A 111,537-nucleotide genomic window follows, 5' to 3' on the forward strand; every position below is an offset into this window, starting at 1 on the left:
ACTGAGCCACGAGATTCACTAATGCCGAAGCACGGGTGAATTGGTCAACTCTCATGCTAAACAAATTACCAGCTCCCATTTACAACAAAGCCATAAAATGATGACCAGTTGACCACCTCATCTTGCTTCCTTCCACACTCTCAAACCAAAATCCCACCTATTTCTATTCTCTTTGATATAAAGTGGTGGGGACCACTTTATGCTAAACAAGGTGAAAAAATGAAACACCAGAAAGAATCAAGAAAGTGAAATTCCTCATAAATTGGAAGCTAAAACATCACAGAATTGTCAACAAAACAAGGAACATAAACAAAACCAAATTAACCTTGTTTCGGAGGCACCCAGTTCTCTGCTCACTACCTCCAGTATAAGGTTGGATCATGGTCGCAAATTTACAATTTCCTGTTGATGGATCTGCTTTTGTGATCATTGAAAGTTGATTTGGAAATTTGCAGGCACCTTCAAGCTGATTATTCTTCTGGTAATAGTTGTTAAATGCATATGAAATGTTCCCGCGTGCATCCAATTCTGCACATGAAGTTCCATAGCCAAGGCTAGTGCAGTCACCTAATGAGCATGCATAGCTCACACTGGGCGCCACTTGTGGATCATCGAGGCTGACCGAGGGTGACATAACACACCACTTCTTTTCCAGATACTGGACGTTCTTAGCAGGAACCAAGGCTCCAGAGTTTGTCGTCCTAAGATTAATCTGGTACTTAGGCAACCCATCATAGTAAAATATTCCCCAATGCCGCTCAAAATTGCCTGGTGCGATGCTCTTGGCATCCTCATCAATCAAGCTAAATAGGTAGGCGTCAACAGGCCCTGGTCTCATTGGTGTCCCTTTTCCAGCTGATATGTGATCCATGAATCCCTGGTTGAACTTCTGGGCATATCCCAGGTTTGCATTCTTGTCTCCATCAGTAGGCCAGCCAATTTCTCCAACTACGACGGGTAAATTACCATACCCATTCTTCTGCAGGGCCCATACAAGGGTGTCAAGGTTTGCATCGAACATGTTGTAGTAGGCATTCCCATTATCATTTACACGGGCAGAGTCGCTGTCGAAGAAGGCATAGTCCACAGGGAAGGCAGAGTCCGTATAGAGGCCCAAGAAGGGGTAGATGTTGACAGTGAAAGGACCTCCATTATCACTCAAGAACTTCACAATGGTGAGCATCAGGTCATGGATATCAGTCCGGAAATCCCCACCTGAGGGCGCCCCAGTTGAGCTTTGGTATACATCAGCATTCAGAGGGACAGTGGCCTTCACCTGGTTGCTCAGGCCAGCTTTTATGAGGGCTGACTGGATGTTTTGGAGAGCAGGGAAGGTTGTTGTAAGGAAGCTGCCATTGTATGTCTGTAGGAAAGGTTCATTTCCAACTGCAACATACCTTTGAAAGCAAACAGAAAGACTAGGAGGTAAGGAGAGGATTAAAAACAACATTTCATAGTAAAAAGATCAAGAACATCATATTCAAATCATCAGAATAGAAATTTATTCCAGGTGTTCACCTGTAGAGAGAAAAGACAGAACAAATAGGGAAAAGTTGCTACTTTTCCACCACAAATCAATGTTCAGATATAGCACCAAGATCTTTGAGTTGAGGTGGGATATGACAGAACCAATGGTCATGAAGCAGTATAGCATCATTTTAGATGACATCGTAACCCTGACAACATTACCTGAAGCCCATACTTAGAGGGGTTCCCTTGACTAATTGGTCTTCTTAACGCCAAAACGAGGTCCAACAAAATGATCACAGACGAGCCCTTCTACTCACAATACAGTCTAAATAATAAGAACAATTAGGCCATTAACCATTGTTTGCCCTGGCTCTGGGGTCTTGGAAGGGGTAGAATGGACAAGGGGCCCACCTATGCCATTTTTTGCAAAGTGGCTGTTCTCAGAACCGAAGTTTTCAGACTTTCCAGCTAGAGATTTAACCATTGCACAAGCAGCAGGAAAAAAAAAAAAAAAAAAAAAAAACAGTACCAAATAAGACTGATTGTAATTACCCAAATAGATCAAGAAGTCATCCTAGAGTATAACCAGTGACTCATCAAGCCAATAGTTTAAAATGAAATTCCAAGCATTTACAAAGAATCAAAATTGAAGCATAAACAACAGAAAATTTGCGAACTAAATATCCCCAGTCTTAAGGTTGCCAAGTTTTCCCACATGAAGTTTTTTCTGCAAAATTACTCAAAATGCAGCCAATTTAGCCATGGCAGAGCTTGGGTAAATCACTTATGTTTTAGAACATGTCTATTGAATAGTTATCCTACTTTTCTATCAACCTACACTTAAAAAGTTCAATAAGAAAACTAGAAAAGAAACATGATTACGACAACAGCTTTCCTCAGTATCATGATGTCATGAGGGGTGCAACTGAACCGTGAACCTAAATTCCAAACAGACCGGTAGTACCGGTTTTTGGAAAACTGGTAACCGAAACCGAACCAAAGCAGATCAGTTGATCAGTTCGGTTAACCGTCGGTTTTTGTTTTTATTTTTTTGACTTTATAAAATATATTTTAAATAAATATATAATAAAAATTAGAAATACATATAAAATTCTATTTTATAAATAATAAATAATATATTATATACTATAAATAATAAAATATATAATATACATAAATATATGTATAATATATACCAGTCGGTTCAGTTAACCGCCAGTTTTTTATATTGGTTAAGCGAAACTGAACCGGTAGCTTCAATTTTTCAAAAAATACCGAAATGGTTAACCAAAATTTTCGGTTTGGTTTTTCAGTTTTTCTTGCTTGTCATCCTCTTCAAGACATTAAGGGCTGAGCTGACCTTAGTATATAAGTTTAGGATGGGACTGCTATCATCAGGCACTGATAGGATATATATTAAAACTCTAGCATCAGGTATTTAGATCCTATGAAATAAGATATAAAATTCCAATACATTAATGTTTTGTGAAACATAAGACTATAATCCAGTATGAAGCATAACCCATCTCAACATCCCAACTAAAAGCAGATTCAGCCACAGAAGATCTTCTATTGCCATCTCAACGACTCCATGGCTTTTCCGCAAATAAAATTTAAATGTGTAGTTGATGTATGATATTACTAGTAAATGTATGAATAAACCAAGTAAAATGGCAAGAATAAACTTGCATATTGCTAGTAAATGTATGACCATACCATGTCTTATCTCCAAATGGACTGAAAGCTCGGAGTTGGATATCCAAGTCATTTAATTGTAAGAGTAACCAACACAAGTATGATGCTACTTTGCTAAAGTTACGTGGTATTAATTCTATAAACAAGCCTCAGTGTTATGGACCTAAGAAATTTATGTTTATACAGAAGGCCTGAGAATTAGAAAGTGTACTTGGTACATCATCTAGCAGACTCAAGAAAGAGAGTGTAATTAATACAATGTTATTTTTATACTTGGAATAGTATTCTGCATTACCTAACTATCTTTTGAAAATAGTTTAATTTGGTTCTGGCAACACAACTTAGACCAGAAATAGAAACACTTAACATACTCATGCAGTAGATGTACATCGAACCTGTGATGCTAATTGTAATCACCAAATACAACCCTTTGATATGGTGATTTTATCTTTAAAATATTCCAGCACATGTTATAACAATAAACAAGCATCATTTTAGAATATGCTTCAGGACTCAACAAATGCAAAAGCTTTTTCTCATGATCTACTTTCCTGCATTAGGAACCCAAAGGGCATAAACAAACAAAAGTAGTGAATAGTATTAAAAAAATTACTCAAGTGTTATAAAGAAGGGAATGCCACATCAGCATGAAGTTTTTATTCTTTTTTCCAGGGGTGGAGGAAGGTGGAAAGATAGAGAGGAGGGGGAAGCATACCCCCTCAAGCAACTTCCCTAAGAAACATGCGATGTATTGATGTGTATTGTCAATACTCAATATGCATCATATATTGCAATGACTTGCTCTACTTTTAGAAATTCGTGTACAAACACCTTCCCTTGACATATGGAAAGGGAATTTTGGAAGGCAATAATATAAAACACCCAAAATTAGGGATTATTTTCTCCTTATTTCCTATATCTCTCTCTTTTCTCCCCCTAAACCCATGTGTTTTTTCCCCACAGTGATGGTGCAGATATGACAACTTTGAATCTAACAGCTAACCTACAGAAAAGTAATGTAATTAGTGCTAGATGGCTTGCCCATATTTTGTATACTCTGATGTAGAAAAATACTAATGGAAAATACATATAAAGCAAAGTGCATATGACATGGAAAAAATCTGTAGAGCTTAATTAATCATGTATATTTGCTATAAATCTTGCCAGCACCTAGGGCTAGATTCTGCAACTTTTTTCCTGCGTTTTTAAAACCAATTTGCATTCTACAGTCAAAGAATTTCAAATAAACCAGTTAAGACTGATTCTCAGATGGCCATTACCCAATGTTGGTCCCAGCTATATCAGCTATATGGGGTCTTGGGAGGGGTCGACTGGATATAGACCTAACATTTGGCATTTTTTCTGCCACAATGTGGCTGCTTATAGCTCAAATCCATGTTCCCACACTTGTCAACCTGAGATTTCACCATTACACCAAGCAATGGCCCCCCAGATAGAATATTTAATTTGATGCCCTAAAATACTTGGACTATCATAAGAGGAAAATCAACCAAGTTAATACCAATTTATGGTAGATATTCCTGTCTAAGCCCATGATCATTAGAGTTTGGCAAAGTTTTAAATGCCAACTGCCAACTTGATGCAACCCTCCTTTACCCGGGATTGGGATCAGCAGGAATGGTGAAAGAGGATTCATGTAGCCGACCCCATATAATTGGGATGGCTTGGGGATGATGATGATGATGATTCCCGTTTAAGCCCAATCTCCAACAGCTAATTGACAGGAAAAGCCTGAACTACAGAAAAAGAAAAAGTAACACGTGAACACAAGTAAGTGGCAGACATCAAAGACATTCCATGCCAATAATCAGATCCAAACGCAATAAATTTCTAAAATTCCTAAAAAAACCCTATCAATTAGTGAACAAAAATCAAGCACCAGAGTAGAGAATGGGAAAAAGGCTGCCAATGGCAAGTAAAGTTATACTTCCATTATCCTTCTACCCACAAAGTATAACCTATTTCACAAAGATTCTTTTTGGGATAATAAGTAACTTATTTCACAAACATTAACGGCATATAAAGAATATCAGTTCTATGTTTTTCTAATTAAACCATAATTCTTTCAAGAAGGATTCAAGCTAATTGCAACTCTTTCTCTACAATAGATAATGTAGATTTTATGGACATGAACTCACAATAAGAACTATTCTCTAAGGAATGCTGAATCACATAAATCACTTCAACCCATTTCAAAGCCATCCAAAAACAAAAACAAAAAGAAAGAGAAATAGAAGGCAAGAAAGAAAAAGGAGAAGATATGAAAGTACAGAAGTTCACCTGATGTTTACACCATAGTTGGAGATGGGGGAAGAGATATTCTTGGACACCCATTTCTCAGCTGCCTTCATACTGCCAGCAATAGTGGCCAGCATGTCATTGGGTATCCCCACCATCACCTCAATCCCACTCTTACCAAGAGCTTTCAGTGCCCCTGAATCTGCATCAAAGAGCTTCACCTTCTGAAATCCATTATCCCTGAGCAGCCTCACAACCGTTTCAGGCGGCAAAGGGTGGGTTGACTGTGTACCCCAGTTAGCACCAATACCACTTACTGACACAACCAAAGATAACAAGGAAACCACCCCAAACACCAGAGATACACACCCCATAATAATCCCTGAAACCCACCTCCAACTCCAAAACAGCTTCACTGCAGCGTGGAAACCAAGTAGGCACCAAAGTGGGTTTAACTTACAACTTATATCCAAACAAGACCTAGCCCTTCTCGTCTCTGTCCTTGGATTACCGCCAAAGTATACCTCTAACAGCCAGAGAAGATGGTCTCAAATCTACTTATTGATTCGGCAGCAAGTAAGTGAGCAACAAGTTAAAGATAACTGAAGTAAGGTCGGACGCTAAAGCTGAGCTAGGCAAGGAAAACAAGTGACAAACAGACTCTGAACTTCAAAGCAGGACGATACCCACATCTCAGATGGTGCATGGTGGACGAAAATGCATATATAGAAAGAACAATTAAAAGAAAAGAAAACTTCTTGTAGGAAATATGAAAAAATTTCTGCAAGACCACTTGAATTTTGTTCTACGGTTTAAAACCAGCCAATAAACACAAGAAGCTGAAGAGAAGTGGAAGTGGGGAAGGGGGAGGGGGAGGGAAAAGGACGCCAAGTTTGGATTTTGTAAAGGTGCTGAGAGTCGAGTTGGGTTTTGAACCAGCTGATACCTTCAAGAGCAGAGCTATTAACTGACACTCCAAAGGGAGAGAAACAGAGCTCTGAGAAACCAAAACACATAAAACTTAAAGAGATCTGATAAAAGCGCAGTTGTTGTAGGAATGAAGCTAAGGATCTTGTGTTGGAGTAGAAGCTGAGCTCAAGAATCCACCATAATTAGTGAGATAAAATAAAATTACAATTAATAAAATAAAGGATCACAGAGGAATAATCAATAAAGTGCTCAGTTAACTAGCCAAGTATTGGGAAATATTAAAATAGTTTTAAATTATTATTTTATTTTTTTCCCTTATTTTTCTGTCTGGAACTGGGCTTGTTGGCATCTTCTGCAACATAAAGTCGTAAAGTACACAGACTGGCACTTACACTTGACGGAAATCTAACGACATGCAAACACCGTTTGGATTTTTTTATGCCGTCAGTTAACGGCTTTCTCTGGAAGCCGAACAGGAGTTCCGATGATACGGTGTCTGCAAACACGACATGGTATGATCATCTTTTGAAAAAAAAGAAGGAATGCTCTTTAGACGGTTGATAACAAAGCCACGTCGCCCATAAAATACAAATAAAAGTTCCCACAATTTCATGAGAATAAAAAACCGAAAAAGCAAATTGATCAATACCACCTCATTGATCATAAGTTTTTCCACTGTCATATTCTTGAATAAAAGAATAAACCTTCCCTAATCACGGGTGTAAATTAATCGAATTCGAATCTGATTAAAAAATTTGATATTCGAATTCGATTCGATATCTCATGAATATTAAAAATTAAATTTAAATTCAATTAAATATTTGAATATTTTAATTTTTAACTAATTAATAAATATATAAAATAAATATTTTATTCATATAAAATATATAAATTATTTATATAATTTAACAATTATATATATAAATTATATAAAACTTTTAAATATTATATATAAGAATTAAATAATCAATCAAATTCGAATATTTATCAAAACAAATCAGATTATATCCAAATTCAACCGATTAGATTTTCGAATACAGTTGACACCCTACCCCTAATGTTTCACTTAAATACTGAAACATCTTCAAACTTTTTAAATTGGAACCTCCACTATGAGTGATGTCATCACATAAAAACCTTCCATCCGTTTGGTTGCTCCATTCATTTCTTTTAGCATATGAAATTATGTGTGGTTTAAGTTTTCTAAAAAATCCAATTTTGTCCTTAGAGAAAACTTTCTCCTTTTCAGTGTGTGACTTATGTCTAATGTGAGCAAAAACCTCTCCTTTCCTACACCTTCTTCTATAAAAAAATGTAAAAAGAAAAACAAGATAATGACCAAAGATGCCGATTGACATCATCCATGGTCAGGCTGACTAGCACTCTATAGATGCGGATATACAGCTAATTCCCCAACTTTCTTTTTAGGCAAAATTTACAAAAACAATCAAAATATAATCACACCCAGAACATATTCCGATTTCCTCATAGATAAAGAACTGATTTTTTATTTTTTGGAAAACTAAAAAAAAATCACAACAGATTCGGATTTCCCCATATGGCTTCTTTATAAAAGAATTGATAATGAACTCACCTATCTTTCCTTAGAAAAAAAACTGATTTTTCTGGTGGAAAACTAAAAAAAAATCAGAACAACTTATGATTTTTCCATATGATTTCCTAGTAAAAGAACTGATAATTAATCCATCTTTGGTAAGAGAAACCCAGCAATAATATAAACATCAGTCAAGTTTTCACTATTCTAATGTCGAAGGTGATGGGGTTTTTTCTCTAAATTAACTAGACCCATTAAATCCCAAATTTAATGCAGGGTTGTATTAGTCATTCCTAATTCTTCAGTTACAAAAAACGGTTTATGATTTTGACAGGGAAGGTTTAAGTCTAATAGAATCTAAGGAGAGGTACAAGTCTTTTACCCCATTTTTTTTTTATATTATAATTGAAGAAAGACATGGTAGGAAGAGATTTAATCAATTAAAGCACTTTCATGAATTTTGATCAATACCACTTGATTGGTCATAATTTTTTTCAGTATCATATTTTTATATTATAATTGGATCCATATTATATATTTATAATATATTATAATATAAAAATTAAAAAATTAAAAAGTTAATATGCCCACCTGGGCACCCAAATGACAATTTACAAACGATTTAGATTCAATGAACACCACCTTAATGCTTGATCTAATCAACGACCCAACAATCACAAGCAAATGGAACTGGGATTCCGGTCCAACCGTCCAACGTTCTGTTCTCTTTTATCTCTACTCTAGCATCATTATTAAACGGGTGAAGTTTCCTTATTAGACATGGCAGCTTATAGAAAGCTGTTGACTGTTGTAAGTTCTGAATCGAATCCATTAGCCAAAACTATTTTAGGATATTTCTCTGGGGTTGTCTGTGGACTCTGTTTGTGAACTACCACTCTCCACAACATTTGAGAATATCTTCTACTCATAAATGATTATATGTAAATACGGAAGATATTCGAAATGTACAGTTATAGTGTAATAGATGTGGGTAGGATCGTTGCTTGTGGATAGGAGAACTAAGCTGATACGTGCATGCATGCAGCAGCCGAAGACCCGGTCAAAGTGGATAGCAGCAGAAGACCCGGTCATGTTAGCTCTTAGTTGGGATAAGCCTTATCCATTCAGTTTTAATTCTGTTAATATAGATAAGTCTTCAATTCTGTTCCTAGATAAGTGCATTCTGTTTCCTAAATAAGTACATTCTGTTTTTTTTGTTGATAAGCTCCTAAGATTAAGGGGCAGTAGTTCCTATTTCTACTCCCAGTTTGTAGCACCATAAAGCTATAAATATAGCCTGAATGAATGGAGTTGGCATTGGCTTTTCTACAAACAAACTCTCTCTCTCTCTCCTCCTTATTCTAGATCCTTCTCCCTCTTGTTAGATAACTTGAGCGTATCATTGGTATCAGAGCCGGTTCGACCATGGACACCCATGGAAAGACTAACGCGGAGTTCCGCAATGAGGTCAATGAAACCTTAGCACGACATGAGTCGAGCTTCGACCAAATGAACACTGTCTTACAAGCAGTGTTAACTGAACTCCAAGCCCTTCGAGCCTCACGAACCACTCCCAATACCACTCCCGAGACCAACCCCTTCGCCCATGAAGAATCCTCACACCCCCATATTTCCCGTTCAAGCTCCACCCATGACCACCCTCATCAACACGTCAAGCTGTCATTCCCAAAATTTAATGGGGATGATCCGAGCGGTTGGATTTACAAGGCGGAGCAGTATTTTGAATTTCAAAATATTATTCCGGACCAACAGGTGCAGCTAGCTTCCTTCCATTTGGAAGGCATCGCCTTACAGTGGCACAGGTGGTTGACCAAGCATCGTGGACCGCTCACATGGGAAGAACTCTCCAAAGCGGTATTACAACGGTTCGGCCCCACCGACTACGATGACCCATCAGAGGCATTAACCCGCCTAAAGCAAACCACCACTGTGACGGCTTATCAAGAAGCCTTCGAGAGGCTCTCTCACCAAGTTGACGGCCTGCCCGAGAGCTTTCTCATTGGTTGTTTCATTGCAGGACTTCGTGATGACGTTCGTTTAGATGTGAAGATTAAGCAGCCTCGAACTTTGATAGAGGCGGTTGGAGTGGCCCGGTTAATTGAGGAACGAAATCACTTACAGCGGAGAGCTAGCCAACCGATTCGATCCCCATCAGCCATGACAACCCAGAAGGCGTCGCCCAACCCCATGGCCGGTGTACTTGGGCCTCCACCAAGCTCGCGCACGAACCAGGTTTCCAGTGCTCCTTCCCCAACATTCCGGCGACTCACCAACCAGGAGGCGCGAGAACGTCGTGAGAAGGGGCTATGTTACTACTGTGATGAGAAGTTCACCTCCGGCCACCGTTGTGCACGTCCACAACTGTTCATGATTGAGGATCCGGAACCGGCGGACGCGGAGACTATCAAATCAGAGGAGGAAAACCAAGAAGCCATCCCTGAAATCTCCTTCCACGCTATTGCAGGAGCTAAGCACCCGCAAACCATACGTGTTCTTGGGAAACTGAAAAACAAGAACGTGACCGTATTAATTGACGGCGGCAGCACCCACAACTTCATTGACCAAGCAATCGTCTCCAAGCTCGGGTTGCCAGTGAACCGGGACAAGAAATTTCAAGTTATGGTGGCCAACCGTGAAAAGATCGAGTGCATGGGGCAGTGCCGATCTCTCACCCTCGCCATTCAAGGACACCCCGTTACCGCTGACTATTATGTTCTTCCCGTCGCAGCATGCCAATTGGTGTTGGGAGTACAGTGGCTAGAGACGCTTGGACCCGTCGAGATGGATTACAAACAACTAACCTTGACGTTCAAAAAGGAGGGACTCTCTTGCACCTTCCAAGGATTGGGACGAGCCAGCATCGAAGCCTTAACCAACAAGGAATGCAATGGGTTACAAGGTACGGGATTTTTTTTCAAATAGTTCCTTCACATAGCAGCGCCCAACCAGGTTTTCTTCCACCCGAGATGGACCACCCTCTCACCGAATTTTCCCATGTGTTTGAGCCGCCCACAAGCCTGCCTCCTAAACGACCACAGGACCACCGGATTGCACTGCTTCCCGACAAAGGACCGGTGAGTGTGAGGCCATATCGATACCCGTATTACCAGAAGACCGAAATAGAGAAGATGGTGAAGGAGCTTTTGCAGACAGGGCTGATAAGACCAAGCAATAGCCCATTCTCATCGCCGGTTTTGCTAGTGAAGAAGGCTGATGGAGCTTGGCGGTTTTGTGTGGATTACCGAGCACTGAACGAAATCACTATTAAAAACAAGTATCCCATTCCCGTGATTGATGAATTATTAGATGAGCTCTACGGCACCAAATTTTACTCCAAACTAGATCTACGGTCGGGATACCATCAGATTCGAGTGCAAGAAGAAGACGTTCCTAAAACGGCTTTCCGAACACATGAAGGGCATTACGAGTTCTTAGTGATGCCATTCGGCTTGACGAATGCACCTGCAACTTTTCAAAGCCTCATGAACGACCTCTTCCGCCCATACCTCCGAAAATTTATTTTGGTCTTCTTCGACGACATTCTGGTTTATTCTAAATCATGGGAAGACCACCTATCTCATTTGAGAGTTGTTCTAACTGTATTATCCTCTAACAAATTATTTGCAAAAATGTCAAAATGCCAATTTGGGGTTTCGCAGGTCGAGTACTTGGGTCATGTGATTTCAGAACAAGGCATGTCCGTTGATCCAGCCAAAATACAAGTTGTTCTCGCATGGCCTACACCAACATCAGCAAAGGGGGTCCGTGGTTTCCTCGGGTTAGCAGGATATTACCGGAAGTTCATCCGCGACTTCGGAAGCATTGCAGCTCCCTTAACCCAACTGTTGACCAAAGAGGGATTTCAATGGAACGAGGCAGCAGAGTTGGCCTTTCAGCAATTGAAGAAGGCACTCACTTCACCGCCAATCCTACGTCTACCAGATTTCTCCCAACGATTTGTGATTGAATGCGATGCGAGTGGAACCGGGATTGGCGCCATCCTCATCCAGCAAAACCGACCGGTGGCCTACTTCAGTGAAGCATTGAAAGGTTCAGCCTTGGCATTATCCACCTATGAGAAAGAGATGTTAGCTATTGTCAAAGCCGTTAAGAAATGGCGCCCATATCTGCTTGGGAAACCATTCACAGTCCGCACCGACCAAAAAAGTCTTAAATATTTACTCGAGCAGAGGATAACCACACCGGCACAAACGCGGTGGCTGCCAAAGATACTGGGCTACGACTATGAGATCGAGTATAAAAAAGGGGCTGAGAACCAAGGTGCGGATTCCTTGTCACATATGGCTGAATTTCAGTTTCTTTCCATCTCTATACCACACGCAGACTGGTGGCCGACGCTACAAGAAGAGGTCAAACAAGACACATTTTATGGGGAATTGATGAAAAGGCGACCCTCCCACAAGTTGCTTCAACGGGATGGGGTATGGTTCAAGGGGGACAAGATTTATTTGAGCCCCGCCTCCACCTTGATTTCAAAGGTGGTGGCGGACTGCCACTCATCCCCTGTAGAGGGACACTTTGGGTTTCATAAGACCCTCTCTCACATCAAGCACAGCTTCCTTTGGCCCCACATGCGTCGAACGATGAAGGAGTTCTTGCAACAATGTGACGTATGTCAGCGCTTCAAAACAGATTGCATGAGACCAACGGGATTGCTTCAGCCATTACCAATTCCTACTCAAATGTGGACAGACATCTCCATGGACTTCATCGAAGGATTGCCTCCCTCCAATGGGTACACGGTTATCATGGTAATTGTGGATCGGTTGACAAAATATGCCCACTTTATTCCCTTAAAACACCCATTCACTGCCACCACAGTCACGAAGGCATTTGTTGCTAACGTTGTCCGCCTACACGGAGTACCAACATCCATTGTTAGCGACCGTGACAAGGTATTCATCAACTCATTCTGGTAGACACTTTTTCAGATGCATGGGACGAAATTGTGTATGAGCTCAAGTTACCACCCCCAAACCGATGGGCAAACCGAAGTTGTTAACCGGATGTTGGAGCAATATCTACGGTGCTTTGCAGGTGACCAGCCTCGAAAATGGTTAGAGTGGGTTCCTTGGGCAGAATACAGCTACAACACCTCCACTCACTCTTCCACCAAAATGACACCCTTCGAAGCAATCTACGGAATCCCACCCCCTAGTCTCCTGACCTATGTACCGGGTACAACTCGAATAGGGGCAGTTGACGAATACTTGCGTGACTGGGATCCATGCATGCAGAAGACCCGGTCAAAGTGGATAGCAGCAGAAGACCCGATCATGTTAGCTCTTAGTTGGGATAAGCCTTATCCATTCAGTTTTAATTCTGTTAGAATAGATAAGTCTTCAATTTTGTTCCTAGATAAGTGCATTATGTTTCCTAGATAAGTGCATTAGATAAGTCTTCAATTCTGTTCCTAGATAAGTGCATTCTGTTTCCTAGATAAGTGCATTCTATTTTTTTTGTTGATAAACTTCTAAGATTAAGGGGCAATAGTTCCTATTTCTACTCCCAGTTTGTAGCACCATAAGGCTATAAATATAGCCTGAATGAATGGAGTTGGCATTGGCTTTTCTACAAACAAACTCTCTCTCTCTCCTCCTTATTCTAGATCCTTCTCCCTCTTATTAAATAACTTGAGCGTATCATAAGCTCAGATTGTTGGAGACTTGGAGCCACGTTAGACAAGGACAATGAATGAAACAACAAAGACATCCACCGTAACTAAAGAGAATATACTGGTACTAATTCTACCGAGTGTGTATTACTGAAATTATCTTTCATCTTTCCCTTTATGCTGAGTTCACGTGCATCGGTTTTGGTTTTCTCTGGTGATCGGCCGGCACGGACGTTGAGATGGATATAATTGTGCCGGTGGATCATGTGGGCTGGGCTTGTGGTCCAGCCTCAGAGTTGGATGAGATGAAAGGTTGCTTGCCTTTAATTGGTGGCAGTGCCGCAGTGGCATTCTCCAAATTGTACCACGTGGTGGTGTAGACTCGTGTAGTGGCGTCAACAAACTGACAAAGTGAAGCATCAATTATGCCTCCTAACTCCAAACCTAATTGAAGTCAGGATCGAAGAACAGGCTCATGTGGAGGCGAAGCATTAATTTGATTTGCGCTGTCAATGGGTCGTTTCTGACCCGATAGACCTAAACTGATTGGGCAGGTTGCTGGTATCGATGGATCATTTCGATTTTTAATCGAATATTCGAATATTTAATTTAATTCAAATTTAAATATTAATTTTTTATATTATTAGATATCGGATTTTTTAAATGGATTTAAATTTGGATATTGTTTGATTTAATTCGAATTCAATCTATTTATAGCTCTAACCATACTTTCGATGTCATGGGTCTACCCAGATGAACTGAATTAATCCGGATTATGCCCTTATAATCAAACCAACAACGGGGCCGGAAGTGATTTGTGTCCCAATAGAACAGAAAGTGAATTAGTTCTTAGGGATGCAAATGGATTGGATCAGATTTGAATCAGCGTATATTCAAATCTGATCAACATTGTTCATGTTGGATCCAATTCAATCTAAAGATTCCATCGAATCTAATAGGCCTTGATTTGAATTCGAATCCTATCAGTAAAGTTGGATCTTTATATCTGATCCGGTCCGACTTGTTTACTTTAAAAATTAATAAATTATTAAAAAAATAAAATATACCAATTTAAATTAAGAAAGAACAAAAGTATGAATACTTTTTTAATTGTTTTGTTATATATAAATGTTTTTTATAAAAAATAAATAATATAATAAATTTATAAAAATATAATATAAAGAAGGTCCAATCCGACCAACCCAGACCGACCCAACCCGAGTCGGTCGGGTTTTCATCAACACGGGTCGGTTTCGGGTTGTACAAATTCCTAAACCGATGATTCGGGTTGGTTTTGGTTTTCACACAAGAAAACCGAAACTGACCCAAACCGAACCGACTTAGTTCCTAGTTCAAACATGAAGTTCCAAAGCCCATTAGGCCGCCACCTAGTTTTTGAATGGTTGCAAGAAACTTTGGATTAGTGAATAGTGATTAATGAACAACTTTTATGATTAATTTTTCATTTAAATTTTATTATAGGAGATGGCTGAAATGATGTTCAATTTATGATTGTTTTTAAAATTAGCAAGATTTTATCACAGCGATGAACTTAGAATCGAAACCGACCCAAACCGACCCAACCCGACTCAAACCGACCAGGTCGGTTTTGCTCAACACTGGGTTGGTTTCAATTTCTATGTCAGATAACCCGACTAGGTCGGACCGGTTAGAAAAACTGCAGTAAACCGACCCAATCCAACCCGTGAACAGCCCTATATATCGGATCGGATAAAGGTGATCTGAATCCGATCCGATTTCTAATCGAATCTTATTATCTGATTCTGATCTAAACATCCAAATATAAATGATACGAATTCGACCAGGCCCCCGTGGTTCCTCTGTTTGCAGCTGGAGATCTGTTGCACGGAGGTGGTGCTGCGACGGTGGATTGGCGTGAAGCCGTGACCCATGAACCGAGAAAAGCATCTTGAAGGGAGGCCCGTCGGATTCCAATGACAAACGGTCGGTGAGTTTGGTGACTGCCACTTTTTGATAGGGGAAGCTATTAACATTGTCAAACCACTCCTCCGAAGGCCAGAGTCGAATAGCCGATGACCTATAGATACCTAGTACTAGCTATTTGAGATCCATTTTCTAAGAAGAAATAATAAATTAATAATGTCTATTTGGATTTTATAAATTTTCTTGGTGAAAGACTAACTCTCAAAGGAAAACTTTTATTATCTTGGCCAATTGACTAAGGTCTACACAAACTTTTCTGTTAATGTGGAATAATGGGAGTTTGGGTATATATTGATAGTTGGCATCAAAAGCTAGGCCATCTACACCAACATGAGTCAGGTCGTGAATATTAGTCATTCTCTTTCAATTAGTTTGAATACATTTACTTTTTATAGGGCTTAAAACTTATTGTTATATGACATTATATATCCAGAGGTAAGGATGGCACTTTTCATCATCCCCGTTGAATACCTAACTTCCTCAACCAAGTGGGAAAGGGGATGGAGACGGTCTTAGCGTCATGGTTTTTAAAATCAAACCGGTCAGGGGTCTGATTATTGGTTCGAATGGTTCAACTGTTTGACTCGAATGGTCAATCCATTTTAACAAAAAATAAAATAAAAAATTTTGAAAACGGTCAAAACCGCTCAAACGGTTAACCGGATGGTTCAATGATTTGTTAACCAAAATCAACGGTTTTGGAGGAAAAAGCGGATTTGGGGAAAAACAGAACCGGTCATCGGTTCTCGGTTTTTTCGGTTTGACCGTTTGGTCCGGTCTGGTTTTGAAAACCATGCTTAGCGGGGACAGGGAGGGGATGGCCCAATGGGATTAATAGGAATACCTAATCAGGGACGGGGACATGGAGTGAAATCCACGTCCGCCCCTACCCCCGATTATATATATTAATATATGTATATATTATATTAAATATATATTATTATTTATGTTATTTATAATATCATTTATACTATATATATCAAAATATATTTAAAATATTATTTATAGTTTAATTCTTTCTTTATTTTAAATAAACGATGCAAGCTAAATTAAAAAAAAAAAAAAACTATCTCCGTTGGGGATTGAGTTGTAGGCTATTTTTTTTCCTGACAGGTATCGGAGTCAAATACAAGGATTAATTTAAAACTTGGGGTTGAGGACGGGGACTATGCCATTCCTACAGAGGGGGTCATCCCCCAAACCCATAAATATAGTTCTAATAATTATGAAAATTATTAAAAATTTCCAATTATTTATTTGTATAATTAGAATTTTTATAATTTACTTTCACTAAATTAAATTAGCAAAATCAGTAATTCTTGCTAAAAAATTATAATAAATATCAAAATTACTAAAAATGTAAAAAATAAATAAATTTTATTTATTGAAATTAATTTCCACTGGAAAGTTTAATCATTATTTGACGATATCATTTAACTATTACTAAAAATATCAATAACTAATTATTACTAAAAATTACTAATAGTATCAAAATTATTGAAAAGGCAAAAAATAAATTTATATTTATTCAAATAAATTTTTCAATGAAAATTTATTGATTTTTTCTAATTATTAAATTCGTATTTATTAATTTATTAATTAATTATTCACTTTTCAGTAATTAAAATTTTCATTAATTAATTTTCAAAAAAATATGAAATTAAATTACCAAAATCAGTAATTTTCAACAAGCAATATTTATTAATTAAATTTTGCAATTTCCCAAAATTATGGAAAATTTTAGTTTTGGTGTTGATATTTAATGGATAATATTCAATAATATCAACAATTGTTAAAAATATCAAAAATATTTCATAAGTTCATTTAACTACCCAAATTAATTTAGCCACGTTTTTGGTTTTTAAATGGCTTATTGGCATGTAAAATAGATTAAGAGGTGTTTTAGGAAGGAATTTTAGGTGGGAGAGAGAGTTTAGGAGAAATTTTAAGAGGGTATTAGCTAAGTGACTGGAACATGAGATCTAGAGGGGGTGTTGGAGTGGATATAGTGAAGAGGAGAGAGCTGCCACGTGGCTACATGGAAGGGTTGGGAAGGGGGGATGGAGGAAAGAGAGAAAGAAAGAGAGAGAATTAAGGAGAAAGCAAGAAAAAGGGGTTTGGAGGAAAGAGAGGCATACTAATGTGAACCATTTTACTTTATATATAGGGAAAATCAATCCAGTACTTGTTGTTAACTAGTCTGTCAACCAGCCATTAAGTGGTATTTGAAAAGACAAAAATGCCCTTCAAGTATCATCTGATTCTCTTTACCAACCATCCAAATGTTGATAAAAAAAAAATAAACAAATCCCAAACCCTTGCCTCTTCTATTCAAGAAAATTGGGGTCATGTCTCAATGAGTATTTTGGTGACTCCAACTTTCTTGAATAGAAAAGGCAAAGATTTGTGACTGTTCATTTTTTATCAATGTTTGGATGATTGATAAAGAAAAGTGGATGACACTCAAAGGGCATATGTGTCTTTTTAAATGCCGCTTAATGGCTTGTTAATGGATTGGTTAATGGTAGATACTGGACTGATATATTTTGAAAGTTCGGATACTGAATTGTCACGTTTTAAAGTTCAGAGACCAACGTGACATAAGACCCAAGGTACAAGGTACTAATTGAGAAATTTCCCTTATATATATAGACATATAGTGTAGATAGTATAGATGATCATCTCTACTGTATTAGTCATAGTCATTATACTTGGCTATTTCCACTTACAAGTTTGGGAGATTATTTGAAATGGGTGGAATCAAGCCACTATTTGATTCCAAATTCTGTTATGAGAACTGGGATGGAATTTCTTGGCTTTGCATTTTTCAGCCATAAACTTCTGGTTCACACATGCAAAACTCAATAGTCATCTAATATAACGAGGAATATTGTTATTACCTCACCCTATATAGATCACTCTCTGAATTAATTTCGTTCTTGCTTGTTATCATGTCCTTTCTTTGGCACCCTCATGTTTACATCTCTGGTTTGGTATGATCCTAGAGTTTAATTAGTCATTGTTCATTAAAATCCTACCTTTCTTTCAAACCAAATACAGCTTAAATATAAGGATCGAACAGTTTGCAAGAAGGTGTGATTTTAGATTCCTATGCCTTTTTTTGTTTTTCCTTTCCGTAAAGCATGAAGGCAACTCTATTCATCATAAAATTTTGTAGGAAGTAGATTAGAACCATCGTAAGAGGCTCTTAGAAGACAATCAAGAGGGGAACATAACCAAATATTATCCATAACATGGTTTTCAAAACGGACCGGACCTTATGGTCAGACCGGAAAAACCGAAAACTGGTTTATTTCACCAAAAATCGTTGATTTGGTCAGAAAACCGCTGACCTGTGCAGTCGAACCATTCGTTCAATCCGGGAACTGGACCAATTCGTTCATTTGGTGGTTATTATTATTTTTTTTTTTTTTGTCAAAACGGGCCATCCGTTCAACCCAGGAATTGGACCCCTAACTGATTCGTTGTCCGATTCGGTTTTAAAAACCTTGATCCACAGTGTAGTTAAGAGATTGTTTAGCCAATAAGTGAACAACCATATTAGCATCTCTGAATTCATGGTTAATCTCAATTTGAGAAAAGGAGGGAAGGGGTGCTTTGCAATCCCTAATAGCACGATGTAAACGCCATGGGACACAGAGTGGACTCCAAGTCTCCAATAGAGCTTGATTGCTCACTATGGAACCTCCTTAGGCTGTGTTTGGAAATAATGCAAATGGAGTGTAGTTCAGGGTAAATTTCACTTTGGTTCACTTTTGCCTATGTTTGGCACCATTACATTTATGCATTGACAAATGACAAACCAGTGCATATTTACATTGATAATAAGATGTAAAAGTACATCAATAAAAATGAAGTAAATTTGCATTCAAGTGGACTTTTGATAAAAAAAAAGCATATGCTTTATTGGAATTCATGTTTGCATCCATTATAGCTAAAAGTCTTGGTAAGAAGATAAATTTGTCAATGCAAAACTAACCCAATTTTGCAATTTATATGAACCATTTTACACTACATATTTGCATTCACACTTATTTGCATCATTTCCAAACACAGCCTTAGCAATATCATCTAATTTTCTACGTCCGTATTCAGGTTAGTGTAGGGATGTAAGTGAAACAAGTGTTTGCTCATAAGCTTCGGGCTCTACTTGCTAAATACTCAAACTCTGATTCATAGTAATCGAGTTCAAGTCAAGCTTAACTCAAGTCGGGTAGTTGGTCAAACCAAGTTTGAGCTTTGCAATACTTGGCTTGAGTAGCTCACGAGCCTAGTCAAGCTCATAATAAAATACTATTTTTTAATTTATTTGTATTTATAATGTAAATAAACATTAACTTTTTGCATTAACATATTTATAATATAAATAAATACATCTATAATTGATTTTCATAATATATTTTCATTTATAGTATTTATAATATTAATTCTTCTATAATTTTTAATATATTTTTATTTATAATTGACTCAAATCGAGCTGATCTCAAGTAGCTCATGAGTATCAACTTGAGTTAAGTTCAAGCCAAATACATGAAACTTGATCGAGCTCGAGTCGAATTTCAAGCTTTATGTTTTTGAGTCAAGCTCAAACAGCCTGATATTTGCCTTGAATCGACTTGATTACATCCCTAGGCTAGTACAACTAAGGTGGCGTTTGATAAATCTGAAATCTGAAAAGTTAAAAAGATATTAATGGCGTATGAAATATGAAAAGAGACATAGATGCTTTTCAACTTTTTAGAGGCTCTAAAAAGAGAAGGTTGTTTCTGTTGGATCAAAGCTTCAACATCTAAAATTCCTTAATTTTACTATTTTACCCCTAGAACATACTATTTGGTTATTTTGAGTTCAATTTGTACTATTTCATAAAATATAATTTATTAAATTCAAAATAATATTGAAAATATGAAACAAATTATGATAAATTAAAAAAATTAAAAAATTATTAAAATAAGAATAAAATTGAAAATATATAAATTTATAAATTAAAAATAAATTATTAAAAAGTTAAAATAATAACAAAAATAGTAATAAAGTCCATGAAACAATGAAAACAATATTTAATAACTATCAAATTATTAAGTTAAACCTATAAAACTATTAAAAAAATAAAAAAAAAATCAAATAATTAATAATTAATACAAATAAAAATTATAAAAAATAATTTATTAGAATAAAATTGGAAATATGTTTGAATTTATAAATTAAAAACAAATTATTAAGAATTAAAATAATAATAAATTATTATGAATAAAATTTGAATGTCACTACTATGAGTTGCAACAACGGTGACGAGAAGATAAGGGAGAGAGAGAGGGGGGGGAACACCATTGCTGAGAGTTGTAGCGGCGGTGGCAGGAAGACAAGGGGAAAGAGAGAGAGAGAGAGAGGGAGGGCGAGGGAGAGGGAGAGGGTGTGGAAAATTGAATGCCACTACAACTCTTTGCAGCGACGATGGCGAGAATAGGGAGAAAGAGAGAGAGAGAGAGGTTGTGGGAAATCGAACGCCGCTACAATAACTCTTTACAATGGCGGTGGCGAGAATACAAGGAGAGAGAGAGAGAGAGAGGGGGGAGGGGGGAAACACCACTGCTAAGAGTTGTAGCAGTGATGGCTGGAAGACAAGAGGAGAGAGTGGGAGAGGGTGAGGGAAATCGATGATGGGCATTTCTGTCTTTTAACACGGTCTGAAAAACGTATGAGCACATTAAGTCATTGGTCTGCCTGTTATAAATTCAGATCTAAACATGCATTTCAAATCTGAATTTTCAGACTCAACCCAAACATAGGTGGCATCTAAAAAGAAACATTTTCAAACTTCAAATGTCTGAAAATGCCACCTAAATGTTGATGGTGCACGTAAAGACTACCAGGCCAGAATTGGTGCACTTATTGGTGATAACTCACTACTCTATTTGGTTTGTAGCTAGGGGTGTCAATTGGACTGGATTTGGTCCAGTCCAATCCGATCCAACGTTGGTCCATTTACAAATGGACTGGACCAAATCCAATCCAAATCTATACAAACTGGATTGGATCCAGTCCATTTGAAATGAAAATGGATTGGATTGGGTCCGGTCCAAACTAAATGAAAATTCAAAAAATACTTGAAAACTCAGAAAATGTGAAAAAGTTACAGAAATGGTTTTGTTTCAAGAATTCTTGAAAAAAATAGTTGGCCTTTGGACACATCTTGTGTGCACAAGCCAAGCATTCTACTTAGTTCTAGTAGTGATTGATGTGAATATCTCAATCTCAAAGCATAGGAGTATAGAAGCAAATGAGCAATAAGTCCCCATTCTATTTGAAATTTTGAATAGCTGGTGGGTCCCACCACCTGTTCCAAAATTCCAATCTGAAGGCTATCAAACGTATTGCCTTGGCTGTGCTTTGGGACAGCAGATCATCCCACTGAGGCATAAGAGTCTAACTAAGGCACTGATCATCCTGATCATAAAGGTACATCAGTGCTGCCACCAAAGCATTTTGTTCTTCACAGAGCTAAATTCCAAAGATAACACAGAAGAGGATGGATTATTAAAATGGGGGAAAAACTAACTATACATGCATCAAGCTCGATCCATTCAATTGATGGGCCATCATTTCAACTGATCATTACCACCCAAGCACACAAGACGCACTGGATAAAAAAAAAAAGCAAAAATGAATAAAGAAAGAAAGAAAACCTGAGCTCTATAAGATATTGTGCTAACTCAATGTCCACATGAATTCAAGAATTCTACCCACATGAGACATGACACTATAGTTGTTCATTGGCAACATCTCTTCATAAATGGTAACATACAAATACCGGAAATGTTCTCAATGTACAACTATAGTGAAGCATGGGTAGGGGTCTTATGAATAGGAGATCTGAACTGTCAAGTTAGGTGGGAACCAAGATAATTTCTCTTACCATGAACAAATTACAATTACAACAGTGCTCTTACCTAGCATGTTTTGGGGTCATAACAATGTTGTGTTATATATATATATATATATAGTTCAGACTTCAGAGGATTCAAACTAACTAAATGGAGTTCTTCAATTACTAAAATTCCTTCACCACCTATTTTGAATGACCAAACTAGCTACTAGGGCTTCAAATCATATCTGATTGTCTGAATTCAAATTTCATCCAGTTAAAGATAATCTGAATTAATTAAATTCATTTATAATTGGATGAAATAGGAATCCCACCCTTATCGGTTTTATAGTAAATTTGGTTTGAAAATTACAGTTTTATTAAAAACTCTTTAGGTTAAAGTCTCATACAAGTTATTTTCATTTCATTTTGTTCATGGTATATAATATCAAAATCATTTTTAATTCATCGTGTTATTGGTATATAATATTTTGATCATTTCAGTTTTACTTTTGTTTATGTTATTCAATTATTGCATTCCACATATAATTGGACCAAATTTGGATCTTACCTATACCCAAAACAATTCAATCCATTTGAACACCTCTGTTTTACCTGAACACCCTACCCTGCTAACACCACCACCACCACCACCTCCATTTCTTCCTTTATTTCTCTTTTCTATACTTGGAATGGAAATTGGCTACACATACTCATCAACCACTGTGAATGGATGTCAAGACAACTGAGTTGTCCTGATCATCCTAACTACACTTATAGGCTTGTCGAAATTAACCATATTTACAGTGGACATGTTCTAACTTCAGGCCTGTGTGTTTTATGAATAAGTCGAGGGTTACATATGGATGATGCTGAAATGTCACTCTGCCTATCTTGGATGAAATCTGTCCTATGAAAAAACTGCTCCAAAGGTCCAGCACCAACTGTCCTATGATAAAAAATTTTTATCATTGAAGTTTTCTTACACTTTCCACTAGAAAATAACTTATGGTTATCACTCAGATAAAGCTGAGGGCCATCCAGCTTATGACTACTTGACAGTCACCTTTCACTTGCACATTGCTCAAATCCTGCATCTTCAGTAATTTGAGGCCTTGAATCAATGAGGGGATTCCCATGACCAACCAGACCTGAATAGCTGAGAATAACATTGCCCACATTGTCTAGAATTCCGCCCACCCTAGAAGCCCCTGGGTTTACAAAACAACATCCATCAAAGTTTAATCCTGCACAAGGGGACCACTAAAAAAGAGTTATGTGAACTGTAAAAGTCACATTGGATATAGCACTTTCTGCTAATAAATAATTAGAATCATTACATGAAACACAAAAATCTAATACAGATTGGAATGGAAGGAAGTCTTTATGGAGTTATGAAATTATATAATGGATTGGATGTTCCAGTTGCATCCTACAGTGATCCCTTTTCTGCAAGATGGCAATGTGATAAGTGATAATTGATTTTTCCTCTATATGAAATCCCATTCTGGATTTTTTTGTTTACAATCATTATCTATCCTTCAGTTTGTTTTTGGTGCACATGCAAGCTTAGTTTTCTTGCCTGTATCTGACAATTGGAAATCCTTTTAATGTAGTTGTGACAGGCGGCTATGAACATAGGGAACACTCCTGGTGGAGCAATTTCAGGACAGCTTCACCAGTCTTCTGCAACAATCCCTCTGTCTTCCCACACTCCTAGTGTTGTTCCTTCTCCTGTGCCAGCCCTACAAATGCCATCTGCTTTGCCAGCTTCATCTACTCCTATAATGCCACTCCTTGATACAACTGAATCCAATGGCAGTAACCGAGCTACTAATCTTGTAAAGCCCTCTTCATTTTTTACACCTCCTCCATCCTCATCTGCATTGTTGTCACCTATCTCATCTATGTCAACTGCTCCTCCTCTTCATCCTGCTGTAAATCTGCAGTGCCCATATGGTACTCCGCTGCTTCAACCCTTTCCACCACCCACTCCACCCCCATCTCTTACTCCTGCACCTGCTCCTGCTCCTGCTCCAAACTATGGCCCAGTTATTAACAGAGACAAAGTCCGTGATGCACTTCTGAGGTTGGTTCAGGTATGTGCCTTGTAATTTGACTACTTATTCACTTTGTAATTAAATTGTCGTAGGTCAGACAACTGAGGTCGATCAAATGGATTTCATTTGATATTCTTGGTTGTTGTAGGTCAGACAAATCAAAAGGATTACAAGATATACTAGAACTTACCTGGTTCGGAATTTTGGCCTGAGGTTGGTCAATGCAACAGGGGAGGCTTCTTTGGTTTCTGTCGGTTCGTCTTGGACGACGATGATGACTGAGGTAGAATGAAAAATGGCTTCACTCCTTTTCGATCTTTGCTACTACGGAGGGAATCTTCTTGGGTTGCGGTTAGGATGGTAAATAACAGCGAGGCAAATATTAATCTACGAGCTTCAACAGATGATAACGATGAGAATTCGAACAATCTCTGCTACTGCCGACTCAAAATGAAGTGAGAACCGGAAGGGACCTTCACTGCTGTACCTCTACTGATGCACCGATGAGAAGATGATAAGAAACGACAGCAGAGAAAGATAGAGAGGGAGAGGGAGAATAGAAAAGAACTAAGGAGAACAGAAAGATAGCGATAGAGAGAAGAACGCCGCCATTACTAGGAGTTGCAGCAGCGGTTCATTTGGGACGACAATTACAGGGGAGAGGAAGCTAGGTCGGCTGGGTTGATAAGATAACGAGAGAGGGAGAGAACGAGAGAAAGGGGGAGGGAAAAAGTGGGAAAGCTTCGGTGGATGAAGGTTCGATCTCCTCTGTCCACCACCTCTTCGAACCGCCGAAGAGAAGAGCCACAACCGGAGAGAATGCTTTCCACAGAGATGCTTTAAATCACCGAAGAGAAGAGCCACGACCGCCGGAGAAGAGTGGCCGAACGTTTGAACAGGTTATTTAGAACTTTGAGCCTTCAAAGGTTTCTTTGGTTTTGATTCAAATCGGTAGAATTTGGCGAAATGGCGATTGAATTATTGGGTTTTGGTTTTGGACCGACTCAAACCAATAACTATACGGACGATTTTATTTTGGATTGTCCAAAACCGACTTGAAAAGATTTGTATGGGTTTAGATCCAACCCAAAACCGTTCAATTGACATCTCTATAACTAACTTCAACCCAATCATTGCAGCAAATAGCATTACTTCGTCTATATCTCAGTATTGTTCTAATAATGGTTGCCTTCCACAACCATATGGAAAATCCAATGGGATAAGTAAGCAAAACCTTCTTCAAGCCTTACGGTCAACGTGGATCCAAACCAAATCAATTTTGTGAAATTGCCATATAACAATATATCATACAATGACCGCCCGTACGAACAACTAAACTTTCGTATCATTTTGTTTTTTTTTTTTTGTAAAAATGTTATTTTGTTTGAGATTTCACCACTATTTATAAATTATATGTAACTTGAATTTATTATCTAATTTAACTAATTAAATCAGGTTTAATTTATAATTTAAAAATAATATAATGTCTCTTTCATTTGAATTAGAAAATTTAATTACAAAGATTAATATGGGCCCACATATTTTGGAGTAAATATTTTTCTTATAGGTAGGCCAGCGTTTAAAATCAGCTTGGACTGGATACTTTTTTTACGGACAGCCGTGTATCTAAACTTAGCTTTTTTATGGGAGCGGAGTTAGCGGAGTTAATTACTCTCACTTTTTTTATGAAAGTGAATAGATGCGTGTTAAAGGAAGAAAGCTTATTTTCGAGAGTAGAACGTAGGGGTGAGAAAAAAAACGGAAAATCGAACTGAAAAATCGGTTAATCTAATCGATCAGTTCGATTTTGGTTTGATATTTTTAAAAAATCGAAAATTTTGATTCGATTTCAATTAACCTTATAAAAATTTGGCAGTTAACTGAACTGACCGGTATATATACAATAATATATAATATATTATATATATTATATTTTTATTTTTCCCACTTTCCCACTTTTAAAGTTGATTTAAAATGGTCAAAATTTTCAGTGGCCTGTCCGCTTGATATATAAAATAATATCAGGCATGCACACTCACCGAGGTCGAGTGAATCTGGGCACACACGGCACACTCGCCTTTTTAGTTTTCAAGTTTTCAGTTTTTCCTTCTTTGAAAATCAAAACCTAAAGGTCCTAAACCAGTTTCCAGTTTTCCCTTTCTCACTCTCTCATCTTGTCTCTTAGTCTTCCCCAATCCGGCAATCCCCAGTTTTTTTTCTAGCACTAGTCGTCACCAATAGTTTTTCTCTCTCTGAGTCTCTGTTGCAGTGTTGCCTATCATCTTCGTCTCCACTACGCCAACATGCAACATCGGTCGCCGCCTCGACTCCACCAGGACCGCCACCTCCCAAGTTTTGTGCCTCTATCTCTGTCTCTCTCATCTCTCATCTTCGCAGCTCCACCACCTCTCAGGCTTTCACTTCAGGCGACAACAAACACCAATCAGTCCGACACCAACAAATCATCGGTCACCACTTTGCCCTCATCAGCTCGCCCCTCTGCCATGATTTGCTTGTTCTTTTTTTTTTATTTTAAGTAAAAAACCCAAAAAACCGAATTGCAGTTAACCAGTGGACCGGTTAACCATTTACATCAGTTGGTTTCGGTTCATATTTTAAAAAAATGATCGGATTGGTCCAATTCAAAAAAAACCCCACGATTCGGTTAACCAAACCCCCTAATAGAAAGTATCCATTTCTTAGATATTATTTTTTAAAAAATAAAAGAATGGATAGGTTAATCATTCTTGGGTTTTTTTTTTTTGCAATTTCTAAGTGAGTGGGAAGTAAATTAGGGGCACACCTCCATAGAAGGACCAATAATTTTGGAGGGATATGTCTTCGGTTCCATATATAGCTTCTTCCAATTTATGTTGTAGCCAAAGAAAGAAAGACTATCCACTTATTTTTGCTATTTCTAAAGTTTTCTCTACTTAATCCTAAATCTATTATAAATCCCATCTTTCTGTTCAAAACTTTATTAGTTATGAATAAAAATAAAAAATGATTATTTATATTCAGGAATGAAGAAAAATATGTTTCTAGCTTCATAAAAAAGTAGAAATATGAAGAAAAATACGACAAAAGAACTACTTAATTTTTCTGAAGTAAACAATAATGACAATCAATGGTTTTACTAGATGATGAAATGCCATTTTATGAGTAATTAGATAGACGTTGAATATATGAAGTCAATTATCATACCTAAGAAACTGAAAACCAATCAATCACTATTGGTAGTCATTCAAATTCACATCGGTTTCTCAATGGTTATAATTTTTTTAGTATCACGGGTTGGGTTTCACGTTGGGAACTTTGACTTGAATAATTTAAATAGCACTAGGCTAAAGCCCTTTGGTCGCGGTTTGGATCAGGTAGTTACAACAAAGTAAGCCCCTTAAAATACGCTCAACCTAACATTGAAAAAATTAACACCCACTTTTAAAAGTTTATATATATATATATATATATATATATATATATAAAAACTACTTATAAAAGTGTGAATGAAAAGATATTGGCTTTTGAATTTTTTTTTATTGAAATACCCTTCCTCTTGAATTTAACTCATCTCCATTGAAAGGGAAGAAAATGTTATTTAAAGAATACCATTAAATACATTCAATTACCTCTCATTAATTCTCACATTTAAATCATTAAATAAATCACATTCTCTCACTGAATTCAACATTTATATTTTTGTTTATCATCATTAAATTCCACTAATAAATAATTACACAAAAATTATTAATAAAATGAAATAAATCTATACTACTTTAAAAAGCACGGCCTCAAGAATATTTTTGGAAATTTTTTTAGGACAAAATTCACCCTTCTATATTTAAATTTATTGATAAAAAGGTGAGAGCAAATAGGGTAATCAGTTATTGATATTAAATAAGTTGAAAAGAGGTAATTTTATGATATTCAATGCATTCAATTCCCTCTCAATAAACCCAATATTTAATTTATTAATTTAAATTCATGTTCGATGAATCTTATATTTAAGTTATTTTTGTTTCCTCTCATCATTAAGTTCTATTAATTAAATCCATACCTAATAAATTAATAATTTCAATAACATAAAAACTTATACTTTTAAAATTTACCTAGAAAAAATAGAGTTTTCATCTTGGTAGTGGTAAGAATTTAAACCATTTTGGGTCAAATGGGATAATCAATATTACCACAATTAACTAATAAAATGAAAAAATTAGAAATTAAAAAAAAATTGAGAACATTTTTAACATACATATTAAACAATAATAAGTATGATAAATAATACATTTTTTTATTAATTATGGAAATTGAATGTAAAATTTAAAACCAATTAGATATAAAAATATTTTCCCATTCTCTCTCATTAAATCCTATATTTAAGATATATTTTTCTCATCCTTAAATTTTTGTAATTAAATTCATAATATTAATTTTAATAGTATAAAAATAAATATTTTGAAAAGTAATTTAATAGGTGGCGGGCAAGCACGACCTCAAGAATAATTTTGAATTTTTTTTGAGGACAAAATTTACCCCTCTACATTTAAGTTTATTGATAAAAAGTGAAGACAAATAGGGTAATTAGTTATTGATATTAAATGAGCTAAAATGAGGTGATTTTATGATATTCAATGCATTCAACTCCTTCCCAATAAATCCAATATTTAATTTACTAACTTGCATTCATGTTCAATGAATCTTATATTTAAATTATTTTTGTTTCTTCTCATCATTAATTTTTATTAATTAAATACATACTTAATAAATTAATAATTCCAATAACATAAAAGCTTATACTTTTAAAATATACCTAGAAAAAATAGAGTTTTCATCTAGGTGGTGGTAAGAAATTAAACCATTTTGGGTCAAATGGGTTAAGCCATCTTGCCACAATTAAATAATAAAATTAAAAAATTAGAAATTAAAAAATTGGAAACATTTTTAACATGCATACTAAACAATAATAAGTATGATAAATAAGAAATGATTTTATTAATAATGGAAATTGGATGTAAAATTTAAAATCAATTAGAAATAAAAATATTTTCTTCCCTCCCGGTGGTGGGCAAGCAATTCAATCATTTGGAGTCAAATGGATTAATAAATAAGTCTATAATTAAATAATAAAAATTTTAAAATAAATAAGCATGAAATGTAAGAAGTATTTTTGTTAATGAAAATGGAATGCCAAATTTAAAATCTACCTAGAAATGAAATGATATCATAAGCAATTAATATAATTTTTAAAAATAGAAAATACAATGAATAAAAAATAAAATATATATATAGAGAAAATTTTGGGCACATATCTAATGTTATATATTTATAAATAATAATATATTGGGTACATCTTTGATATTATATAGTCATTATATTGAACAAAAATAAGTATTATACATAAAAAAAATATTTTCAATGATGGAAATGTAATACAAAATTTAATGTCAACCTAGAAATCAAATTATTTTTCCTTTTGGGTGGTGGGTTAATGGTTTGGGTCAAATGATATCATATACAAACAAAAATTAAGTGTGATAAATAAAAATTATTTATATAATGTAAATGAAATATATAATTTAAAGAGAAAATTATAATCAAAGCCAGTTATACATTTAAAATTAGGTTGTAGGTTGGTTTACTAACCAATAAAATTCTGACAACCGGCTCTACATTTTAAATTATAAAAACCCCCACCATGTTATGAGAGGCTTTTGTGGTTGTTAACAACATGAGACTCTTAATTCATGTTCGATACAAAAAAAAAAAAAAAAAAAAAAAAAAATCTTATACCAAAAATAGGTTTTCAGTTTTATCATACTCCATCTAACAACATGAACTCTTAATCCATGTCCAATGTTGACAACATGGGACTCAAATTAGGTTTTAGTCCTCTCTCGATCTCCCACTCTCTTAGCTTTGGTATGTAGCCAAATCAAAACCTCAGTTTCTCTCCCATTCTCTTTCTTTCTCTCTCTCAATCTCTCTCATTCTTCTTCCTCACTCTCCCTCTTGGTTAATATCTCCTCCATCAATCTCTATCGTTCTCCTTCCGTCTTTCTCCCTCTACCTCTCTTATTTTTTTTTTATTTTTCTTACAAACTTTTATAATATTAATCAAACCATATAAAAGAACTAAAGGGACCAACTTGTACAATCAAATTATAAATTTCTATCAAGTTGGTGTAAATTTCATAGCCAAGAGTTTCTTGTGACCTTTTATCCAATTGGTGTAATGATTTTTTAACTACCAAGTTGGTCTCATGTTTTTTTTTATATGGTCTAATTAATACCATATAAGTGTGTAAGAGAATAAAAAATAAATAAAAGGAGTATGAGAAAAACTAAGTGAGAACAATAGATTAAGAGAGATTGAGAGAGAACGATAGGTAAAGAGAGAATGAGAGAAATTGATAGAGAGAACATAAATATAAAAACCAAAAACCATTTTTATTTATTTTCAAATCACATACCTGTTGAGGAGAGAGAGACGACTATTTGTTTGTGTGTGTGTGTGTGTATGAAAGAAAGAGAGGGGGAGGGAGGGAGCAGAAGAGAAACTAAAAACCACTTTCTTATTATCCAATCACCCATCATTAAAGGGCAATTTAAGTATAAGCTTTTTGTTGTGTCCAACATGAATTAAGAATCCTATGTTGGCAATAACCACATAAGCCTCCGATGAAATGGCATGGGTTTTTATAATTTGAAATGTAGAGCCGATTTTGACTATAACTTTGTTGATTTCTAGACTAACCTGTAGCATAATTTTAAATGTACGACCGATTCTGACTATAATTTTCCCTAAGTTCAAACTAATCTGAAGGCAAAGTTATTTTCTTATCTTAGATGGTGGGTCAATGATCCAACTTTTCTAAGAAACCCATGATGTCATAATTGAATAATAAATATTTAAAAAAGATAAAACACTAAAAAATGAAAATATACAGAATTTTGTCAAAAACGTTTGAGAACATTTCTAATGCTATGTAATCATCATATTAAATAAAAATAATTATAAAAATAAAAGTTATTTTATTTATCATATAAATGGAACACAAAATTTAATAAGAATAATAATTGTTATTTGGTACAAGCATTTAAGTTTATTTTTAATCATATTATTACTTTTGTTAATTTTCAATTTCTATCTTAACTATGATATATCTAAAATTCAAGTAATTGATATGAAGAAAAAATTCTCACATGCAACGCACATGCTTAATTACTAATAATACAAATTTAGAAATATAAAAAAAATACGTTTCTTTATCATCATTAAATTCCATTAATAAATCTATACACAATAATTATTAATAGAATGAAATTTTATATTTTAAAATAATCCTAGAAATGAAATCATCCATTTCATGATGTCATAAATAAATAATACAAATTTAAAAATATACAAATATAGAAAAAATTGGACACGTTTCTATTATTATATATTTGTCATGTTAAAAAATAACTATGATAAAATAGACATAATTTTATTAATGATAGACATCAAACATACAACTTAAAACTAATGGGAAATTAAACTGAGGTTTAGACAAACTAATATAGAACTAAACGATTATATACATATATATAGTAAAAGTGTACGCGCATTCAACGCGGCAATATCAAATGATGATGATGATAATAGTCAACAACCAAAAAACCATAATGCTTAGACCATTAACCTATTTAACAAGGAAAATAGACTATGATTTAGACATTAATTCATTTTTTCTTTGTATTTTAGCCATTTTTATCTTAAATAACAATAATTCTTATTTTTCAAACATATTTTTGTTTAATATAAAGAATATATAATATTAATGCATGCTCAAATTTTTCTATAAAAATTATAAAAAAAATCTGTATTTTTATTTTTTATTATTTAACTTATGAGATAATAAAAATTACTTATTTACCAAGAGGAAATGCTATTCCAATATATTGTTTGAATATTAGTTTTTAATATTGTTGTCAAATCAATTATTTATATATAATATATTTGTTATTTATTATTTATTTATAAATATGTTATTTATATTGCATTTTTGTAAACTTCTTATACGAGGAAAATAGTTGAAAAAATACTTATATTTTTTGTTTTTTCTTTATTTCAACTATTATATTATCTTTTCATTTTAATAATTTATTTTTTAAATTAAATTAGGTTGTATCATATTTGAATATCCAACATATTGATCGGATTCAGATTTGAATCAATATTTATGAGATCTGATAAGATCTTTGAATCGAATCAAATTCAAATATACCATAATTCAAATCTAATCCGATCTATTTGCATCCCTACCAAACCACTTGCCTATAATGACCTATCTAATTAAATCATTGAACAATTTGGCATGATTAATGGGGTCATGTGTTAGTCATTAATGTTCTTTATTTTTTTAACCTAATTTTTATTCAATTTCTATCATTAATTAAAATAATTCTCATTAATCACACTTTTTTATATGATGAATATATAATATTATATAATTTACCTAAAATTATCGATAAATTTTTATATTTTCTAGAATTTTATGTATTTTTTTATTTAATAATGGCATCCATTTGACATGGGTAGTTTAACCACTAACCCATCACTTGGATGGAAAAACTATTTTGCTTTTTCAGTTGATTTTAAGTCATGTATTCCATTTTCATCATCAATAAAAGTAATTCTTATTTTCACATTTATTTTTGTTTAATCCCATGTATGCCTATAGAGCTAATGGCATTTGTCCAATAATAAACATTCCTATAAAGAAAATTTTAAGATCTTGAGGGGCTATTGGTTGTTATTGTGGTGTGTTGAGTATGTATGAGCTATTTGGATTGCTCTCCAACATGTAGAATATTCATCTGGTGGGGGAAAAACAAATTTTCTTGTAGGAGTGATACCAAAAATAGTTAACCCAAGCTTCACTCCCTTCAACCCTAATTCAATTTTCTTCATAGTTTTTCTATAACATGTGTGTGTAAGAATAGTTTCTATGTAGGGTTATACATATAAACAAGTTTGGTTAAAGTTTTCGTCATAGATGTCAAATTTGTGATTTGAAAGGAATAAAGAACCCCTTGAAAATAAAAGGCATGACTTCTTGGATGAATAACCTCTGTCCAAGTGTGCTTAAGCAAGTTTAAGTGAAAATTAGATAAGATATGATTATTGGGTCCTTCTTTTGTAGAAAGCTATCTAATCTGGCTATCATATAATGCTTCTTAATTTTCGTATAGTGCCTCTTACACATGTCATTACACATGCCATCATGGGTTTGCCTATTCCAAGAAAGCTCATTGTTGACGAGTACTGTCCCAAATATATAATGTTGAAGCTATTCTTAATGTCATCTCGGGACTGCTGGCATGTGTACTCTTCAAATAAAAACAGTAAAATTTAAAAGTTGATTCCAACTATAAAGACAACCTAAAACCTTGACTAGTCTAAACAGTCTTTGCTTTGCTAACCTTGTACCTACTTTGACAATTGACACTATAATCTGAAAAAGAGATGGTTTTCAAGATAAAAAATCATTTAAAATACACAGTTCAAATCAAGTTCAGATTTTAAAACCAAAGAAATCCTAACCTGAAATATGATATGTAACCTTGTGTTTTCCTGAAGTTCCAAATACAAACTTGAGAGTTTTTTCTTTTTTTGATTAATAACTACAAATTGCATTAATTAAAGAAGAGAAAGAAGGTACGAGTAAGTAAAATGAACCCATATTTATACTAATGAAACCATTATTATCAACAAGATCATATCTATAAATCTCCCAAGCTATTATTGTAATGCTCACAACCAAATACTTATGACCCAAAGTCTCAAACCTAGGATACATACCATATCTTTTTTTATCATTTCCATAATACCATGCATTGACACATTAGAATATCAGAATGAGCTTCAATTAGATGTCACTTAAGCATGAACTATAGAGTGTGTTGAAATGAATGAGCCCGCTTGACTGCTACATTTAAAAACCAGCCAGAAGATAAAGATAATCTCTACATGAGTCCATCTATCAAATCCACCTTCCTATTTACATTTCTACATGTATACTTCTACCAGATGATCAACCAAGACACTTTAGTCAAGTATCAAATGTTGCTCAGTCAAGTTCCGTTTCTAAATTGCTTTTGCACTCGCTAGCAATGTAGATTTTGCATATCAAAAATTGATGCAAAATTTACACAATTGTCCTCTTAGCTTAATTATCTCTAATATAATTATAAAGTAGGGGCAACATCCACATAAAGTAAAAAAAAAAAAAGGCACCCCAAAGAACAATAGTCACAAACAAATCCAAAAGCATTAAAAAACTATATAGCAATCAAAGAAACACTTGGTTCCTGGTTCAAAGAACTATGAATAAATGAAGAGAGGGTCCATGGTTCAAAGAACTATAACATACTGTAGCTTCCTCTATCTAGAATGATAGATAAGAAGCTTTTTTTACCTAATCATAATGTTTGATAATATAATTTACATGATGAACAGAATAAGAAAACCAATTATCAAAATCCCTTCTTTCTTTTAACCAAAGCATTTGAAATTAAATGAAAATATTGCATTCTAAATTACATGAAAATAAGATGGATTCAAATAATCATCTATGTATTGAAAATATGATAAAAAATAGAAAGTATGGAGGCATGAACCTTTAAAGTGAATGTTCTTGTAGCCACTTGATCAGCAGTTCTGCGACCATTTGCATTGACTACAATCCTCTTTAATAACATGCAAAGTAATTAGGGTAGCCAACAAAAATTAATCTACTGTTAGAGCAATCCTCAGTGACCAAAATTCAAAAATCCAGAAAGGAAATCACAACAAGATTAAATGAACTCCAAAGTCCAAAACCGTAACCCCCTAAACTTTAAAGTTGAATTTCTTGCATGAGCTTAAACTATCTGTTGTCCCTGGATTTGCAAATTAGCAAGGTAGAAGATTTGATTATGCAGTTTTTTACTGATTACTTTTAGGAAAGAATTCACACCTAAATATTGTAGCCAATTAAAAAGTAGACATCCAATAGCATGGACTACTATTGGATTTTATATAAAACTTATAGGTACCTTTGAAATGCGTTGAGTCAAACGGTCATACACCAACCAATCACTCCAATGTAGCAAAATGTTCAAATCAAAGCAACAACGTCTGATCCCCAAATCCCTTACAATTCTGTAGGAAATTATAAAAAAATGATGGGGCAAATTAGAATAAAATTTACCCATTAAGAGTTCGTAGAACAAGAAAAAGAAAAAAGGCAAACGAGAAAGAAGAATAATAAAAACCTGGGCAAATTGTAATCTTTAGGTCGCCACCGCCACTTGGTGTAGAGATTATCAGGCCTCCCATTCTAAGAACACCGGAACCCTTCATCCAAAAATCTGCAATCTTGCTGGTACAAGTGGTATTGTTCATCCTAGACCCACTCTCCTTTAAACAAATCATACCCTTCCGGCCTTCCCTATCATCTCTTAGGAACCCTGCCCTTTCATCCCGAGCAGTAACAGCAAAACCTAACCACTTGAACTTCGACTGTCAACAAATGCGAAGTCCTCTATGACAACCATGTAGTCCAAGTAAAAGAAGCAATGCATAAAGAACAAGGCTGTAACAAAGAAAAACCCAGGAGTCCCCAATGATGGCTCATGCGGTTCCAATCGCTTGACCCTTTTTAGAATCTCCCAGTAAGGCATGGTTTCTGGGTCTTGGGCAAGTGGAATCATAATCATTTGGAAAAGAATGACCGGTGAAATGGGTTATTCTTGAAGAAACTTGAAATGGGTTTTCAAAGGCACAACTGTATTCCCTTGTGCAAGCCCAACATAGATAAAACATTTCACCAACGATTCGAAGAGCAACAAAGAAGAAAGATTGTTTAGAACCAATGGCTTCCTCCGTGAAGAGCAACCGTGAAGAAAGATTTTAAGAATCAAAAATATATTCCCTCTTTGGACTTGAATGCAAGGCGCGAATGAGCAAAACAACGTGGGATTCCCTCTGTTTGGTGTTTCGCCGCTATGTTCATTCGAATAAAACAGGGATGGATTGGTTCAAATCTGGTTTGAAGTTACAAATGACCGAAAGACCGCCGCCCAATACATGTTTTGTAAATGTTTTGATTTTCTATGTGGCGGTCTTTTTGAACCCGCCACCTTAATATTCTGTGTGCCGTTAAGACCGCCGGCTCTAAACCGCCGCCTTTAATCGAAAATTCCTCAATTAATATAACGGAGGCTTGGGCTACGTGGAGGCCTACCGTATTGCTTTTAATTATAGGGGTCTCCCCATTTTCATCGAGGGAGACTCTTTTCTTGTGACTTCATGTTTAAATAATAAAATGGACTGCCCGTGGAGATTGAAGAACATCATCGATGAGTGTTTGAAGCTGGCCGGAGATTTAGCACTCTCTGTTTTTGCCCTCCCTCTATAGTCTTAAGTTCTATTTGTTTTTGTGATGCTTGGGGCCGAGTTACCCTCGTCTTGTGTAACTCCTATTTCTACAAAAAAAAAAACTATGTTCTAATGAATTCGGATTTCTTACTATCTTTAAACTGCTCTCCTCTCTTGTAACCTAATTAAAATACACCACCTTTCACTACCATATTAGCCTTCCAACAACCCACTAAACGTTAACCTCTGTTACATACTACTTTTTAAAAACTAAATATCTATTTTTTGTGCATAAATGTTTTTGAAAAATTTAAATTTTTATTTTTTCAATTACCCACAAACACTCATCTCTCTCTCTCTCTCGTTTAGAAATGGCATATCTCAAACCAAGCTATCTAACATTCTGCATCTTAAAACTTCTAGATGTTAATTAATATAATATGATCTATTTTAAACTTTTTGCATTTTTCTTCGTTTTTGAATTCTTGAGGTAAAACTATCTACTAAAGATACGACTTCCAGTTGATTAAATCTGATATTCATTTACGGTATTGTTCTACAGAGAACTATTATAGATACCTAACTGAACTCTTTACAATATATAAATCTATTTGGCCTGAAATTTCTAACGAATTTACTCCCTACTTCTATTTCTCAATCCAAAAACTGATATATTTGGTAACATAACGTGATAACAATTAGAATGACTCATATCTGTGGATGATGCTAAATGCAATGTTCAAAATAAGCCTTATGAGGTTCTAATTTGAGGCTCCTCAAACCTATAATAGTGATATTGGAAGCTACCGAATGTTCATTATTTGGTGAATTTATATAACTTGGTTTGAAATTTGCATTTATGGAAACTCATCCTTGGCGAGCAAGAGAGAATGGGAAAAGGAGTGTTTTGTGGGTAACTAAAAAATAGGGATTTATTTTATTGGAGGTTAAGGTTTGGTGAGTTGTTGGAAGGCTAAATCTCTTGCAACATGGGTATGGACAGCTGGTGTATTTCAATTGTGTTAGTAGAGAGGAAAGCAGATTAAAGTAAGTAGGAAATCCGAATTTAGTTCTAACACACTAAGTAGTAGACTGTAGCATATTTTGAAAAGAGAATGATTTTGTGTGTTGTATGTACAAAATAATTTTAAATATGTCAAATTTCTTAAAGTATTCCCATGGTTTAGGAAATTAACTAACTCTACTCTTAATGTTTACATATTGTCTTAAACTACTCCCAAGTTTTCTAACAATTGACATCGTCATTAAGCACTAACAGTAAAACAAAATATTAAATTTATCCTCCATTATTCCTTAAAATTTCAAAATAAAACCCAAATAATAAAAGTTTTTAAAAACTGTAAAATAGTTGGGACCATTGGAATGATGAAAAAGGAATGAGGTTATTCTTGTTTTTATAAATTCCATTTTTTTGCAAATTTGTAAATTCTGTAATGGGTTTTATTCAAATATGTAATTTTCCCGAATTCATGCTCGTACTACTCACCAATAATGGGTTTTGATGGCATGTGCTGCTACCATTGTGAACCCTCCATCGAGTTTTAATTCAAACCCTAGTGGCAATGGCGGAGACTTGAATTATAGTTCTGCCCCACCAGGGAGAAAGATAACAAATGAGGTAGAATTTATTAATTATTGGAAGGCTCTCATAATGCAATTTGGGACCAAATGAAAGGAAACTCTTACGAATCTGAACTAAATATCATTTTTTCCACTATTTTTGAAGGTATAGGATAATATAACCAAATGCTAGAGCAAAAGTTGGCTGAGATTCACATTGGAAATTGCAGGTCTCCTTAAAGCAATAAAGAAGCTGCAAGAAAAAAAAAGGGTTTATCTTTTCAGTAGAAAAAAATAAAAGCTTTAAGACCACATATGGAAATTCAATGTGCATAAACTCCACCATTTGGAAAAGAAAAGACTAAAGAAAGGCAAATCCGCTACTACCCACTACTTGTTCCCACATCTTGACTCATAGGAAATAACATTTGCACATTGGAATGTCTCTCTTTTCATTTATAGGGAGATGTTCCCAATACATGGCGGCGGTGTTCGGTAGGGGTGGCAACGAACAGAGCTTTTCACGAGCTGTTCGAGCTTGGTTCGGCTTGGTTTCAGTCGAGCTCGAGTCCAATTCAGTGGCTCGATTATTAAACGAGCCAAGCTCGAGCCTACTAGAACTCGACTCATGAGGCTCGTGAGCTCGAGCTCAAGGTTCTGACTCGAACCGAGGTCGAGCTCAAGCTCGAGCCTGGTACTATTCAGCTCGGCTCGGCTTAGCTCGAATCCAACCCTAGTGTTTGGTGGGTATAGATGTGGGAACAAATAATGGGTAATACAGAGTGGTGTTAGGAATGAAATGATTTGCACCCAAGAAAAATAAACCAAAGATTGAAAGAAATATACAATTTGAAAAATAAAATCCAACCATGAAGAATCACAAAATAGAGGAGAAAGCTATAAAGAAATTATAGTTATTCCACATGAAGCGTCTCCAAAAGAAGGGGGGAAAATCAAAAGAATCTCAAAGCCCTATAAGCGCAAAGATAGATAAGCCATGGAGGCCACTCTCAAATCCCCTCTTTCATACAGAGACAACTTAGGTAAAGAGGAGAGAAAAAATGGAGAGATAAGATAAATGGCTTGGAATGCTTAGATGTCATTTGGATTTGGATGTCCACCAACCAATTTTCTCCCATTGAGATTGTAGAGACCTGATGTTCTTATGTTATACCCATAAAAAGGACATTTTTAGGAATTTAAAAGAAATATATCATTCACTTAATCTCATATATGAACAACGTGTCACAAAAGTTAATGACAAGGGAGGTTTTAAATAATTGTCATAAAACTTAAGGGTACTTTAAGACAATATATAAATAGTAAGGGTAGAGTTAGTCAATTTCTTAAACCATAGGGGTACTTTAAGAAATTTGCCCTTAATTATTAATAAACAAAAAATGAAATAAAATCGAATATATTAATAAAATTAATAATTAATAAAAAAATTATCAAAAATAAAATATACATAAATTCCATTTAGAATGCTATAACTTAATGATAAGCTAATTTAACAATAACTAAATCAATAATGGTAAAATTTAGAAATAAATATTAATGGAAATTCCATTTGAAATTAATATAAATTAGTGATAAGTTCATAAAATTAGTAAATTTTATTATTTTTGATGTTTTTATTAATTTAAATTCCATTAAAAATAATAAAAAACTTATAGAATATAATAAGAAGCTAATAATCATTAAAAAATAATAATTAGTGAAAATTAAAATCCATATAAATTGAATATAAAATTTATATAAATTAATATAATGAAATTAAATATGACTAAATATTAATTTTAAAACTAATTTTTATTAACACAAAATCCATTTAAATTAAATTTAAAATCAATTAAAGTTAATAAAATTTAATATATCAAGCTATAACTAATAAAAACTAATACAAGTTTATCTAACAATGTTAGCAATTAATAAGAAGTTAATAGTTTTAAAATTAATTTATATTCTATTTTGTAACAAAAATGAATACAATCTATTAATTTTAAAATTATTTGTTGATTAATTAAAATGATTTAAAAATAATAAATGTTAATAAAAATTAATACAAAGGTGTCTAACAATAACTAATAAAAATAAGAAGAATTAACAAAAATTATTTATTAATTTAAAATGTTTTTAAATAGAATTTAAAAACAACAAAAATTAATACAGATTTAATACGGACCGGTTCAGGGCAGTTGGGCATGACAAAACCTATAATTTTGCCGAGGAAGTGAGAAAGAGAAACCCCGAAGTCCTTTTTCTGTCAGACACCCACTGAATGCCGAACCTCTGCGAGGTTTGAGTTTGACTCCGGAGCTTGAAATTTCCGCCATTGAAGTAGTGCCAGTCTCCTCTAGTCGTTTCCTGTTCTCGATAGAGATGCATCGCAGATCCAAGTCTCCCTATTTGAGGTTATTCTGTCGAAGGATCTTCTCCTTTCAGCTAATCGTAATACTTTTGTTGGTAAGATACTCGTCAATATCTTTTCTAGTCGATGACTTATTAGTTTCAATTATTCTGTAATTGATAGTTTGCGAACTGTATATCATCTTTGATGGGGAAAAAGATCTGAAAAAACGACTGAACATTATATGCCTGAAACTTTTGGAATCTGAAGCTTTAGCCTCTGCAACGTATTATTTATTTATTTGTTTGTTTTCTCCACCTACTATATTAACCTGGATGCCCTTACACAATTCAAGACTTCATCTAAGCATTTCTCTTCTTCTCCTTTTCTTTTACGTTCTCTTTAACATTTGGCCATAGGTTTGAATTTCCCTACATGCTGGTTGATTCAGAGCCTTTGATACCCTTAAAGAGATTGTAGAGACGATAGAAGATTGCGGTCAGAGCGTTGAATAATCGATACTGACTGTTCCACCAGCGTCCCGAAACCATAGGAACCTTGAAAATGCGACATGGAGTGGTTAGGAAGAGCTTCTTTAAGCTCACAATTCTTCTCTGATCTGAATTACCTACCCTGTGGAGTGTACAAGAGAAGTTATATCTCTAGAATGGACACTATGACGCACATCCCCATAAAGAAGTCGCGTCACAACCTTCCCCTCGGCAATTACAAATCTCTCCATCTTCCAATTTTCCAGCACAAGCATGGCCTAACTTTTTGTCTAACATTGGATTCCACATGATTAAGAATGACGAGCAGAAATGATAGATGGAGAAAATATTAATGATTCTCGGCTTGAGTCTTGGCACCTCAAATTTGATGGTACTATTAATCCAAACCTTCTTTATTTGAGAGCCTTGGAGGAACAATCTTACTACAACGTTTCTTATATTGAATGTGTTTGTGCTCTTATAAGCTAACACCTAACAATGAGTATATTTGAGATGAGGATGCTGAAATGGACTTAATGACAAGACAGAATGAAAAATGAGTGAATTGGAGAAGAGGTAGGAGTAGTTCCAATTAGTGACAGGATGACTGAGATGACATGGTCATATACATAGATGACCAAAACTGGCACCATGAGGATTTAATTGGTCCAAAGAGCAAGGGGAAGACCAAAGAAAACGTGGCCTGAAGTGATAGAAAGTGAATCGAGGACTCAATAAAAATGTTTATACTGTCACTTTATGTTTTTTGCTCTTTCAATTTCACTTCATACAATCATCTTATATGATTAAAAGCAACACATCTACTTATAAAAAAAAAGCAACACATCTAAACCAGATGCTTTGTTTTTTTTCCCAAATGTTGGACAATGCCATCACTGTCATTTGGCCAACAGGTCATCTTTGTGAATACTTAATGAGGAAGTCCTGGATAAATGCTAAGTGTTTTCTTTGTAAATATGCTGTTATAAAAATCGTTCCTTATGAAATTTCTGTTTTCTATTGCCAATTGAAAACTGGTGGTTTAGAGATTAGAATGCTATATAAATATGTTGTATATAGGTCAGTAAAGTGCTTTTTTGTCTTTTTTCCCCTACAGTTCCTATCTGCCAGGTTAGATGGTGCTCCATTTGGGGGTCGCAAAGGTGGGAAATCATCTGTATTTTCTTTATTTAATCTTAAAGAGAAAAGTAGGTTCTGGAGTGAGGCCGTGATACGTGGGGGTAAGTCTTGCCTTTTGTGATATTATGAATGGCTACTATTTCATATGCGATTTCTAACTTTAGGATGCCAAATTAGAGAGTTTTTTTTTTTAATGAAACTATTTTAGTTTGTTGAGCTTTTTCTATGCAACACCAACATATATTATCAGTGCTTGCATGATCTTTATTTTGTTGGTTTTAATTTTTGACATAGTTGTTTTCATTACTCTTTTAGCTTTTCTGAGAGGGGTTTTTATCGACATAGGGGATTTACCCTCTATTCTAATCCACATTCTTTGTCTTACTGTTTGCAAATTTTCAGATTTTGATGACTTGGAAACTTCAGTATCTTCCAGCCCTGGCAAAGTGGGTGTTTCCAATTACACCAAGGCAGGTAGTTACATGTAATGGAATTATGTAAAAGTGTTTGTCTATCTACCTATCTATTTATACACGTTTGTGTGTGTGTGCAGTGTGTAAGAGAGAGAGAGCACTGATAACTTATCACTGGAGCCTATAGTTCTCTCATCCTAAATTGCATTAACCCTAAATATCGGTAACCTACCACTGGAGCCTATTAGCTCACCCATCCTGAATTACATCAGCCCTCAAATTTCCTTGCCATGGTAGGTTCTTGATACATATCTACCTGGTCAACCCCCTTCCCTTGCAAGAAGTTATTGACAGAAGTTTCCCTTGCCTCTTAAGCCTTAAGGAATATGCATTGTTGTTTGAACTTATAACAAATTTTATGCACTGTCCTCCTAACTCACATAAAGCTTATTTTTAATATTTTCAAAATTTCTGTGGATTTATTTTATGTTTCCAATTTAGAAGATTATTTTTTCTGCTTTATTTATTTCAACTTTTAGGTAGAAGGAAACTTCTTTCTGGAATCTCTTTGGTATAATTATTTCAGATGGGCTTCTAGGATTATATTTGAAAATATAGAAGATTTGCAAAGATAAGAATGGTCCTATTTGAAGGAGAAATGTTATCAAGGGAGGATGAAATTGTGAGAGATTTTGTGAATCACTTCAAAGACATTTATGGAAGAAATCAAGAAGAAAGAGATCCTTGCTTGAGCTGGATTGGGACAGATTGCCTATCCCAAAAGGAAGCACTGGAAGATAGGTTCACATTGGAGGAGATAAAAGAAGCAGTTTTTTTTTTTTTTGGATGAAATCTCTTAACCTCCCCAAGTGAAAAAATTACAACACAGCCCAGAATAAGCTATTCCTTCCCACCCCTTATAGCAAGGAGCCGACTTATTACAACCTTCAAATCACCTTCAATTAACAATTCCCTAATTTCCATCTCCTTAGCCTTTCGAACCCCTTCCATAACCACCATAATTTCAGCCCTTACCCGAGAAGAATGCAATGGCAATTCCCTCCTCATTCCTGAACACTTCTCTAATGCCAGATGGGTCTGTGTTGCCTTCACTACTGCCATCAAAATTGAGCTTAACAACACCTCTAGGGGTGGGGACCACATAGGTTTAACGACCACCCTAAAGGGGGAAGAACTACCTCTCTCCAATTTCTCAATACCTCACCCCCAGAAACATCCTTGAAGAGCTCCAGTGACTTCACTTAATGGATCACCTTGATGTTAGCTTTAGTAATAGCTTCTCTGCTTCGTTCTTTACCAAGAATTATTCGCTAGTTCCTCTCTCCCCAAATTGTCCAACACACCGCTTCCCTTGTGCACATTCCTAGCAAAAGGCCTGAATTTTTGGGGGTACAGGGCTACCCCACACCTCCTTTGAAGGAAAGTTCCCTACAAGATTAGAGGTTTGAAGCAAAATGTTATAGAAAGAAGAGCAATTGAAAAAACCAGAAGGGGAAGGTTTCCAAATTCTGCTATCTCCACAAGATTGATCAAGAAAGACTTCCCCTAACTGAGTGATCAAATCATCAACCATCCCCATTTCAGAATCCCTTAGACCTCTTCTCAAGCCCAAATCCTAGGAGTTATGAACAAACACTAAAGAGATCACTTTTCTTTTGTTTTCAGACAAGGAGTAAACAGAAGGAAATCTATCTCTAAGGGAGTTTTTACCAACCCAAACATCTTTCCAAAACAAGACTGTGTTTCCAGCGCAGACATCATGTTTGAAATAAGGAAGCATAAGAGGCAAAATACCTTGAATAGCTTTCCAAGGAGAACACTGAGAAGCCCTAGGGTCGAATCCTGCATCCCAACCATTATCTGCCAATCCATGAATACTAACAATCACTCTAGACCAAAGTCTGTCCTGTTCCATCGGTAGTCTCTAGGGCTGTTCACGGGTCGGGTTGGGTCAGTTTACTGGCGTTTTTCCAACCGACCCGATTTGGTCGGTTTACCTAGAAATGAAACCGAAATCGACCCAGTACTAAGTAAAACTGACCTGGTCGGTTTTAATCGGTTTTGTGAATGGTTCTCTCGATGTGAACGGTAAAGGATTCAAGTCTAAGAAAGCAAAGGCTGGATGCCTGGAAATTAAAAAAGATTTGATGGATTAAAACTGATATTTTATATATCAGAAATTTTATATATAATATGTATATTTTCTGAAATAAAGCTGAAATATATATATATATATATATTCCACAAATATATATTAAAACTGAAATATATCATATATATATATAAGTCAGTTCGGTTTATGTTTTTGTGTAACCCGAAACCGACCGATGATGAAGAAAAACCGACCAACTCGGGTTGGACCGGACTGGGTTGGTCGGTTTGGGTCTTGTTATGAACAGCCTTAGTAGTCTCCAAATTCATTTCCCCAGCAAAGTTGTGTTTCTTAATCTTATATTTCCTAACCCAAGACCTCCATCATCCCTACTCCTAGAAACCACTTCCCACTTCACTAAGTGGTCCTTCTTAGTATCCCCTGGTTCCCACAAGAAGTCCCTCATTATCTTCTCTAATTGGTTAGCTACTTTCATTGGTACTCTAAAGGTAGACAAGAAATAAACTAGTAGGTTGGCCAAGGTTGACTTGATTAAGGTTATCCTACCCCCTAAGAGATGTAATTCCTCTTCCGATTTGCTAACCTCTTGGAGAATCTTTCCATTTGCCTTCGAGAACAATAGGGAGATCAAGGTTAGGGAAGGTATCATATAGAAGAGGGTTGACGTTGACTTGTTACCTTAGTATTGATGGGAGGTGCAAGAGGTTCATCTAAAGGTGTGGAGACAACTTGCACATCTCTGAGTCTTTGACTCTAGAACCACCTTTGGATAATAGGATGGAAAGAAAATGTGGGAGGATGAGTAGGAGGAGGAAGGGGAGTAGGAACATGAGAAGAACACCCATTAAAAGACTCGATGAGAGGAGACTCAATAGAAGACTTAATAGGGACTGGAAGAGGGACATCGCAAACAACTTCTCTGAATGCTACCCCTCAGGAGAAGTACCAAAGAAAGGAACAAACTCAGCAAATGTGACATCTATGGAAACAAAGTGAGTGCCACGAACCGGATCAAAACAACAATACCCCTTTTGTGTGGAGGCATATCCCAAGAAGACACTTGTGTGCTTCAGGATCAAACTTATGTCTTTGATGATTGTGAACATGGACATAAGAAGTGCACCCAAACACTCGGAGGAAGAGAGAAGAGATCCTCCTTTGGAAACAAGAGGCTAAGGGGGGTTTTAAAACCCAGAACTCGGGAAGGCATTTAGTTCATCAAATATGTAGCTGTAAGGACAACATCCCCCCAAAACTTAACAGGAACATGAGAAGCAAAAAGGAGGCTCCTCACAACCTTAACCACATGTCGGTTCTTCCTTTCCACCACTCCGTTTTGTTGTAGAGTGTAGGAACAAGAACTTTGATGAATAACTCCAAAGGTATCAAAGTAGTAGGAAATACTCTTCTCAAAATATTCCTTTGCATTATCAGATTGGAATATTTTGATTCGAGTATTAAACTAGGTAAAAATAAGTTCATGATTTTTTTGTACAATATTGGGCACATCGTCTTGGGATCTCATAAGGTAAATCTAGGTGTAACGAGAGAAACCATTAATGAAAAGGAGGAAATACTTGTAACCCCCCTCCCCCCCATAGCAAATAAATGATATGGCCTCCAAGCATCAGAGTACACAATATGGAAAGGAGAAACTGATCTTTTATTACTTATTGAAGAAGATTGTTTACAATGTTTTGCAAATTCACATGACTCACAATGAAGAATTGATAGGGATATTCCCTTAAACATTTCTGGAAACAAAATACAAGGAATACTTCTTGCAAAAGAAGTGGGCGTGGAGCAGCTTCTGATTGAAGGAGACTCTAAGACAGTGGTGGACTGGTTAAATAATCCGGAGGATGTCACTTGGGGCTACAAAAATGAGTTAAAGAAATTCAAATGGTTAACAAGAAATATGTCTATAACAGTACAATGGGTTGGGAGATCAGCTAATGCTTTTGCTGATGTCTTGGCAAAACAAGGGATAAATAGGGAACCATTGTTCTGGGCACAATTGTAACTATTGTTTTAATTTCAAGATTCATGTTTTCTCTGTTGTAGTTTGTGTATTTGCTGTTTGGAGAGGCTGCTCCTCGCGCCTCTAAGTGGATCTTCTTGTATCTATTCATTATTTTAATAGAATTGATGTTATTTATCAAAAAAAAAAAAAACAAATGACTCAAAGCTGAAAAAGACAAATGGCCAAATCTCAAATGACATAACATGACTCTATCAACTGACTCTGATGAGATAGACTCCAAAGCTAGCTACTCCACTAGGTGGTCCAATACTTCGATAAGAGATATCCAACAAATATATTCCATTCGCCTCATGGCCACCCCCAATCGTCTTCTGAGTTTTTAGGTCCTGAAAAACACAATGAATATGAAAGAAGGTTATGCTACAATTCATTGATTTTGTTAAGGCTGCGTTTGGAAACGATGCAAATAAGTGTGAATGCAAATATGTAGAGTGTAAAACGGTTCATATAAATTGAAAAATTGGGTTAGTTTTGCACTGACAAATTTGCCTTCTTACCAAATAGACTTTTGGCTGTAATGGATGCAGACATGAATTCCAATAAGGCATATGCTTTTTTTTTTATCAAAAGCCCACTTGAATGCAAATTTACTTCTTTTTTATTGATGTACTTTTACTTCTTATTATCAATGTAAATATGCATTGATCTGTCATTTGTTAATGCATAAATGTAATATTGCCAAACACAGGCAAAAGTGAACCCGAGTGCAAATTTACCTTGAACCAGGATTTACATTTGCATCATTTCCAAACGCAGCCTAAGCTACTAACAGATAAAAGGTTAGTGCTAAGTTTGGGAGCATGAAGGATAGAGGACAAAACAAGGGAGTCAGAGGCTCTAATATTCCCTTTGCTAGAGATGGGAGCAAGAGACTCATTGGCAAGGGAAATCTTCTCTCTACCAGAGCGGAGCTGGTATGGACAGAAAATGTTAGATATGTTGGTCATATGGTCTGATGCACCAAAATCTATAATCCAAGGAATTCTATGATTACTTAAGGCTGTAGCATGATTTGCAGAAGCACGAATACCTGAATGGGCAAATGTGGATGAAGAGGTGTTGCTTGAGGAGGAAGTTGCAACAATAGTTTCCAAGTGATTTAATTAACCTCCCATATCTCTCAAATTATGCCTTCACTGTTGTTGCTTCACTTGGGCTTTCCAGACTGACCACCTTTTTAAAGTTGTTGTTGTTGTTCCGAAACCTATCTTGAAGATGATCTGGATGAAGTTTCCAACAAGTATCCTTAGTATGTTTCGGTTTCTTGCAGTATTCACATATCACCTCTTTCTTCTCTATGATCCCTTTGGTTTTATTTCAGCATTTGCAAAATTTTCTGAAGGTGGTGGACCCTATAACTGTACCCTGTCGCCTGTTTTCTTTACTGCTCACCATAGAATATGCCTGAGCAAGTGTTACTTCATCCTTGGCCATAATATTCTGTCTTGTAATATCAAATTCAGGGTTAAGTAAGTCCCGTAAGAAACTCAAACGTTCTATTTCTTTCCACAAATTTCTTGAACGTCTTTGCATCCTCGGTGCTTTCCCATACAACTACTTCCCTAACATCAATTTGTTGCCATAGTGACTTCAACATTGAGTAGCAAATAGCTACACTCCTCTCCCCTTGTTTCAGAGTTTTCACATCATTCTTTAGTTTATAAGCCCTTACAACACTCACTTGCTGAGAATATGTTTCTGTAACACTATCCCAAATCTCCTTGGCTGAAATTATCGAAAGATAATGTTGACTTATGTGGGGCTGCATAGAATTTACCAACCATCCAATAATTGTGTAGTTATCTTGCATCCATTTCTCATATGTAGGATCATCCTTTTCCAGTTTCTCCTTACTGCTTGTGAGAAACCCTAGTTTTCCTCTACTATAGACATGAATCTTTATAGATTGTGCCCAAGCTAAATAATTTGTTCCATCAAATTTGATTGTAATCACTCTTGTCAAAATGGAATCTAGGGGACCAACCCTGACACCGGGATCTGCTTCATCTCACTTTCAGATTGCTCCATTGATCAAATGAAAATCAAAAAACAAGGTTTTCAAGCTTTATAGACCTAATTGAGGTCAGTCCAACACTTAAAATCCCAAAACTAGGGTTTCAGTGTAAATGGTCTCCGGGGAGAAAGAGAGAAGAAGTAGCTCCTCCAACCAGAGCTTCCCAAACCAGTTCCAACTGCAACCACCCACTTTTGGAGATCAAAAGGATCCCGCCAAGCCTTGAACACCACACCCAAACAACCTCTTTAACTTGTATCTGGAAACTCTCTAGTCGGCTAAGGTTTTGGGCAAAAAATCAGAAACCCCACTTTCTTGGCAATCTACAGTCAGATTCTGACTCTCCAAACCCTCTACCAACTAGGCATACAAGTTCTCTGAATAATCAACAACTTATCTCTCCATACACCTTTCGATTAGAAGAGTGTATGGGAAAAGAAAAGAAAGATAAAAGAGAAGGAAGATTTGCTCTGATACCAAGATGTGATTCAGACCAATAAAAAATAGTAAAAATATTTCAAATTATAGCAGAAGAGAGAGAAGAAGGAAGAATGGAGAAGAAGGGAGAAAAAAGGAGTTCGATAATCTCTTCTTTCTCCACTCTAATCTTTTATTTATCTTACTAAGATTACATAAGTTATAAGTCTACCCTTAAGTAGGCACCTACCTCATTAGCATACTTAGAAAACATAAAAAGAATTAAAAGCCCATAAAGAACAAATAGCAAGAAAGAACTAATCAATAAGATAGTAATGGGCTAGGCCCCATTCGGCCCTGTCTCTCTACAGGATGGTTTAAGCAAAACAGGACAGGTTCTTAGATCCATAGATATGTGATAAGGAAAGCAAACAAGATCTGTCAACAGCATGGCTATTGTGTTGGCAAAACCAGGTGTGAATAGACGTGGAAGGAGACTTCAAGCTGGTAATGGTATTGCTGCAAACAAGAAGCTTGGGAACTTGGCGCCTCAGACAGCCTATAAGAGATTATGTGTTTAGCAAAGTAGTTTGGGGGTACACTTTAAATGGACTAGAAGATTAGGAAATGGAATTGCTGACACCTTAGCAAAGCAAGGAGTCAATATGGAGGTCTTGTTTGTAAAACTGTCTTATTGTTTAAGGGTTCATCATCCTTTATTTGGGTGGTGACAGTTGTACTCCTTGAGTCTTATTTAATTAATGAAAGTTACCATTTTCCTATAAAAGTAAGGTGTAAACAGAAACCAACTTGTATTGGGGGTAACTTCCCATGGTGAAAGTCGTAACTAGAAAATCATAATGTAAGGGGGAGCCAGCTGATGGTAGTCATATGAGGGGTACTTGCATGCATTATATATATCCACCATTCTCTTTGAAGAATAAAGATTAACATAATGAGGTGTTTTCTGGGTGCAGCCTTGGGAGCCATAGTGAATCTGGTAGGGGGACAGTGCTTTTTGAGAGTTTAATGTGGATATCAAATTGGTATTTTCTGGACCATTAGGACTGGGCAATTCTGTTCAAGCAGAATTACAAGCTTTTCTCCAATGACTGAAAGTGGCACTTACCTATGGCATTTAGGATATTATGATAGAAGGTGATTCCAAAGCTATGATATCTTGGATGGATGGTGAGGTGAATGGATCGATTGACTATGGAGGCTTAGACATCAAATAAGGGAACCAAGACAATTGGCAGCATCTCTAGGTGCAGGCCTCAATTGGATTCCTTGATCTATTAATAGCCTTGCTGATTTTGTAGGCTGTGAAGGTGTTGCAGACAGGCTTTAGTGTAGGGTGATTATTCATTGCACCATCAGAAACTGGTCTATATGGGGGTTCTATTAGGGGCAAATGGGGAGTAGCACTACTAGCTATATTGTATTTATTGATAAAAAAGGTTTGTCTATTACTGGGTAAATGTCTTGGGTGTAGAGGGAAATGATATACTGTAGATATGGGTTCTGGGCCTTTATTTTTTTAATTTCCCTAAATCCACATATAGATTAATAAAGTTTTTTGATCACTCATGTGAAAAGATCTATTCATTGTAAGATTAAGTGGTCCCAATTATTCTGATGATGGCTTGGTTCAATTTTCTTTATATTTTCTCCTTTTTCTTTCCTTCTTGGTCATGAGTATCCTGCATGGAAGGTCCTCAACCACACACCCCTGCCCCTCCCCCAAAAATAAAGAAATAAAAACATTTCTTATTAGAATTTCCTTAGCGTCATCCCTATCCCTTGCCAAAAACCTTTTAATTCAAATCTGATTTATCAATGTAAATTTCTTTCTTACCTTTCAAAAAGAAAAAACCTATTACTTTTGCAGAAAGTTTTTTATTTCGGAATATGTGCTCATGAAATTGCATCTGGTTTTAGTTAGAAATTTGATTATGATGAGATTTTTATATTTTTCTTGTTCTTCCTCAGGCAATATTGCAAATTATCTCAATCTTTTGGAAGTTGAATCTATTTACCTTCCAGTCCCTGTGAATTTTATTTTCATTGGATTTGAAGGGAAGGGGAACCATGGTAAACACTAAAAATCTCTGCTCTTCAATATTTTCTGTTTAATGGTTTCCTTTTTAAGGCCAATAATTAGATTGGTTTCTTGATGCTTGCAATTGCATTTATCATTTTTTTCACAGAATTCAAGCTAGGTCCTGAAGAACTGGAGCGTTGGTTCACAAAAATTGATCACATTTTTGAACATGCACGGATACCACACATTGGAGAAGAACTTACCCCATTCTACAAGATTAGCATTGATAAAGCACAAAGTCACCATCTTCCAATCATCAGTCACATAAATTACAAGTAATGGTTTTGTACCATCCTCTTCTACTTGTTCAATTTAAAGTTTGGGTTTAGTACACTGCATTGCAATTTCTTAATTTCTACTTCTGATCTATGGGGCTGACTTATCTTTTTGTTGACTTATATTGTGCATGTATTTGCAGTTTTTCTGTTCATGCCATACAGATGGGAGAAAAAGTTACTTCTGTTTTTGAACATGCCATAAATGTCTTATCCCGCAAGGATGATGTTTCTGATACCAGGTATTATATTTGTATTCTGCCATGATCTTGAATCATCTGCTTATACGAGTATTGCGATTTCTCAGTTCCTTGTAACTATGTTATCCATGCATACTATTAAGGCTGCAATCTTATCTTGCTCCTTAACAAACAAAATGTGATTAGCTTGGCATTGTCAGTATCCCACATGCTGTACCATTTTATTAAAGTAAACTGTGTCTGAGGGGACTGTTCTAGTCCATACAATGATTTTTTTCAACTTCAAGCAACATACTTTCTCTCTTCGCTCTTCACTTTCCTTCATTTGAAAACTTGGTGGATAAATCATATACACCTCCTCCTCCAAGTCTCCAATTCTCCATTTAAAAAGCAGTCTTAATATTAAGTTGATGAAGAGGTCAGTCAAAATTTGCTCCTAAGGATATAAATATCTGTATGTAGAACTGAACACAGAGAAAAAGGGAAAGAATAAAACCGAAGCTGACAAAAGAGTAATCTCCCAAGTCTTAGTTTGGTTGAGACTTTTAGATTGGTTAGTCTCTTCCATGGTTGTCAAGGCGACTTCTAGGTGCCAATTGGTGTCATTGATTCACTGCAAGCAGAAATTGTAGTGTCGGGGATTCCTGCTATCATATGATGAAATGGAGACTACCTCCAGGAATATCAAGAAATAAGAACATGGCCTAGCATGTGGAGTGATGAATTCACATTATCATAACACTTTCTTGTGGCCTCTGAGAAACCCGGGCAAGCTAGAAGTCAAAGGATAGACCAAATCACCCAATAGGTGCATGCCTGGTGGATTTGTTCATGAGCTCACATAGTCACAACGATTTCTCGCGACCATCCAATAAAACACACACATGCTGCTATCAACGAAATTCAAAACCAACTAAATAACCCAGCGAGGGCATGTTTGGTATTGCTACATCGAATGATACAAGAACAAGCCACTATCATATAAAATATGGACTACTTTAGGGTATGGTACCTAACTATGACAATCAGGTAATACCAAGGTAGCTTAACATGTAGAATGACACGTAGTTGATAAGGCACTCATGGAGGGTTGCGTCACTTAATTGCCAAGGTATTTTTTACACAGTGCTTTTGGCTACTTTAATGTTCTTAATTTCCTGAGATTATAGTAGTAAAACAGACATTGTTAAACCTAAATTGTTCAGTTTGAGTTAAAATACTAGTTTCTTTTTATTATTTTTCTTATTTGTTAGGGTTCAATCAAGATGTATACTGTCTTGAACCCTTGAAGACTTCAAAACCTGAATTAATAAAGCATGGAAGAATTCAAAATTTTGTGTAATCACATACTGATTTTCTTCTTCTTCTTTCATTGCCTTTTGAATATCTTCATAAAACATCTTCTTAAAAGGCAATGAAAGTTGTAAAATCATTATTTTTTTTATGTGAGAAATAAGAATTTCAGACCCTAACATAGACTTGTTCGGGCTTGCCTCGAGAGGCGTGCTACAAAGGCAACTCATAGAATCAAGAATGCAATATGTTTTACATCACATTAACTACTTTTTTTTTTGATCAATCATCACATTAACTACTTGAAGCAATGCAATTAAGGAAAAAAAGAGATTGCGGGTTTTACATGCTTGAAAATGCTTTATATGTTTGCTTTTATTTTTAAATTTTCATTTGAATACACTTTACATGTTATGTTTATGTATTTTAATTTTAGATAATAGGTTATTTATCAAAAAAAAATTTAGATAATAGGTTTTTTAAATCATTTATTTTAAAATTTAAGTTTATATTTTTTTTTAACATCATGTTTATTATTTTTTAATATTTTTGCATTTTTTAAATTTTTTTTGGAAATTTCTTACTTTTTTTTTGATTTTTTAGCTTTTTTTTTGTAATTTTGCGCCTTTCTTAAAAAGGCACGCACCTTGCCTTGCGCCTCAGGCGCAAATTGGCCCTTGTGCTTTTTTTGTGCCTTGAGCTTTTAAAACACTGTATGGAACCTAGGTAACTACCCTAGGATTCATGGTTTTTATTCAAAAGAATCCCATTCCCTAGGCATCATCTATGTGCCTGCCTGGGTGACTAGGTGACAAGGTGCCCTCTACTGCCTTGCCGTGGTGCCTTGAAAATGGTTTTGGTAACTTCAATACCCAGAAAATATCTCAGCTTTTCTAGGTCCCTTTTTTGATAATTATAATAAACTTATATTAATTCAGTAAATATAGGCAGTACAAGCAACCCTTAGAGAGGCATGAGGTGCTATCTCTCTCAATATAAAATAAAATTTCATATTACAATTGAGGCCAGAACGATTGATTCCTATTAACCCCTTGCTTAGCTAAAGCATCTGCCATCACATTTGCCGATCTCCTCCCCCAATGTATCCTCAAATTCATATTTTTTGTGAACTGTATCTTTCATCTCATCCCTAAAACACTATGTTATAGACTCTGGTTCTTGCAATCATCCTGTCACCAATTTTGAGTCCCCTTCAATCTCAACGTTTACTATATTCATTTCAATTGCAATTTGTACCCCTTGTAATGCAACAAGCAATTCAGCCTGACATGTCCTTTTATCACCCTTCCTATTCCAAAGGGCCCGTCTTGGCTGCTCCCATCAAAATTTAGCCCCACGTAATCTTCAACAGGAGGCATCTGGCATCCACGCTAAGTTATTCTTTCCTTTTTGAATGAGCTTCTAACCACCATCTTCCAATTTTTCTATAAATCATCAATTGAGAACTGCGATAAAGTGTCCAAATCAATACTGCCCTCACTACCATTCCTCATCAATGACCACCATATGTACCTAGAATAGCCAGGGAATATATTGATCTCAAATCTGGAGCAAGGACAAGATAACTGTTCTGGTTGAATCCCCAGTTCTCATGGGATATCAGAGCAACCAATAACATCCTTTATATTCTCCAAATGCCTGATTGAACCTTACTGGCCTGCATTCCATGGAGAGCAACCATAAGCTTGATCATTCCAGGTGAAAAAGAGTGGGAGTGGGGTGCAAATTAAAGGTTGCATAAAACAACCTTTCATGCATCTTTAACAGTAGAGTTATTGAATTATTCTCCAGTATGAACCCAACTTACTCGTATACTTTGACAACAATGAAAGAAAGGAAAGGGAAAGTAGAGGAAAAGTACATGTCCTTTCTCCTAGTATGGCCTATAGGTAATTTAAATTGTTAGTGGAACAATCTTTTGGGGCTAAAGAATCATTTCTTTGTGTTCTTTAATTTGTTCATTTATACTAACATTGAAAGTTTCAGTTTGAAGAAATGCTTGGCTGATTACTGCATGTAATTCGATATGGATGCTTTTGAGCTGCTCTGTTATGATGTTTTAATGCTTGTATGTACAGAGATGATGAAGATATTCTTTGGCAAGTAGATTTGGATAGTATGGATTTTCTTTTCACAAATCTTGTTGACTATCTTCAACTTGAAAATGCATACAATATTTTCATCTTGAATCCTAAACATGGGAAAAGAGCTAAGTATGGATATCGGTAAGTACTCTGATCTTCTTCTCATTCAGGCTAGTGAGGTACTTATCTTAAATGCAAATTGTTTCATGGTATGCCAAACTACTTTGGAGATAACCTAATAATACATAGAAACCATGCAGGTTGATATTTCTTATGTATAAGATAAAGTGTTTTCAAATGTTTTCCTCCCTTCTATTGCATATTTATTTCTTGGATTCTGGTGGAAGGAGCCAAGAAATTCTCTTGCTGACTTTGTGATGCTTGTCATGTTGTATATATTGCATTCTTTTAATTGTATAATAAACTTCAAATGTTCTGTTGTCTCCTGATTCTGGTGGCACACCTCAAAGCTATGGGGGGTGTCCTGGGCTATGCCAAAGACTTTCATGGATCTCTTGTGGTGCTGGAGTCTTCTAGGTTCGACCAGACAGCAAAGTGCATCTGGTTGTCTATTCCTGCGGTTGTGTTTGGCATTGTGTGGGCTGAAAGAAACAGAAGACAATTTCAACAAACCTCAAAGGAGGTGGAGCATCAGAATCCAACTGTCTTTAGCATCAGAATCCAACTGTCTTTCTGAGCTCCAAGAGCTGGGGAGTTGTCCTTGTGGGCTTGTTGCATCATGTTTCTTGCTGGTTATTTAATAAATTGTTTAACTTGCCTTCTTCAGAAAAAAACTTCAATTGTTACCTATTATAAAAGTGTGTCACCATGGAAAGCCATTCATGATCTACTTCCAACTTTTTCTCCTCTCATCATGTATGATTTGAACACGGGCAATTCCATAAAATTCTGGGAACAAATCTGGGTGGGAATGCCACTCTTATGGATTTGTTTCCTTCCTTGTATGCCCTTTTTGATTTTAAGAATGAGCCAGCTTCTTCTTTCATTACCCCTTCTTCCTCATCTTCTGGATTTGGGTGGAATTTGGGCTTGAGAAGGGTTGTGAGAGATATAGACTTGAATAGTATCTTGAGCCTCCTTGGCCTCCTTGATAATGTTTTCTTGGACCCTACTAAGCTGGATTCTAGAATATGGACCCCCACCCCCTCTGGCTCTTTTTCTTGTGCCTCTTTTTTCAAAGTTCTAAGTTAGACCCCTAGCCCTATTTCCCCTCCCTTCCCGGACACTGAGGTTTGGTGCAGACCAATTCCCCCTTGAGTTGGTGGTTTTTGTTGGGAAGCTTTTTTGGAAAGAATCAATACGGTGACTTGCTCCAAAAGAAGAGGCCCAATACTTGTTTATCCCCTAGCTGGTGTGTTCTATGTAAAGCGGATGGTGAAACTTGTTTTCATCTATTGGTAAATTGCCAGTTTGCTAAGTCCATTTGGGTGTGGGCATTATCCCTCTTTGGGGGTAGTTGGAATCCTCCAAAAAATTTGCAAAGCCTTTTGTCCCCTTCCTTCTTCAGGTGCCGATTGAAAAGGGGAAGAATCATGTGGAGATGTTTGAGGGCTGCTGTATGTTGGGCTTTGTGGGAGGAAAGAAATTCCAGGATCTTCTTTAAAGAAGAGAGGGGCAGTGAAAAATTGAGAGATTTGATCCTTTTAAGGGCAGTACAATGGCTGAAATCTGTTGTATAGGAAGAAGAGAGAAAGGGAGAGAGGAGAGGAGAGACGAGAGGACTGAGAGCCCAAAAAGATACTGCAGGCGGAGCAGTATGTTATTATTTATACTAGGGCGACAACAACTAAACATAAAGAAAGGAAAAGTACAATAGTACCCCTGCGGTACTATACATATATAAAATAACATCTGTTAACACTCCCCCTCAAGTTGGAGCATAGATATCAATCATGCCCAACTTGTCACATAGATCATGATGCCTTGAGTGGTGTAATCTTTTTGTAAAGATGTCTGCAAGTTGGTCCTTAGAGCTGACATAGGGAGTACACACTTCGCCTGCGATGACTTTCTCTCTGATAAAATGCTTGTTGACTTCGATGTGTTTTGTTCTATCATGTAGCACTGGGTTAGCAACAATGTTTATGGCTGCTTTGTTATCATAGAATAGGGTCATAGGCTTGTCCACTGGAAAACCCAACTCACTCAACAGATTCTTTATCCACATGCTTTCAGCCACTCCATGAGCCATTGCACGATATTCAGCTTCAGCACTGGATCTAGCCACCACACTTTGCTTTTTACTTCTCCAGGTAACAAGGTTTCCTCCTATAAAGGTGCAGTAGCCACTAGTAGACTTTCTGTCATTTAGAGATCCAGCCCAATCTGCATCAGTATACACTTCAACTTTCAAATGCTCGTGTCTTTGAAACAACAATCCAGCACTTGGAAACCTTTTAAGATATCGGGGGATTCTTTCTGCTGCTTCAAGATGAGTGGACATAGGTGCATGCATAAACTGGCTAAGGACACCAACAGCATAAGCAATGTCTGGGCGGGTCATAGAAAGATATAACAATCTCCCTACAAGTCTCTGAAACTGTTTCACATCCTTGATAGGTTCACCTTGGCTGTCACCTAATTTATGGTTGGGATCAATGGGAGAGTCAATTGGCTTCACTCCCATTTTTCCAGTGTCCTGGAGTAAATCTAGGACATACTTTCTTTCTTTATGTTTAGTTGTTGTCGCCCTAGTATAAATAATAACATACTGCTCCGCCTGTAGTATCTTTTTGGGCTCTTAGTCCTCTCGTCTCTCCCTTTCTCTCTTCTTCCTGTACAACATGGTATCAGAGCGGGACGTCCAGGTCTGAAGGGTGAAGTCAAGCAGTCTGTCTTTTCCTCTTCCAGCATGTAGAAGTCAAGCAGTCTGTCTTTTCCTCTTCCAGCATGTAGAAGACTTTGTTTCGAGGGTGACAGATTTTTAGAAGTTATCATATGCTGTCCATCTGCTGTTCGGCTGCCCTGATGTTCGACTGAAACTTTCAGAAGTTATCATCTGATGTTCATGAAGTTATCATCTGCTGTTCATCTGCTGTTCGGCTGCCCTGATGTTTGATTGAAGTACCTTTTGTTTACTCTCTTCTCCTTTTTGGTCGTGTGCTTGTACTGGACCTGTACTGGGTCTGCCAAGGTGTGAGGTGAGCTTCACCCTTTTCTTTTCCTTCTTGTTGTGGGGTCGTTTTATCCCTGTGAAACCGTAGGTCGTAAGGACCTTGTTTATGTGCTGCAACAACAGTTTTTCTTGGATCCCTGTGAAATCGTAGGTCGTAAGGACCTTGTTTATGTGCTGCAACAACAGTTTTTTTTGGATCTCTGTGAAACCGTAGGTCATAAGGACCTTGTTTATGTGCTGCAACAGCAGTTTTTTGGTGGACTAAAGGCTGTGTTCCTCTTTTTGGGTGTTGTTTTTGAATTTGAAATCATGAGTGGTGAAGATTCTGCTACATCCGGAGTTTCCTCAACGCTGAATGGTATGAGTGGGGGTGTGGACCTATCCTTTCCCATGGCTGTTGTCCCTCTTGATGGTTTAAATTATTTAGAGTGGTCAAGAGGGATCAAACTGTACATGACTGCAAGAGGGAAGATAGGTTATATTAATGGGAGAATTAAAGAACCACACTCTGGGAGTGCTGAATATGATAGATGGAATCGGGAAAACAGCATGGTTATGTCTTGGCTTTTAGTCTCCATGCAACTTCAAATAAGGAGGAATTTCATGTGGGTTGAAATGGCAAATGAGATTTGGGAACAAGCAAAATCAACATATTCGGAACTGTGACACTATGCAAAAATCTACCAACTACAGGCAGAATCATCTACTTGTAAACAGAGAGGAGAGGAGAGACGAGAGGACTGAGAGCCCAAAAAGATACTGCAGGCGGAGCAGTATGTTATTATTTATACTAGGGCGACAACAACTAAACATAAAGAAAGGAAAAGTACAATAGTACCCCTGCGGTACTATACATATATAAAATAACATCTGTTAACAAAATCTTCAGAGCTGTTTACAGACTTCACAGTGGATGATTTATTGAGGAAGTGGAGTGAGATTGCTAACTGCACCCAGCCCAAAACAATAATGAGCGTGTATTGGACCCCCCCACTGGCCAGTTTTTTAAAACTTAACTTTGATGGGAGTAGTCGGGGGAATCCAGGACAATCGGGGATTGGAGGTGTGTTTAGGGGTGAGAATGGGCTGGTTTCAGCCTTGTTTTCAGGCCCATATGGAGTGGGTGATTCTCTCAGGGCTGAGATTTTTGCAGTTCTAGAAAGAGTCCAAAGAGCTAAGGAGATGAATATTAGAAAACTCATCATTGAAGGGGATCGGAGGTGGTGGTAGGGTGGCTGAACAAAGAAAATAGCAGTTTATGGATGTACAGTAATGAGAGGAGGAAATTTAGATGGCTTGTTCAAGAGATGGAAATTAAGATCTGCTGGGTGAAAAGGTCAGCTAACTCCTTTGCTGATGGGTTAGCTAAGCAAGGAGTTGAGAGGGAGTTAATGTTTTGGGCACAAGTGTAATTTTTTCCGTTTTTGTTCTTGGGAGCTCAAGCTCCAACTGGAAGATAAGAAAGTTTATCTTCATCCTTGTAATATTTTTGTGATTAATTAATGAATTGTGGTTATTGATAAAAAAAGTTCTTTGTTGACTTGCATTTTATATTAAAGTTATCCTTGCATGTTTTATCTCTAAAAGTTTCCTTGCATGTGTATGAAGTAGCATTTCATGCTGTCGGATAATGAGGTTTGGTTGCGTTTTTTTGTGGGGAAGCCTCATTTAAAATCATCAATATTTTTGACAGATTTTTACCATAAATTGTAGTTAAGAAATTATTGGAGTAGTAGGTTTTACTAATAATAACAAATTACTGGAGGACTAAACCTTCCAACCATCCAAAGAAACCCTGAAACCCTAAAGTTGGCTTAATATTCAAATTAGTCTGAATTACAAGACTGTCCTTTCAGATCCTGGAAACATGGGAATGAGGCTTCTTTCAAGATATTGAATAATCTTGGATGCTTATAACATTGATTTCTATTTTTTGGTCCAATCTAGAGATCGTTTAGGTCAGTGGGCTCCATAGGAGATTGTCGTGTCAAATGGTACCCGGTTTTTCTTTGGAATTGCTTTACTACCAAACTCTTTTTCCTTTTGCTCTTACTGGTATATGTCAGTTGGTTTTGGCAGTACTTTTATTTAGGCTTTGGTTAGAGCACTGGCTGAGGAACTGATGTTCACACTCCAGTGGATTAGTTTTCGTGGGTAGACTCCAAGGGGAATACAATGTGTTAGTTTTTGGGGGTAGATAGCACTTTGCGAGTCTACTTTTTCTTTACATCCAAGTAATATCTGTCTGTTAATAATCATCTGTAAAATCCTTTGATTCTTACAGATAATAATTATCCGTTGATAGGAGACATTTTATATTTAGCTGGAACATTGTATTGGATGCACATGGTTTGCATTGTAAGGCTATATATTTTGTTTTCTTTTGTAGGCCTGTTTTTTTATGATTAATAGTTTCTAATTTATGCATAAAAGTAAAAATTTAGATTTTTTATTTTATTTCTTGCACAGGAGAGGCTTATCTGAGTCTGAAATTAGTTTCCTTAAGGAGGTAATTTCCAATTTACATCTTACATTTGGTTTTTAATGACTCTCATTGCCCTTTATATTACCTCTAGGTGCACATGTTTTTTTTCCTTTTCTGGTAAATAGATAATGGTTTTCTTTGAAATGTTCATTTGTTTGTATCAGTCTGTTAGACGTAGGATTTTTTTACTCCTATATCTTTTTTTAAATCGTTTGGATGAAGCTCTAACAGAAATTGACTTTCAGAAAAAGGGTCTGCAGGCAAAAATTCTTCAGTCAAAAAATGTCCAGGAAACTATTCTTGGTAAGTAGCGAACTTTGCTCTCATCTCTTACATGTTTTCTTGTATTAGAAGTGGTAGGTTTATGCCTTTCTTTGATGATCCTGGTTTCATGATTGTGTTGTTTTCCCTTTATGTCAGCTTTAGATAAGATTAAAAGACCTTTGTATGAAAAGCACCCTATGACAAAATTTGCCTGGACAACAACTGAAGACATTGATACGGTAAGCACTCGTATGTTTTCTAGTAGTGAAATTATGTTTTCTATTTCAGGTTTGGTTGAAAACATTCTTGTTATTGGAATTTGCTTTTTTGATAGGTAATGTGAAACTTCCACATAGGAGACTAAATTGCTCTCATCCAAGGTTCAAAGTATCGATACGATACGAGTTTCGGTCGTATCGTATCGGTACTTGGAAATGGCTGAAACTTTATTTATTTTTTCACATTTTGGTTTTTTGGGAAGCTTTTAGCATGCTTTTTATTATTAAAAAAATTGGGGGTCCGAAACACCTGGAAACAGGCGTTTCGGACCGTATCTTTTTCAAAAGATACGATACAATATGCCCCCTATCAGGCGTATCGTATCGATACTTTGAGCCATGCTCTCATCCACATTAATCCCTGCAAAACAGCTTTTATCTAGATTGATCATTTAATTAGAAATTTACCCAAAGAGCTTCACAGCCAACCTTGAATTCTTTATCCATCGAGCCTCTCCTCCCTAACAGAAGACAAAGATGCCATCAGCAAAGTGGAGATGTTTGACTACCATTCTATCTTCTCGATTCTCTAATCCCTTATTTTCTGCATTCTACCAGTTCTAGTGATAGTTCTACCAAGCATTTGCAACCAAAATGAAGAGAAAGGGAAATAGTGGATCCCCTTGTCTAAGACCTGCGTGCTTCCAAAAGAAAAGCCCTTAACCACCCCATTCGCAAAAATTGAGTAATGACAAGATTGTAGGTATCCCAAAATCTACTTGCATCACCTATCACCAAGCCCACACATGCTCATCATGACATCACCTCAAACCAAGCCCTTTTCCTGATATTCTCATTTCCTTTATGCATTTATTAGCATTAATGATCTGATCGGTAATTTGCCTATCTTGAAGCAGGCTCCTTAAAAAGGTGTTCTGGTACAGGGAAGAGCCTTGAGCCTTCTTAAGTAATTATTCATCTAATGAAAATATGTTTTAGTATTTTTAAAATTATAAAAGGACATGTTCTGTTAATTAATTGGATGATTAGAAAGCAATAACAGTGATTTTTTAAATGATTAGTTCATATGAAGATGTCTACTTCCTGACTAGTAATAAATTAAGGATTTGAAAATATTACTTGCTATAAATTATCATATAATATCAAATGTACCTATTCTTGATATTTTGAATTGTAAATTTTATGCCATTGTTTTTTATTTAATATAGAAATTATAATAGATATATGCATATGCTTCTATTGCTATATTGTTATTGGTGATCCTTTCATAAGAGTTAACCAAATACATTTGAATAAATTATGCATAATTAAAATTTTTCACCAATGAAAATTTTAAGGACAATTTATATATAATGGGAAAAATGAAAAGTTATGGGTTTAAAGAGAATTAAATGGTATTAAAACAATTTGTTTTGATGACATATAGAAATGGTGATTTTATTAATATTATTACCAAGATGACATTTGGAAATCTGAAATCTGATACCTCTGAAGTTTAATTAGATCATATTGTGATAAAAGGTTATTTTTATGTCTAGACAATGTATGTTTGTGGTCCTGTTAGACGAGCATATTGGAGTTGTTAACTAGAGTGGCCATTGCAGTTTGTTTTATTCATGGTTTAAAGTATCAGTACACCTTTGTGTATCAGCAGTGGTGTATTGGTAGTTTAAACCATACATTTTGTTTTTTTTTGTTTTTTTTTCAAAATTTCATTTTGTAGATATTCTTATATTATTTAATAAATAAAATAAAGAGTTTCCTGAAAACAACTTTAAACAGGTGTATAGGAATCCTCATGATACGATATGATACGCCCGATACAGGGTGTATCGTATTGATACTTTGAACCTTGGTTTTATTTAAACATGGGTATGAAGGGTATTATTGTTATATTGAAAGTTTTAAAATATTTAAAGAGTAAAGAAAATGTTTGTGTATCACTTATTAACCAGAGCAAGAGTTCATGTATTTAGTGGGCCTGCCATAGTTGTAACCAGATGCACTTGACTACTTATCTGACTAATTTTAGCAATAAGTGGCAATATTTCAAATTTCCAAATGCCCAAGTAAAAGTCGTTGAAATCAATATAAACGATATTGAAACACTATGTTGTAAAATTGGGAAGAGGGAGCTACCTCTGCTCGGTGCAAGAGGACTCTTAGTCCCCTCCTCCCTCTGGATTTATAAAATTGAATTTTGATGGCAGTAGTTTAAGGAATCCAGGACCCTCTGGGATTGGGGGAGTATTCAGGAATGAGGAGGGGATTGTTTTTGCTTTGTTCTCTGGCCCTATTTGAGAAGGTGATTCTCTTAGGGCTGAGATCCTTGCAGCTTTGGAAGGAATTCAAAGCGCAAGGGAACTAAATATAAGACGTTTGATCCTGGAAGGTGATTTGAAGGTGGTGGTTAGTTGGTTGAAGAAAGAGGACAGTGGTTTGTGGAGCTATAACAATGAAAAGAAAAAAATTCTTATGGCTGTGTAGGGACTTTGAGATACAATATAGCTGGGTGAAGAGGACCACTAACTCATTTGCAGATGTGTTGGCCAAGCAAGGGGTGAATAGGGAGTCTATCTTTTGGGCTAATTTTTAATTTTCTTTCATTGTATTTTGTTGATGGAGAGCTAAGACATTTTATCTCCCCCTATTGTACCTAAAGTTTCACAATCTTCTCATAATTAATAAAGCTTTTGTTATTATTATTTTTTTGATAGATAACAAAGAATTTTATTAATAGATATTAATAAAGAAAGATACAAAAGGAGGGTTAAAAACTCTTAACCCTCTTGTATTTTGACCAGGGCAATCCACTGGCTGAGATTATTAGATTCCTTAAAATTATATTCCTTTGATGACATGTGGAGGAACTGGAGGGCTGTGGCTAGTAGCAGTAACAGAAAGAACAGGGTACCAGATGTGTAGGTACCCCCTTCAGAAGACTGGACAAAGCTGAATTTTGATGGTAGCAGCCAAGGAAATCTGGGGCCTTCAGGGATTGGGGGGGTGCTGAGAGATAAAGATAGTGACGTTTTAGCTTTGTTCTCAGGCTCTGTGGGTATAGGAGACTCTATCAGAGCTGAGCTCCTAGCGGCAGTACAAGGCATTCGGGTTGTGGATCAGTTACGAGTTCAAAATTTGATTGTTGAAGGAGACTCCAAAGTTGTTGTGGGTTGGCTAAAAAATCCAGATTCAGTGATCTGGTGCTACAGGGGTATTATGAGGAAAGCTAAATGGTTTTCAAGGAACATGAATGTTATTTTTCAGTGGGTGGGTAGAACAGCTAACACCATAGCGGATGGGTTAGCTAAACAAGGGGTATCAAGGGAACAGTTTTTCTGGGCAGCTTTGTAAATTTTTTGTTACTAGTCTGAGGTAGTACATTGTTGCTATTGTGGAGAGGTACCAGCTTGTGCCCCTCCTTTGGGAAGGCTGTATTGTAATATCTTATTGATTTTATTGAATAAAATTCAATCATTTATATAAAAAAAAACTCTTAACCCTCCCAAGAATACAGTTCAGATTACAATATTGCCCAGAAAAATTTAACTCTTCCCACCCCTTGTTTGGCCAATGAATCTGCCAAGGAATTGGCGCACCTCTTAGTCCATTGAAACTTGACTTTCATATTTTGTGTGACATGTCTAACTTTCTTCTTCTAATTTAGAAACTTCCACAAACTAGAATCATCCTTCATTAGCCAGTTTATAGCCAACTTAGAGTCACCTTCCACTATCAGTTTTCTGATATTTAACTCTTGAGCTCTTTTTGATCCTTCCAAAACATCCAGTACTTCAGCTCTAAGAGAGTCCCCCCATCCAATAGAACCAGAGTACAAAGCAATAATTCGACCTTCATCATCCCTGAAAGCCCCCCTATACCCAATAGGCCTGGATTTCCTTCGCTGCTACTATCAAAGTTTAGTTTAATGAACCCTGAAGCTGGAGGGGACGAAATTCGGTTAGATGAATTCTTCCTTGGAGCTGACGAAGCCACTTCTCTCCACTTCATGATGATATCTCCTTTTGAATAGTTTTCAAAAATTTGCAAAGTCTTAACCCAATGAATCACCATTATAGAAATTAGTTTAATGATTACACCCTTATTCCTTTCTTTCCCATGAAAGGTCCATTGGTTCCTTTCCTCCTAGACTGTCCAACATACAACTGCTCTTACACACCACAGAATTTTCCCTCTCTTCTTCAGCCCCCTAACTGTAGTAGAATGGAATAGGCTTTGTACATTTGGGGGGGAGGGTTTCACTTGCAACCAATAAGATAGAAAAACCAACACCAGATCTCTGAAACAAATGGGCAAGAAACCAATAAGTGATAACAAGTCTCACCATTCTTCTTACAAAGGATGCACCAGTGTGGGGATAAACACCAATTAGGCCTTTTTCTTTGGAGTAGGTCGCAAGTGTTACACTTTTCAAGGAAAGCTTCCCAGCAAAAGGCACTAATTCTGGGAGGAAATTGGTCTACCCCAGACTTCCAAAACTGGAAAAGGGAGCCTAAAAACAGGTGGGGAATGAGCCAACTCTTTGAAGAAAGAGGAACATGAGAAGACACCCGAAGGAGAAGGGACCCAAATCCTACTATCCCTCCTAAGGGGGTCAATCACCACATCATCTAGGATTTTTAGCAGGTCAGAAATGAGGTTCAGTTCAGAGTCTCTAAGGGCCCTTCTAAAACCCAAATTCCAGCCAATAGTTGAATTAGAAGTGGTAAAAAAAGTGGAGATTGGCTCATTTTTAAAACATGATAATACAAGGAAGGGAAAAGCTCTTTCAACGGAGTACTTCCCACCCAAACATGATCCCAAAATTTCATGAGGTTACCAGAGCACAGATCATATCTGATTAGAGGAAGGAAGGAAGTATGGCATGAATGGATTTCCAAGGAGAAGCTCTCGTAGCCCTAGTTGAAACTCCTGAGTCCTAGCCATCCGCCACTTGCCCATGAATACTTAAGACAACTTGAGCCCATAATTTATCCCTCTCCAAATTCAATCTCCAAAGCCATTTCCCTAACAGAGCTTCATTCTTTTTCTGCAAATTACCTAAAGCAAGCCCACCGTCACTTTTGGTTTTGGTAACTATATCCCACCTGACTCTATGATCCCTTTTCTCCTCTTCTGGTTCCCATAAGAAATCTCTCATTAACTTTTCCAAAACCTCACATATTCCCTCAAGCATTTTAAACACCGACAGAAGGCCAATGTTGACTTAATCAAAGTTATCCTGCTTCCCATGGATAGGTAATTTTTCTTCCAAGATGCTAACCTCTTAGTGAATCTCTCAATCATCGGGTCCTAGAAACTCTTTTTGCTTGGGTTATCCCCTAGTGGCAGCCCCAAATAGATCAAAGGCCATTGAGCAATCTCACAACCCAAAATTTGGGCTCTATCCTCCACCTCACTTTCACTCAAATTAATGCCAATCACACAACTCTTATCTAAATTCACTTTGAGATTAGTCATTTGTTCAAACACATTTATCACTTGCTTTAAATTATTCACCCAACTTACCTCATTCCCACCACAGAAAAGAATTGTGTCATCAACAAATTGTAGATGTGTTATCGGAACCCTATTCCTCCCTACCCTCTAGCCTTTCACCAAGTTTCTATAGTCTGCCCTCTCAATGAGCTTTCCTAGGACTTCAACAATTAGGGTAAAAGGGAAAAGAGAAAGGAGGTCACCTTGCCTAATACCCCTGGTAGTCGGGAAACGATCTACCACCCTACCATTCACTAAAATGGAATAGTGGCAAGTCCTTATACATCCTAATACATCCTTTCACCCACTTGCACCACTTCTGCCCAAATCCAAAAGACTCTAAGACTTCCAATAGGAATGGCCAATCCACCAAGTCATGTGCCTTTTCGAGATCCAATTTGCACACTAACCCTTTCTTTCCACTTCTTTTGAAATCTTTCACACTCATTTGCAATTAGGATTTGATCCACAATTTGTCTATTCTTCACACAGGCACCCTGATTTGGGGAAATTATTAAGGGTAGCACCTCTCTAATCCTCCGAGATAACACCTTAGCAATGATTTTATAAAGGTTGTGTACCAAACTAATGGGTTTAAACTCTTTGGGGTGACAAGCATCTCCCTTTTTTGGAATCAGAGCCAGGAAGGTAGAGTTTAGACCTGGATTGATGACCCCTCTTTCAAAGAATTCAGAAAACACTCTTTGAATATCCTCCTTAAGTACCTCCCAGTAGTCTTGATAAAAAGCCATCGAAAAGCCATTAGGACCAGGTGCTTTAGATCTATTCATGGAAAATATGGCTACCCTTATTTCTTCCAATTCAAAGCTTCTCTCCAACCACACCCTTGATTCTTTCGGGAGTCTAGGCCACTCCAAACCCTCAATGTGTAATCTGCTAGACATAGGCCTTCTATAGATTGATTTAAAATGGTCCACAAAGGCCCCTTCAATCTCATTCTGCTGGGTCATTGTTGCATCATTAATCACTAGCTTGGAGATCCAGTTCTTCTTTCTCCTACCATTGGCTATAGAATGAAAGAATTTTGTGTTCTTATCTCCTTCCTTTACCCACTTGTGTCTAGACTTTTGCCTCCAGCTAATTTCTTCTTTGAAGATGACATCCTCCAGGTTTTTCCTCAGCTCCCACCTAAGCTCTTTGTCCCTTTCCCCAAACAATCCTAGTTCTTCTTTTGCATCTAACTCCTCAATCTGTTAATCAACTGTTGTTTTCTTTCCTCTAGCCTCCCAAATTGAAGAATATTCCATTCTTTGATTTTATTTTTCAACTCTTTAAGCTTCCATTGAAATTTCATACCCTCCCAATTGGCCCTTGGATTACTTGCTACCCACCATTCCTTCACTTTCTCCTTAAAGCCTGGATGGGACAGCCACACATTCTCAAATCTGAATGGTATAGGTTCTCTATTCCTAGACTCCACCTTATTAATCAAAACTGGCCAATGATCAAATGTGACTCTAAGCAATGTCCTTGACATCAAATCTCCCCAATGTTCTTTCCAATCAGCAGTAAAAAGAAATCTGTCTAATTTTGAACAAATTGGTTCAGCTTGGAGATTGGACCATGTCAAACAATTATGCGACAGATTCAGTTCTTTGAGCTCAAACATATTGATAAACTCATTGAATTTCCTCATACTTGTAGTATTTCTTTGCCGCACCTTGTTACACTCCTCAGTGAATCTAATTACATTAAAATCCCCTCCTAAACACCAAGGACCTTCCCATAATCCTCTTATTTCTCCTAGATCTTCCCACAACTCATTCCTCTGCTTGTATCCATTGGGGCCATATACATTAGTTAAAACCCATTCAAAACCATCAACCACCTGCTTGAATTTGACAGAAACTGAAAATTTTCCAACCAATTCTTCAACTCCTTCTACAACTTCATTTTTCCACAATGTCACTATTCCTCTAGAAGATCCCCAGGAGGGGCTCATTGCCCAACTAATGCCATTTGCTCTCAATGCACTTCTGACCCACCTACTATTAAATGCCATGAGGTTAGACTCCTGAATTAGGAGTATATCTGAATTTTCTTTTCTTAATAGCTCCTTTATTAACACCTCTTTCTTACATTCCCCAAGCCTCTCACATTCCAATTCACAATCTTCATACTGCCTTCTTGATCTGCCCCTAATCTCCTTTCTTCCTATCTTCCTCCTTTCCTTCCCGTTCCCTTTCTTTCACTGACTTTTTTTATCCCCTTCCACATCTAGCTTCAACCTTTTAGCTTCTCTCATCTTTCTTTTTCTCACCTTCCCTTCTTCTTTTCTGTTCTTCAGGTATGCTTTCAGTTGATTCAGATTTTTTATTTTACAACCCAATTTTCCCACAAATTCAGCCAACGAACCTTCTTTTGCTTCTTCTTTTTCAATCTTCTCTAATTCCTTCTCTTTGGTCCCCTCACTCTTTCTATATTCCACCTCTTCTCCAGTTACTTTATTCCCTCTGTCCTCACTCTCATTTTCCTTCTTCTCTACGGCTTCCTTTGCCAATTCATTAAGCTCTTCCACTATAATGCTCCACACTTTCTCCTCTATCTGCTCTTTCTCTTGTGTCTCAACTTTATCATGGGCAATCGGCAAGGAAGCAGATCTGGAACTTGGAGTACAAACAGCAAGACCAGAGCTAGAATTAGTATCAAAACCCAAAAGCACAGACATACCTGGAACTGAGTTTGAAGTAGGTTCAGCAAGGGTCTGGGTTTCATAATTCACTCCCAGAATAGATTTTGGCAAGGAGCTTCCTGAGCCTGATTCACACTCACAATTAATTCCATCGCTCTGTCGTTTATCCCCTCCTGTGATACCTTTATCCGAAGTTTGAAGATTGACTGTTATCATCTTACAAGTTCCCTGCCCACTATTCAATTCCTGACTTGGTGTTCCTCTTTCCATTACACAGTTTTCCCCTTTACCCACCCAAGTGTACTCTGCTTCTCTTAGCATTCCAACATTATTAGGAAATTTTGAAGTAGAAGTTATCACGTTCCTTTCCCCAACGAACAGTTCGACAGCTGCACTAAGCAAGTCCTCCACTTCCTCTTTCTCCTTTGTATCTTCCCCAAAACTGTCGCTATCTGTCTCTGAATCTGATTCGTAGTCATCATCTGAGGATTCGCAGTGAACTCACCCAATGTCCTCCTCTTCGTACTCCTCTCTCCAACCTCTGGAATACCTAGGGTTTGGACGATTTTCTCCCAATTTATCTTGGTTCCCTACTTCGGATTTGGAGACTTGAGCCCACTGAAAGTTTAACTTCAACTCATTTCTGTGACTTTGGCGGTTTCGTGAATCATTCATTTGCAGTTCCTGTGAGGACAATGATAGAGCACCAATATGGTCTCCAGTCGTACCCAAAGGGACCCGACTCACGTGACCTTTTAAAGTATCACATGAGTCGAGTAAAACAAAAGGTCCTTTCTTCCAATTGGACCTTGTTTGACCCAGTAAGAAACCAATTGGGTCAGATCGGGAACTAAAGACATTTTTCTCTCCTTTGGGTGGGCCCAGACCATGGTCCGACCGGATTGTCCTTTTGACTACTTCTGCGAAAGATTGGCCCTCTGTGTTTTTTGGTTCAAAAAGATCTATATTTTTTTCTTTAATTGGGCGACTGTTGAGTTCTGGCCGTTCAACTTCCAAAGTGGGGGAGTCTTCCTTCCCAAGTCTGCTCATGTGTCCATCTTTCAGTCCCTGTTCTTCGCCAAGTGTAACCCACCTTGCCACGTCACCATCATCTTCAAGCTTCAACCTTCCATACCAGAGCGACGCTTCCACCTCCGAGGCGATCCAGATTTTGTACCAGTAACTGTCAGCATAGAGGTTGAGAGTTCTTGGTACAGCTTCAGGTTTCACACTGGCGACCTTCATATTCACTGCTCTCAAGTGCACCACCCATGGCTGTCGCTATTTTTTGGAGGATGGTTTTTTGCCATAAATGGAAAGGCAAGCCCAGAAGCTTCAACTTGAAACTCCCATCGCCAGTTATTACTGCATTAGCCGAAGGGCACCAGTTCTCTATTGTTACAGTACCCTCAATTGTTTCTATGGTTGTGAAGTCCATCATCTCCCTCCCCCCCACATCTATTACAGCTTTTCTGTCACTAAAAGGGATTAATATAACAACTTGGCGAGTCCCAAGCTTGGATGTCACCTCCTCTAGTAATCTTTTCCAGTCGTTTACTTCTTTCTTTGCCGACAGGATTAACCTCCGCTCCAAACTTCCTTTCTCCCCCTCCAATTTGATCCTTGGTTCTGGTGTTGTAAGAGACACCACCATTGAGTCTGGAGTTTCATCATTTTCTTCTAAGCCCAACCTCTCCAATTTTTTCCTTCTCTCTGTCATTTCCTCCTTTCCCAGTACTGGTGCCATTATTTCTGGTACCCTTGCCGCTTCATTCTTTCTCTCAACCATTCTTCGGTGTAGCTCGTTTGCAATCATATTCCAACTTTGCAGCTTGTTGCCTTATGGTTTTATGATCCTTTCTTTTTTTCCTTGCTCAAATCTTTCTTCCAAAACAATGAACCATCCGTTGGAGTTTCTCCTTCTCTCAGCAAAATATTCCCTCCTTAACTGCCTAATGGTACTGTTCCAGGCCCTACACCAACTTACATGTACTGCTCCGTCCAGGAAGCTCTGAAACCATGATACAGCTTAACCCACTAACAGTATCGTTCCTCTTCTTTCTTCCCTTATCTTTATCGTAAGCTTCTTCTGCTATACTATCTCTTCCATCAAGAACTCTTTTCTCTCTGCTGTAACCATTCTTCTCCATTTACCAGCCATTGAGAACCCTTCGTCTTTTCCATCTTAGGCTTCAAGCAAGCTTCCCTATTAAAACCCATCTTCATCCACCAAAGTGGTTGGCCATTGGTATGTTCTACAGTTTGATATTTTGTTTGGGGGTTTGTCCTGGGATTCTGATGTTCACTTGTTTGGGACAGAAAAACTAAGGTAAACCCCCTAGTCATTCAAATTTCTCCAGAGCCATACATTTCACAGTTCCACCCCACTTCCCTGGCCATCATCTCTATTAGTTGCAGAATAATAAAGCTTTTGTTATTGATAAAAAAACATTATGTTGTGATATAATTAAGTAATATTTTTTGTTGGGATCAATGGAAACGGAAATATTGTATTGAAATATTAGGGAATGTGTAGATCCTTAAACCATGCTAACCTCTTTATTTTACCAAAGTAACATATTTAGAAATTTAATGTAATTTTTTATTGTAGCATCAAGGCCATATGGTAACCTGAATTATTATTAGTTCCAAAGGCTGTTGTGTTTTATTGTGTCAGGTTGAGTGGTCAAATTTTTGCCTAGATTTTCTTAATAATGCTGAGAAGTTATATCAAGGAAAGGAGACTGCTGAGATAATTAATATCAAAGTTGCACAGGTAATTGATCATTTCATTCATTTCTTCTTTTAGCCTATCAAACTGTCAGCCTTCTAAGAGATAGTGAATTTGGAAAGTGAAAAGATTGTTTCATTCATTTTACTTAACCTTTTTTCTGTTCTTTTCTAGTTGTTGAATGGGAAGAATGAAGATATGAAAATTCTTCTGGAGAAGGAGTTGAAATCTGGGGAATTAGCTGGACTTCATTCAGAATGCCTCACGGACACATGGATAGGAGCAGAGAGGTTCTTTTTCTTTACTGATTTTGTATGTACATATGGATGTATGAATGCATGATGTGTATCTGTCTTAATGGATGGATGATAAGGTGGATCGTGCTTGCATACATCAATATCCTTATTTATGCATGGAAACATAGATGTATAGATTGATAAGGTGGATCTGTGTTTCGGTAAATAGGGATATATTTGCGTGTGAACTGTACTTGTACCCTTATTATCTACTTCTTTAAATCTTAGCTATTACATATATTATATGGCAGGTGGGCATTTATTGATTTGAGTGCAGGCCCTTTCTCTTGGGGTCCTGCAGTTGGTGGAGAAGGTGTGCGTACAGAACTAAGTTTACCAAACGTAGAGAAAACCATTGGTGCAGTGGCAGGTATAACTTCTCAGTTTTCTTGTGCATTTCTCATCTTCATGAAACAAATAAAAAGGGTACTTATGGCAAGCAAGACAGAAAAAAAAAAAAAATTCCTAGTGCTTAATGCCCAGAGAGGCTAAAATGCCTCAGGTGTATAAAAAACCCATGGATAAGACTCCCCCTCCACCCACAAAAAGAACACTAAAGCAGCAGCACGTTCATAAAATTACTTCAAAAGAAAATATCCTTACTGAGCCAATTCAACCATCCTTTTGACATGACCCAGTAGACAAGACACCAAAAGGTAAAAAGAGAAAAAAACAATCAAACCCCTTTCAGACTCTGTGGTCTGAAGTATGCTCCATTTCCTTTAATAATGGATGCTTGTAGGATCTGGACTCTCGATACCTAGGCTTTTTCGTGTGTTCTTCCTTCTTTAGAGTGCTCTCATCCTCACCTAACCTTTTCTGGGCTTTCTTGGTGAAATAGATTTGGTGTGCAACAGTACAACCTAAAATTAGGGAATTTTGTTAGTAATAAATTTGAAAATCAATATCTTTTAGACTCTCCAAAAAAGATGCCTAATTTGTCTTTGTATCCACATTTTTGTTTTCTTTGCGATGCAAGTGGGCAACTACTTGCCATTTACTAATCTCTTTCCAATTTATCTCTAGTATTTCAGCATGGTTCTTCTTACTTTTTGGTTGTTAGTGGATTCATGCAGTAGTTGTGCAAAACTTTTTCGAACCTCCTTTTTTAGGTTGTTGAAAAAAGAGAGAAGATCATGCGGAGATGCACAAGGGCAGCAGTCCTTGTACATATTGGGAATAAAGGAATGTTAGAACTTAAGGAGAACACTTGGTCCAAGGAGGCTAGTATTGAGAATGTATCAATGAGAGTTGTGAATTGGGTGAAAACACTAAATATTTATGCACCATTCTCCATAGATTATATTTTTAGAAGATGGTAGCTTGTTAGTCATTCGCTAACAGCCTACCCCCATGTTCTGACATAATGTCATCCATTGGTTCACAATCAAATTAAGTTGAACTTTGATTTGTACAATTTGAGTAATCTTTGGCAGTTTATGGAAATGGGGGTGGGTGGATAACTGAATCCAAGGAACATAACGGTGGAAGGGACTCTTGGTAGTGGGATTTGTAAGAAACCATACCCAATGGTCTTGGCAACACCAATATCATGAGGGTAATAAGACTAGTGGCTGGTGAGGTGATATTCTCATTTTCTTGTGTTAAATGATCAGAAGGCAACTTGGCTAAGCCAATGACTAAACAAGGTGTAAATACAGAGCAATTATTATGGGGATAGATGTTAGTTGACAACTTGTTTTAGAGGAATTGGGCTAGATAGCAGCAAGGATTAAAGTATTAGTATTGGGTATCATATTGGACAACTTGGATACAGATACAGATATGGATATGGATATGCTTGGGAAACACATGGATACAGACACAAAATATGGAAGCACTCAGATACACTAAGGAAATGCGTACAAATTCCATAAACATATTGGTAGCATTAAGTTTAATGTCAAAATAACTATAAATAATGTATAAATTCATAGGATTTGTATATTTAAATGGTATATACATGAAGAAATATATTATAATTAGTATAGCAGGACACATAGATATTATACAATTTTATTAATAATGCATCAATCAAGAGTCCAAGGCACATATTAATTAATACAAATTAATACATGCAAAATGCCATTATTATTTTATTATCCATTGAAGTACAAGGCATAATACATATACAACTTTTATATTTGAATTATTATATCAATTTTTTTTCTATTTTTATTTTTTAACATTAACCAAAAAGTCAACTAAAAAATTAATTCTCAAATGTTTAGTAAACAATATATTTATTTTTATAAACAATAAATATGTTATTATAAAATCTAAATTAAAATATAAATTAATAATTTATAAAAATATATATCTTAACTTAAAAATATATCAAATCTAGTAAAATTTTGAAGATTCATATCATATGAAAATTCATAAATTTTAATTACTAAAATAATTATTCCATTATTAACATTTTTATTTATAAATTTTAAAAAATTATTTTTTATATAAATGTAGATTATTGGATTTGATAGATTCAATTTGTATTATATTTATAAATATTTTTTTAAACAATATTTTTATTTTTGTAATTAATAAATACATTGATATTTAATGCAAATTAAAATATTAATTAATAATTTATAAAAATTTTAATTAACTTCTTTATTTGTGTACATTTTTGAAATTAAAATTAATTTTTTGGTATATATGTGAGTTTTATAAATTATTTTTTCTGTTGTTTTATAAAATACTAATTTTTAATATTATTCTTTTAAATTTGTAGTTCGAGTTGTTGAAAATAATCATATGTTGTGTGTTTTGATTGCATGTAGACATTTATGTTAATAAAGTGTTATTTATTGCGTATATTGACATGAAACAAGAACTAGCTTGGCAGTTAAAGAAGCACCTGCTTTTAGCCATTGGACGACGTGGGTTCAAGTTGCATCACTTCCATTTTTATAGTGAGACTAGGGGTCGATATGCTTTCGTATCGGTGTGTATTGGCCGATACTATATGGTACGCACTGATATGGCAGTGTATTGGACAGATACGCACGATTGGAATGATACAGCTCCAGTCGTAGCATATCCTGTATCTGTGCAATCCAATACTGATACTATACTCCTTGTATCGGGTGTACCATATTGATATTTTAGTCCTTGGATAGCAGTGGTTAGCCTATATATTTCATGTGCTCAGCACTTCTAAATACATATTGTTTTTGATCGATAAGCAATGAAATTCATTCTTTACCAATCAAAATAATAATAATAATGATGATGATGTTGGTGATAGTGATAAATGCATATTAGCATCTTTGTACTTTTTCTTCTAGGATATATCATTTCATTTTGTTTATATGAGCATTGTCAAGCTCCTCATATGATATACTTTGGAGTCTGGACTCCTTGTACAATTTAACTCAATTTCTATGTGGTATTCAGAGATTTCAGAAGATGAAGCTGAAGATCGATTGCAAGATGCAATTCAGGAAAAGTTTTCTGTTTTTGGTGATGTATGCCCTTTCTTTTTTCCCTTTCCTTTTCAATTTTCTTTAATTGGTAAAATAATACTTTATTTGATGTATCCTACCTTCTGATTTCTATGTGGCATTTATAGATGTGTCCAATAAAAGTTTATTGAGTGTTTGATATTGAGGATTCATACCTTATAATTTTTTGGAAATTATTCTTGAAGATTTTTCTTTTCAAACTTCTGATTTATGATACAAGCAAATGTGCATGTGCTTTTGCATGTGGCAATATTAGATGATGATGATGATGATGACGACAATAGTAATGATATGTTTCCAAAATCTTCTATAATGTTTTTACATTTCTGATAAATAATTCTTATTTGTTAGACTTTTTTGTGTTTTGTATGATGAATATATGATATTAGAGATGTGCCCAAATGTTTTTTTACAAAATTTTTGCATTTTTCATAATTTGTGTTTTTATCTTTTTATTTTCATTATTTAATTATGACATCAAGGGTGGACACAGTTGACCCAAAATGTTGAACTGTTGACTATTTACTAAACAAGTAATCAATTCCATTTTTTGGGTTTAATTTTGTATTCAATTTTCATCTTCAATTAAACAATTATTCTTTATCACACTTATTTTTCTTTAATATGATTACTATAAAAATATTAGAGATACGCCTAAATATTTTCTACAAAATTTCTGTGTTTTTTTGTATCTTTTGTGTTTTATCTCTTCTTTAGTTTTTATTATTAATTATGATATCTTTGTTTTTGGTATAATTTAATTATTATATCAGGGGTTGACACATTTGACCAAAGAGGTTAAACTTTTGACCAACCACCAAATAGGAAAACAATTTCATTTTTGGATTGGTTTTAAATTTTGTATTTCATTTCCATCATCAATATAAACAATTCTTGTTATCACACTTATTTTTCTTTTCACTTATTTATATTTTTATGTTTTTGTAATTTTAATTAATATCTATCAACTCATGTTTCTTTAGTATGATTAATATAAAATATTATACATGTGCCCTGTTTTTTATACAATTTATTTATTTATTTTTTAAAAGTATTATTTTTTAACTATGACATCATGGGTTGACTCATTTGACTTGCCTACTATCAGGATGGAAGAACGGTTTTATTTTTGGGTCAATTTTAAAAAACATTGTTTTATACTATTAAAAGTATTGTATATAGATCTAGTTGATAGAATTTATTGGTGACAAAAAATAGTTTAAATATGGGATTCAATGAGAGTGAATGAGAGTTAATACCTCAAATATAAGACTTCATGAGAGGGGATTGAATGAGGTGAAAGGTAGTAATTCAAAATTTAACTAAATTTAAAAATAGGGTGGTTTAGTTAAGATTTGGATTCTATGAAGGATAATGGGTGCTAATACCTTATAACCTTAAATATAAGACTCAACGGGAGGGAATTAAATGAAGTAAAATATAGTTGTTCAAATTACATTTTGTGCTCTCACAATTGGAGAGGGACCAAATTCACATACTTTAAGTACCCTAGGCTTTGCAAAATGGACTATGTATTCCTGTTTGGTTTCAATAATCCCTTAAACTACCCTCAAGATTTCTGACAACAGGACAAACACTGCCTTCTGTTAGCATGCCATTACATTCCATTCACATGTTATAGCATGTGATTGTTATAATATTTTAAGAACCCAATTTTGCCCCCTCTTCTTCACCATCTTAGGGGAAAGCCAAAAGCATATCCACACTCCGGTGCTATGGCTTTGCCTATTACACCACTCTCCTAAATAGCTATTTCTGTATAGAACTGATCAATCCCATACCCGTATGTCTCAACTTTGGATGTCGTACCCATACTTCCTCCCCCTCATCCAGCTTTGGATGCCGTACCCATGTCTTGTATGTGAAGGATCATCAAAAGGTTAAAAGGTCAGAGACAATCACACTCAGCAGGGTTGGCCGCCAGTGTTCACACTCCAGTGCCCTACATTGCAGACTTCAAAATGTGTTACGTGTAACTGTTTTTTCCAATAATAACATAGACATCCAAATAACTTACTTCATGAGATTTCAATTTGGCTATATTTCCACCCCTTTTGATGGATTTATTTCGGTGTAATAAAGCGGAAAACAAGGTGTCGCCATAAAAGTGAGGGTAGAACATAGGGTTGAAATGGAGTCTTTTACAGCAAAAAAAAAAAAAACTTTGTTTTATGCCCCATATGCATCAAACAAATGGCAGGTGCATAGAAGATAATCTAACTGCACTAGGAAAAAAATACTTGATGGAGTGTGGATAATCTAAAGACTATTATTGTAGAGGATGGCAGAAATTGAAGCCAACAGAATGTGTGCATCACCCATTATCAGAAGCCCCAAACCTTATGTGACAGGGTGGCGGCAACTGATAGAGAAGGAGATGAAGAAAGAAAAGCACCGAAACTCTGTTAGACACTGACAGACAAGGGACAGATGGGGGATCCCCATTTGTTACTGAAAAATGACATAACTAACTGATTCAATTTGCCTAGATTGGCCTTCTGCTCCTCCCCTCAGTGGCCAACCTTGCTGCACTGTGAATTGAAGAGATTAAGATACTGAATGGATACACATAACATAACTAACCCTACTGCTGTACCCATTGTTCCTGTGATTACTTCCCTCCAGTGTTCACACACCACTATATTCTGATACGGATGCTATGGATTTTTTTGGTCATGTTTTGAAAATTTGAAAAAAAGGGGCAAAATAGACATTTGTGCCCTTCCATCAAGAGATAACAGCGCTGTTCACCTTAAGGGATTATTGTAACCAGAGGGGAATACTTTAGTCCACAAAAATTCCACACTCTCATTTGTACTTTTAAAGTAGTATTGTAGATATGTACACATACAGAGATGCTTATCTACAGGATCTTGAGTAGCTTTTACAAGTTAAAGTCTCGCTTGTATATTGAAAAGAACTTGGAGGTAACAGATGTTGTTCTGGTCTTCTTCGTGGATACCTAATCTTTTGCAAGGAGCTAGTTTAGGTCAATGCATTTTTTTCCCTTTCTTTTGTTGATTGCATTTTTTTTTATTTCACTTAACTGATAAATTCCTTCTTACCGACTTTAAATGTTGCAGCAAGATCATCAGGCCATTGATATCCTTCTGGCAGAAATTGACATATATGAGCTTTTTGCATTTAAACATTGCAAAGGAAGAAAGTCTAAGCTTGCTCTTTGTGATGGTAATCTTATTTTTCTTTTGAAGAGATTTCTACCTGCTTGGAAGTTTGCTTACTTGCTCAATGGCATGTGAAAATGTTCACTTGACAATGAGTGGTATACCATTAGTATGATGGTGGATTTTTCAGGTCATTGTTTCCATACATGCGGTTCTGAGTCGTTAAACTTAAATACATTTTGATATCTATCAAAGTAAAATTTAACAAACAAATAAATGAACGGCGAAAGATGGGTGTGTGTGCATGTGTTATTGTTAATAAGCATTGATGGGTGTTTTGGTAATCAGATTGCAAACTACTACCCTCTTTTCCTACGTAAATTGCTGAACACCCTTTGCTGGCTGTGTGTTAATAGTAAAGTACCAGGTGTTACTTGGGTGTAAAAAATGTGTCACTCAGTGTTTTTGTATTTCTTTTGTTGTTCTTCATTTAAGAAGGAACCATCATGTGTGGGCTCAGTGATATTTGAATGCTTAATCGATAGCATAATTTCTTGTTAGATTAGAAACCATTATTTTCTACACTTGAATTAAATTCCATGAGGAAAGAAAGAAGTTAAAAGAAATCATGTAATCTTTATGACACCATGAATGTTTCAACTTCAAGATTGCATGGCACACAAGCCTAGCAGTTTCAGCCAAGTTTTAGTGTTGATATTGATTTATAATGAAGGCTAGATATATGGTATCCATTTGTCTGAATTTGAATCCCAATCTGATTTGGTTAAGGTTTATCTGAATTCGATTTTTTTATAGTAGGATCAAATATGGATGCATCCCTATCTGGTCCAGTCTGATAATATTTTGGTATTCATGCTTATATCTACATATATTGTATCTATTACTTAAGATGGTTTAAAGTTGTATATTTACTAAAGAGTTATAGGTTCAAGTCTCAGAAATGTTTACTCATTTTATTCCTGATATACAATATCAAAGTCATTTAACTCATTTCTTCTTGTATTGGGACTATTTCCTATCTTTCTCTGGCTCATTGTAGGAAGCAATAGCCCGATTTTCTGACGTTATTTTGGATTTGCTTCTTTTCTATTTCTCCTAAGTGGGGGAAGATCTTTTGGAGGAGTTTATAGATATGAGGGTTACTCTAAAAAGAATCAACCTGTGTAGTTATGAGGGTTACTCTTTAGATTGGACCTAGAGGGGAGTTTATAGATATATTATATTTTTTCCCCAAAAGGGTAAAATATATTGATTGAATAAAAGCCCTTGTACAAAGAGATTATGTACAATGGGATATACAAGTATATGGTCCTATATATGTAAATGTGTACGCATTTTCATTTTTTTTGATCAGCAAAAGGATTTCATTAATAATTAAAGATTTAAACTTAAAACATCTGTTGGAAAATCCAATACTCATCAGTACCCAATTACAAGTATGCCCAGAAAATACTTTGCCTATTTACTCCCTGTTTAGCTAATGTATCTGCTACCTCCAGAGAGAGATAAACAGGCTTTACTCTCTACAGGAAGATAACAAAGAATAAAAAAAGTTACTGAGCAGCCCAAACCATTTGATCCCTTCCAACCCCCTGCGTTGCCATAGCATCAGCAAATGCATTTGCTGTTCTCTTGACCCAATGAAACTTGATTTCGAGTCCTCTAGTTAGCCATTTAGGCAGTGTTCGGCACCGTGTCTATCTTGTGGATGGGACCGATGAACACCCGTTCGACTGGCTTGTGGACTGGTCCCGTCCACACCCCAATTTCTCACCCAAGGCAAAAACTCGTGGTTAGGGCCTGTCCACACTATTTTTGATTCCCTGCTTCACACTCTCTCTGAAAGGCTGAAACCCAATTGCCTATTTCACATTTTAATATTTTTGTCAGTAACATATTAATTATTTTACTGTGTAGATCAAGGTTTTCGAACCGCCATTGAACTGGACGGTTGGACCGTTCGGCCCGGGAACCGTCCAAGCAAGCGGTTCCGTTTTACCCCAAACCCAGTTTTTGGCCAAAAACTGTTGAAAAAGTCAACCCATTGACCCGGGCGGTTAAACCATTGATCCGTTCAATGGCTTTTGACCGTTTTTGTTTTTAATTATTTTTTTTATTTTTCAATTTGTTTGTCAGAACGGGCAATCCATTTGAACCGGACGGTCAGACCGTTGACCTGGAAACCGGTGGCCAGAACGGTTCCGTTTCCGGGTTGTTTTTTAAAATGTTGGTGTAGATCATTCATAAATGTATGAGATACATGGAATCATAAAGTGTGGTGTGGACCACGTCTACAAAACGCCACTGTGGGTGTGGACTGGTCCAGTTCACACAGTTTGTTCACTGTTCAGAACAGCTGTGGACTGTGGTGTGGTGTGGATTGGTCCCTGCCACAGGGTGTGGTGTGGACCAGTCCACACCCACCAATTTCTCATCCACACAGACCACACTACAGAAAACCCCCTTAATTTCCCTCCTCTCATTAGCAAATTTCCAAAGTCCACTATCTTCTTGTAACCAACTTAAGACCAGCTTTGAGTCCCCTTCAATGACTAACTTTTGTATATTCAGTTCCTTAGACTTCCTTATACCCTCCAGTACTGCATAGACATCAGCTTTAAGAGAGTCTCCAACCCCAGTGGGACCTGAATATGGTGAGCACCTTCCCATACTCATCTCTGAAAGCCCCTCCTACACCTGATGGACCTGGATTTCCTCACTACTTCCATCACAGTTCTTCTCACCCAGCTGAAGCTTGTATTCAAGTTCTTTGCAATCACATAGATCTCTCTAAATGCATGTCTGTATTTCCATGGTGCTTCTTTTAGGTGCTTTGCTCAATGAATTACTAACTGTATGCATTTTCATTAAGGAAAGTAGAGTTGTGCCCCACACCAAAAGAAATCTGTGACCGGAGTTCCAAGACATTAAAGTATGAGCTATCTTGGGCAGAATTTTCTCCTCATTGTATGTCAAATTCCTGAATATGAACGAGTTTCTTTCCCTCCAGATGTTCTAAATAGCTATTGCTAGGATGCTACTCCATACCACCTTCCCCTTGTTTTGATAGACCACTCAAATTCCAGCCTACCAACAAAGATTCCAATCGGTCCGGAAAACATCCCACTATCCTGAAGAGATTTAGACATTTTGATCAACATGAATAAGCCACTCTACAATGCACAGGCTTGTGGTCTGCAGACTCCACTTCTGATCCATACTATCACAAGTTCACAACTGATTTGCAAGCCTCTTTTTGATCAGGCTGTCACTAGTGAGACTTTTCCAATGTACAGCAGTCAAATTAGGAATGATCAATGTTCCACACCTATCCCACCTCGATACTCTGGCATCAGGGCTCAATGGATTTGGCTGCACCAAGTTAATTGAGTTCAATAAATCTGCCCATCTATCAATCTCCCAATCGTTCAAGTTCCTTCTCAAACATGGAAACCAAATCACCTGGTCATTGAAAACTTAAATGCAATCTGCCACTAACGCTACTCTGTTTCTAGCGATTCCATACAATTCAGGTCAAACCTATTTGAATGGACTTTTACCACACCATACATCTTTCTAAAGCTTCACACTTCTCCCATCACCCTCGTATTTTACCACACCAGATATGCATATTCAGGCATATCTGGCCTAGGAGAGGCTCAATTTGGGCTGAGATTTTGGATTTCTTGCAGGGAATTGGGTTGATGTGCTGGGTTTTCCTAGAGTTGAGATGGAGGGGGAAATCATGAATGGTTATTGGGTGGATGAGGAAGGCATCTGAAGCAAGAACCCCTCCAAGCAGTAGTAGGCTTTCAGCGACATGTATTAAGAAGCAACAAAGAAAAAATTCTTCTCTGTGGGTTCCCTCCTTTATTTTTTCCTCTATTTTCCTTTTTTTGTTTTATAGATTCCAACTAACGTTTTATATGCATAGAGTAATTATCAAATTGCAAAACCTATGTGCTGATGTTAATCTGACATTGTCAATTTGGTCTGTAAAACTGTCTGTTTTATCCATTTTCTTTGTAAAAATTGGCTGGTGATATTATTTACTTAAATTATGATGATTCTAGAACTAGATGAAAGGATGCGGGATTTGAAAACTGAACTACGGTCCTTTGAGGGGGAGGAATATGATGAAAACCACAGGAAAAAAGCTGCGGAGGCATTAAAAAGAATGGAAAGCTGGAATTTGTTCAGTGATACCTATGAGGTATGACACTACCTTTTTTTTTTTTTCGTTTTCATCATCGTTATTTTTTATTTGGTCAATCTTGCCATTATGCTCCTGTTCAAAATTAAATTTTGTTGTCAAGAATTTTGGACCAATACTCCAAGTAGAAAGCATTCAAAGGGGATTTACCAGGTTTTAGATTGACCCAGGAGTTGTGAGCATGTGGTTTTCTGAAGTGCTCTTTTGAGTTGCCAATAAGTTGTTTCATGGCACTAACATCTATCGTTTTTTTTTTAATTTTTTTTGAGAAATATCACATTGTTTTGTTACATAAGTATTTCACGGATTCCACTTAGTACATTTTGATATGATCAACAAAGTGGTATAATCAAAAAAATTACTCTGCCCTTCTGGAATAACACCACTATTCATGTACAGGTGTTCCAGAACTACACAGTTGCACGCGATACCTTCCTTGCTCATTTAGGGGCTACATTGTGGGGTTCTTTGAGGCACATTATAGCACCTTCAAATGCAGATAGGGCATACCATTACTATGAAAAAATATCCTTTCAGTTATTTTTTATTACACAGGAGGTATGCTTTTCTTTTTTAAAGGTTTGAAGGGGCTTGCAGTATATGTGAAAGTGGTGTTTATTGTGGTGGTTTGGGTGCAGAAATTTGGGCACATTAAACAAATACCTGTAGATATGAAATCTCTCATGGATGGTCTTTCATCTTTATTGGTACCTGGTCAGAAAGTTATGTTTAGTCCACACATGTATGTGTTCTTCATTTCATTAACATATCCTCTTATTCTAATATTTTTGAATTTTCTTTAGCCAGTTCAACTTGGTAAAATGAGATTATTTTCCACATTTATTTGTTCCTTGATGGGGCTTTTTTTAGTTTTATTTCTTATTATTTAAGAAGAAAGAGGTGAAGAGAAAGGAAAAGAGTAATTTGCTTTTTTCAGATCAGCATGTTAATTTCAAATTGTTTTGGTGTTTGTAAATTTGCAGGTTGCCTCTTTCAGAAGATCCTGCTTTAGCTATGGCCTTCTCAGTAGCACGGCGAGCAGCAGCTGTTCCATTATTACTAATTAATGGAACCTACAGGACAACTGTTCGTTCCTATCTTGATTCCTCAATTCTCCAGCATCAGTTGCAAAGACTGAATGATCATGGCTCCCTTAAAGGTTCTACATTACCTTGGATACTTACAACCCTTTTCTCTCCTATTTTCACTGTTGGCTGGGAAATGTTGTATTGGGTATTGTATGTGGATATATAATGAAGATGTTATTTTGTTCTGTCATTAAAGCATTGATCCACTGCATTGAAATCTGTGATTCTATTACACATGCATAACTCAAAGTGACTGGTCAGAGCAGCCCTAAATTGAATTAAAGAAGTTGGAAAGTAAATCACCATTCATCTCAGAGAAATATGTTCTACCGTGTTACCACCCCACCCTCATGATGGCCTAGGGCAGATCCACAAGCAGACAAATAAGCCCAGAAATCTAATCTGATGATTGCTTGGGGCTGATCTAATGATCTAGATTTCTCCTGAAGAAGACAAACTAAAAACAGAGTGGTCAAAATAATGGAGTTTCCAAGTGAGTTGATCTTTATGCCAAGTGTGTCTGCATTGATCTTTTGCCAGATCAAGAGAACTTTATTAACATTGGAGCTGAGAAACTAGAACTTAAAGTTCTAAAGGACAAATCAATTACAAGCTGGTCTCCTCCATCCGAAGGCTCACTAAAGTTGAACTTTGATGGAAGTAGCATGGGTAATACAGGATTATCCGGAATGGGGGGTGCTTTGAGAAATGAGAAGGGAGAGATTTTGTTGCTCTACTCAGGTCCCTTGGGAATTGGGGACTCCATCAGGGCAGAACTTTTAGTTGCTGTACAAGGGGTGCAATTTGCAAACCAGCTGGGGGTACAACACCTAATAATCGAGGGGGATTCCAAAGTGGTGGTGGGTTGGTTGAAAAATCCTGAAGAGGCTATGTGGCGTTACAAGAATGAAATGAAAAAATTTAGTTGGTTGACAAGGAATATGTTGGTCACTGTACAGTGGGTGGGGAGATCAGCAAATACTTTGTCAGATGTGTTAACTAAGCAAGGGGTAAATAGGGAAGAATTATTTTGGGCTCAGTTGTGATTCTTGCTTTTCTTTCCTAGTTTACTTGTAAGATTCAAGGAGGGGCTGCAGCTCGCACCTCTCGCTGGGATGTTGTATGAACTCACTCTAAATTTGCTTCTGAATTAATAAATTTATTATCATTCATCAAAAAAAAACTAGAACTTAAAGTTTACATTGGAGCTGGGAAACTAGAACTTAAAGTTTTACAAGAAACTAGCCAGGAAATGTACAATGTATCACTGGTACATGCATCATCAAAAATCATGAAATCTGCAACAGATACAAAGTTGTCCTGCCCACTCCTCCCCTAGCTAGGCTTTCCACTAGGCAGTTAACTGATCTCTGTACCCATCTGAATTTGGTCTTCACTCTAGGTGCCAAAGCTGCAGCCTCTTTAATGTGTTTTCACAAAATCCAAGGCCATTCACTTCTTTTCCTGAACCATCCTATAGCTACCAGCTAGTCTTTCTCTATCTCCACTTTCTGGAAGCTCAAGGTAACCATAAATCATTATCCTTGTAATAAAGCCTTTATCTCTGTTCCAAGAGAATCTTCAGAGTCTATGGGACTTCAAATCTAGAAGAAATTCACCTTCTGAGTGTTGAAAATTCCTTATTCATGATGGTCTAGTGTTTCTTGAAGGAGTAACATCAAATTTTAGCTTGATTTCTCCTTGAGAGGGAGATAAATCTTGATTTAACACTTGCCTTGATGTGGATGTGCTATATCAACATGAAATTTTGAGGTATTGGCTTGTTGTGAATTTTTTGTTAGTAAATCAATAGTTTTTGAGGTATTGGCTTGTTGTGAATATTTTATCATCCTCTCTCCCATTAGGCCCATAGTGTTGCTAATAAAGCACACAAATCTCCATAACATTTTCTTCTCTCTCCTAAGGGAGAAGAAATCTGGTGACAGTAGAGGGAATGTTGGCAAGAAGCTGCCAAACTGCATGAAAAAGTGGCACCATACCTTGTAACATAGAAGTGACAGGATCCCTCAACATTTGGTTCACAAGATAGAATGTATATGAGGGGCAGCAACCAAATTTTCCTTCTATGCTGAACTTTTTTATAGGTGTTGACTCTATCATAACATCCCAATGCTCTAAGTTTAAGAGCAGGGTTTAATTAAATTGCTTTGAGTGGAGTGGATTAGGAATCTATTAATAAATGCCGTGGGTGAAATAAAATGAAAATGATGTTTTTCCATGGATGGGGATAGACAAGTGGAAGAATTGTTTCAGTGGATGGAGGGAAACCAAGAGCACTGTAATGGGGCCTCTTAAATCTTACAAAACAATGTTATTAAAGCATCGGCTGGTCAGACCTTTGGGTAGGTAATTCATCTCTTAAGGACCTTTTTCCTTGTACACTATTTCATTGTATGAAAAGGAGTCCATATTGAAGTTTTTGTCTTTCTTGTCTCTTCAAAATAGCTTTAATTGGGATCTAGGTTTTAGGAGGGGTTTGAGGGAAGGTGAATGTGAATTGGTTATTTAGCTTTTGTAAATTCTTGACAAGGTTTGGTTTAATCCCTCTAAACCTGATTGGTGTGTCCGGGCCCCCAACCCTAGAGGTCTTTTTTCGTGTTCTTCCTTTTTAATATTTCTCTGATCTTCCCTTCACTCCCAGTCTTTGTTTGCTATTAAAGAAATTTGGTGTACACCTATCCTCCCAAAATAGGATCTTTTTGTTGGGAAGTCTACAATGGGAAGATTAACACTTTTGACATCTTGCAAAAGAGGAGACCTAATGTTTGCTTTTCCCCTATCTGGTGCACTCTCTGTGAAGCTAATAGGGAGACCTGTTACTGCTTACTAATCTCCCGTCCCTTTCTTGCAGGTATGTAGGAGTGATTTTTTGGTTTGTTTGGGTGCAGGTGGAGTATGGTTATGGAGATGAATGGACTGTCTGATATGTCCTTTTTTGTTTGGATAAGGAAGAAGGGACGGATTTTGTGGAGATGCACAAGGGCAGCATGCCAGCATTGATATGGAAAGTTTGGGAGAAAGAAATGCAAGAGCATTCTTAGAGAAGGAAGGAAGCAAGAAAGCAGTGATGCAATGTATTTTGATTAGGATGATTCATTGGGTAAAAACCTTGAGGAAATTTTCCTCTTTCTCCTATGATGACATATGGAGAAGTTAGGGGTAGGTGGCAAGAATCTCTTGAAAAAATATGTGGTTACAAAAGCAGTGGCTACCTCCTCAATTGTCTTTCTCAAATTAAATTTTGATGGGAGTAGTCGAGGCAATTCGGGGCCTTCTGGAATGGTGGTGGAGGTGGTGGGGATTCAGAAATGAAGAATAATGTAACAGCTTTGTACTCCTGTGGTTGTGTTCTTTCTGTATGGGCTGAAATTCTTTCTGTAATCCAAGGGTGCAGATAGCAAGAGGTTTCAATATTGAAATATTAGTTATTGAAGGACATTCCAAAGTGGTTGTGTTCTGGCTAGAGAATTTGGAGGCAGAGGTGTGGCTATACTGGGATGAAATTAAGAAGTTCAAGTGTCTAACCAGCAACATGTTCATACAGGTTCAGTGTGTTAAAAGGACACTGTGATTCCCTGTCCTAGCCTATCCAGCCCTTTTCTTGGTTTGCCAAGAAATGAGAAAAAGAAAAAAAAAAAGATTGTAATCTAAATGTTCAATATCATTCTTTCCTTGCATAGTTTTATTCTATTTTATCTTATTTATGAGATTGCATGAATATCCTAAATTAGAACATATGTTTTTTAATTGGCTAGTTAACATTGTTCTAGATGGTGTTGGAGCATTCTCTTTTCTCAGGGAGGCAACAGCAGCAGTTTCTTTTTTTCGTTAAGAGCTGGCCTCCCTTTTGTTGCTCCTACATTTTCCATTTTGATCTTTGCTGAATTCTCTTTATGGATAAAATAATTCAGCCTGGTAATTAATGACATCATGTATCTTGTCCAAGTTATAACAAGTAGATTGTAACTTTGGATTGTTATCAATAGATTGGGTACTGATTTAGACATAAATATCTGAACTCATATGTCCTGATATTGAATTCTTTGTCTTTTGTCAATAATGCAGGGATGCATGCACATAGCAGGTCTACTCTGGAAGTTCCCATCTTTTGGTTCATACATAGTGATCCACTATTAGTTGATAAACATTATCAAGCGAAAGCACTTTCAGATATGGTCATTGTAGTTCAGTCAGAATCGTCATCTTGGGAAAGCCATCTGCAGTGTAATGGACAGTCACTTCTGTGGGATTTAAGGTCAATTGATCTAGTCTTTACTCATGTGCTTGTGTATGTATGTATGTATGTATGTATGTATGTGTGTATGTATGTATGTGTGTATGTGTGTATGTATGAATGTTGACCCACCTGTGAGGGGCACTTGTTTTTTGTCGGTCAACGGGAAAGTTGACCAACTTTCCTGTTTTGTGTTTCAGTAAAGGTGGATCCCTGAGTAAAATAATTTTCCCATATGCATCACTTTCCCACCTGTAGCTGATCTAGACTGTCCATTGGTGTTAGGGGACACTTTTGATTGATCATAAATTCCCTCCTCCATCCCAAAACAACCCTACACCCACGCTTATACTGGAGTTTTCCCAAGTATTTTATGTTTCTCAAAGTTTTAATATTTTAATTTGAAATGTGCCCTTAAAAGGGCTTATTTTTCTGGCACTCCAAGGGATTTTAAGCTGAAAGTGGCAAGAGGAACATGTAGGATATTTTGGTTCCCCAATCTCATGGTTAAATACTTAAATGGAAGATTTCAGGTTGTTTAAATTTCTAAATAATCCAACTAACACATCAATTTCATATACACGGCCATTCATATGCAAGTATAAACACATTTTTTATTTTTCTTTTTGATTGGTTACAGAAGCATATTCATGAAGGCAATATATGCACAGAAGTTATTCTCTAAACAGTCTCATGGTTCATGTTATCTGCTTATGGCATTACTTTAATTGTTGAAACTACTGAAGGATTAAATGCAAAATTCAGTTTATGGACAAATACCTTAGAAACAAGAGGTTTTAAAATAAGTTAGCCTAAAACAGAATATAAAATATGTAAGCTGAATAGTAGTAGTAGTGCAAATCAGGGTATACTTAGTATTGGAGACCAAGAGATAACTCAATGTGACCTTTTCTGGTACCTTGGTTTGATAATTCATAACAAGTGAGAGACTGAGGATGATGATAATTCATAACTAGTGTCTTAAGAGTCTGATGCAGAAAGATGAGAAACGATGGAGAAATACATATTTTTTGAATTCTAACATTCTTACATTATATGAAAAATGGGATTCATCTCGTACATTTGTAGTTCATTTACATCAAATAAACTAGGAGATAAAAAGGAAATATTATGTAGAAGTGCCCTCAAGAAACTGTGGGGTGGTGAACTCTGATGTGTCTGACATGGATACATCATCCATTTGGGAGAGTCCATGCAACACTTAGTATCACATTCTCTAGGTGTCAACATAAGATTGGCCCTTCAACTCACAGTTTTCAAGCTGTATGGACTATGGAGCATGCAGTTTTTCTTATTTTCTAAATCATTTAATACTAAAAATTGTGGGATCTTACCTATCCAAAAAAAAATTGTGGGATCTTTGCATTTGTAACTGCTAGGAAGTTCCACTTGGCACAACTCGGTCACATTAGGAAGCTTTCAGGAAAGTGTGGCTCTTTCGTAGTTTTGAAGGCACCAAGGCGAGGCTAGGCGATTGGGGGGCGCCTAGTCGCCTAGGCAATGGATTTTTTATGTTAAAAACATAGATCCTAGGGTAGTTCCCTAGGTACCATAACCATATTTCTTTAATAATTATTCATGATTTTCATAAGAAAAGTATAAATTTCATATTAAAGTATAGAAAATCAATATATTCATGACAAGAAAAGGAAGAAGGAAAACAAAATTCAAAAAATATAGGCGCTGAACCCTTATTTTTGTTATTGGAAAAGAAGAAAATAAAAAGTATTGGTAGTAGAAGAAGAAATTTTTAGTTCTTCCTTGCTTATTTGTTCAGGTTTTTAAGTCTTTGAGGGTTCAATACAGCATTTAGCAATGTTTGTGTTGATTAAACCCTAATAACTAAGAAAAAATAAAAAGAAATTAGTATATAAACACACAAAATTATTATTTTAGTTTAATAATGTCTATTTTATAATTATAATCTCAAAAAAGAATGAATAAAAAGTATTTGATAGTAGGAAGTAGAAAACTGTTAGGCGATTAGACGAGGTGAGCCTCAAAGGGCGCCTTGTCGCCTAGGCGCCGCCTTGACAACTATGAGCTCTTTACAGGAGAAATTTTAATTACTAAAGCACAATCTATTTGGTTCAATCCAAATTTCTTAGCTAAAGCCTTGTCAACAACCCTGATACTTGACTTGTTCTCCACAGGAGGCCTGTAAAGGCTACTTTAGCTGCTACTGCAGAACATCTGGCTGGCTTACTTCCTAATCACCTGGTTTATAGTCAATCTCATGAAACTGCAATTGAGGCAAGTGGAGTTTTGTTGTTCGTTTTTTCTTGTCATGTTTATATATTTATTCTAATGGCCAAGTTTTTCCTAATTATCATTTGCAACCTTAACAAATATGTAAGATTAGCTGATGATCTCTTTTTTTATATGTAAAATTAACCAAGGACAATGAAATCTACATTAAACCAATCTAAATAGCATCTGCCTGGCCCAGGAGGTTGAGTGTGAGAACTTTATCTGTTGACATATGATTAGAAATATTAGGCCTTTCATTGAGCCAATAACATCAGTCAGGTGCAGGAGGTCAATTATCATCAGTTTACACACTTGGCTGGATGGCCTATATGTATACAGATTTTAACTGGATCACTGTTTCAGGTTCAGTTAGATTCTGTTATATGATGTCTTTCTATGATGCCCAAATATACATAAACAAATTGACACATAAATAGGAACTGGATATGGGATATGACTCATTTTCCTGAGATCCAGGACATGTCTACATATTTTGGTATCTGATGCTTATACAGTTATTCCCACTTTCTCCCCCAGATATAGGGAGAAACTAACTTGAGAGGATTCAGAAAACTGGAGTAATACTTCAAACACAGATCAGAGAGGATGGAGAAGTTTGTACAAGCAGGTTGATAGAGAAAAACACTCAAGGCTGAAGCAAAGAACTTGGTTGAAGAGCTGCGAGTTGGGGGGAAGACAAGCTTGAAGATTTACAAGTGGTTGAATGGTTAAATGACTTCATATGTGCAGCTGGCTCAAAAGGCAAGCCGACAAATTGGCAGGAATTTGGTACAGAAGAAGGCGAGAGATATGTGGTTGAATGTAAGGGAAATGACAAAAGTTTCTTCATAGCTTTGGCTGAATAGTTTGGTAGGGGAAGAAAACAGCTCGTTTGTATTCCAGCAGGAAAACAAAGCCACGGATAGGGGGAAGTTAATAGATTGCTGGATGAGTGTTTGGGTCAAAGGAAGTCAACAGAAAAGGAGGAGGTAGTTCAAACTACTAGCCGGGAAGAAACCATGGATCAAGAGCCTGTGGTGCTGATAAGAACCAAAGGACAGTGTAAAATGGTGGGTGCCTCAAAAAGGGAAGACTGGGATAGTATGTATGTTATTCAAGCTAAGGAACGAGTTAGTGATTGGAGAAGGGTAGCAGAGCTACTGACCATAAGATTGAAGCTGAAAGGAGTATTCATAGTGACCCCCTTCGATAATTGCAAAGCCCTTCTAGACTTGGTAGAAGATGAAGTGGATTTTTCAGCCCTTAATATTCAATCTGAGTTTCGGTCCTTCACAATCTTTGAATGGAGCCCTTGTCTAACTCCAAGGAGTTTCTTATCGAAGGTTGAGTTGTAGTGCGTCTAATAGGACTGCCATTCTATCTGTGGAAGCAAGAAGTGGCAGAATCCATAGCCCTGATGTGTGAAGGGCGTTTAGAAGGAGCTTTCTGGGGTGACCTCCACTCTGCAGTGGTTTTACTAAGTGGAATAAAGCCTGAAGATATTCCATGAAAGGTAGAGATAAGGTGTGAGGGGAGCTTTGTGTCGGTCTGGTTGGCCTCCACCGTTGAAGCGGGGTTGTGGAAGGAGACTTGTATGGAGCGAGGTGAGGAGGAAGAAGAAGCACTACGTGGATACTCAAGATTGGCTAGTCAAAAACAGAAGGGACTGTATACTAAAAAGGACCAACATATTCTGGGTAGCCGTAAAGGTTTGGGGCAAATGGATGGTCAATGAATTGGAGTACAAGGAAAACCCATGGCAGGCGACAGATCATTTGCACAGGTGGTTTCAGGGAAAAAGACAAATTTCAAACGAGTGGATGGGCATGGGGGGAGTCAAACTGGCAAATTCAGGGTGGCCCAAAATCTAAGGCGGGTGGACCAAATATCAAAATAGGGGCTGTTAATAAACAGAAACAGAGGTGTGGGCCCAATCGAAGTGTGGAGTCCATCGTAGGTGGGCCGGAAACAACTCTAGACACAACCCATTTAAACCTCTCGGAGACTCGGACAAGCTTGTCAAAACATTAGAACCCAAGGCCCAACCTATCACTAATGGACCAGGGGCGATTTTAAGTAGTCACGTGATCGAGAGGGACAGCCGGCTGTTGGATGGTAGCAACCATCTATCATCTTCCTCATCGAGCAGTCACTCTCTACAGTTGATTCCCTCCAAGATGTTGAAGCGCCTTTCCCCAGATAGGCGCAATCCAAGGTGGTTTAAATGAAGTGAACTCGAAAACCTGGAGGCTGATGAGTGGTTAGATGAAGAAATTAGCAGTGAAGATTCCGATGGTGATGATATGGTAAGTTTGGGGAGTGTGGCTTTGAAAGCCAATGGCAACCTTCTCGAGGTTGAAATTCTTCATACAGAAGTGTTGTTCTTAGACGAAGTTTCTGAAGTTGAAGACCGAAGGGATGATTTCAGAAACATGGTCACTGCTATTGAAGCTGTGCAGCCTATGTTCCCCTTCTTTGAGGGAGTTGACCCTAATTCTAAGGAGTTACAGAAGCTAGGGGTGGATGGACAAACCTCTACCGTGAGGAATGATGAGGGTAGACAGAAAACGTAAAAATTGAGGATGGATCTCCAAGTGGGTAGGTCAATCGAAAGTGTTTCTTTCACTAGTACCAACTCGCAGCCTCTTCCGGTTAAGGGAAAGACCTTAGACCTAAATGGAACATGTCAAAAACCCAGTCATTGTGACCCTTGTGTTTCACCTGTCTTCCCAGGTATGATTGTCAATTCATTTTTGGCTACTAACTCGTGTGCTGTGCCTGAAACAGATATACCTGTGTCCCACCCAGCAGGAGAAGAAGATACTAGAGGGAGGGTATTAGTGGAAGTAGGAGAGAAAGAGGCAGATGGAGGCAGTAAGGGGATGGGTGAGGAAGCAGATAGAATCTGGAAACTGACATGTATTGATCTGGAGGGGCTTAAACAGAAGGCAGGTTATGTGGAGAGATGTGACCAGGTCGGGAGTGAGTGTGGTAGAGATTTAAGGCACAAATGTAGGGAAGAAAATAAAGCTGAGGAAACGTTAGCACGGAATAAAGTGGAGGGAGGAACAATAGGATTGGGTGATGGGAAGAGGGAAGCAATGAAGGGTGATGAGAAAAAAGGAAAAAAGAAGAAAAAAAAGTCAGAAATGGAAAGGCTAATATCAGACATTGAAGGAGATATAGAGTTTAGTGGTAGGGGAGATAGGAGGAAGGGTATCATTTAAGGAAAATAAGGCTTTGAAGGAAGAGTATCATATAGTGTTTAGTGGTAGGATTTGAATCCCACACACTCAGCTCAGTGTGTAGATTTTTCAACCATAATAGTTCCACAACTCCTTGAGACATAGCCCTATACTCCACTTCTGCACTTTGTAACCACAAATTGTTTTTTACTCCTCCAAGAGACCAAATTTCCTCCTACATATGTGCAATAACCTGTAGTGGACCATCTATCATCAACAGAATCAGCCCAATCAGCATTAGTATAACCTTCCACCTTGGTATGACCTTGTTTAGTGAAGAGAAGACCCCTACCAAGGTGTCTTTTTAAGTAGGATAGAACTCTCTTGGCAGCCTTGAAGTGGGAAGGTCTAGGTGAGTGCATAAACTGACTCAAAACACTCATAGAAAATGCAACATAGTCATGGAAAGATATAGAAGTCTCAATAAGTCTCTGATATTGATGAACATCAGAGATTGCTTCATCTTCACATTTTCCAAGTTTATTACTTGGATCCATAGGGGTCTCAGCTGGTTTACATCCCAATTTCCCAATGTTCATCAGAATGCCAAGGATATATTTCTTTTGCGAAATAAAAAAGCCTTTGTTAGATCAAGCAACTTTAATGCCAAGGAAGTATTTTAGAGGACCAAGATCCTTTACTTCAAACTGTGAGGCAAGAAATCCCTTCAATTCTTAAATTTCTTCCTTCCAATTTCTTGTTATCACAATATCATCCACATAATCAAAATGGCAACCAACTCACCTTTTCTCTTTATAAACAAAGTGTGATCATCTTTAACCTCTCAAACCATGCCCTCGGAGATTGCTTCAAACCATAAAGAGACTTCCTCAAGTGACAAACCTTATCCTCACTACCCTGTACTTGAAATTTAGGAGGTTGGGACATGTAGCTGATGAAGAGGCCACAAGAAGTTGACTGCTAGAGATAACAAAACACGAATAGAACTCATCTTGGCAATGGGAGCAAAAGTCTCATTATAATCCACACCATGTGTTTGAGAGAACCCTTTTTCCACCAGTCTTGCCTTATACCTTTCAATAGAACCATTTGCTCAATGCTTTACAGTAAATACCCACTTACAACCCATGAGTTTCTTACCCTCTAGAAGATCAACAAGGTCCCATGTGTGATTTTTATGAAAGGTATTAATTTCCTCACACGTAGCCATTTTCCATTCAGGTTAGATCCAATATCTCTGCAACACATTTTGGAATAGAAACACTATAAATATAAGAGATAAAAGCTCTATAACCAGGAGACAAAGAAGCACTAGAAGTAAAGCAGGCAGTAGGGTGCTTAGTGCAAGTTCTCACACCCTTACAAAGAGCAATAGGAAGATCAATATCACAAGAAGTAGGTACAAGGGTACCTGAAGGAAGACTGATGTGAGGATTTTCCTCATGAAAGTCTGACAGCAATGGCTGCACAATGACTGGTTCCATACCTGTATTCAGTGGATGATTTAATAATGGACCCTTGTAACGCTGCCAAATATATCGCGAAAAAGTACGATAAGGTGGTGGAGGCGGCAGAGGCAACACAGACTGTTGTTGAGATGGCTGGAGCTGTGGACCTGTGGAGAAGGGAAGAAAAGGATGTCTCACCTCACCACTACTCTCACTTTGAGGTGAGACAGGGAAAAAAAGACGGGACTCAAAGAAAGTTACATCCATAGAAATAAAGACTTTATGAGACACAGGGTCAATCTCCAAGTACAGAACAATCTTGGGCAGGCTTGAATCTCCAACAATCTCCAAGAATCAGGCCATGAGAAGAACTAGAACTCTGGCCCTAAGAAAATCTCATGCAGCCGGCTGGGAAAAGCTTGAGATTTTAAAACATACCTAACCTGCTTTATATCAACTTGGATTTACTACTGTTAGCAGAACAGAATTAGAATGAAAAATAATCCAAGAAAAAGAAGCGAGAAGAGAATAGAAGAGAAGAAAGGAAGAAGAAGAAGAGAAAGAATAGAAGTAAAAGGGAGCTGTCTGTTATTTTACTGCCATCGTAAACAATATCATTTATATGTGCTAACATAACATAAGCAAAAAGACTATAATTTCCTGCCTCCTATAAAAATACACTAACAGCTAGAAAAAGATACAAGAAAATAACAAAATAGGTAACAGAATAACTCAATGAGTGGGACCACAAGTAGAAATATCAAGTCTGGTCCACTGTATCACTGCAGGTTGTAAGGTGGGAAGGTTTTCCTCCAGACAACTCAGGTTACAGCTGGATTCCTGGTCATCTACTCAACTCAATTCAGCCATAATCCTAACTCTTTGGAGTATTAAGGTCACTGCCAATAGCAGTGCAATCCACACAGACCAATTTTAGATATTTAAATTCACATGGACCTGGTTAATATGCATTTCCAGATCTGTTTTCAGGTCATCAAGGCCATTTTAAAGTACATACAGCATGTACATAGTCCTATGACAAAGGAAAGTATAGGAGAAAAACTTGTCCTTTTTTTTTTATAATTTTTTGATCAGCAACTATCTTCAACATCATCTAAGCCTTGTCCCAACTATATGGGGTTGGCTACGTGGATTCCCTTTTGCCCATTCTGTTCTGCTTAGTAACTATGATAACTTTTATTAAATCAAGATAAATATAAAGCAGATTTATAACTTGGGCTCCCAAAGAGCCATCTATTTACTGCATCAGTTATACAATGAAGCCCCAAACCATTTGCTGATCTATTAACCCATCTGAAAGTATCTCCACATCTCTTGCTAATTACCTGATTATCTTATAGCTTGCCCATAAATCCAAATTTCTTGACTATTATTATTTATCCATCCAAAAAACCAGCCTGGGAATACCCTTCCACCTTCACTTTGCCTAATCATCAATTGCTTTGCTATCTGTAGACCTTGCAATAGAGCTGAAATTTTTGCTGTAAGAGAATCTCCATATCCTAAAGGACCTGAAAATAGATCTAATATGATCCATGTTCATTCACTAACACACCTCCTGTGCTTGAGGGTCATTGATATCTCTAATTGGACTTCTATCAAAATTCATTTTTATCCTATTACTTCTTGAGGGAACCCACTGTTCTTGGACCGTGGTCTTTAAGGTAGAAGATGCAGCTACCACTCCATGTTATCTAACCATGTCATGCACCGTAAATCTCCTAAAAACTTCCATTGTCTTAACCCAGTGAATTACCTTAAATGTGATATTCTCAGTTATGGCTTCTGAATATCTATATTTCTCCTTAAATAGCCTCTTAATCCTCTCATCCCATATTGTCCATAAATTTGGAGCTGTGATTCTCCACATCTCTTATCCCCTTCTTTTTGGTTGAGTCATAACTCATAAACCATGAACTGAACAAGCAAGCAACATTCTGAACATTTCTGCCCTTGTTCCTAAAAAGTGCATATGTTTAACATATTTCAACAGGGATTTTACTTTAGATTAATATCTTTCCAACATCTTTTGAGTGATCTGTAAGAATGCAATTATTTTAAAGCTCCCAGTAGACTGGTACTCTTTGCATTATACGATGATCAATTCCATTTCATTCTTATATAAAAGTTGGTCATTTATACATACTTTTATATGTTTCTTATTTTAGTATATATTTGTCTTGATCAATGAGTCTCATGTGGCTTAAACCTTGCATATGGTCACAATGTAAATAGGATTGGATATGGTCAGTAGGATGCAATCCTTTGTCGATTACTTCTCAAGGCTGGCATATTTCAAAGTTTCAGTCAGATACAATTGCTCGGAGCTATATCATCACAACCCTCGAGGAGTCAATTCAGCTTGTTAATTCAGCCATTCATCTACTAGTTATGGAGCGTACAAGTATCCTCACCTATATTTACTGTATTATAATCACATGGAGTATGCATACCTTTGTGACTTCAAACTTTATTTGCTGTAATATTCTGGAAAATCAGGAAGGCTAATATACCCCATGATGAGGAATGGCGATGGTGTTGGGTGGGGCTGGTTTCACATGCCCCACCCTGAGATGGGGCTGGAAAACCCATCCCAATCTCCATCCCTGAATTTGCACCATTACGCCCTGACCATTCCTATCTGCAAACCTATATTTTGAGAAAAAACATATGGTATACATTATAATATTTTATGTCTATGAAATTTAGTTTATACATTCATAATATCAAGTAACATATTATACACATATTATCTATTGGGGTGGGTTTGGCACTGGGCTCGGGGCTGGGTGGACAAATACTACCCCTGCCCTGTCCCTGGCCACCAGAGTTTCGGATTTCCTCAAAACCCAACCTGAATGAGGCAGGGTGGGTGTGAAGCAAAACTTTGGTGACCAGGGATGCGGTAGGTTGGAGCCCCAGTGGGGGCAGGTCAGATTGCCATCTCTACCCATGACTACATTCTTTGGCTACTCAAGTGATTGAATATCACCGCCTTTATAGCATTTTGAAATTTGTAATTGTATTTCTAATTTTAGAGAAAGTTGAATAGAACTGAATCATGAAATGTATGATAACTTGTAAAATTATTTACTTTTGTTAGAAATTTGTCAATATATATATATATAAAGAGAGAGAGAGAGAGAGAGAATTGGTTGTACCAGATTTTTAATTCAAATCTACTATATATGTACTTAAGAAGATAAAGTTTACTGCATGTACACTAAAAGCATAAAATGATATAATTGTCTTATGAATTGAAACTTATCGCTAAGTTTTCAACTCGCAGTTGAATTCATTGAACTTGTCACAATTTAATGCCTACCTAACATTATTTTTGTGTATTGTGAATTTCTGTTGATGGAGACTTTAACCAAAACTAGCTGCACAAACTTTTAAACTCTTCCAGTTGCAGGAGCCTGAGCTGGTAAACAAATATAAAATTGTTGTAGGCATGTGGAAAAGAGTAAGTATACATATTTATTGTTTCATTGATGAAATTTCAGTCCTATTTCTACTTTCCCTATTATTGTTGTGAATTCATTCAATTATAAAAGTAAGACAAATTTGTCTCTCTTGTTTCAGATTTCAACTCTTACTGGGGACTTGCGCTATGTGGATGCAATGAGGCTACTATATACTTTGGAGGATGCATCAAAGGGGTTTGATCTTTCTCCCTTTTTTATCTTTCAGTTTTTACTGATCTTGGACTGATTACAAATGACCTGAAATTGGGTCCAAACTCAATATGCATGTTAGACTTGTTTGCTATCATAAAAGCAAAAGGAAGAAAAAGTAGGAATCTAAAGCTTTTTGAGAAAATTTGTGCCATTTAGTGCTGTTTAGCCATATTTTTGGTTCCATAACCTTTGGATCAACATACATCAGCTTTGAAGAACTAGTGGTCTATGTGGAGTCTGTTGGAGATGGGTTATTTTTAGATTTTTTCTTTTTTTTTTTTGGGGGGGGGGGGGGGGGGGTTAGGTAGCAGATTCAAAATCATTATTCAACAAATGATGAAGATTCAGTGGACTTGACCAAAAAACGATGGATACTGTGGAGTCGGGATTTTCTAAGAAAGTAGTAACCTACTATACCAGGTTACTTGACTTAATAAATAAGGGCAGCCATGGAGAGATGCAAACAAGGGTTTCTCATAGGCCTTGTTTTAATCTTGCCAACAACTGGACACCTCTTTTACCAGTCCCTAATATCTACAAGGACAAATCCTAAGGTTGTGGTCAAGCTGCAAGCTGACATATGAGAACTACAGCTTCAGAAGCCCCACCAGTTAAACCAATGCCTAATAGGATCAATTTGAAGTGTTTTTGTGGTTAGGGAACACGGAACACATAGCTACAAAATGCCGTACAACCCAAGAGCAAAAGATTAGTAGTGTGGGTAGGTTAATTATTGAAGGAGATTTTAAGGTCTCAGTTGGATAGCCGAAAGATGAGGAAAAAGGAGTATTGTCTAACAGAGATGTGTAAGGAAGATCAAATGGCTTACAAGGAATATGCATGTAAAAAATACAATGGGCACAAAGATTTGCAAATGGGCTCACTGACATATTAGCCAAGCAAAGGGCTAATAGGGATACGTTGTGTTGAGCTCTATTGTAATGTAATGCGGCTAATGCTATGTAGGAGAGGCAGTAGCTTGTTTCCTCTCCAAGGTATGCTTCATTTGTAAATATTTCCGGTTCATTTTAATATATCTGTTATTTATCAGAAAAAAAAAGTCTTGCATCCCAACAACAATATTGGTGCAAGATGAAGGTGGAGAGTTTGAAACTCAATTTCAACTAGAAGAACCTGAAGTTCACACAAAGAAGAGGCAAAGGACGGATGGCATTTATCTAATTTAGAGCATCAAAGACCCTGAAATCTCCTTCAAATTTCACTCTTTTTGAGCCAAATTGCTTCCAATTTAGATGATAGCGGATTGATCTCCTCAATCTCAGTAACAATCTTACCATTGTCACAAGTGGCATCACTTCTGTTATTGGAAAGAGTTGGGGAATGGGGAAGAAGACTTTTTTGTAGAATAATATGGCTTCCCTTGTGAGTATTGTCCTGTATCACCGTTTGGGTGAAAGAGCTTGATTGGCATAAGAGATTATACAGAAAACAGGGGATTTACAGATGGGGAGACTTTGATTTTCTTTACTTGAATTAGACTCAAGGGTATCTTAGCTGATTCATCTAGGCATCCATTGTTGAAAGCAGTGTGGCATAGTTGTCAAGCTAATTGTACATGATGCTTTGAAATGCTTTTATATTCTTTTTTTTTGAGACAATAATAATAAAATGACATAATTAAACTAAAATATTCACTTTGTGGGTTTATTTATTTGTTTCCTTTTATTATTTTCTTATTTGTTAAAGTGCAATCAACACATACGTTGTTGTATGCTGTCTTGAACCCTCAAGACTTCAAAACCTGAACCATTAAGGAAGAACTTTCACTTTTGTCCAATCAACACATTCTTCTTCTTCTTCCACCTTTTCTTCTTTTTCTAGGAAAAGCAATGCTCAGCCCCTATATTTTTGAATTTTCTTTTTTTCTTTTCTTCTTCTCTTCTTCCACCTAGGGAAATACCCTAGGATTCATGTATTTTTACTAAAAAAATCCATTGCCTAGGAAGTAACAGCGCTCAGCCCCTATGTTTTCTGAATTTTCTTTTCTTTTTTCTTCTTCCACCTAGGGAACTAACCCAGGATTCATGTTTTTCTATTAAGAGAAAAAAATCCATTGCTTAGGAAGTAACAGCACTCAGCCCCTTGCTATGCATCTTCATTCTTCTTAATATAAAAAATTTTATTAAGAATGAAGAAAATTGAGATTTTTCCTCTTCCTCCTCCTCATCCCCCTCCTTTTAAGGAGGCTTCCGCCTCCTTGTGTTCAGGAGGCTTACGCCTCTTACATTTTAAACTACACCTCACGCCTCTAGGTAGTAGAACGCCTCGCATCATCCCTCTGCATTTTAAAACATTGATCCCATATAGTTGAGGTGAGGCTTGGGTGACCATGGTGATTACCATCTTTTGTGACCTCTTTCCGGTAGCTCAAAATAGGAGGCTTTAGTCAAGTAAATCAAGATGGTAATGTGATATCACTGATATGGAATCCTCTTTTCAGAAGGAATTTGATCAATGACCTGTCAACTGTTGACCTATTTGACCCATTTAATAAGTAACCAATTTTTTGTATTATTTTAAAATTTTTGAAATTTTTATTGTGATCATGTCATAGGTTGACTCTCAGGATGGTGAAACCACTGACCCATTGACCCAGTGGGGAAAGTGGTTAAGCCTCTAGGTCGCGTGTAATACACTGATGGATATCATAGGTTGTGTAGGCTTCAAAGCCTGTAGAGAGTGCTTTAAAGGATACAAACAATTTATTAGAGAGGTTGTGTAGGTTCAAGACAAAAGCCGTACACAGTTTGATCTTTGATGGCAACCTATTATTAACATGCTTTTAATGAACAACTCTCTCTTGCAGGTTTGTTGATTACGTGAATGCAACTATTTCCCAACTCCATCCGATTCATTGCACCCGGGAGAGGAAAGTTCATGTGGAGGTAGACATGACGACGATCCCGGCTTTCTTGGTAGTTTTGGCCATTCTCTGGTTTGTGCTGAGGCCAAGGCGGCCTAAGCCCAAAATCAACTAAGTTGATCAGCAGCAACATGCATCCGAGCAAAGACACGAGTTTTTTTCCCTATGTATATCAATTTCGAATGTTGTGATGGAGGTGTCGTTGCTAAAAAAAATTAAAATGCTTTTTTTGCATAATCATCATCTCTCTCTCCCTCTACCACACCAAAAATATTTCTGGAATTTCTGTATATTGTCACTTGTTTGGTCCAGAATTTCAGAAGTCAATGCCTAAAATTTCAAGAAATACAGAATTTTGCTAGTGAAATAATCATATAACTAATTTACTAGTATTGCAATGGTTGTGCTCAAGTCACTTTAGAGAGAGAGAGAGAGAGAGAGAGGAAAAGGCAAGGTAAAATAGAAAGATAAATTTTATTTCAATTTCTAAAAACTACAAAAAAAGTAAAGGAATTAACAGCTTTGGCAATGGTGCACTCTCCCAAATGAGCCCTTCGTTGATCTTAATTTATTGCCAGGTGTGATGGTACAGCCGTGTAGCTAAAGCACTCTTTTGCAATGAAGAAGTGCTGTATTTGGCGGTTCATCTCTCAACATGGGAAAAGAGAAGGATCTGCACTACATGACCCATGACCCATACTTTTGTTGCAAGTCTCTTCTCTTTAGTTAAAAGTTTTTACCTGTTGTTTACAGTTATGGCTATGGTTTAAAAACTCGATCGGGCGTATCGTATTGTATTTTTGGGTCCCGAAATACTTAAACAGGTGTTTTGGAATTTCACATTTTTTAATAAAAAAACCCATTTTTAGTTTCCCAAAAACCAAAATTTGAAAAAAAAAACTAAAAAGGAAAAAAGTATTTTTATGTGTTTTTAAGTACCGATATGCCTCTATTGATAAGTAGAGGCATATCGATACTTTGGACCTTGGTTCGAAGTATCGACACATATTGGCCCGTATTGGCCGATATGTATCGTTTCGGGACCCCTCCGATTTGCCCCTATAGTGGGTGTATCAGGGGTCTGACCGGTTTAGGGGGTGGAAGAGACCTAAATTGGTCCCCCTGAACTGGTTTCAAAAATAAATAAATAAAAACTAAAAAAACAGTATCAATTCGCCTGATACGCCCATACCGGCGTATCAATATTTTGAACCTTGCTTTGAACTATGGTTATGGCTGAATCATTAATTATAATCTTTTATTGGATCATGCGATGCATGTAGCAATTTTAGATAAGGGCAAGTTATAGACAAATGCCCTCTACTTTGGGGGTGGTAGTGATACTTTTTAAGGGCCTGAAAAGTAGGGTTGCAAATGGATCATGACCTGCTCTTATTTTCCCAGATTCGGATATATTCATGTCGGATTTTTAGATCAGATCAAATTTGGGTACATACATACATACATATATTATTTTTTATAAAAACACACATATGTATGTGATGAGGATAGTTAAAGAAAATATTTGTATTTTTTGTTTTTTTCTTTATATAAACTATTATATTTTTAAAATTTTTCATGAATTAAATCAGATTGGATCATAGTCGGATATTCAACATTATTAAAGGATTCAAATTTGAATTTGTGTTTGTGAGATCCGATTGGATCGTTGGATTGGATGTTTGCACTGTTGGATTGGATTCGGATATACCTTGATTCAAATCTGATTGATCCGTTTGCATCCATACTGAACTTTCAACCAAGTACCCTGAACTTTGGGAAATATACACACAAGTCCAACATTGTTAACTAACATCACAGTAGGTGGTAAAATTATCAAATTGCCCATTATTTCTTAATTTGTTTAAAATTAATGCTACAAATTTGGAACAAAAATAAAACAAATTACATAGACTTTTATCTACTTATTAAAAGGAAAGAATCCAAAACAAGAAATCAGTTAAGCCCTCAACCATTTGACATAAATATGGCCACTCAAAGGGATTTCAAAGTCTTGAAAGAAAACAAAAATGATCACATTAAGTACATTAATGGCAGTTCCAGGTTCAGCTGGTTCTCGGCAAATGTAAAGGCATACTACAATAATTATCTAGTTCACTTCTTCCGAACTCTTAAATTTTGATGCATTAAGAACCTTAATCCGTGAATCGTGTCTCATTTACAAGGTTATTGCAATCATGTAAGTGAACTTTTCTTGGTAAGATAGAGCCAAATTCTGCAGCATGTTCTTTGTACATGAGACCATGCAAGTACCAGACATATAGTAGTAAAAAATTGGACTATTTGCATTTTTTTTATTATTTATATGGGACAACTTCAATTTTTTGTGAATGGTTGGAGGTGATTCTGTTGTGGTTGACATTGCTTTCTACGTAAGCTTCCTTTAAATTATTGCAGTTTCCTTTTCAGTAGAATCAAATTTGATTACTGAAAACTTTTCCGTAGGAGTTCACAACATGAGATCCCAGTTCTTCTAGGGATTAAAACATTAAATTTTCTTGGCGTGGCTTAGTTTTGATCCAAAATTTCAGCTTTTGATTTGGTAACCATCTTGCTTGGGAGCATCAAGGATTTCGAATTTTGAAGAGGAGATGGTGAAGTTCAAGAATAGTAAAGGAGGAAGGAATATGAGTGGTGGGCTCTTCAATGAATTGCCTTCTTCTAACCTAGTGTTCACATGGTTAACCAATACTGCCAAGAAGATTATTTCTAGTATTGGATCCTTGGCAATGAGGAAGAGAAAGAATGGAAATTTGATGGGAGGTTGATGAAAGTGTGTTTTTGGGATTTTAAAAGTTTTGAAAGTACACATAACAACACCTAGGATAACTGACTGAATGCTAACAGTGGAGCTTGATTGTATATTTCCCAAAGTTTATGGTATTTGGTTGTTGCTCTTGAAAGTTCAGGTCCTTAATTGTCACTACCCCCAAAGTATAAGGGTACTTATATGTAATTTTTCCTTTAGATAATGACAATTGTAATAACAATAATATTATCGTAGATGTGTATATATTTTTTTAATTTCTTCTACAATTTTTTTTATATTTTATCTAATTTTAAATTTTTATAATTTAATTATGACATTTATTTTGTATAACATGATGAATGTATAATATCAAAGATGTCTCCTAATTTTTTTATAAACTTTTCTGTTTTTCCATAGATTTTAATATTTCTATCTATTTTCATTTTTATTATTTAATTATGACATCATGGTTAACCTAGATTATTGAAATCTTAAACATTCCCTTAATGGAAACATTTTCCTTTTTGAGACAATTTTAGAATTTGTATTCCACTTCCACCATCAACAAAATTATTTCTTATTTATCACACTTATTTTCTTTAATATGATGGCTATATATCTAATATTAAAAATGTGTCATTTTTTTACTAAAATTTTCTTTTTTTTGCATTCCTATATTTTTTATATTTTATTATTAAATGATAACATGGTTCATCCATTTGGTTTTAATTTTTGTATTTTATTACATCATTAGTAAAAATAATTCTTGTTTATCACAATTTTCTTTTTAATATGAATAAATATATAATATTAGATATGTGTCTAAAATTTTCTATTTTTTGGTATTTTAAAAATTATTATTTAACTATGGCATCATGGATTGATCCAATGATCTGAATGGTTGAACCGTTGATCCACCACTTAGGGAGGAAAATGGTTTCATTTATGAATTAATTTTAAATTTTGTATCCTATCTTTGTATAATATGACAAATATATAATGTTAAAATTGTGTCTAAAATTGTCTAATTTTTCTTTTTATCTATTTTAAAATTTTTCTATTTAATGATGGCATCATGGATTCACCTATTTGACTTAAATGGTAAAACTACTTACTTGCCACTTAGAAAATGTGGTTTAGTTTTTAGTTGATTTTGAAAATGGGAAAATCTATGATGCGGAAAAGATATTGTATGGGAAGAGTTTTGACCAATCAAAACCCACCCATGACTTTTGATAAATAACACTTGATTGGCTACTACGTTTATGATTCCAGTTGATTGGTCAGAAGTTTTTCAGATATCATATATTTTCCATATCATAGTCGAACCTTTTGAAAATATAGGTATTGTACTATTAATATTAGTGTTCATAGATTTAATTAGTGAAATTTAATGATGATTGATAAAAATACCTTAAATATATGATTTAATAAAAGAGATGGGACTCATAATGAAATGCATTAAAAAGTAATAGTCAAATTACAATTTCTGCCCTCACAATAGAGAGTGATCAAATCAAAGTGTGAAGAGCTTATTCACACTTTTATAGTAGTGTATGTACAGATAATGAATAAATAATATAATATTTCTGTTTATAATAATCAATCCGAATTAGTTTAAGCTATTCGGGAACAAGGCATTCAATTATATAAACACAATAAGCCATTCAATTCAGCCACTTCAGCTCTTATCAAACAAACCGAATTCTCCTTGGGGATTGGCAAGTGTCAAGCTGTTAACTGCTGGCAATTGAACCTGTTTCACAAAAAGTGAAAATGCACAAATAAATCTATGATGAAAGGAGGGTATAAACTTTGACCAATCAAATTTCCCTCTGTGTCCTTAAGGGTGCATTTGGTTTGAATGAAAGAGTATAGAAATGAAGGGAAAGATAGGAAAACTTATACAAACTAAAAAATTGCCCCAACAGTGAGATTGGTTATCACTTTTGTGATACTATTGATTGGTTAGGCTAATAGTTAATAGTTTTTCCGTTACCAAACCTTTTCGGTATCATAGTCCGATCCTTTATATGGCCACTGCCTTATTTGTAGGGGTGATTACGGGCAGGCTGGTCTGTTTTGGGCAAGGTTTAAAACTTTTCAATCTATCAAGCTGAAAAGATACATAAATCATGGGTTCAAACCACGTAAGACGGGCTTTTCATTCTATCACCTCAATCTGAATCGTCTATGTAATGGAAGGAAAATTCCCCTTTTAGTCCATTCAAAAATTGTTACACCTCAGAATTAAGTAGATTATGTGAAACCCGTAACTGATGGAAACTATATTATTAATGGATTTGACTATAATATTGGAAAGACATGATGCAATCTATCATATCAGAAAGACATGATATCAAAAAGAAAAGGTATCATAAGAGCTCTGACCAATAAAATCATCCTGTGAATTTTGATGAACACCACCTTGATTTTTTATGATTTATTGTAACTTTTTCAATATCATGTTTTTCCAAATTTCAATCGTGGTTTTGAAAATAGGTTTGGACTGGACGGTCGGACCGATTGATCTAGGAACCAGTTAGAATATGATTAACATCAATGCTGCAGATACAATACTGCTGATGTGTGGGTTAGAAGTAATAGAAACATTTTTTTTTTTTTCTGTTTGATTCAATTCCAAGTTGATGGTTGATGGTTGATGGTTGAGCAAGTCACGAAAGCCTACCCCAAGAAATGTAAAAAGGGCACTTAGGAAGTCATCTGTTGCACCCCAATTTTTATTTATTTTACTATCCCTGTCTTGTGTAGCCCTTTTGCACCAAACGAAGAAAAAGTTTGTGTTATTTAATTGATTAAACCAAGTGTTTGGGTTCAAGTCAAACCCTACTAATAACACTTAGGAGTTTTTTGAAAATTTGCACCCAATCATTCTTTAAAGGTTTAATATCACCTGTCAACAAAATAGGTTCCAACACCCTCCCAATATGATTTTCACTGCACATCTCATGAATGGTAGGTTCCACTTTTATGATGGGTCTTAAGGATCCTAATCTCATGGTGAGATGTGTAGTGTTGGAACATATTTTATTGGCAGGTGATCTTAACTCTTTGAAAGTGACAATGTGCAGGTTTGGGATCAAGAAATTACTAAGCCATTAATCATATATCATATCTGGATCTCAAAGTTGTGGGCTCTCATAGCTTCCATCGGATTTCCTACAAAGAAGTTTTGGGGACAAGTATGGAAAGTTGTACGGTAAAGGCCTTCTTTCACAATTACAAGTTGACCAGAGAACTAGGCTTTTGACGTTGATCACCCTAATCTCTAATTAAAAAATAATAAAAAGAAAAACTAAAATTGCAGATAACTTTAGGCAAGGTTTTAAAAATTGATCCGAAATTGGAATCAAAATCGTTCTGGCCACCAATTTTTAAGTTAACGGTTCAATCATCCGGTTCGAATGGATGACCTGTTCCAACTAAAAAATAAAAAAATAATAATTAAAATAAAAAAACAACCAAAATTGTTGAATGCCACCACAAAACAATCTTTAGCGACGAATGGATCCAGTGGATCTTGGAGTATATTTTCACTCCTTTAGAATCAACAATTGGGACCAAAATTCTAGGCATTTAGAGGCATCCGACGTGGAGATTCAACAAATCCTTAAAGAATGAACCAAAACCCCATATATGGAAAGGCCTTTCTAAATAGTTGTGAGGAAATTCAACAAATTCTAAACCAGTATGAACAGGCATTGGGGCAGAAAGTAAATTGTAAGAAGTCAAAGATCTATTTTTTCAAAAAAAAAAAACTGCCAAACAACATAGAAAAACCGTTATTTCATATACTAGGAATCCCAATCTCCAACAGTAAAGAGAGGTATTTGGGAGTTCCAATAATGCCAAACATTGCTGAGAGATTAAATCTAACGGTGTGCTTGGTTTGAAGGAAAAAGTAGGGAAAGGAAGGAAAAGATAAGGAAACCTTTACAAATCTTGTATAAGTGTTCTTACCTGTTTCCCTTCCTTTCCCTACATTTTCCTTCAAACCAAACATAGCCTAAAGGAAATCACTAAGACAATCAAGTATAAATTAAAAAGCTGGAAGTTAGCCATACTAGCCATAATAACAACAACCAAAAGAAGGTAAACTAACCCTACGGTTCCTTTCTACCAAATGTCATGTTTCCTTCTCACTCAAGGTTCATAAAATCATAGTACCAATACGATACACCCCATATTGAGTGATGATAGGTCATCTTTAAATGTTAAATATTAATAATTTAAGCCCCTTAAAAATATAACTAAAAAAGTAGTTTTTTCACTCACCCAATACATATGTTTGTGCATATTGGGTGTACCAATACTTTGAACCTTGCTCTTACTGAAACAACTCTAAAAGAAATTGACAAAATCCAAATTACCTTCATTTGGGAAAATTTTTGCAAACTTACACATTTATGAGAGTTAGGCATTGGAAAAGCAATTGGCATTAACCAAGCCTGCATGGCCAAACTAGGATGGAGATTATCTCAGAGCCAAATAGCATATGGGTTAGAGTGGTCAAAGCAAAATACTTAAAGAAACAAGGGCCTTTTTGAGATGAGGTGAATCCAAAGATGAATGTCTCTAAAGCTCTTTTTGGTAAGTTATTTACCCAGGTAAATACAGTTAGTTGGGTAAGATTTTCTTGGAAAACACTTACCAGGTAAGTGTATTTAAACATATTCTTTTATTTCCCAAGTAAAAAAGGAAATGACCATTTTAACCATAAAAATCAATTATTAAATGGAACATTTTTGTACCATTCAAGTGTTGGAATCTTTCCCCCTAGGTGGGGGGATGAGTATATTTTTGTACCCACCTAAGGGATGAGTATCACTTACCTGAGCAAGTGATGCCCAAGAAAATAAACTTTCCCTTGTCCCCACATTAATCTGAAAAAAAAAACATGGGATTCTTGGTCAATAGAAATTTGGTTCCCATTGACCAACTTTCCCCCCTCTCAAAATCTAAAAAAAGAATACCCCCTAAATTGAAAAGGAATCTTAAAAATAGTCAAGACCCAATAAGAAGTCAAGTTTTGGATGGACAACTGGGATGGTATTGAGCCCATAATAAACTTCGTATGTGGGGTCAATCAGTTTATAGATCATTCAAGTAAATCTTGGTGGATGGAGAGAGTCCAATTCTTGCCCACCCCAATTCGGGTAGGGACGACAAGTTCGGTGGGGGCCCAATACAAATGGTTCATTCACAATCGTGTCAACCACATGGGTCAATGTGCAGATCAAGAGGAAAATATCAAATTGAATAATATTTTTAAGGAAACCAAATATTCAACCGAAAATAAAGTTCCTCCAATGGCACCTCATTATGGGCAAAATCCTAACTAGGAAAATTATCTGTTTGCCAAAAAAATTCTAGGAAAATTTTAGTTCAGAGTTATTCCATCAAGACGAAAGCTCCCTCCATCTATTTATGCAATGCAAAGAAGTTAGGCAAATATGGCAATTGGTAGATCAAATTCCCTTGAGGTTGTGTTTGGAAACGATGTAAATGGAGTGTAAATCTCGGTTTAGGGTAAATTTGCACTCTGGTTCATTTTTGCCTGTATTTGTCAATATTACATTTATGCATTGACAAATGACAGATCAATGCATATTTATATTAATAATAAGATGTAAAAGTATATTAATAAAAAAGAAGTAAATTTGCATTCAAGTGGGCTTTTCATAAAAAAAAAAACATATGCTTTATTGAAATTCATGTTTGCATCCGTTACAGTTAAAAGTCTATTTGGTAAGAAAGTAAATTTGTCAGTGCAAAACTAACCCAACTTTACAATTTATATGAACCGTTTTACACTCTACATATTTGCATTCACACTTATTTACATAATTTCCAAATGCAGCCTTAAGCCCAAAATAAAAATACCACTGAATTGCTATATCTATAAATGCAAAGAGAGAGAGAGAGAGTTTGGAACTTATGAATCTAAAGAAATAAAACTGCCTTTAAAAATGATGGAAAAGGCAGCCATATATCAGGCGGTTGCCCCCTAATTTAAACCAGATCAAGTTCAATTTTGATGCATCATGCAAATTTGATGAACTTCCATAAGTTGATTAGCCAAATAGTACACTGTACAAGGGGAGCATTATCATCAGTTCTAAGTGTAAGAAGATTGGATATTTTTGTTACTGAAGCTTGGGCGGCAAAGGATGCAATTCAGGCAGCCATTCAACTCAAAGTCTCATTATTATTCAATGCATCAAAGGAAGAAAGAATCCCCCCATGGAGCACAATAAACATCATATCGGAAACTTCAAGCATTTTGACAAGTTGGCCCAAGTT

At 36.2% G+C, this 111,537-nt stretch overlaps 3 protein-coding genes across 5 annotated transcripts; 2 read left to right on the forward strand and 1 right to left on the reverse strand.

Annotated features, from left to right (window-relative positions):
- Positions 1-234: 234 nt before the first annotated feature.
- On the reverse strand, positions 235-6,605 carry LOC104612654 (O-Glycosyl hydrolases family 17 protein). The gene is made up of 2 exons (XM_010280171.3): positions 5,467-6,605; positions 235-1,397 (listed from the first exon to the last, which is right to left on the reverse strand). Exons 1-2 carry the CDS (start codon positions 5,796-5,798, stop codon positions 278-280), a joined length of 1,452 nt encoding a protein of 483 aa, XP_010278473.1. The 5' UTR covers positions 5,799-6,605; the 3' UTR covers positions 235-277.
- A 17,442-nt stretch (positions 6,606-24,047) lies between these two features.
- On the forward strand, positions 24,048-24,768 carry LOC104612674 (mRNA-decapping enzyme-like protein). The gene is made up of 2 exons (XM_010280195.1): positions 24,048-24,515; positions 24,625-24,768. The coding sequence occupies exons 1-2, from the start codon at positions 24,048-24,050 to the stop codon at positions 24,766-24,768; spliced, it is 612 nt and encodes a 203-aa protein (XP_010278497.1).
- Positions 24,769-40,659: 15,891 nt separating this feature from the next.
- LOC104612653 (uncharacterized) lies at positions 40,660-102,841 on the forward strand. Of its 3 annotated transcripts, none has more exons than XM_010280170.3 (25): positions 40,660-40,926; positions 42,419-42,542; positions 42,844-42,915; positions 51,456-51,557; positions 51,674-51,842; positions 51,986-52,084; positions 55,435-55,581; positions 61,046-61,085; positions 61,307-61,364; positions 61,482-61,564; positions 72,394-72,492; positions 72,622-72,737; positions 72,995-73,113; positions 76,143-76,213; positions 79,315-79,420; positions 83,451-83,590; positions 83,990-84,148; positions 84,229-84,332; positions 84,574-84,749; positions 88,765-88,954; positions 91,108-91,207; positions 98,115-98,283; positions 99,263-99,345; positions 99,465-99,541; positions 102,387-102,841. In XM_010280170.3, exons 1-25 carry the CDS (start codon positions 40,843-40,845, stop codon positions 102,556-102,558), a joined length of 2,859 nt encoding a protein of 952 aa, XP_010278472.1. In that variant the 5' UTR covers positions 40,660-40,842; the 3' UTR covers positions 102,559-102,841. The 3 variants fall into 3 exon arrangements, with proteins under 3 accessions (XP_010278472.1, XP_088749622.1, XP_088749623.1); XM_088893497.1 differs by having other exon boundaries at positions 40,704-40,926; positions 42,844-42,911; XM_088893496.1 differs by lacking the exon at positions 55,435-55,581.
- Positions 102,842-111,537: the final 8,696 nt, after the last annotated feature.

Source organism: Nelumbo nucifera, chromosome 8, assembly GCF_055504915.1.
Source record: "Nelumbo nucifera cultivar China Antique chromosome 8, China Antique-T2T, whole genome shotgun sequence".
NCBI lineage: Eukaryota > Viridiplantae > Streptophyta > Magnoliopsida > Proteales > Nelumbonaceae > Nelumbo > Nelumbo nucifera.

Excerpts from the sequence above, each read along its gene's own strand:
- LOC104612654 (XM_010280171.3), bottom strand. The coding sequence starts at position 5,798 with ATGGGGTGTGTATCTCTGGTGTTTGGGGTGGTTTCCTTGTTATCTTTG. Across the intron at positions 1,398-5,466 it reads AACTATGGTGTAAACATCAG|GTATGTTGCAGTTGGAAATG; the intron begins GTGAACTTCTGT and ends TTGCTTTCAAAG.
- LOC104612653 (XM_010280170.3), top strand. The coding sequence starts at position 40,843 with ATGCATCGCAGATCCAAGTCTCCCTATTTGAGGTTATTCTGTCGAAGG. Across the intron at positions 52,085-55,434 it reads GATGATGTTTCTGATACCAG|AGATGATGAAGATATTCTTT; the intron begins GTATTATATTTG and ends TTGTATGTACAG. Across the intron at positions 61,365-61,481 it reads TGTCCAGGAAACTATTCTTG|CTTTAGATAAGATTAAAAGA; the intron begins GTAAGTAGCGAA and ends CCTTTATGTCAG.
- LOC104612674 (XM_010280195.1), top strand. The coding sequence starts at position 24,048 with ATGAACATAGGGAACACTCCTGGTGGAGCAATTTCAGGACAGCTTCAC. Across the intron at positions 24,516-24,624 it reads CACTTCTGAGGTTGGTTCAG|GTCAGACAAATCAAAAGGAT; the intron begins GTATGTGCCTTG and ends TGGTTGTTGTAG.